Here is a 115403-nt window from a genome sequence, read left to right as displayed (position 1 = left end):
TAGCAGGGAGGTAAGAGGGCCTGGTTCCAGAAGCTTCTCCAAGAGCCTCCCCAATCTTACCTGCCCTGGCCAGGGTACTAAAGTCACCCTTCACAAGGATGTAGGAGCTCAGCTGCTCAGACAGCATCAGTACCTCTCTTCCAGGAAGCATCCCTGTCCCAGGTGTGCACCCACAGAGATGGGCTTTGCTGGCAGAACAGGCTGATACGGAGGCCCCTGCTGCCTACCCTTTGTCCTAAAGCCACTCATACTCACACCTGTACCAAGGCCAGTGACACCTTCCCTCTCCCTCTGCCCCTAATCCAGGTCCCAGGGCCCTTACCCTGGTTCCCCCATCCCTGGTGCATACACATCCCCAGTCCAGCCTGTGGGTCACCAGGGCCCCACCCAAAGACCTTAGGGGCAGGGGCAGGCATGCAATGATGTGGGACCTGAATGTACCTTTGTGAGACCTGGTGCCAAGGAAGGCTGGGGAGTGCTTGGTCTGTGGGAGGCCAGGCCTGGCCTTGCGAACCCAGGGGTGACTGCCCCCTGGCCAGAGTTGCGTCCTGTCTGCCTGGTGGGGGAGGCAGACGTAGACATCAGCAAGCTGTGAGAGCTCAGCCCTGCTAAGCCCTGAGGACAGGACAGGCCAGCTGTGCTGGGTGGGGACACAGGGTCTGCAGAGCCCCCTGAAGTCCCTAGGGCACTCGCCCTGCTCTTGTGAGGAGATCACTGGGAACAGGGTAGGGTCACCAGGTCAGCCTTGACAGTTCATGATGCTACTGCACCAATGTTTGGGAGGGTGACAGATGGGGGGGCACAGCCAGCAGAGAGCACAGCTGACCCAGCCCCTGGCCCCGGGGGAGTGGGAGGCTCATGGTGGTGTGGGGGCTAGAGAAATAGCTAAGTGACGGGCATCAAGGATATAACAAGGAGCGGGACTGGCCCCAGCTTTCAGTGCTGCCCAGATGTGGGTGGAGTGAAGGAAGAAGGGCACCAAGTGCCTACTGCGGAGATCTTGCCCAGCCACCAGCTCTGGCTGGGGTCTGGGCCTGGGAACTGCAAGTCTTATGTGGGTCCCATTCTATAGCCAGCCCCCCACCCCCAACCCTCACCCTCACTCCACCCTCTAATTCTCAGCAGAGAAAGGGCCAGACTCAGGCAGGGGGCGGGGAGAGGCCTGGGAAGCATGGGGAGTGTTTGCTTTGGACTCATCCTTACATTCCTTCTTCTCCCGGGCCCAGGCCCACAGATATGGCACTTCCTGTTTGGGCTGGGTCAGAGGTCAGCAGCCCTTGAGGCGCTGGCCCCAATGGGAGGGAGGGCTTGCTGCTTTCCCAGCTTTCATGACCCCTCCTCCCCAGCCGGCTGCCAGGCCTGGCCCCTGCTCTCCTGCTATGGTCAGCCCCCAGGCCCCTCCTTCTCTGCCACAGAGGTCAGGCCCTGGGAGGCACAGGAAGTTCAAGCTAGATGAAACCCCCTTCCTCTGCTGGCCTCTCCTCCCTGCTGCTCTTACCTCTACTGAGCAGATGAGACCAGAGGGCCTGGGAGAAGGGCCACATCCCAGGGCCCACTACTTGTCAGGGTAACCTGGCCTTGCGGTAGGGGGAGAGGGGCAGAGGAGGGCAGGGGCAGCCCACCGGTGATTACTGGGATAAATCCCACTTGAGACCGGAAGCTACTTGGCCCTTGGGGGTGCTGTCGGGTGGGCTGAACCCAGGCCTGGAAGCCGATCCTTAATGAGATGCAGCCAAGCCCCGAGTCCCGAGTGGGTGTCTGCCACTAGGTTCCCCAGAAACCGACTAGGACTAGGAGGCAAGGATTAGCTCATAGGAAGTTTACTGGGAGGCTCTTGGGGCCACCACGTTGGGGAGGGGAGGATAAGAACAGGAGTAGCCCAGGGAGAAGCTGGCCTGTGACAGGTGATAGCCCAGCCAAGCCCCACAGGTGCTCTGGAGCTGAACCAGTCCTGAGTGGCGGTAAGGGGACTGGACCTCTGTCTAGCCCATCATCATTACACGGGGCTGCCCTGAAAAGAGTACAATTCTCTCATGAGGGCCAGGAGCTCAGGGCAGGGGTTGCCGGCAGCTAGAGCCCCGGGGCTTCTTCAGTCCTAGAGGGGAGATGGCTCAGGCAGCATGGCATGCCCCCAGTGGGACGCCCCCAGACAGAGCCTCAGCCAGGGAAGCCAGGGCAGTATACCTGATACCTGCTGGCAGGACGAAGGCCCCCCTTCACCACCACCACCACCCCCAGTTGCCCTGTAGCCACCCCTTCTTCACCCGTGTCCCTGCCCCCATATCCTCCACTCACTTGTGCCGGCATGGTGGTGGTCACTGGACCCTCTTCAGGACGGGCGCTGGCTCCATTGGAGCATACAGTCAGTAACCCCAAAGCGCTGGGCATCTGAGGGGTGACTACAGTTGGGTGGCAGGAAGGGAGGCACTCATCAGCCCTCAGACTGAGACAGGAGTGCTGAGGTGGTGGGGGCGGGGAGACTGAGGGTAAGGAGAGTGGGGACAAGTGGAGACCAGGAAGGAGACACATAAGCCAACAAGTTCAGTGGTAGAGAATGGGGACAGGGAGCAGAGGTGTACCCCTTAGGGCTGGACCGATGTCTCCTCCCCAGGACCTCAGTGGAAACTTGTACCTCTCCCACTCCTCCCAGCCACAGTCCTGGAGCCCTGCCCATCGGCTTCCAAATTCTTCTCCAACCTGCCTACTCTTTTCTATCCCCGGCACCCCCACGTAAGGGTCAGCCTCCTGCTCCTTCGCCAGGCTCCCTGCCTAGCTTTCTACATATCTGGCTCCAAGCCTGCTCCCTGCCTCATACCCCATGCGGTGGCAAGCTTGGCTCAAGCCCCCCACATCCAGGAGAAACAGGCTCAGGAAGGAGCAAAGGCTATGTCTAGCATGGTGTGCCGCAGGCCCTGCCACCCCCCAGCCCCTGCCCCTGTAGCAGTTGCCACCATGGCAGCCACGTAGGGCCGATCCAAGAGACACTGGCTGCCGGGCCCCCTCCCTGGTTCCTGCCCTCACCCACTGCCCCCACCAGAGCCTCCTAGGCCTGCAGGCAGCAGGAAGATGCAGGCACTGCTCCTGGGGGCTGGCCTCCCCCTGGGGGAAGACCACGGGCATCCCGAGGTGCTTCATAGCCTCCCTGTGTCTCACCGGTTTTGCGGGTAGCCCACAGATGCGTCCCTGTGGCACAGCCCCCTGTCCACCTTCCTTCATCTAGCCACACCCCAGACCATGCCTCTCTAAAGATAGCTAGACACAGGCCCGGCCTCTGTGGAGACCCCTTTGGGCCCTGAAATTACAGCCCTGGCGGCCTGGGGCAGAGAGCCTCTGTGTGATTATGTCCTCAGGGGAAGGTCAAAAAAAGCTCTGGCATAGAGAGTGCCAGCTTTCACTGGCCACACCTCGGCTATCGGCTGGGAAACTTCCAGATAGTGGAGGCTCAGCCCACTCTGCAGCAGCTCAGCTCCCTCTTGGGTCTGTTTGCACCCAGAGGGTCCCCCTGAGCACAGTTCGGTATGCTACCTCAGGGCTCCCCAGTGTTATGACTCCAGCCTCCAGGGACACTCCAGGTGGGAGGGGCTGCCCCCTGGTGACTATGGGCCTGGCTCCCCTACTGTCGCTGCCCCGCCACTGAGGGTGTGGAGATGGGGAGCGGATGAAGCCAGGAGGCTGTTGAGTGAGGCCCGCATGCGAGGCCGTGAACTTGGAGATCCTGGCTTGGCTTCAGGGGCCGCAGTGCCCAGGAGCCTCGAGGGCCCTCTCGGAGATCTCGGCTGAGTTCTGGGCAGGGTCGCTGGCTCAAGAAGTGACCCGTGTGCATGTATATGCTGTGACCCTGCTGGGCACTTGTCTTGGAGACTAGGGTGCAAGGGGGCTCCCTGGGGTGAGAGCACTTGCTTTGGGCTGGCTTGTAAGAGTCCTGTGTGAGCACTCCAGGGAAAGGCTGGAAGGCAACCCAGGGGCCGGGGGCAGAGCCACCTCCCTGCAGGAAGCCCTCTCTGCACCCCCATGTAGTACCCAGGGCTAGTACCCAAGCCTGTGTGCTTTCCTCTGTGGCGCTCATCATACTTGCTTGCCATCATGCTTCTCCAAGCACATCCTGGCTTCTGGTCCAGTAGCGCGTGTGCTCAGGGGGCGGAGAACAGTGAGGCTGACTGACTGACTGAGTGCCCAGGGAAGGGACAGAGAGACAGATGGAAGATCTAAGGAGGGAGCGAGGAGCCAGGAAGAACAGACAGGAGGAGTGACGTGTAGAGGCAGAGAGGAAGGAGCAGGGCCGAGGCAGACACAGCACGGCAGGGAGGCCGGGAAGGCCCCAGAAGGGGGCTGGCAGAGGGCCCCTGGAACTCAGGGCCATGATGTTCTTTGCAGGCCCCAGAGGCTCATGGGACCAGCAATTGGGTGGGCTGGAGCTCAGGGGGAGCTCTCTCGACTGCTGTCACCTCGGCAGGGGCCCCTTTCAAGCCCTGCAGCATTGACCTGCTGGACCACCTCCCAGGCTTCCAGACTCTATCCTCCAGGGAGCCCCAGCAGAGGCAGGGTTTCATGCCCAAAGGGGAGCCGTGACTCGAAGCTTGCCTGCTGTGTGCCCTGCTTCTTTCCCGGGCCTCCCCCTCTAACTTTGAAGGCAGGGCACACACAGCTGTAAGCCAGCTGTTAGGGGACAGGCTGCAGCTGACTCCAGGTCCTTCACACACACAGGCATACAGGATGGCAATGGGTTTAGATTGGCCTGCCCCAGGAGCCCTCCCCCCCCCCACCCCCGCTGACAGCTGCTTTGTAGCCCTGCCTTCCCCTCCCTCCTCTAGGCTCCCTCCCTTGCTACACACGCCCTTGCCTTAGCACCCTTGCCCTCGCCAGCCCTCCTGTCTCCTGTTACCTCTGCCCTGCTACCTTCAAGCACCTTCCTCACACTCTAGGGCTCCAGGCTGGGTCCTGCGGAACAGGCCCGAACAGCGAGGTGAGGACCAGGGGCTCCGAGCAGGGATCCAGCAGTGGGGCCTAGAGCAGCAGGGTCAGCCAGCACTCTGTAGCCCTCTGGGGACAGTGTCCAGGCTCGAGCTTTGGCCGCCTGTCTGGTGGTGTCCCGGAGGTCCAGGGCATGCTGGGAGAGGGACCTCATCCCTCATGGGCTCATGCTGGCAGAGGCCAGGTTCTGCCTCTCACACACACACCCCCCCCCCCCGACCCCATGACTCGGCCAGCCCTGTCTACCACGTTTTCTTGCGGAGCTAAGACAGCTGTGCATGGGGGCCTCAGGAAATGCCGGCTCTTCCTTCCGGCCTTGCCCTCCAGGCCTGCCCTCCCCTGCCTCCTGCTGCCTCCTCCCAGCCTTGGGAAGCCGGAGGGCAGGGGGCCACAAGGACAGGCTGTGCCCAGCTGGGGTTCAGGTTGTTCCTGGGTTGCAGGGAAAGAGAAGGCTGGCGGGGGGAAGGGGAAGGGGAAGGCCCCGGGACTGAGGTGCTGCCGGCTGGTCTGGGAGTGGCCCCCAAATTAGAGGGCCAGGCCGGCCGAGTGACTCAGTGGGCCTTGGGCCGGGTGTGCAGTTATGCCTTATTGCAGACTGCAAACCACAGACACAAGAGCCTTCCAGGCGCAAGAACCGTATTTACGGAAATATTGCCCCAGATGCATCCCCCGACTGCAGGAAAGAGCTCCAGGGTGCATACTGTGCCCTGTGCAGGGTGTCACCCCATCGTCACCCCCAAGCTCCCTCCAGGAGCGTGCCTGGCCAACACCCAAGGCTGTGCACTGTGCAGGGGACACTGAGGCTGCCTCACCTCATTGTGGTGATACTCTTCTCCCTGCTGCTCCCACACCCTCTGCACCTTGCTGTGTGCTATTCCTTCCACTGCCAACATTTCTCTTCCCTCCTTGTTCTCTTGTCTACTCTAAGTCACCTGCTCCAGGTAGCCTTTCCGAGCCTCTGGTGCTGTGTGCGGCTCTGCAGAGGCGAGAAACAAGAGTGCTCCCGTCCCCTCCCCACAGGGCTCAGAGCTCAGCCACGGAGCCCCCAGAGGTGCCTTTCCCCAGCAGAGCTCCAGCCACCGTATTCGGGGCTCTTTTTGTGCCCGCTGGCACTCCTGGAGGCTGAGGACCTGGGTGATGGCTCCTGAGGTCCCAGCCTGAGAACAGTGCAGGGCTAGTGGAGGGTGGCCTTGGGACACAAGGCCAGGTGGGGCCTTAGATGCAGCTAAAGGCTCCTTGGGGCAATGGTCATGTCTTACATGGGTTTTTTTTTCCCCTTTTTAAAAAGAGCTTTATTAAGATAATTCACATACCATAAAATTCATCTATTTAAAATGTACAATTCAGGGTGCTTGGGTGGCTCAGTTGGTGAAGCGTCTGCCTTCGGCTCAGGTCATGATCTCAGGGTCCTGGAATCGAGTCCCGCAACAGGCTCCCCACTCAGCGGGGAGTCTGCCTCTCCCTCTGCCTGCCGATCCCCCTGCTTGTGGTCTCTCTCTGTGACAAATAAATAAAATCTTTTTTAAAAATGTACAATTCAGTGGTTTTTAGTATGTTCAATGTGCAACATCACCATAGTCAACTTTAGAACACTTTCATCATCTGGAAAAGAAAACTGGTGTCTTCAGCTGTCACCCTCTAACCCTCCTTTACCCTCCGGACCTAAGAAACCACTGGTGCACTTTCTGTCCCTATAGGTTTGCCTATTCTGGATGTTTCATGTGGAACCATACAATATGTCTTTTGTGATGGGCTCCTTTCACAGAGCACAATGTTTTATACGTGGCAGAGGCACTGTGACTGGGGACGCTGAAGCTCAGTGAGGCTACGTGGGCTTCTACGATACAGGCTTTGTATTGCCAGAGACTTTTGAATATGTCTCCAATAAACAGTAAAAAAACACAAACGAACAAGCAGACAAATGACTCCCCTTGTCTGGAAGGGCATGTGTTCTCTCCAGTCTCTGGGTCCCAAGCATCTGTAGCCACCTCGCCCATGAAAACAAGAGCTCCCACCCCAGACCCAGTTTTTCCCACATCTCTCTTCTCCATGGCCTGGAAGCTTCTTGCAGGCAGGCACCACGGCTTGATCAGGCCACCATGTTTCTCGGGTCCTCGGCCAGGGGCCCTGAACTGATGCTGGTGCACATGGAAGGGGATCCGGGCCCAGCCACATCCCCAGGCAGAACCTTCTAGACCCCACCTGCATGTGGCCCTAGACAGCTGGCCAGGTGGGCAGAACCCGCAGGCCTCACCCCTGTTCTCCCTTCTTGGGCCCACTTCTACCACGCCTCCCTCAGCCTCTGCCTGTGGAGCTTGTCGTCTCTCCATGCAGTTTTCTCTTTTGATCTCAGGGGCATTCTGTCCTATCTTGTTGTTGCCTGCCTTTAGTTTCTTCCCTCTGTTTGCTTTGCAGACCTCAGCGCTGCTCCCCGCTTCGCTTCGCTTTCTAGCTCTATGGAAACCCTCCCCTTGCCTGTGGGAGTCTTCCTCAATGCCGTGTCAGCCCAGGACAGAGGCTGGCTGTGGCCTGGCTCCACTGCATGCTGGCTACACAGACCAGGGGAGGAAGGGGACCCCATTGGACTGTAGACACAGGTGGAGCTGGGGTCCTCTGGGCCCTCAGGAAGCAGCTGAGCTCCCAGTGATCACGCAGCGTTGTGGCTGATGATGGCCTCTTCCTGGGACGTTTGGCAGGCTGGCCCAATTCGCCCCTGTAAGTGGCCAGCACAGGGCTCAGCCCTGAGGAAGTGCCCACCCACAGAACATTCATCGCATCCTAGGGGACCGCATGGATTGAGCAAAGAAAGATGACTCACTCTTCCATTCTCAGCTTGTCTGGGCCTCAGGGAGGGCAAGCTAGGGAAGACCCCCAGAGTCTGTGACACCGTCCTGTCAGTCCCCAGCTGAGTCCCATCTTGAGTTCACAGGGAGAAGACCAGTCCTCTTTTTGAGGGGAAAAAAGACTGGAGTGGGGTGGGGGGCTGGGATGTCCAGAGTACCTGGGAGCCTGCATCAAGCCCTTCCAGAAATCCACAACGGCTGCCTCCCTGACTGCAGAGAACCACCTCCTTGTTCAGGCCCAGGCTGCTGGAGGTTCTGGGCAGGCTCAGGACAGAATTCCAGGGGCCACTCACTGGACTAGCAGCCACAGGCCGCCTCCCCCTCGCCTCCCTTCCCTTTCTGCTCTCTGCCTACAAGTGCCAGCAAGCCAGTTCCCGCCCCTCTCTGGGCCTCAGTGTCCCTATCTGGGCAGTGGAAAGTTTGACTATCTAAGGCTATGCCTGCCCAGAGACACCAAGCGTCCTTGTGTGAGTGAGAGTGTGTCCCTTCCCCATGCGCCTGGGGCGGGAAGGGGGTGGGGGGAAGCTAGCCCAGCCGTCTACAAGAAAATTGCTCCCTTTGAAGCTTCCAGGGGGGCCGGGAGGCCTGCCCCATCCCTCCCTTCTTCCCTCCCGCTCTCCTTCCCTCTCCGCCCCACCAGCCCCCTCCCTCTTTTCCTCCCTCCCCGCCCCCTCCTGCCGTTGTCCCCTCCCTGTCGGCCAGCCCGCCCAGCCTTTAGCCTCCCTCCCACCGCCTCCGTCTCCCTCTCTCCACAAACTGCCCAGGAGTGAGCAGCTGCTCTTGGAGGGCCCTACGAAGACGACAGACGCACTGACTGCCTGACACCCAAGCTTGCCAACTAGCCAGCCTGTGCCCAGCCGCTTGCCCTCCCCAGGTAGGGCCCCCACACCAGCCCCCCCCCCCCGCTGTCCCCGCTGCCCCCTCTTTCTCTCATCCCTGGTTCCACTGCCCCCTCACCGTCCTGGAGATGCCCCCTGTCCCTGCTTCCCCCACACCACCCCTCCACATCCCTATCCTTGTCCCTGCCACCGCCTTATGTCCCTCTCCCCCTCTCAGGATGCGTGTGATTCCCACGATCCCCACGGCACTGCTGTAGGCTCCTGGCCCACACCCCTTGGTTGCCACCCTTCGGCTCCCTTAGTCCTTGTCCCTTCTGCATTTTCTGCCCCCCTTTCCTCTCCCTTCTGACCTCACTCAGCTCCACTGTATGTCTGCCCTCCCTGCCTCCCTCTCGTGTTCTTCCCCTTGACTGCCCCCCTCTCCAGAGCATGGCCCAGGCATGGCTGGGTGGCTGGCATCCCAACTCTGCCAGTGGCCCTCTTTCTTCCCTGTGGGTCCCTGAGTCCCCGAGGGCATCTTGCACTCCTGCAGGCTTCACTCTGCGCTATGCTCTGGCACCCCTGGGGAACAGTCCCCACTACCCAGGACTAGTCCTTGGCTTGGGCTCAGAGACTTGGTTTCCCCAGCACACCCCAGGCAACCTGCCCAGATATTTCTCCCTTACCCACAGGCTAATTCCCTTCCTCTACCTCCTCCTGAGTGAGGGGTGGGTCCACAGGGCCCTGGCCACAGGGTCCCTGGGTGTGGCTGCCTGGGTGGCTCAGTTCTGCCTGTCTCCAGGACCCTCTTGGATTGAGACTCAGAATGAGGGATGGTGGGCAGAGAGAAACGCAGGCAACTGGGCCATGTTAGCTTGGGCAGGCCTGGCTTGGGGCCCTGGAGGGCTTCTGGGGACCCTGGGGAGGGGTGAGGCCACAGGTCCACTTCCAAACTCAGACACCATTGTCCCAGGGTGGGTGCCTTTAAGGATCAGTGAAGTTCAAGAGCTCTGTCCCCCAAAAGCAGCCCCCCACCGACTGGTGCATGGGGCAACTCTGGACTGGAGGGAGAACCCCAGGTCTGAAGCAAAAGCATAGCTGCAAGGTTGCCCCCCAAAGTGCTTTGGGAGGGAATGAGTCTCACCCCCCACTCCCTCCATTGTACAAAGGGGACAAGTGAGGCCCAGAGACAGGCAGGAACCTGCCCACAACTGCACAGCAAGTCAGACGCAAAGTTGGGGCCAGGACCCAGGGCTCCTGACTGACAAGCCCTGGCTATTGACGCCATACCACCCAGGGAAGCCTCAAAGTCACTTGGGCATTGATAATGACGACAACCTGTGGCCAACTGCACCGCGTGGGGATTGGAGTGGGAGGTGACAGGGCCACCAGTCCCTGCCTTGCAAGTTCCCAAGACGGCTGGCATGTTGCAGGGCCTGCCAAGTGACCCAGGAGAGGAGCAAGGCAGAATGGAACTCTGTGCATGTGTCACCAAGTGCCCTGGAGGGTTGGGGGATGGGAGCACCCCCCTCACTGCTCCGTGGGCGGGGCTGTGGCCTGGGCACCGGTTTTCGAGGGCTGCCCAAGCTGGTTCTGCTGAGGGGAGCAGGAGGCCCAGGGTACTGCAGGGCAGGGTGGTGGGTTAGGGCAGGCGGGGTAGACCTGGGTCAAGCCAGGGCGACTGTTATCGAGCAGAGTTTGTTAAGGGCCACTCTGGTTGCAGATATGGCCAGTCCTGTCCTCAGCGTGCTCCTGCATCTGTGCCCTCCCCTGCTCCCTGGCCTACCAACTCTCTACCCTGTAGGTACTGATTGGCATTGAGACAGGCTGGAGAGGCTCAGGCCTCCCTCAGTGCCAAGAAAGAAGGTTCCCGGGGATATCCCTGCAGGGACAGGGTTGGTGCGGAGTGAGTATGCCTGCGGGCAGCCACGAACACACAGGGGAGCGCCTCCTGGAGATCTGCAGCTGCCAGGGCCTTCTGCTCCCTGAGGCACTGGGTGCTGAGGCAGAGGCACCGTCATGAGGAAGCCGCCCACGTCTGGCTACCGTAGGACAGCACGGGAGTAGCCTTTGAAGGCAGGACTGTGGGGGTGCATCGAAAGAAAGGCACCACACTGAACGGAGAGAGCAGACTGGGAGCCTGGCCAGCCTGCACGCCCACTCCCGCGCCCACCCCCGGGCCTACTTTTGAACCCCAAGAACCCAGGTCACAGTGGGCATTAACCATCCCACCGCTTTTGTGCCCTGCCCTGGAGCAGGGACCTGAGTGCCCATTTTGTAGATGGGAAGTCTGGAGCCCAGCTTTTTCGCTGATGGGCTGGTGGCAGTTCTGTGCAGGCTCATTTCAAGGGACCAGAAATTTGGCATGCCAGTCCTCTGACCAAATTTCTTCCCCATCCTACCAGTGGCCCTGGCCCATTGGAGGAGCATAAAGAAGGAAGGACAGGAGGAAAGGGGGTGTTTGAGAGACCCCAGAGTGTCCCTCGGGTGCTAGTGCCAAGTCCCCACAAGACGGCAGAGCCTTCCAATAGGGCCTCCCATCTCTCCCAGCTCCCCTGCTTCCTGGGCGCCTCACTGCCATCCCTCTTCCACTCCCTGGAGAAGCCCCGTGGACACAGCGCAGCACAGGACTGTCCCAGCCGTCACTTGTCTTTAGCTGCCTGGGGACACAGCTGTGGCATAAAAGAGTGGCAGTCTCCCAGGATCTCCCTGTGGCACACAAGCAGCAGGCAATGGCCCAGGTGCCGCTCACCCTGCTCCCCTCCCCCACCCAAGGATGGTCCCAGCCCCAGGGCCTCTGTAGCCTCGTCTACTGAGCACCTGGGTCGTTTGTCTTGCACATCTCTAGGGACCTTCCAACAGCACTGATTGTAAGAAATATCTTCACCCCCCCAAGCACGACTCCCTCCCCACCATCCTCATTGGTCACCCCAGGGTGAGAGTGCTTGGTCTCTGCCCCGAGCTGCCTCCTTCCACACCTATTGGCCCCATTGGTGCGAGGGGACACACCAGCCCAAGGGCTTGGCTCAAACTGAGGGGCCGGAGGGGTTTTGGTGGCTCTCCCAGGCACCCTCCCTGTGAGCTGTGGAATTGGGGGTGGGTGAGCAAGAGCTCCCCCTGAAGGCAGGGTCCTGGCAGCTCTGCCCCTTCCTGTCAGCTGACCCTGGGGCCAGACAGTGCCCCTCCCCTCCCTCCTGTCCTCTTCTGCTCAGACACTGGGGCCCACACCTCAATCACCCACAGGACGCCTTCTGTAAATCCCACCTTAGAGGGAGCCAGTAGGGGGCCGGCAGGGGGCGCTGTGCTGGGGGAATGGGGAGGGTGTCTGCTTAGTCCTGCCCCTCACTCTCGGGGCCTGAGGCACATTGACACTAAGTGGCCAGCCCCATGGTCAGGCCAGTCTCCCAGTGGCCCCTGGGGTGTGCGTGGGGCCCTCGTGACCACCTCCTCTAGGGGGTGGGTGGCTGTGATTCATCCCCTGTCACCTGGAGCCCACAGCCTGAGCTTCCCCCCCCCCCCCGCCCCCTACCGGAGCCTCCTTCACTCCCTCTGGGACTCCAGGCTCCTGGGAGCCGCCCCAGAGCTACCCCATTTGGCTTCTCCTGTCCCTGCCAACTGCCCTGCTCTGAATCAGGGCAGTTCATGGGGTGGCCGTGGAAGACACCCACCAGCCTCGGTTCCCATGGCAGCCTACAGAGCAACTTTACTGGCCTTCCCAAGGAGCCCGGAACTCAGATGACTCACCAGCCCCTCCCTGTGGTAACACATCTCTCAGTTTTAAGGGGCTGGGGTCTCTACCCAGTCTCCTAGCACTCAGCTCTCTCAGTCCATGGCATCTGAAAGCCAAACTCTGCAAACACCAGCCTGGGACTGAGCTGCGGGACTCTGTGACTCTAAGCTCACTCCCGTTTCTCCCCCACCATCTGCCCCTTGAGGGTTGAATGGCCAAGTGGAACGCAGCAGACACAGGCCCAAGTGGCTGCAGGATTAGGGATCTGGGGAACAGAAGTGGGACTTGAAGGAGAGGGGCAGAGGGCAGAGAGAGGCTGGCTCTGGCAGCCTGTCCCAGGAGACCAGAGGCAAATGTGACTTTGACCTTCCTGCAGTCTGAGTCCCTTCTCACCCTTGATTATGGTCCACCAGGGCCTTAGAGGCCGCCTGGCTGCAAGGAGGCGGGCACTGGGGGAGCCCTGGGAGGGGCCCCCTGGGCTGACTGCAGAGGGCTGGCTCCCACCCCCAGCCAGATCCCCTGGCAGAGAATAGGGAACCCGATGCAGGGAAGGAGCTGCTGGAAACCCTGGGCTCAGGAAGGGAAAGGCCTCACTCCCAGATGCCTGGCCACTCTCCTGCTGGGAAAGCAGGGCCAAGCCCTCTTGCCTTGGCCTGGCCCAGCCAGGGAACAAGGCAGGTAGGGTGCCAGGCTCTGGGAGCCAGGCTGAGAACATCTTCCTGTGGGGTCTGGTGCCCGCTAGGACCTAAAATGCTCCAGGGAAGCTCTCTGGCCTGGCTGGGATGATGGCTTTTCCATGCCCCTGCAGACCTGAAGCAGGAGCCTGGTGGGTGTGCCAGGGGAGGTGTGGCCCCTGCTGGGGCCACGGAGGGGTGGCCGGCCCTACAGACAGTGGGGAGCTACTGTTAGCAGTGGTCAGAGAGAGGCCCCGTGTTGCCAGAAGATTCATGATGCAAGCAAGGGGGCAAAGGGCCCACAGAGCAGGGCACTGCTTTCCAACAGCATCACCTCCCAGCTCAGGTGAGGGAGCTGCTGAGGAGTCTTTTCCAGGGACCCAGGGGCTGATCCAGGCTCTGCACAGCCTAGGAAGTATAGGGTCTTGTGGCTTTGGGACCTGTGGCACAGTCTGCAGTGACAGAAAATGGGGCCAGATACATGGACAGGTAGACAGACAGACAGTGGAGTCCAGTTCTACCATTTCCTTACTGTGTGGTCTTGGGCAAGAGTTTTGGGTAAAGTCTGAGCCTCAGTTTACCTATTCATCGAATGGTAAAACAGTGCTTTTTTCTTTTGGTCTTTTGAAGGGCCGAGTTAAGAGATCGTTTAAGGCCCCCACCCTGCCCCTGGGAGATGATAGCATCCACCCTCTTCCTCGAACATTCTAGAACGTGGTGGGGAGGAGCTCAGGATTTCTTCAGTGAGTGGGGAAGAGGAGGAAGGACACATGGCTCAGGCCAGAAAGGACCCGGAAACTCAGGACCCTGAGCTGCCCTGGGTCATCTGCTGCTTGGTTCCTGGCCAGCAGTTTGACCCTCCTGCTTTCCAGAGGTCTCCTGGCAGAGAGGGAGAGGGGTGGATGGCTCTCCTGAATGCTGTGGGGAGAGAGGTCTGGCTGAGCCAGCACTGGCCACCGTGCCAGCTCCCTAGTACCAGCCCTCTGCAGCCAATGGGCCGGCTCCCTGCTGGCTCCCTGCAACCTCCCGCTCCCACATTCAGGTCAAACCTATACCTGAAGGCTGGCAGAGCCCGGGGCCCAGCTCCATCCAGTCACACTGGCAGTGCCAGGACGACGGCAGGAAGAAGTTGCCCTGGCCGGCCACGTTGAGGCGTTTGCTCACTCTGCAGCCAACGGTGGCTGTGGTGCAAACGCAGATGGGGTGGGGTTCAGGGCCTGCCCCCTCCCCACTCCAGCCACGAGCCCCTTACACGGTCACCCCCTCACACACATGCACGTGCGTAGGCTTAAGTGGACACATGGGTGGCACATGCCCCCTCTCTGTGCTCGGCATGTAAGTGCAGACTAGATGCTGTCAGAGGGTCAGTGGGCTGGGGACTACTGGCCTGGGAGGGCAGCAAGGAGCAGCTGGGGATACAGCTATGGAATGCAGCTCTGCACAGTGCCCCTGTCTCCGGCCTGTGGTTTGAAGCTGGCCCCTGAGGGCTTTGGTGGACAGAGGGGGGCGGGGGGAAAGGGTACTCTGTGTTGCCTGTCCCCCTCACCCCTCCGCATCCACGTAGTCCCAGGGATTCGGCAGGGCTAGGTAGATGGTGGCACGCATGCCGGGGTTCAGGTTGGGTTGCTCGGTGGGATCAGACACCCTGGGCTGAGGCCTCGGGACAGTGCCCGGCGTCTGTGACTTGGCAGCGGCAGGCCACACATCTGCAAGCAAGCTCCCAGGGCGTGCCAGACCTTAAGTCCTGCTCCCGCCGCTCTTGGCCTGGCCTGAATGCCTGGCACAGCCCCTCCATGTTCTCAGAGGCTGCCAATGTGCCTTGTTTGGCGTTGACCTGGAGCAATCCCACTCAGAGGACTGCGCTGGCTTTCAGAGGGCTAGACAAGGAAGGCCCTATTGGTCTGGCGGTGCAGGCTTCAGGAAGCCCAGCCTTTTCCCTTGCTCGCACCTGCGGGCCCTGGGCCAGAGGCCTCACCGCCGTGACCGCTTCTTTCCTTTGCTCTGAAGGGGAGGGGTCCGGCGAGCTCCAAGCACACTTTGATGGGGCTCAAGGCCCTCCATGAAGTCCTTTGGGACACCGCTCAGGTCCATTGTCCGGTCAGACCCCTCCTCCCTGTGCAGTTCTACCCGCTGAGTCTTGTGTCGGCTCCCAGAGTGGAAATGAGGCTCTGCTGGAAGCCTGCCCAGCCCCCACCCTGCCAGCCTGTCCACTGCCTGGCCCTAGCCAGGAGTGGGGGGGGGGGGCGCGGGAGAACCAGCCACACCTTGTCCTCTGCCTCTGTCACAGGGCCCTGGTGTAGGGCCTCCAAGCCCTCGGCTTCAGTCCCTCCCCCACAAAAGCTGGAGCCGAGGGCCACTGCCTCAGCCTCTCTGTGGCCCCCAGAGGCAGGGACATCAAGCATGGCTGGTTTGAGCTGGTTCATCTCCTCTAGAGCCCCCATTCCCCTGGGACAGGTCCCATGAGCCCACGTGGAGCCTGGGTGGCCAGTCTCGCCCTGCTTGGCCTTCCCAGAGCCATTCATCCTCTACTCTGGTGGAACGGCCAGATATGGGGGCAGAGAGTCCCTGTGGAGACCCCCAGCCCTTCCCAGCCCCGGCAGGCTAGAAGAGGCCTGTTTTTGCCCACCTCTCCCCACAGCCTTCCCTGCGCCTGGCCAGACCACCCCACCCACGCCCACCTATCCAGGTGAACTGTGGATCCCAAAGCCTTCCAAGGCTCCCACTGGGCGTTCCAGCCCTGACTCATCCCCCTGTGAGGTAGCGGCTTTGGCAGGGGCGCCAGGCAAGCAGGCAACAGGCTGCCTCCTCCCTCTCTCCCATTCCATCTTGCTCTCCTGCCTCCATCCTCCCCTTCCTGTTCTCTCCTACCACTCCTCCTCCTCCCAGCCCGGGGCGTCCAGTGGCTCCCAGGCAAGGGCCCCAAGCAGCAGCAGCAGGCACTCGAGGCCTAGGCCTACCCTGCTCAGCCCTGGAGCTTGCAGAATCAGGGGAAGAAGGAGGGACAAACCGCCCAGGTAGGCAAGTACAGGGCCTTCTCCCTACTCAGCACCATGACCTTCTGGGGGCTCCCCTGAGTCCTGCCCGGCCAGTCTGGGGCTGGCAGGACCTGGGGTGTGATCGTGGGGTGTTGGGGCTTGAAGGAGCCAGGCAGACTGGGTGCTCCCCCAACATAGGGGACCCTTGCTTTGCTGTGTGATGTGGGACAGGCAAGCGCAGCTTCTCTGAGCTTGTCACTGGGGACCACACTCAGGAGAGCTGTTGGGACCTGCTGGGGGCGCTCTGGGGCTGGCTCTCCAGCTGAGTCCACTGAACCTGTTCTGGGTCTGTGACCTCTGCCGGCCGAGCACACTGCAGCCCTGGTTGCCAGAAAGGCTGCTCCATTCTCTCCCACTCTGTCCTCGGGGACAGCGGGAGCCAGGGTAAGCAATGTGGCCCACTGAGGGGGTGCCTGAGGATTGTGGAAGGGGGTGGCAAGACTGGGATCGATGGGAACCCAGGGCATAGAGCAGTTGTGCCCAGACCTGGAGGTTGTGCCAGGCCCCTGGCCTGCTGGTTGGGAGGATTCCAGGGCTCAGCCTGCAGCAGCCAGCCCAGCCCCACACTAACTGCGCTTACCCAGGAAGGCAGCAGCAGGGTCCTCCGCTCCCCGGGGACTCCTTCCATGTTTCCAACCAGCAGTCTCCCGGTCCCACTGAAGCCCCTCACAGCCCCTCCCCTATTCAAAATGGGCCCCAAGTGAGGAGGGTCTCCCTGGGGTGGGGCCCGGTGTGGGTCTGCGGGAAGCCCCTGGAACCCGGCCAGGCTCACTGCCCGCAGATGCACCCAGGGCAACCCAAGACACCAGAGTCTGGGAGGGAAGCAGGGCAGGCACACTTACGCCTGTGTAACAAATGGGGAAATTAAGCTCCCTGGGACTTTCCCAGGAAATCCGAGTAGGTGAGGGTGGTGAGAGCGGCAGGGCTTGGGCCTTTTCGTGTACCGGACCTTCCAGCAGAGCGGCCTGTCTCTGGATGGGAGAAGAGAGGAGGCGGGTAAATGCGGGCACCCGGGGCAGGTTTAGGCAGGGTAGCTTCCCCCTCACGCCCACCCCGCTGCCTGGCCCGGGGGAGCCTTCAGACGAGCCTGATCCTGCCTCTGCCACCTGGGCAGCGGCCTGCTCCCCTCTGGTGGCCTCTCCAGGGGGCTGGGCCACGGGCAGAAGGAAGGCGGGAGCCGATGTGCGAGCCCTGGGGCTCTGCAGGCCGAGCCAGGGGAAGTGTTGTGGGCGAGGAGAAGAGGCCCTGGGGAGCAATGGGGAGGGTGGGGGGGGTGCCCCCTCCCCTCAGCCATTTTGCCACTGCTCTGTTTCTCCACACTGTCTCCAGGGCTAGCCCAGGTCTCAGTTTAGCGTGCCCAGCCTGGTGTCTTGGCCTCTCAACTTTTCTTCGAAAAATGTGGGTGTGCTGCAAGGGGGAGCTCAGGCAGGAAAGGAAGTGACTCATGGTGGTCTAGCTCAATGCTCACTGCACCCACATTGCCCTGAGCCACAACAGTGTATTCAAATCCAAATTCTTCAAAGTGGGTATGGGGCAAATAGTTGCCTTTCTGTCTGCCTCCTCCACTCCCTTGGCTCGCCTCACTGACCCCCCACCCCAGGCAGGCTGCCAGCTGACTCGTGTGTGGGGGACAGCGGGGGTGGGGGTTAGTACTGCAGACTCACTGACTGGCAAGGCAATGCATTGCCCATTAAAGCCAGCATCCTGCCTGGGATCAGAGGGGAGCAGAAGGAGGTATCTCCTGCCTGCCCGCACCCCGTCCGTCTGCCACCTCCTTCCCTGCCACTCCTACCTTGGGGTCTGGCTGTACCCAGTGAGGAATGGCGAACGGGGTGCCAACACGTGCAGAACCTCAGCTCCTGCTGTTTGGAGGTTTGCCGGGAAAGGGCCCAGAGGGCAGGTACAAGTGCCGGCTGGGCCCTCCTGACAGCCCCTTCTCACCCTGGCTCCCAGGCACGCCCACCATGTGGCCCCTGTGGCTCCTCGCATCCCTGCTGGCCCTGAGCCAGGCCCTGCCCTTTGAGCAGAAGGGCTTCTGGGACTTCACTCTGGACGACGGTCTGCCCATGCTGAACGATGAGGAGGCTTCAGGTGCTGAGACAACTTCAGGAGTCCCAGACCTGGACTCCCTGACGCCCACCTTCAGCGCCATGTGTCCCTTTGGCTGCCACTGCCACCTGCGGGTTGTTCAGTGCTCCGACCTGGGTCAGTCCTGGGACCAGGGTGGGCCGGATGCATGAAGGTGCAGGCCCAGCCCAAGGGCCCGACCGAGGAGACACATGTCCATCCCATGGGATGGGCATGAAAGGGTGGGGTTAGGGCTGGGGTGGCCCCACACAGGCTTGGGGATCCTGGTTTCAGTGTGGAACGGTATCCAGTTGTTTGGTTGCAAGCGAGTGGGGCATGAGAAGGGCCTTCATCTGTGGCTGAGTCCCTGCGTGCGTGTCTGTGTGCATGCGTGTGTGCTCGCGTGTGTCCCCATGCGCAGTCACTCATGCTGGTGACATCGGCCCCGGCCCCCAGGTCTGAAGGCTGTGCCCAAGGAGATCTCGCCCGACACCACGCTTCTGGACTTGCAGAACAATGGCATCTCTGAGCTCCGCAGGGATGACTTCAAAGGCCTCCAGCACCTTTATGTAAGCCCGCCCCTGCCCTGAGGGGCTTCGAGGAGGTGGGCAGTCTGCAGCTCAGGAGTTGGGTGCTTATGGGTGTGTACATGTGTGTGCAGTGTGAGAGGGGACAGGGGGCCCATGGAGTCCTGTGAGAAGTCTGGAGTGCCCCAGTCACAGGTCACCTGTGTGATGTCCACAGTATAGCAGCCAGAAGCACAGGACAGAATCGTTCAGCCCAATTCCCTCTGTGGCAGAAAACTTTTTGTTGTACGGGTGCATTGCAGCAAGCCGAGAAGGAAGGATTTTGTCATAGCTAGGGTGCAAGTAGGGAAATCAAGTTGCAGAGAAGTGGTGGGCCGTGGGAGGCAGCACTGGCCCTACCAAGCCTGAGTACCGGCGCCTGGCTCTGCACTCCGCCCGCGGGCACAGACGGATCTCCTTGAGGCTGCGCGGGCAGCCCCACGGACCGCCAGCCCCGGGAGACAAGGGAGGGAGAAAGCGGTGAGGGTGGGGCGGGGTGGGAAGCTGGCGCCCTCACTTCCCACACCCTCCCTGCCCCAGGCTCTCGTCCTGGTGAACAACAAGATCTCCAAGATCCACGAGAAGGCCTTCAGCCCCCTGCGCAAGCTGCAGAAGCTCTATATATCCAAGAACCACCTGGTGGAGATCCCTCCCAACCTGCCCAGCTCCCTGGTGGAGCTTCGCATCCACGATAACCGCATCCGCAAGGTGCCGAAGGGCGTGTTTAGCGGGCTGCGCAGCATGAACTGCATCGGTGAGTGCGGCCTGGACTGCAGCAGGCAGTCCCCACCCCGCGGCCGGCACGGACAAGCCTGGTGGGCCTCATAGAATGTTCTGGAGGCTTGTCTGGGGGCATGCCCCAGGGCTGCCATGAAGAGAAACCGGGGGACCATAGAGAGAGGGAAGGGAAAGGCCCAGCCCGCCGGGGACCACCACGGGCCCAGCCAGAGGAGATGAGCAGGCTGGGGTGGAGCCCCACCTTGATCTCTGGCTCCCCTCCCTTTCCTCCTGCTTCCACTACCCCCGGAGGCCAATGCCTGGACCAACACCCTTGAGAGGTAATGGTCTTGAACAGCCAGGAGTTTGCAATCAGCCCAGTAAATTACCGGAGCTGCTTTCAGGGAGAGCTGGGGGAGCAGGGCCGGTCAAGCCAGCCCAAGCCAGAAAGCCAGCAGGACCTGGGGCTGTGCAGGCAGCCGCCCAGCTCTGGTGCCAGGGCTGAGCAGGGCTTCTCTCCTAGAGATGGGCGGGAACCCCCTGGAAAATAGTGGCTTTGAGCCTGGAGCCTTCGATGGCCTGAAGCTCAACTACCTTCGCATCTCTGAGGCCAAGCTCACCGGCATCCCCAAAGGTAGGAAGGCAGCCCCTTTCCCCCATGCTGTTTGGCCTCCATGGCACAGATGGGCACAGATCGGGGGATGGGGGGCTGGAGACATCTGGAACCACCAGTCAACTCAGAGAGGGCTTTGGTAGTCCTGTGTTCCCATCCACCACCCCACATACAGACAGCCCACACACGTGGCCTCCCCTCCTGCATTCCATTCAGAGCACCCTCTTTTCCTGGCAGACCTCCCCGAGACCCTGAATGAACTCCATCTGGACCACAACAAAATCCAGGCCATCGAGCTGGAGGATCTGCTCCGTTACTCCAAGCTGTACAGGTGGGCTGGGGGTCCGAGCGGGGTGCCCTGCCCCACTGCTCTTTTCTCCTCTAGCCTTTTGGTACATCTCTTCTGCCCCTCACAGGCTGGGCCTGGGCCACAACCAGATCCGCATGATCGAGAACGGGAGCCTGAGCTTCCTGCCCACCCTGCGGGAGCTGCACCTGGACAACAACAAGCTGTCCAGGGTGCCTTCTGGCCTCCCGGACCTCAAGCTCCTGCAGGTGAGAGCCGCATGCAGCCGCCGTGCCCGCTTCCATAAGACCGAGTATGCAATAGGACCTTGCCGCGCAGCTGGCACCGCCCCCTCCTCATCTGGAAAGAAGCAATCACAAGTATCAGTGCTGAGGAAGCAGGGAAGGCGAGCGGGGACTCCACTGTGGATGGCAAGGAGGGCAGGTCATGGGTGGAGAGAGGGTGTGGGGCATGAGCAGGAGTTGGCCTGGTAGATATTGCGGCTGAAGTTTTCCTAGGTGGCTGGGACACCAGAAAGGCATGGCAGAGCCTGGGAGGTCAGGGAACAGTCTGGGTATTGGAAGTGCACAGATTTGTGGCAAGATAGGTTCAGCTCAGGGCAGGAAGTAGACTGATGAGGGGTGCAGGGTCTTGCCTGGGGTCCTTTCAGGGACCCCTGTCCCTGGCTTGGCTTCCGGTCTCTTCCTCGGCCCCATTCACACTCACCAGGACACCTGCCATTCTCACAGGCTGTCCAGCCAGAGCCAAGTCCAGACCAGCCCTGCACCAGTGAGGGCAGAAGAGGGGGTCAACCCAGAAGCTGCCACGGGGAGGCCCATGACCGGCTGAGCGCGCCCTCTAGCGGCCGGTGTCCTCTCTGCCTCTAGAAGGCGCAGCTGCAGTCTGAGCACCTACCCACCATCACGGGGTTTCTTATCCACTCACCCTCCTGCTTCCTCTGTCCCTCCCCTAGAGAGGGGCTTCAGGAAGTTGAGGGCTGCTGGAGAGCAAGCACCCTGGGGACTGGAAGGAAAAGGAGGTCATCTGTAGGCTCTTTCTCCTCTCATACCTATGAGTCTCTGGAGTGAAAAACTGCTGCCCAGGGGCAGCCCTGGAGTTTGGGAAACCCAGAAGGAGGGCCGGGGGCCCTCTGTGAGCCCAAGGAGCCATTTTTCCTGCACTGATACCCACATCCCAGGCCCCTCACTTCCCACCCACCACACACCGCCTATGGGTCCCTCATCCCAGCCCCTGGTCACACACCAGTACCTTAAAATACCATCCAACACCCACCTGACAACCATACCCAAGCATCGGTTTGCTTCTCCCAACCATGGAAGAATCACATCCTGGCCCTCAAAAGGGCAAGCACTGCAGTGAAATCACACCCATGAGGTGGCCAGGTGGGACTCTCAGGAGGGAGGGCCCAAGCCCTCTGTTGTCTGCCCTCCACTTGGCCCACCCAGGCTGGACCAGATTCGGAGGGCAGTCAGGGGATGCCTGGGCCGCTGGCACTGGGCCTGAGCCACGCCCCTCTGCCCCCAGGTGGTCTATCTGCACACCAACAACATCACCAAGGTGGGCGTCAACGACTTCTGCCCTGTGGGCTTCGGGGTCAAGAGGGCCTACTACAATGGCATCAGCCTCTTCAACAACCCTGTGCCATACTGGGAGGTACAGCCGGCCACCTTCCGCTGCGTCACTGACCGCCTGGCCATCCAGTTTGGCAACTACAAGAAGTAGAGGCAGCAAGCAGCCGCCGTGGTGGCCTGGGCGGGGTCTCTGGGGAGCACAGCAGACATCGTGAAAGGGAGGGCAGCGTGAAGGAGCGAAGCCAGCGCCCAGCTGCACCCAACCCAGCCCCACCCTTGATCCTGGACCCCAACTGGCTGCCTCCCGACGCCTTCATCCTGGCTCCCAAGCATGTAGATGGGGAACAAGACCAAGCCGCCATCACACGCCTCTCGGCTTCAGAGCTGCCCCTGCCCCCCACCCCCGTCATAGCCACTCACAGGCACCCTCATAAAGCTCTCTTCCCATTCACCCTGAAATCGAATTGCCCAAGGCTCCAGTCCAAGAAAGACGGGCCCTGGGTCTAGGGGGTGGGAAGGGGCTAACAAGGATGGAGACAGCCCACCTCACCTGCCTAGCATGCATTCCTCCTTCTCATGTACTTCCAGCTTCCAATTGTCCTTGGCCTGGCCTGCTACCCTTGGCCTCCCATGCCCCCCCACCCTTCTGCAAGTTCATGGCCCATCCATCCAAGCCTCCTTGCTCTACTGGCCTCTAGACCAATATCTTCTTCTCTGGCTCTCTGGCTCTCTCTCCACCCCCCCCCCCCATCTCCATCTATCTCTCTCATCCTCACTCTCCTCTCTCACATCTCTGAGCTGGGTCTTGTGTCTGTCTTGCTGGGCGTCTGCCCAGCCCCTACCCAGGCAAGCTGGGGGCAGAGGGCAGCTGCCCCCAAGCCTGCCCTGCCCAGGCCTTGCCCCCAAGTCTGGACTGTCCTGGAGGAGGCCAGCAGGTAGAGGTGATGCAGGGGAGCACCGGCCTGGAAAGGGCCCAGCATCCCACTGGAGCCCCCAGTCAGCTTTCCTTGTCCCTCTTTCCCCCCATGATGGCTAGTTCTCCCCTCCCTTTGCCTTCTGGCCCCCGATATGGTGGGGGTTTCAAGCTTGAGAAGGGGCTGCTTCTGAGGTCGGTTGTTGTCTTTCAATTAAAGAAACACTGTGCAATATGTCTCTGTGTGCTGCCACTCTCGGGGTGGCACTGGGGACTGAGTGGAGAGGAGAGCTACAGGGGCCGTGGTGGCTGGCTCCCAGGGTCTGCCTCTTCATGCCCACTCTGAGCCTTCGGCTTCCTCTTTGCTGCTTTCCCTGCCTGCAGGTGAGAGTCCTCACTACCTCCAGATCCACAAGGAGGCCCCTTCCACTTCCTTAGAGGCAATGGAAGTGCCCCAGCTGTCCTTATACTGGGCTCCTAAAGCAGCCTTGGCCGAGGGAGCATCTGCTCTCCCAGGGTGGAGCATTTGCCAAGCACATGCCATCTTCAGAGCACCAGATTAGACCCTCACTCTGAGAGGGGAGCCTGGAAATCCTAGGGGCCCTGCCTGCCTGTCCTGATGGGATTTGGGGGCTCAGAACAACGCTGGATCCGGGCTGTTATCAAAACTGTGCACAGCACCCAAGTCAGCACCAGGGGGCGCACACCTGGGCAGGACAGGCCTCATAGGGCCAGGACAGCAAGTTGTGTGTGCCCACCTGTGCGGGCCTGGCCTGGGCTCCATGCAGAGCCTCCGCCCAGTAGGTCACACTGTGCCAGCAGAGCCAAGCCCAGGTTGCAATGCTCTGTCACTGGCTCCCAAGAAAGATCCAGGACATGGCCTGAGGAGAGTAGCGCCGGGGATATAGGTCTGCCCCCGACAGGGCAGCATGGGCATGGGCGGGACAGTTCCCAGAGCAATGTGCCCTCAGACGGTAAGCCCAGCCGATTGAGGTGGTGGTGGGCTAGAGCCTGGCTGCCGTCCTTCGCTCCCCACAGGTGGCTTCTGCCTCAGGGGGTGGGGGCCGGGGCTTTCCTGGGCAGCCACAGGCTGCCAGTAGAAAGAGCAGGCAGGGCCCACGAGGAGTGCCAGCCCAGGAGAGAAGGAGCTCGGAGGCACCACGTGCTGGCTCCGAGCACAGAGCTGCACGTCCTTCTGCCTGGCCTGGCACCAGGGTGCCCAGCGTCCCTGAGTTTCCCCTTTTGGGGATAGGAGGCGCCACTCAGCATGGTGGCCCTGTGATAGAATGTCACCCGTCGGCATCATAGCACTATTCTGGGCCATGTGCTCCACAGCGCAGCAATCTCTGCTGAGCTGGGCAGGCTCAGGGCAAGGGCACTGGCCAGGGGCCAGGAGACAGGGCCTCAGTCAAGTCCCCTCACTGGTCGGGAAGAGGGACAGCCATAACCGGGGCCCTGGAGGAGACAGAGACATGGAGCCCTCAGGCTATTTCCCTGTGGGCCGCCTGGGGCACTGAACTGTTTCCTGCAGGTCCAATGTACCCCTGTAGATCTTTGTCTTCCTTCCCAGCCTTCCTGCCCTTCCTTTCCTCTCTGCCTCCCTCTCCCTCAGGGACAGAGGTGTCAGGATAAACTAGCGAGACAAGTGGGGCACCTGGGTGGCTCAGTCGGTTAAGCATCCGACTCTTGATCTGGGCTTGGGACATGGTCTCAGGGTTGTGAGGTAGAGCCCCACATCGGGCTCTGCAATGAGCTTAGAGTCAGCTTGGGATTCCTCTCTCCCTGTCCCTCTGCCCCTCCCCTGACTCACACACATGTGCCCCCCCCCCAAAACAAGCAAACTAGTAAGACCAGTGTAATAATGCTGGTAGGCTCAGATAAGACTCCTGTGGCTGGGCCCCAGGGAAGGTGTCCTGTGGGCCTTGTGGGTCACCCTACACGGTAGGGAACAGTGCCCTGCAGGCAGGACCCACACTCTGCCCAGATCAGAGGCCCCGAGGCAGCCAGGGGACCACTTGGGCCCTGTGGCAGGAGCTCCTCATGGAGCTCAGGGCCTTCCTGAGGTCATGGGAGGCCCCAGGGTGGCAAAGCTGCAGCAGGCTGGTCCACTCTGAGCTGTGAGTAGATGGATGGGCTCAAGGGGGCCCAGTTAGAAAGCCTCAGCTCCGCCCGAAAAGCCTCAGGAAAGGTGGGAGGGGGGACCAGGTTCCAGCTGCTGGATTTGGGGACAGATTGGACATGGGGTGACAGGAAGGAAGTGGGCACCCCCAGGTCTGAGGCTCCTGGAGGAAGAGGAAGGGGCTGCAAGGAATATCACCTGAGGGCCGGGAGCACCCCCGGCACTATGGGCGTGTGGACGCAGCTCTGAGAAGGGATCTAGGCCGGAGAGGGAGCTGAGGCAGGCACATGTGCACGCAGGCCATGAAAGTCACGGGAGCAGCTCACTCGGGGAGGGCTGTCCTGTGAAGGAAGTGGCTGCCAGGGAGCGTTCTCAGCGACACGGGGCTAGGGCGGGGGACATTTCCAAGTACTTACTGCAGGTCAGGTGCCTTCTGGACATAGCGGGGCCCAGCTGGAGCCTAAGCCGAATCCACTGCTTGGGTTTAAACAAGTTGGGGCTTGTCGGAAGGGCAGCCAGCCAGACATCCATAGACCATGGCTGGGGATGGGGGCAGGGCCCCTCAGAAGGACAACCCCTCCTTGAAGGGCCTGAATGGGTGGGTGGAGAAGCCGCTTTGAGAACTTGGGGGGCAGTGTTCATTCAATTCTGGTCCCCCTGTGGTCTCTAGGCCCCGTCCCCATGGGCTCTGGGCTCTGGGCTCTGGTCTTGGGAGGGCAGGGACTGCAGGAAGAGGCAAAGCCAACCCCACTCTGGACATGTGGGGCATGGCCCCATCGCCAGGTGTAGCACAGAGCCACTGCAGCCCTAGAGAGCCCGGGGCAGCTCTGACACTGAAGGGCCCCGGGGCCTGCTGCACACGGGCTGCCAGGGCAGGGATAGGGCTGCCCGGGGTCTGAGCTAGCCCCAGAGGCTGGAGCCAGGCCGGCAGGAGGAGTTGTGCCCAGAAGGCCACTTCCCCATAGGCCACCTGAGCTGTTCCTGAGAATAGAGGAACCCTGGCTCTCCAGGACCTCTGGGGTAGGATCTGTTGAGGCCAAGTGCCTAGGAGGTCCCAGGAGAGGTATGCTGCAGGCAGGGTTGGGGGGACCCAGGACTTCTTGGGGGCCAGGTCAGGGACTGGTAGGAGTTTCCGGGGGAGGTTGTAACAAAGGACCACAAGCCGGTGGCTTCAGAGACTGATTCTTTCCTAGTTCTGGAGGCCACAAGTCCAAATCAAGGTGTCCGCAGGGCCGTGCTCCCTCCAAAAACTCTAGGGGAAGATCCTTCCTGCCTCTCCCAGCGTCTGGTGGCTCCGGTCATTCCTTGGCTTGTGGCTACCACTCCAGTGTCTGCCTCTGTCTTCATGCGGTTTCCTCCTCTGTGTGTGTGTGTGTGTGTGTGTGTGTGTGTGTGTGTGTGTGTGTGTGTATGTGTGTGTGAAATCTCTGCCTCCCTCTTATAAAGGACACTTGTCACTGCCCAGATCATCCAGGATGATCTCTCCACATCAAGACCCTTAACTGCAAAGTCCCTATTTCTGAATAAGGTCCCAGTCTGGTTCCAGGACTTAGGACATGCACATCTCTTTGGGGGCATTTCAGCCTGCCAGAAGGCCGCAGGTGAATACTGATCTGGGAGGCCCCAGCAGGACGGTGGCCCCCAAGGCTTGGAGGAGGGGTAAAGGAAGAGTTTATGCTCTCAACCAGGGAGAAAGTGAACACTCAGAAAAGAGACGGCCCTGGGGCCCAGCCAGAAGTTCCCCCACTTCAAGGCTGGGCTGAGGAATTGCTGTCCCCAGAGGGAGGCTGTGACAGCCACACCAAAAGTAGCAGGAGAGAAATCAGGCAGGGGAGGAGGGCGGCAGCTACAGGGCCCAGGAAGAGGGGTGTGGTGATCCGGTGACGGTTGGCTGAAGACCTGGGAAAGAAAGCATGCGGCAGTGGGGGAGGGGGAATGCTGGAGGCAGGTGACAAGGAGGGGGTGGTCAGTAGGAAGAGGGAGTGTGGGCTTCCTCCTACACAGTGTGAAGGCTGCAGGGCCTGAGGGGGGCCTCTCCTTCTTGGCTTTGTTTCTTGGGCCAAGAATGCCTTTGAGATGGCCCCAGGAAGAGACAGCTGACAGGGAGCCATTAACATGTAAGAGTCAGGGGCACCGACCTAGGCCTGAGGCTCCCGAGGGGGCAGGAAGGGGCAAGAGCACAGTGAGGACTAGGTGTGGGGCTGGAGGAAAGGAACAAGGGAGGGTACAGGGAAGCAGGGAGGTCTGGGCCACTCAGCCAAACACCTTCCCCTGCTGCACCCCCAGCCCCAGCCGTGGGCCTCCCTGGAGCTGCCCCCTAACCATTTTCAGTACAGGAGACAGGGCTTGATGTAAGGAAGAACTTTCTAGAGAAGCTCTCCCCACCCACCTCTGTACAGATGGAGAAACCAAGAAAGGCTGGCCAATGAGCAGGGGCCATCGATGACAGTGGGAGAGATTCCCTGGCACCCAGGCTCCCTCACTCCCCAGGTCTGAGATCTCCCTCAGGCCACAGGCTAGTGACCAACTGTTTTGAACCACAGAAAGGGGGCCATCCTCTCTCCCAGCTCATTAGCTGTTTGGGGATTGCCATTTGCCAGAGACGGGATTTTCATGACACCCTGTGGAGTAGTGGCTCAGTCCCTTCAGCTCTCCTGAAGCCACATACCTTGCTCTTTGGCCAGCTGACTTTGGCCATAGCGGGCCTCATCACAAAGGCGTGTGGTACAGCCAACTCTGGCCTGGGCTGGGCCTTGGCAGTACCCCTAGGAAAGAGGCGAAGCGGTGGTGATGAGTGTTCCCTGCCTCTGATTTTCTCCCCTCAACTTGTTTCTTCCCCCTCAGTGTTCAAGGGCAACCCAGCAGGAGGTGGTCTATGCATAACTGGGAGAAGGGGGTCTCACGTAACTGTCCAACCAAGGCAGCCGGCTCCAAGCTCTGGGAGCAGGACGGACTTCACATGATGGTGCCGATGCCCCCATGTGGCCAGCAGCCATTGGCAAAATGAACGTGCCCCCAAGGGCAATCAATAGGTCCCCTGGTCCCTGAAGGGAGGCAGTGACACAGTCCCAAGGGAGTCTTAGTTCTTCTCTTCAGCCACTCCCAAGCCTGCACGTGTGAGACTCTCCCCTCCCACTCAGCACCCATTTCTTCCCCACTCCTATCCCCCCACCAGCTGCCAACACATGGCTGCGAAGAGGCTGACCGATAACTGAACATTTGCTATCAGCCAGAGAGTGCACCTCCTGCCCAAGGGAGGCTCCTGTAAGGGCCACCAGAACTTCCTGTGGCTCTACAGCCAGGGACCTCAGGCCTGGGACCAAAGGACATGCCACTGGGCCAGACTCCAGGAAGCCTGCCACACTGCGGGGGACCAAGAGGGGGGACCCAGCTTCAATCTGTGGGGTAGAAGAGGCCACAGGCTCTCGGGAGGTGTTCCCACCACTCAGGGTTCCTCTTCCCTAGTGTGGATGCCCTGGGAGGTGGGCTGGCACCCCAGCTCCTAGCCAGGGTAAAGGCCCACCCAGCTTCACAATTGGCTTCAGGTGGGGTCTGGTTCCCCTCTGAGTGTGGGACAGCAAGAACAACTCCAAGATGGCTGCCTCTCACATGACAGGAGGCTCCATGGGCAACACCGAGCTCGCGAATAGATGCTCAGGCAATCAGGGGACTCGCTCCAGCTCTTATCTTCCCTATTCTGGGCCCAGTGCATCAGGCAGACTGGGCTCTGGGGCTGCTGTGGGGCCAAGGGAGCCAGACTTGCTGCCAGCTGCCCCCGCTGTACTGGGGCAACCCCCCACCTGTGGGACAACCTGCTAGCTCTCTAAGAGCAAACAGCCAGGAAACGTGCATCAGTAGTGTGTAAGAGTATGTGTGAGTGAGCATGTGAGTGTGTGTGAGAATGAGGGTGTAAGAGCATGGGTGAACAACCGTGTGAGGCTGTGTGTGTGAGAGCTCTGAGAGTGTGAGTGTATATGAGTGTGCATAACTCAATAGGTGAAAGTGGGTGTGAGTGTGAATATATGTAAATAATTGTGCATGAGTCAGTGTGAATGCGGTTGACTAGGTATGTGGGAATAACCGTGTATAAGTGTGTGAGTGTGACAGTATGTAACTATGTCTGAACCATTGGCAGTGAGCGTGTGCATGTTGGTTGGTGAGCGCACACAAACATGGGTTGGCGTGAGCATGCATGAGTGACCCATGAGTGTAGTGTGTGAGTGAGCGAGTGTGAGCTAGGTGAATATGACCTTGTGTATGAATATGAGTGCGATTGAGCATGTATGAATGTGTGAGCGAGTTTGGGGGAGTGAGCATGTGTGTGTGACAGAGCATATATGAGCATGTCAACGTGTGGGAGTGAGCATGTGTGTGTGTGCGTGTGTGAGTGTGCCTGTGGCCTCTGCCTGGACTGAGAGGTACCAGGTCTCAAGAGCCCAGCTGCTTCCTGGGGGAAAGACAAACTCTGGGGAGGTGTGACAGTCCCCTGGCCCAGGGCCAACCCTTTGCGTCCTCTAGGTCTCTGTCACAACAGCGCCTCCTACTAGAAGCCTTCCTTGAGCCCCCCCCCCCGCACCATCTTTTGTCTCCCCCATCAGTATTCCCTGAGGGCCCTTACCCCAACTTCATGACCACACATTCACTCTGCCTACCAGCTCTCCGTTTTGTGGCCCCTGCTGTGTCCCCAGTGCCCCGCTTGGGCCTTGCACACAGGACACCCTGGGGCCCCGTTTGTCCAAGGCGAGAAAGAATTTGTGGCTATGTCCAAGTGTCTTCTACCTGCCACGTTCTTGGGCTCCGAGCCCTGCCTGCTCCGAGGTGGTGAGGCTTCCTGTGGGCCTGTCACTTCTCTTTCTTACAGAGTCAGCCCCCTCGCACTTCTGCTTGATGTTCACAGATGGTGGCAAAGGCCTCCTCTGAGTTTGGAGGCACCCACTGTCCCTGAAACTGGGAATCTTGGGACCCTAAAGATGAGTGGCATGGGCCAGCCAGCTTCCACCTGGCTGCGGGGTGTCTGTGGGCACACACTCGGTCTCTGTCCATGGATGTGCCTGTGTGTGTTGGTGGGTAGGGGTCTTCTCTGCATTGGGGTTTGTCTGTGTGTCTGTCTCCACTTGTGTCTGGAATGTATGTGTCCCTGTGCATCTGTCTCTGGGTGTTCATCTGTATGCAGTACCTCTGTATCCTGTGTAATGGTGTTTATGGGATAACCTTTTGGGGTCACCAACTTTGAGAATCTGTCATAAGCTCCAGTTTCCTTCCCAAAGATGCTCTTAGTTGTCATACTCCCAACAGCAGGCAGTTTCAAGAGTATCACGACCCCCTGGGAAACCACAGGGGCCCAATAACCCCCAGGCTTCAAATCAGCAACCCAGCTCCACACTCCATTTGACTGTTAGGGACAGGACCCAGAGGACAGGGGTCTTGAGAGGGAGCAGCAGTCCGGGTGCCCCAGTCACATGCTCATCGCTCTTTCTCAGAGCTCCCAGGTGCCGGGGCCCGCAGGTCTCCAGCCAAGCCCACCTCTCATCCGCTGGCGCCCTCAGGGGGCACTGGCAGACCAGGAAGGACAGGCACACGCCCCCCCCCCCCCCCGCGCGCGCGCGCATCCTGGGGGACAGAAGGGCGAGCGCCAGGAGTGTGGCTCTGGAGCCCCGAGGCCCCCGCGCGGCGCGCCGCCCCCCGCGCCCGCTCCCTCCTCCCTTCTCCTCCTCCCCCCCCCCCCCCCCGCTCTCTGCCTCCCTCCCCTCCCTCCTCCCTCCCTCCCTCCCTCCCTCCGCGCTCAGAGCTGCGGCTGGAGCCGAGCGCGCCGCGTCGCCCGCCGCCGCCGGTGCGGAGCGTGGGGAGCACTCGGCCGCAGCTCTCGCCTGCCGCGGAGGGTCGCGCCCGGCGCCTCCGGCCAGGCCGCCCTGTGCCCGGGCCTTTCCGTCCTTGGAGCGGATCGTTGCCCGCAGGGCGCCCGCCTGCAGCGACAGCAGCCGCTGGAGCCGAGGCCACGGCGTCGGCCGTGCCCAGGACCCGGTAAGTGGTGCCTGGGGCGCGCAGGCAGGGGCGGACGGGCGGGGCGGGCGGCCCAGCAGGTGGCGCGGCCCCGCAGGTGGGGGGACGCGGGTCCCCGCCCACGGCACCTGCGCCCCGCGTCCGGCCTGCGTGTCCTTGCGGCGCCGCGCGTCACCCCGGGAGCCCTGGGCCGGCAGGCAGCGCCCCGCACCCCGCGCCCCGCGCCCCGCATCCCGCGCGCACGCGCATCTGCGCCGAGGGGGGAAAAAAGGCCGCCGGGGGCTGCGGGCGGGGTCCTGGGCGGGCACAGCCTGGGCGCTGGGGGCCTGGGCTAGAGCCAGGTTGCTCTGCACGCACCTTCCCAGAGTCTCTTGACACCCCCTTCCCCCCCCCCGCGCCCTCACACTGTGTCATCTTCCCCCAACACACTGAGAAACCCTCACGCGTTCCCACACTGTCCCCCGCACGCCCACACAGCTGCCCAGCAGACCCCCTGCCACTGGCCGGGGCAGCGCCAACAAGCCTCCCTGGCCACACTTGGATAACTCCTTTTCCATCCCTCCATGCACAGCTGTCCTCCCCCTCCTCACCTGCGTGACCTTGGCCAGATGGCTTCTCCTATTGGGCCTCAGTGTTCTCTGGGTTTAGGATTCTGGAATTGGTGGTCAGATTCTCTCTCTAGGACCTGGTCCCTTTCGTTCTGCTGGCCCCTGCAGGCTTAGCGGCCTGCCAGCTGACGAGGGGTGGCAGGCAGGGTAGAGGCATGGCCTAGGTCTGATATGTAGGGAGTCTTGGGGTGAGGGCTAGCAAGGGGTTAGAAGAATGTGTGGAAACACTCCCTCAAGGGGCAGGACAGGGCCAGCACCCCTCAACTAGGAGCTTGACACTCCCCAGGGCCAGGCAGGTGAGTGGGCCCACTCGGTATTTCAAAGATGAGGTCATTGAGCCTCAGACCTAAAGTGGTTTCCTGCTGGCCACAGGGTCGAGTCCATCCCAATCTCCCCTGGCTCCCAGCCTGGAAGGCATCCCCCTCATTCACCCACTACCTCTGTGCCCCCTCCACCGACATAACCCTTCACTAGTCCGTGAGCATTTTAAGGGAGGGAGCACCTGAGTGCCCAGCACAGGCCTGACTCAGAGTGGGCACAGGTTTCTGTGTGGCACGTTCACGACCTTGACCTCACTGAATCTGCCGAATCACCTGAGGAGGGAAACAAGTCTGGGCTCTTCGTTCCCATTTTGCAGTTGGGATAACTGAGGCCCCCAGAGGGGAAGGGACTTGGCCCTACATTGACTGGATGGGTGGATGGCTGGGGGCACTGCCAGGAGCCTAGTGGGGCAAAGCACCTCCCACATGTCCCAGCACCATTCTGAGCAGACTCCTGAACCCCCCTCCCCCGGCTGAATCTCTTGGTCAATACCACATGCAAGCCGCTCTTTGCATTGCCCCCTTTCACGGTCGAGGAAACCAAGGCCATGTGGCTGGTGAGTAGGGTGCTGGGAGCCCCTACCAGAACTGGCCCACAGAGAAGAGGGCTGGGGGGCTGCCAGGGCCTTAGCCTGGCAGAGTGTCCACGGGTGGTGCTGGCCCCTAGAGAGCGAGCCAATTGGAAGGGGCTGGGCAGTTTCGGTCCCAGGGCATTGATTGTCCCTGCTGTTGGCCTGGAGGAGAGGGACGGCCAAGGACACAGCTAGTCTTGATCAAATCAACCTGGTCCCTGCCCAGCACTGCCAGGTGGTTTGAGCGAAGGGGCAGGCAGCTCTGGCACAGAAGTGTGTGTGTGTTGGGGGGGTAACGCAGGCAGATGGAACTGGGGTGGCGTGGGAGGGGGCTTTGCGCAGAACCAGAAGGAAAGCCATTCCTTGGGGAAGGAAGCCCCCAAGGCTAAGAGCGCACTGGGGAGAGAGCTATAAGCAGCAGAGATGCTGCAGCCGGACCCTGAGGGGTGAAGGAGGCTGGTAGGAGGCGTCTTGGCCTAGCCAGGAGCTCTATTTCACTGCCAGCTCTGGGCCTGATGGTCTTTGTGACCTTGGCCAAGTCCCTTCCCTGCTCCAGGCCTGGGGAGGGGAGGGGTGGGTCTCAGAGACTCCGCTGACATTTCAGGATTCTGGGCTGGAGCTTTGGAGGTCGAATCATTTGTGAGCGAGTGGGGAGAGGCCAGGCCCTGAGTCAGTGAGCACTCTCCATCCCAGAACATCTTCTCCCAGCCCAGGAAGGCAGCCAAGCGTGCTGGGGTCAGCTTCGGTCCCTCCGCCTCCCCCAGCGTGGCTTATAGAGAAGGGCCCCTTGCCTTCCCAGTGGACAGGACAAGAGTGCCCTGGGTCCCTGGGGGTTTTGAGAGCTGAGCTTCAGCTGGTTCTCTTGAAGCCAGCAAAGCCAGGCCCAGCTTCCTCCTCCCACTTGCAGATCAAGTTGTCAGCACGTATGTGGGCTATTCCCATTGCACTCCCTCCTTCCAATTTTAAACTGATGGCTGCTATCTCCATCAGAGGTTACTAGTACATTAAATAATATCAGTAATAGTAATGGCACTCATCTTCTCAGAGCTTCACAGACATCCCCTCACTTCATTGAAATAACAACCAAATGAAGCGAGGGCTGTTACTATCCTCATTTTGCAGATGAGGAGACTGAGGCCCAGAGAGGTTAGGCAACTTGCCCAAGGTCACGCAGCCAGCAGGTGGCAAAACCAAGATTGGAAGGCAGGCCATTAGTTGTACATGTGAGCTGATTATCGAGGGCACTCCTAGCCCTGGGAAGACCTTGCATCTATCCACTGAGGGAAATGGACAAACCGTGAATTCCTATCTATCCAAAGCAAGTTGGGGAGTGATCGACTGTTCAGTAAGTCTGTGTGGCCCCTCCAGGTCACCGGTACGAAGGAGCAGTCTCAGTGTATGTAAACGGCAGCTGATAGACGGGGACCTGGGCTGTGGCACCAAAGGCAGACGCTCAAATCTGACAGCATGCTGCCCAGGAGCCTCACCAGTGCCATCTCTGAGATGGGCCCGGGAGCCAGGCTCTGGCTGTATCTTTGCTGGGCAGGGCAGGCAAAGACCTGAAATGTGCAGATGTCTCCTCCCCAACCCCATCATTTCCCAGAAGGCCGCTTCTTTAGCTGGGGCTCTGGCTCCTCACTGCTCCTCTCTTCCCTGCACTGCCTAAGCTGGCAGAAGTCAGGCCAAGTGGAGCCTGGCTGGAAAGCCCTCCCCTGCCTATGCACCTTCTGTTGGGTGGGAGGTGCTGGAAGGTGGCCTGGGGTACCGCCTGGAGAGCGGGATTTGAGGTCACACGTCACCAGGATGGAGGGAAAAAGGATCTCAGATGTAGGAGTAAAGGCTGGGTGTCCTGGATTGCCAAGGTTGGGGAGGGGATGAGGTCGAGGTCACATGGCTGAGTAGGTGGCAGAACCCACTAAACCAGAGCTACGGGATGAAGTGGAAAGGTCCAGGTGGGAGGAAAGGGCTGGAGGTTTCTCCTGATTCCCACCTCTGGGGACTGGAACACAAGAGGTTTCCAGAGACTTGGGTTGAAATCAGAGTTGGGTGGGTGGGGTGCTAGGTCAGTGTTATCGGGGAGCACCTTATCTAAAGCGGTCCTGAGTCTGCTTTGGGTTCTGTAGGTGGGTCCCTCAGAAAAAGGGAGCCCTTTTATTCAAATGAGAAGTTCTTTCCTGCAGCAACAACCTTGAGGCCCTGTCTAGCCTTGCAGTCCAATGCAGTAACCACTAGCCACAAGTGGTAATTTAATTAAAATTAAGCAAATTTTAAAATTCCGTTTCTCAGTCTCACTAGCCACATTTCAAGTGCTCAGTAGACACACATGGCTGGTGGCTACTGTATCAAACAGGGCAGATAGAGAACATTTCCATCATTCCAGAAGGTTCTGTCATGTAGCACAACTTCAGAGCCAGTGCAGACTCCAGGCCTCCTTCTGACCCTGAGCTCACTGCCCTGCCTATACCCCCAAGGCTCCTTGAAAAGGAGTGGGTCAAGTGGGTGTGGATGCCTCTGGGCAGCCTGTCTGTCCCCTGGAGAGTCGGGGGCCTTTGCCACCATTGTGAATGGCTGGCGCAGGTGTACCCACAAACATGGCGAGAGAGCACCTCATTCTGGGAGCAGACCTCTGATCAGGCTCCTGCCATGTGCCTCAGGCTCGCTCACCTGGAACATGCCAGCGGGGCCAAGCAGCTCGGCTCAGAAGGGCGAGGTTTTTGGGTTTAAAAAAATAAACAAATAATGTTTATTTCTTTCCATTTAAAAATAACGCTCTTAACATGCATGCTCTTTATAGAAGATTCATAAAACACAGAGAAGTAGAAGACATAGGAACCCCCCTCCATCCTATCACCAGAATGCAAGCCAGTGTTTCCATCTTATTGGACTGGTTTCCTCTCCTCTTTCTTTGCATAGGCCTTTTATTTTCACATTACTGTAATTATACCATGGGCACAATTGTGTAATCTATTTTTTACTTCACATAAGCATTTTCTTTATTAATATAATCCTTTCCTAAACGAATTTTTTCAAAACGGATATAGTTTAATTTTTTAAGATTTTGAAAGCAGTAAGTGCTTATTGCAAAAAGAAAGAAAGAACTTGAACCGCGAGAAGAAGGAGCTACAAATTTATCGAGCACCCAGGATGTATCAAGGCAGTCCTCAGGGCTATAATTACAATTTTTAATGGCTGAATAATATTCTCTCGAGAGATTATAATTCGCTTAATTATTTGGCTATTTGTGGCGGTCCAGGCGCTCGGACCCGTCTTGCTGTCATACGTGAAGCTCTGCGGAGCACCTTGGTGGGTAATGCTCATCGCGTCCCGAGGAGAGAGCGCCCAGACAGAAGCTCCTTCTGCCAAATTGTTCTCCAGAAGGGCTCTTCAGTACATCCGAAAGATTGGCTCACTGAAGCCTTGCCAGCATTAGATATTGTGATCCAACAACCTGGCATAAATATCTAGGTCCAAAATATCTTCTTCAGTATCTAGAGTGAGCATTTTCCCACATGTTTATTTAATTGTATTTCTCTCCTTTTTAGTGATCTGTCTTTTCCTTACCTTTATTTATTGAGACCCTAGTGTTTTTCTTGTGGGTTTGGATAAACTTTACACATGAACGATATTGATAACTTAGCATACTTGTTGCAAGTGATTTTGAAAATTCTTTGTTCTTTGCCTTTGAATTTTTTCATGTACAAGATAAACACTTTCTATGTCACATGTTTTTGTGATTTCTTCCATTGCTTCTGGGCTTACAAAATCCCTTACAAAAATCTGAGAGCTATCCATTCCTGAGTTTGCCCTGCATGTGCGTCCATGTGTGCGTGCATGTGTGTGTGTGTGTGTGTGTGTGTGTGTGTGTGTGTGTGTATGTGGTTGCACTTTAAAGATATTTAACCCTTTAATTCAGGGGTAGGCAAGCTTTTTCTACAAAGGGTCGGATAGTAAATATTTTCCCCTTTGCAGGCCACACAGTCTCTGTCCCAAACGCAGACAGGACAGAAATAAATGGGCGTGGCTGTGTGCCAATAAAACTTTATTCACAAAAACGCTTGGCTGCCAGATTTGACCCTTGGGCCATGATTTACTAAACCCTGTTTCATCCAAAAGAAATCTGTCTTGGGGAATAATATGAGGTGAGGATCTAAGGTACATTGTTTTCCTGAGGGCCAACCCATCATCCCCATTTCTTTTATCAAATGATTTGTCCCCCAGCTACTGTGTCCTTAGTCGGGATGGATTCTGATGTGGATTCTGTCCCATTCTGCAGACCTGCCTGTGGGCTCACACCTTGCATCTTTTAATACCTGACCTACAGGTCACACTTTAGTAATCTTAAAGCAAAACAGACCTCCTTTGCTCTCCACAGACACTGTGGGTCTTCCTCACAGAGACACACAGGGGGAGGCGAGTGTGGGCAGGAGAGTGCGATCAGAAGCAAAGGCTCACAGCTGAGGACAGCCAGACAGCCCGGGAGCACAGGAGCCTCCTGGTTAGAAACAGAAAAACAAAGCTGGCAAGCCAGGAAGGGACAGGAAGATGTGGGAATCACCATCGGTGGCCCTCACCCGGGCTGCTGGGACTCGGGACCCAGATGACAGGGCTCCGGTCTTTTTGCTTTTCTTTGGGAGTCATGTCTTTGGCTTGCCCCAAATGCAGGAGTATTCGAAAGAGCCAACGCAGTCCATTTTCCCCCTAAGTGGCCCGGGAACACCAGCAGTCCCTGAACCATCCCAACCCTGGGAAGCCGTGCACGCTGCCGTTTTGGTGCAAACCCTGAATGGGAGCCGAGGCGCGTGGAGCAGCCGACTCTCTGCTGAACCACCATCTGCATGATCGCCGGCATGGGCCTCGATGGTGGCATGGGATGTGACCGCCAGCCCGGCAGAAAGTGCTCAGCACCATGGGAGCACAGCGTGGGGAACTGCCGGGGCAAGTGCTTCCCGGGCCACGTTGGTGCCTCCACCTGCTACGCCAGGTCCAGGGGACCTTCCCTGACACCCCTCCCCTCAAAAGGCTTCGGCTGTGGTCCTCCTGGGAGAACTCTTGGTTTGGAGCCACAGGCCTAGGAGGGAGGCACTCAGTCCAGGGACAGGCAGCCTGGGCTCCTCGGGCTGCTGGGGTCCCTGACTGCTGCCCTGTGAGTGGGGTGGCCCCTGCGGTCAGAGAAAGGCTCGTAACCTGATTGGCCCAACACCTGCAGCGGGACAGGAGCGTGGGGCATGGGCGTAGGCACAGGCCAGTGCAGGGTGCCTCCCATCCCCACTTGGTTCCTCCTTCCCATGGCCCCTGGTTCCTTAGCCGATGGGCTGTGGTGTGGGGTATGCTAAGGGGGGAGACTCAGACCCCACCACATTGTTGTCACAGCTGAGATGTCCCAACACGAGAGGGGCCCTCCTGCCTCGGCACCACCCCTCCATTCCTCTTGGCACTTCCTGGGCCTGCCAGATCTTTGTGGTGTCTTCTCAGGGCTTTACAGGAAATGCCTTCTGGCTTTGTGTGCTGGGGTCCTCCGCCAGAAATAGGCTTTCAGGACCTGGCCGGGCTTGAACTTTCAGGAGATGGCAGCCAGGCCCTTGGTGACCTTCAGGTCCTGCCCTAGTTGCCGGTCGGGGTTAGTAAGGGGGCTAGAGCCGAGCCTGGAAGCCTTGCTGATAGCCCTTCCTGTCCATCACACTCTCCTCTATCAGCGCGTTCGCGTTCGGCAGCACGTATTCCCCCAAAGTTAGCCGGTGGCGTGAGGACTTTGCTGTCTGGGTCACAGAAGGCCAGCCAGGCTCAACTCCCATCTTCAGTCTGAACATGTCTTCTCTGCTTCACCCAGCACCCTTGCCACTCCCCTCCCAAAGGAACGGCCAAGGCCAAGGTCTTTCCTAAGTGCTCAGAGTGACCTGCGCCTAAGTTCCACATATGGTGATGGTCCTAGTCAGCTCTTTCTCCACGTCGTGTTGGCTCTACGGACCTGGCTCTAACCTCCAACCAAGTTGGGTCCTACTAGGGTGGAGCCTAAGTTTGCCCACACATCTCCCATCCCCCACTGGTGCCTGGTCTTCCAGACTCTTACTGGCCACAGGGAAGTGGATCGTCTTCCCTGACGGTCCTCCTGGCCCCGACCTTGACCCAGTGAGTCTCCCCAAGGCTTTCTTCCCAAGGGCTTCAGCCTGTTTCCAGAAACCAGAGCCTCTCCCCACCAGGACCCACAATGGGGCCCCTGTGGAGCTTATGCCCAGGGGGACGCATGTGTTTCCTAGTGGTCTCCTTGTCTAGTCACCCCTGGGCCTGCAGTGTCCCATGGCTATCAGCTGCCTATAATTTCCTTAATTACCTGTCTAGGCCTTGGGTGCTTCCAGTGGCTTGCTGCTGGCTTTGGGGATCAGAAGCTGGTGGGGGGGGCAGCGAGTGTGGTACCTCAGACAGAGCTGGGGAGACCTGGGGGAGGATTGGGATTGGGCACCCCTCATTCTACCCCTGTGTCCTCTATGAAAGCCAGGAGGACAGGGATCTGCTACCTCCCAGACCCCTCATGTATTTTCTCTGCCCCTTTGGGGGCTGGAGGCATGCCCCAGAAGCCAGCCACGGTGTTTCTGGGTCCCCTCCCACCTGCCACTCCTGAGACCACAGGCCAGGCCCCGCTCACCACACTACCCGCCCACTGCTCGTGGGATAAAGCGGGAGGGGTGTGGGCCCAGTGTGCCAGACCACGAGTATGGGGGGAAGGGGCGGCTGGCTCAGGCTCCCTGCTGCAATGCAGTTCTCTCCTGAGCAGCCGCTGTAATTGGGTAATTAGTGTCATTATGCTTCCTGCCCATCAGCTCTCCTCTCCTGTTCTCTCGCACTCTCTTTTTCCAGCTCTCGCCTTCTCTGGCAGGAAACAAATGACTACCTTCCCCAGGGTAGAGTTGTGACCCCCATAATGACACTCCAAGGCCCCAGCCAGAAAGGGGCTTCCGACTTCCCTCTGTGACCCAGGGGCACCTGGTGATCTGAGAGCCACCCATGTGGGAGTGTGGACTTCCCTCCAGAAGCATCCTGGGGAGCCAGCTATTCCCACAGTGTCTAGCACTCTCCAGGAGGGATTCGTGGCCCTGGCCAGATTGAGGATGGCCCCAGAAATGGGGAAGCCTCCGAGGATTGCATGGGGTCAGCCCCTGACCAAGCAGAATGTTCTGGCCTCACTAGTGGACTCTGGTTCTGACCTATGAATTTTGGGGTCCAGTTGGGCTCAGAGAGAGCTCAGGGCTTCAGGGCAGGTGGAGGTTAGGTGGGCGTGGCAGATGGAGGACTCAACAAGGGGCATTCCCTTCCTCATCTTCCCTCTGGGGAAGCAGGCTCTCTGGGGACCTTGCTAGGTATGCGGGCATGGTTGCATCCTGTCCTCAGAGCTCACACCAACCCAGATGCAAGAGTGGAGAACCAGAGAGGTCGACTGCCTTGAGCCGATGGGGACAGCCAGCCCTGACTCCGGTGGCTGCACTCCCGAGCCCTGAGGTTCATGGGGACAGATTTCCTGTCTAGCCACTTTGTTGAACTCTTTTAATTGGCTTTAATCATGTGTTCATTGCTTTTCTGGGGTTTCCTGGGCAGTCACTTGGCAGAGGAGCAATGTAGAATTCTCTGGAGCCAGACCACTTGAGTTCGTGTTGGCCTCTGCTCCTTGCTGGCTGTGTGACCTTGAGTGAGCTCTTCAACCTCTCTGTGCCTTCGCAGCCTCAGCTTTAAAGTGGGGCCCGTATCACAGAGCAAATCAGTTACAGTGTTAACTCTGTCCCCGGCATGGAGAACAGTGTTTCATGCAGCCCAGGTGCTTGGTATTGCCTGTGACCAGACTGTTACTCTTTCTTCAATCTTCTCATGGTTCTGTCTGCTGCTTTCACTGGAACTTCCAGGACAGTGTCCAATACACAGGTGAGAGGGAGTGCAGCTCCAGGTCATCACGTGTCCCAGGGAGCCCACGGAGGTGTGGGCGTTTGGTAGGTCATGGAGACTACAGGGAGGCATGGCCGGCGAGTCAAGCAGCTGGTGACATTCCTTCCCTTTAAGGATACAACCCTGAGGTTAGCCCTATCCCCCTTCTGTCCTATGTGCTGTCCCAAGTGTAGTCCAAGAGTAAGCTGTGTCCCTGTTCCTTTGCTTGAATCCCATTGGTCAGGACATAGTGTCACATGTAGCTGCACCAGAGTTGGGAGAATGTAGTCATTTTGCTGGATGACAAGATGCCTGATTAAAAACTAAAATACAACGTTGGAAAAGAGGCGCAGAAATCGGGGAATGTCTAGCAAGTCTGTGCCACAGCCTCCGGGGGGTTCGTTAGCACTTTCTAAACAGAATGCAGATGTGGAGGCCAGGCCTTCCCCAAGTTTTCTGGTTCCCTTCTGGTCCCTTCTGAGGACAGGGTGGGGTCAGCACCTCTGAGGAAATGCACGTGGGAAGTGGGACCACACTTCTTCCGGGTAGAAGGGCAAGAGCCAGAGGCAACGGCCACCAGCGAGCCCAGCTTCCAAGCTTCTCAGTCTCTGCCACCTAATAGGGCAGCCACCCGGCTGAGGCAGGATGTGGGTGGTGTCAGGGGTCACCAAGCGCAAAGGGTGGGGGTAGGGCAAGTGCAGAATGGTCTGCTTAGGTTTCCATTTCAGAGAGAGGGAGCTCCTGAAAGTTACAATTTCCATGGGCAGGACCACTGGCTCCCCGCCGGTCAAGGCAGGGGGATGCTTGCAGTTTCTGGACGCAGAACTGTTTGGTTTCGCGACTGTGGTTCAATACAGAGGCCATCAGATTTCCTGTCTGAACGATTTGCAAGTGTACAGCTCTGTGGCATTAAGAGCATTCGTTCTTATTTTGTGCAGCCATCCCCACCATCCTTCCCCAGAACCTTCCCAGCTTCCCAAACTGCAACTCTGCCCCCATTAGACACTGACGCCCCCTCCGTCTCCCCCCAGCACCCCCTCCCCCCCGCCGTGCCCACCGTCCCACTTCCCGTGTCTCTGCATCTGAGTACTCTGGGCACCTCGTAGAGGTCGGACTCCTACACTATCTATCCTTTTGCGCCTGGCTTCTCTCACTCAGCGGAATGTCTTCCAGGTTCACCCGTGCTATAGCAGGTGTCTGAATTTCCCTCCTTTTGAAGACTGAAGAACATTCCATTGCGTGGATAGACCACATTTTGTTATCCGTTCATCCCTCGATGGGCCCTTGGGGCTGCGTCTACCTTTTGGCTGTTGGGAATCATGCTGCTACGAACATGGGTGTGCAAATCTCTCTTCAACCTCTGCTTTCACTTCTTTCGGGGATACACTCAGAAGTGGCACTGCTGGCTCCTACGCTAAGTGTGTGTTTCATTCTTTGAGGAGTTGCTATACTGTTTTCCGTAACAGCTGCACCATTTCACATTGTCCATTGGGGCTTGTTTTAACTGGAGAATTCTGAGCCCTCCCAGGAGCTACTGAAGGCAGGCAAACGTGTGGCATCGAAGCTGGCTGGGCCCTGGGGTCCCCAGGCAGAGGGCTTTGCAGACTCCCACTGCCACCCTCTTCTGACTATGAAGCTCCGACTGGGACGCGTTTTTAAAGTCCCCTGGTGGAAAGGGGGCCCCTCCACATCTGGCATCCACTGTTCCAGATTCAAGTACTGGGGCCATGAGGTAGCCAGGGGTACTGTAGAAGTTCACCCACCTGTAGGCAGGGGCTGAATGAAGGACACCCCGGGTCCCTGCCACCTCCAGGAATCTAGACTTGTGTTTCTCCAGGTTCCAGAATCCTCCTTGGTTGGGCTCTAAGTAGCAAGGACTTCCAGTGCCTGGAGTCTGTGTACTTTCTGCTGGCCTCAGACGGTCCTTTGAGTCTGGACCAGGCACTGGATGGGAAGCATCCTTTGCACTTGCTGGCAGCCCCCAGTGAGTCCCCGGGGTGACCCTAGTGGCCTGGTTGTGGCATGACAGGCCCTCCCTAGGGGCAGCCCAGCAAGGGCAGAGTGCCGGTGGACCCGTGGACCAGTGGACAGGGTGTGTGTGTGTGTGTGTGTGTGTGTGTGTGTGTGTGAGTTTGGGGTGAGGGTGCTGCGGGGCTGGCGGGGGGGGGGCTGGCCCTTTTCTGCTGTTACTGTTTTTGCACAAAGCTGTTCCCCATGAGAGATGCTTGGCTTGTGCACAATTGTACCAGGAACAAGGGGGAGGAAGGAACGGAGGGGGGACTGGCCCTTTAAATCTGTTTTCTCTGTTTTATTTCCTTCTTTCTTCCCATCCTCCTCCCTCGGCTAGCACAAGTGGTGGAGCTGTGAGGGCCCAGGAGCTGCAGTGACGGTGCCTCTGAAATATTAATGAGGCTGTTCTCTGCCTCAGCTCCCCCCTCCCTCCTCGGCTGAATGCAGGCCTCATCCTGGGAGCCCTCTTTTCCCTACCAGGTGGCGAGCCAAGGTGTGTCAAGCAGAGGGGAGGGGCAGGGGCTGGGCAGTAGGGAGAGGGCCTGGCAAGGGAGGGGGGTGGCGTGAGAAGTCAGGGGTTAAAGGGGCGCCCAGCCACATCTTCACCTGCCTGAGATTAAAACCAGGTCCAGGAGACGGCAGGGCTCTGCCGATGGCAGTGGCATTTCCAGAGGGCCCCTGCACCCACTGCCCACCTGCTCCCAGCTGGCCACACCCCACATCTGCAGGTGTGAGGGAGGTCTGGGCCAGCTGGCAGGGGAGGGGGGGCGGGAGGCGGCTCTTGCTCTTCCGCTCTCGGTTCTGTAGGGCCTGGCCTGGGTTCCAGGTGCTGGGAGGTGGACAGAGGAGGGGACAGTTTTTTTAAAGAATCCCCACAGTGAGTCACATTGCTTTGCCATGGGTCCTTCTGGAAGGCATCCCTTCTCAGTGGGTCTGTCGGAAGTTGCCAATGGGCAGTGGGCCTCAAGGAGGACAGTGGTGCAGGGCATGTGCCAGGGTGGGCCCTGAGGCCCACATCTCTTGCCCTCTGACCCTGCCTCAGATGTGACTTGGCTATGCTGCATTCTCCTCCTTTCTTGCCTTGGGCAAGCACAGGGGAAATGTTCTTGTCACCAGTTTACTGACCCCAGGGCTGAGGGCACCGTGACTTGGGAGTGACGCAGAGAGCTGGGACTTCCTGGCTTCTAGTCGGTGCTGCCAGCCAGGCTCCATCCGTCCTGGGGATGCACGCCCACTCAGACACCAGCAACTGCACACTGGTGGTAGTGGACAGTGACTGCAGGGGGACTATGTTGCCACCATTGAGAACGGCCTGAATTCTAATGCATTGCCACCTCTGACTTGCAGGATTTAATTCTGCATTCCTTGTCCCCTCTGTAAAGGTGAGGGTGGGCAGCCCATGTGGAGTAGGCAGCTGGGTAGAGCATGGAGCCAGGCCCCCTGGGGGAGCACAAGGCTTCTCTCTCCTGGCAGCCAGGGGGCTAAGCTGCTCCGGGTGTCATGACTCTTCTCAGGAACACGGAAAGCAGAGCCAGGAGGTCTGGGGTCATTGAGCCTCCCTGAGCCTCAGTTTCTACATCTGTGAGAAGGACAGCTGTGTTCTTGCCCCTTGTTTATGAAGTACAGTGAGGGAAGCATCTGGAGTGGGGTCCCCAGAGAAGGGAGCTTGGGAACAGAGATGCCCCCACCTCATTCAGGAAGCTCCTAGCTTTCTGGTGGGTGGTGGGCTGCCCAGGGCCTTGGGGGAGGAGGTCAAGAAGGCAAAGCGGGAGATCCGGACGCATTAAGTCAGAGGTGCTGGGAGATCCCCCAGTAGCCAGGGAGGGCAGGTACAGAGGGGACGAGGACTCCTGGTTTCTCGTCAGGTCAATGCCAGGATGGAGCAAATATCAGAAGGCACGAGTCCCTCTCTGTGGAGGTTTGCAATTCAATTAAGCCAATTAAGGTCTGAAAGATGAAAGAGTACCAAAATGGTACGTTCCCTGCACTTTTAGTGCCTACAAACCGTTCTAGGCAGCCAGCCCAGGCCAGAAAGTCTCTGTCAGGCCTGCAGAACTGATCGGCCTGGTCACTTCTGTTCTTGGCCATTCTAGTGATGGCTACTGTCCTTATTCAGAATGAGGGAGGCAATTGCCCAGGCTTAGAGAGAACCCAGAAAAACAATAGTATGTGCCATTTGATCTACAGCAGCCAACAGTCATACAAGACCGACTTTGACTTAACTGATGGCTCCTGTCTGCCCTATTGCCTATAGAGTGAATGAAGACCAGGAAGGTTAGCGTGAGCACTGTCTTTCACTAAAGGGCTCCCCCCAGACCTGCCCTTCAACCCGATGCTCTCCCTCATGCTCTCCAGGTTGGTGGTCCCCCATAAAAATTTTTTTAAAAAAGACCCCCAGCTCTTCGTTGACCAGCCAGGCCTCTGTTCACTCACTCTTCCAGGCCCCCGTCCCCACCCAGGGCTGACCGTGTGGTGGACTTCCGGCCAGTTCAGTAACCACATATCTCAAAAAGCTTACGACCCTGAGAGCGGGGAAGGCACGCTCACAGGTCACTGCAGTGCCGAGCAGAGTGGAATAGGGACAGCGGCCGGATTACAGACTCAGCAGCGATCAATTTTGGCAGAGACTTTGTGGAGAATGTTCCACTTGAGTTGCCACTCAGATTTGTCAGAGGTCATCAGGGGGAGAGAGGACAGAAGGTTTGCAGGGTATATCTGGAGGGCTTGGAGCTGGCAAGGCCATGTGCCAGGGTGTGTGCTGCCACGGGCATACCAGTGTGCGGTACCGGCAGAAACAGGGCGTGTGGCTTTCCAGAAGCCAGTGCAGCTTGGAGGCAGAGAGAGTGGCAGCACCTGAACCAGGGAAAGTGGTGACCCAGAGCAGGGTGGTGACAAGCTGCCCAAATGGAGGGAAACCGATGAGGTGGTAGATGGAGACGTGGGGCTTGCTTGGTGGGGGCTGAGGGAGAGGGAGCAGGCCACAGCTGCAGGCGGGGTGCCAGGGGATGCTGAAGTGCAGAGGAGCGGCAGGGCCAGCTGAGAGGCACTGGTGAGGGCAGGAGTGCTCTGTGTCCCACAGAAGGTCAGGCCTCGCCTCCCTGCCCAGTTCCCTTACCATGAGTCACCACAGGCCCAGTAGGCCGCAGTGATGACAGCACACCAATTAGGAGCAGCTCAAGGACCCTGTGTGGCTGTCTGGGCCACTGCTGTTGCTTAATCAAGGGCAGGGCCACGCTGGGGGCAGCAGTAGGGAACAGGAGGGGAGGACAGAGCTCACCTTCAGAAAGCCCTGTTTTGGGGGGGTAGGGCGAAGAGAAGACTATGCCTTGGGCATGAGCAGGTGTGTAAGGGTGTGACCTCCACCAGGAGACACTGCTGTCTCCCAGCATCTGCCCCTGAGCCCACCCAACTCTGAACCATTCACTCTGTCACCCCCTGGAGCTCTCTAATGCCATCTGGGTGGGGTTGGGCACCTTCCAACGGAGGCTTCTCCAAGTGGGTATAGAGGCCAAAAAGATAAAAGGGTTCTAAAGGAACAAAATCATTCATCTGGCTTCCCTTGTAGAAAGAACCCCGGGGAGTCCCTCAGCAGCTCTGTGGGGTCCATGCAGGCACATAGCTGGCCCCTGGGGCCCTGGGGCCAAAGTGGAAGGTCTGGAATGCGGGCCAGTGGCCTGCCTACCAGAGGCATCAGAGCCTGGGGTGAGTGCCGGCCATTCCCCTCAACCTGGGAGGAGGGGCCTACCGGATGGGGCCGACATGGCATGGGGACTCTGCTCAGGGACAATTGACTCACATTTTTGCTAAATGCCTCCCCTACCCCCCCAGCCCCCACCAGGACTCACACCTCACACAGCCCATTGGTTGGTCTTCTCTCAGCAACGCTGTCCGCCTGGGGCCTACTCAGGGGATCTGTGCCTACACAGATGAACCAGACCCTGTCCCTTCCAGCCAGCGGCCAGCAGGCTAGAGGGCTGGGAACACGGAGCCCAACCCTGAGAGTTTCCCCCAGGTTGCCACGTACTGGGAAGGGAGAGGCATGGCAGCGGTGCTCAGGGTCAGAGAAAGGAGGGGAGAAGAACCTGGCGGGGGCAAATGCATGGGGTGGGGGCAGCAGGCAAGGCCATCTAGAGAGGTCGAAAGCTGCCATCGCTGCCTGCAGTGGCTCCTGAAATGGCCTGAGGTCAGGATACCCAGGTCTCTCACTGCATCCGGCCAAGCCTGTTTCCTGTGCTGGCGAACTGGAGAGTGATTCCTACTGCGCCTACCCAGGTGAGTGGGGTGCCTTCGCATAGCACCCCAGAAAGAGCCCACTCTGCCTCACATGCCATGAAAATGAAAGCTTCACTTCCTTTAAGTTCTGGGCGCTCTGCTGCTCCACACGTCCCTGAGCTCAGGACCGGCCTGCGTCGCCTCCGCCCTCAGCCCCACGGCCAGGATGACCGACCAACTGACTGCAGCCCCTCCCTCATGTCCTGGCCTCTGCCCCTGCAGTCTGTCCTCACCAGCAGCCTTCTGCTTGGTGATGGCCTATGTCACTTGTGGCCCCATGGGATCCGCAGCCCCTTGCTCCCACCAACCTATATCATTACCTGCCTTCTCCCTAGTATCAGAGCACTCTTCCCTCCAGAAGAATGGCTCACCTTTCTCAAATGTGTCCCTTCCAAGAGGCCTTCCCTGACCCCACCCCCAGTGAAACCATTTTCTCCATCAACTCTCTCACCTGCTGGGTACCCATCTCCCAGCCAGAGAGCACAAGAATCCATTCAGTCCTGTCACCGCTCTGTCCCCAGCATGGACAGCCAGTGAGGGCATATAGCAGACGCTCAGTAAGGATTTGTCAGACGGCAAACTGCAAGGACGGGCAGTGGGAAGATGCGTGGGAGTGGAGAGGACGGTGCATTCTCTTGTCTGCCATTTTGTTCCCACATCTTCCGGCAATGAAGGCTGCTCCATGTGGAAAGAGTCTAGAGGATTAACACTTAGGTGCCCAAAGTTCTAAACCATGGACCACTTTGGATGGGCATTTTCTGAGGTGCCTCTCTGCGTCCCAGACCTCACGGGCGGGGACTGCCCTAGGTACATGTGCATTTTCTTGACAACACAGGGCCAGTGTCCAGAGGAACTAAGGCCCCCACGTGTTCTGAGGCCCCTCAGTGGTGGGTGGTAGGCATAGGGAATGGCCCTTTTCTCCCAGAGACCCTGGTCTTGTCCCTGGAGGGCTGTAGTACAGCCCCACTGCCGGTGTCTGCTGGGCTCTGAGGAAGAGGTGGGGGATCTCCTGAGAGCAGAGACACAGGGCTCTGGGCTGTTGTGTTCCCATGGGCGGTTCTAATCAGAAACCCGAATCAGTGGCCAAGTTCTGCTTCCAAGAAGATCCTTCTGAGCCCAAAGCCTCCCCAAAGGCAAGGGATTGGGCCCAGTTGAGCCATACTGTCAGGAGGCCTCTTGCTGCTGTGAAGGCCAAAGCCATGTGCACTGAGACAAGTTCAGTCATGGGAGTTTGACCTTTGGGGATGCTTCCACGCATGCTCTCAGTATGCGTGTATGTGCTGGGCAGCTCCTGAATCCATTGTCTGGAGGGCAGAAGGGTGTGGAGGGGAGCGGATGGCATCACGCTGTGGGGCAGGGTGATGGGGAGTCGCCGGTGACCTGTGGCTGCTTTCTGCTTTCTCCTATGTGCCCTCTCATCCACCTCTCCCCTTCTACTCCCTTTATCCCTACCTTCCCCCCATTCCCTCTCTCCCTTTCACCTCCTGCCCTCCTTCTCCCTCTTTACTCCCTCCCTCCAGGCCACCTCCCTTCCTTGCCCCAGCCCCCCAGGTGCCCTCAGGGCAGCAGAGACACCCTGCACACTAAGCCTTGACCTGGCTCCCAGGTGGCCCTGTCCATAGCTTGGCCTGCTTCCTGGACCCCTGTGCAGCTCCAAGCCTGAAACTGTGAGCCACAGGGGCTTTACAGCATGCCGGCCACACTGCGCCAGTCTTAATCAGGCCAGAGCAGGGAGCGTGATGGAGTGCACAAGCTTTCACTCAAGGTGGGGCACGAACAAGGGGAGAATTGCGGCACAGACAACCCGCTCACCCGTGCCACCATTCAACCCCAACACATCGCCACTGCTTCAGTGTGTGTTCCTAGATGGATCGGGAGGCCGTTAGAGCCTCCGTATCCCAGCTGGGCTGGTGCTGGCAGCAGCAGATCCCTTCCGGGACACACTAAGGCTTCCTCCTTCCCCTCCTAGGCAAGTCCTCCTGCCTTGGGTGCTCATGCTGGGCAGGACTAGGGGATGGCCTGGCAGGTGGGCCTGGCAGGGCATGACGGCCACTGGCCAGCCTCGGAGGTGAATTTTGCCATCAGCAACTCATGGCTCAGACTGAATGCAGATCTGCAGAGAACACTCTGGAAGAGTAGACCTCAGTTTTGTCTCAACTTTGCCCCTGGATTCTTCTCACCTCTCCCCAGGTGTCCGTGCTCAGCCACTTCCCCGCTGCAGCTCCCTCCATTACACCTCACCCAGGCCCTGGGACCTCCAGTGGTCACCCACCCCTAGCCGAGGCTGCACCTGTGAAGAGGTCGGGCACCCTGTCCTCCCAGCACCACAGGCAGGATGGGCGACATGGCCAACAGCTCCATCGAGTTCCACCCCAAGCCCCAGCAGCAGCGGGAGGCCCCTCACGCAGGCGGCTTTGGGTGCACGCTGGCCGAGCTACGTTCCCTCATGGAGCTCCGAGGAGCCGAGGCACTGCAGAAGGTCCAGGAAGCCTACGGGGATGTCAGTGGGCTTTGCAGGAGGCTGAAGACCTCGCCCACAGAGGGTAAGCCTCCCAGCAGAGCCCCAGCGCAGGCCGCACGTGCGCCAGGGATGTAGGCTCATAGGCCATCTGACACCCCCTGCCCAGTCTTCAAGGGGCATCCTGGTCAAGGGCTGGGTGGTGCTACTGCAGCCGTTTCCTAGAGGCACTCTTGACCCTGACTGTGCCCTCCCATGGTGGCCATCTCCCATTGCCCCCCAGCAGGAGATGCTCTGTGTGGGGTAAGGAGGTCATCCTCTGGGTAACCTGGGGTCCTCAAGGAGCTGTGGCCCGATCCCCTCCATAATCAGCAGCTCCCTGCTCTCACCTCTTTGGGTTAAACAGAAATCAAGCAACAGAGAAGGGGAAGGAAGAGGACATCATGGTGTCGGCATGCACATGCAGGCTGGGCCCCCATCTGAAACCCCAGAAGCTCTTCTGAGCAACGGGGTGGGGCAGCCTCCCAGCACAGAGGAAGAGGAAGGCAGGGCCCCTGTCTGTGTCCTCTAGGTTCCCTGTGTGCTCAGCCCTATGTCCAGTTAAGGGGCACAGGGAGAGGAAGCAAGGGTGCAAGGCACAGGCCCTCTGAGGGCTTGGGCTGCAGGGGCCTCTCTCTGGAAAGTGAGGGAAGCAGAGTGCTGAGTGGAGGTGCCCCTGGTCACAGCGTGTCCCAAAGACGTGCAAGCCTGAGACAGTACAGATCTGAGGAGAGCTGCTGCAGGGAGCCTTAGGGAGGCTGAGGAACCTCCTCTAGAAGGTTCCAGAGGTAGAGGCCTGACTGCCATCTTGGGTCCCTGCCTCTGCCCCGAAGCCCTTTCCCCCTGCTCTGGAGGCAAAACTCTGCCCTACCCTGCACCAGCCTTCCCCAATACTGCCTGCTGGGTCTGCAGGGAGGCTGGGACCACCAAGAGCCAGGCTTGGTCCCAGATTCCAGGAGTTTGAGTGTTTTCTGGCCCTGCTAGCATGTCCCTGGCAGGGCTGCTAGGGCCATCCCAGCCCGGTGCCAGGCCTGTTCTCCGCCAGTGGTGATTGATCTCATCATCTCACATCTCAGCTGTCACACCTTTGTCTACCCAGGGCTCTGGCCATCACCCTTGTCCTCTGCTCCCTGGCCCTATCTATCTGTGGGGGGCACATGGGCTGGAGCAGGGGTGGAGATGGCCCGCCCGAGAGGGTGCCCACCCCGCCAGGTCAGGGACTCCAAGCCTAAGTGGCCTTCCCAGGGCCGCCTGGGTCTCTCTTGCTTTGTGCTCCAGAGGGACCCAGCCGGGTGCGGGGAGTTATAGGGGCAGAAGGCTTGGCTCAGGGCCGGAGGGATCTCTCTCCTTCCTTCCTCCTTACCCCCCCAGCAGGATTTGGGGCTGGGGGGAGGCTGGGGTGGAGGGCCATTGAGCTGCAAGGGCTCTGGCCTCTCGCAGATAAAAGGAAGCAGATGGGCTTCAGCTGGCAGCTCTTCCCTCTGCCTGTCAGGCCTTGTTAAATATTTAAAATGTCAAGGCCCCTGGGAACCTGCCTGATTCTGCTACAGCGGCTCTGGAGCTTGCCCGGTGCCTGTGGAGGGGCGGGCGTGGAGAAGGGCAAGTGCCCAGGTGGGTGGCCAGGCCACAACAGAGGGAGCCAGCCAGGCCTGATCTGCGTCCTGAAGAATGAGCACTGTGAGGACTACCCTCCCCTCTCCAAGCCCAGGAGCCCTGGCCCCCAGCACGCGTGCTGACTCAGCCCTGGAGTGCTCACCCAGATGTCCCCACTCCTGCCTGGACACAGTGGCCTCGGCTTTGGGCCCCTCCCAAAGGCGCACCCCAGGCCCCACGTCAATCTCCTGGCCAGGTGTGCTGGCCGATTGGTGCTTTGGGGAGGGTGGGGAGTCTGGGGAGGAGATTTTGTCTGTTCCTGGCAATAAGCACATCAGTGGGCTCAGCCTTTGTAGCTATCCAAGAGGATTCCAGAAGCCAGGGAACCTGGGTCTTGGGCCAAGCTCAGTGGTAAGCCCACTGGAGGGACCCAGGTCCCAGCCCTTCCCCTTGTCTGGCCTTTAGCAGCAGTCATGGAAAGGAGAGGGCGGATTATCCAGGAACCTAATCCAATTCTGATGGCATCTGGCCTCTGCTCTGTGTCCATGCCAACCAGCCGGCCCCTGCCCCAGCACCCTGGACCTGGGCCACTGTTGGGGGCCTGCTGGTCAGGCACATGCATGGAACCAGAGGGGCTGCAGCTACCTCCCGGCCTCCACATGAGTACCTGAGCAGCTGTCGGGACCCCCAAGCCTGACAGGAAGGCCACAACCTCGGGCTGGTATAGGGCAAGAGAGAGAGAAGCATTGCTCCAGCATCAAGGGCAACTCAAGGCCAAGGAACAGGCTGACAGGGGGAGGGAGAGAGGGAGGGAGGGGGGAGGGAGGAAGGAATGGAGCCAGCTCACTCCTGGGGAAGGGGCCCCAAGGGCCCGGATTCCCTTGGGGCCAAGCTGGCATGTGGGATGAGGCAGGCAGGATGCAGACTTATGGTGCCACGGGGACCTGTACCCTTTCTCAGGCAGGGATGGTGGAAACCCTAGGTGTCTGGGAGAGCCAGGGTTCAAGTGCCTCCCTCGTCCTGACCCTGCATGTCATATGTCTTAGAGCTTAAAGACACAGGCCTCAGTCAGGAGTCGGGCACAGGCCCTCAGCTAGGACCCCAGCCCCTAGGAGCTGAGGTGCTGAGATTCTCCCAGACACCCAACTGGAAAGTTGTAGCTTCCAGAAACTTGAGCCCCGGCAGGGCCCAGGCACCACGAGGCCCCGGGGAGAAGGGCAGGGACAGCTGCGGCTCTGCTAGGTGGGGGGCACAGCATGTGATCATCGCCCAGCTGGGGAAATGTGCCAGGGCTGTGCCGGCTGTGGGCTTTGGCTCTTGTCAGGCCTTCCACCTCAGGTGGGCCCCCCCGCCCCTCCCCCAAAGCCATAGTTCCCTGCCTAGCGGACACCCACCATCCTTCCTCCCAAGTTCTTCTGCACTCCACTTGGCACTTCCTTGCTCTCCAGTCGCCTGGGGGCCAAGTCCTGTGTGCCTTCCCAAGCCAGCGGGGAGCACCCTGTAGACTGGGGACCCCCACCCCCCCATCTGCCCTGCCGGTTGCTCCCTGCCCCCTCAGGACGCCGAAGGAGTTGCAACTCCTCAGGACTGGAAACTGCAAGCCACCATCCGTCCACTAGGTGTCAGTGTGGGGCTGGACACTTGGGGGGCAGGCCTAGAAGGAAGTAGTATCCTGAGGGCTGAGGGAGGGCCCAGAGGGCTGTGTCCCGTCTGCCTGCCTCAGAGGAAGGTGGCCAAGTGGGTATCTGGCCTTGGGAGGAGGTGGCCTGGACGTCAGTCCCACATGGAAGCTTCTGGTGGCTTCAGGCATGGGCCTGAGAGGACTTGTGCTCTAGAGGCAGAGGCCCAGCAGGTTCAGGGCAGGCCTGGGTAGGAAGTGGTTGTCCCAAGAATGAGAAGGTAAGGGCCCAGCTTCCAAATGCCAGAGCTCACCCCTATGTGGGTGTTGATTCTGAGTCCTTTATCCCAGGTCCAAAACAGTAGCTTATCTGGGATGTGGAGGGGGGCCTCCCAGGGCTCTGAAACTATTGGTCAGGCCCCTCTCAGACCCTCAGCCTTCCTTCACCGTGCTTCACCTGCTCCGGCCACAAGGGGTCCCCACTACGACAGGCTTCCTCATCCTTCACCCTCCTTGTCCTCTGCCTGGTGGCCAGGGGACCCCACGGCATCAGCATGAGTCACTGGCAATCCCATTAGCTTCATAGATGTTCACCAACTGCCACGCATGCAGCCCCATAGGGGTAGGGGAGGGCGTGCGCAGGGCAAGGAGCCCACGTCCCGCCTCTGCCCTTCACTGTGACCCCCAGCTCAGAGCTCAAGGTTGGCACTGCAGTGGGTCTAGGGACAGCATTAGGAAGGAGCCAGCTGTCTCTGGAGGGCAGGCCATGAGAACACAGGGCTGGGGATAGTTCCCATGCACCTCTTAAGTGCCGTGGGTGCCAGGCCCACACTCAGCAGCGTGGGCAAAACAGACAAGGTCTTTGGGCTGCTAGAGTCGACCCTCCTCCAGGTCCTGTCAGATGATAAAGGCTCTGTGTTCCATACATGCAGTTGGACCATGCCCCCCTCTTGCTGGCTTAGCATCTGTGAGGCTCCTGTCATCCTGACCTGGGGTCAGGTGCACGTGGCAGCAGAGGAGTCCTGGGCTGCCAACAAGAGCTCCGACTCACGGGTGTGAGGCCCTTTCCCTCCCTGGCCTCAGTTTCTTCCTCTGGACCCTGGAGGGATGCTATGAGCATGTCAGCCTACTCACGGCCCACAGGGGGTCAACTACCCTGGGCCCAGCTGACAGTGGGCTGCTGTCCCTGTGCCCTCCAGCGCTGTCTCGTACCAAGCCCTGCACCCCTGGGAAAGCCTGGCTGTTCTCTTCTGTCTCCAGGTGACACTTGGCCATCCCTGGCCCAGCTGGGTCCCCTCTGCCCATCGCCCATTTGGGGTGTTATGGCATTCCTTCCCATTTGCCCTTTGAAGGGAGCCAACAGAGCCCATAGACATCCCTGCGTCTATGAGGAGAATGATCCGGCCACATTGTTGTGTGCTGTATGGTGCCGGAGTTGTCCGTGCAGGCCCTCAGGCTTTGCGGAACGGCCCGCGGTGCCAGGCCAGCGCATGGCTGCCTGCCGTGCAGGGGTTTTCAGGCAAGAGGGCAGGACAGGCGCCCTGGACGAATAGGACAGGAAGGCGCAGGGCCTCACGTGGCTGCTCTTGCCCATCCTCTTCCGTGTCCCTGCTCTCCATCCCTGCACCACACAGGCCTGGCCAACAATGCCAATGACTTGGAGAAGCGCAGGCAGATCTATGGGCAGAACTTCATCCCTCCCAAGCAGCCCAAGACCTTCCTGCAGCTGGTGTGGGAGGCCCTGCAGGATGTGACCCTAATCATCCTGGAGGTAGCTGCCATCGTCTCCCTGGGCCTCTCATTCTATGCGCCACCCGGAGAGGAGAGCGAAGGTGAGCGGGGATGGACCTGACAGGAGGGAAGGAACGGGACCTGAGTCAAAGGACCACAGCATGACTCTCCCGCCACCCCACCCTTCCCTGCTGTCCTCGGGCACAGCATGCGGGAATGTGTCAGCTGGGGCAGAAGACGAAGGGGATGCCGAGGCCGGCTGGATCGAGGGAGCCGCCATCCTGTTGTCGGTCACCTGCGTGGTGCTGGTCACGGCCTTCAATGACTGGAGCAAGGAGAGGCAGTTCCGGGGCCTGCAGAGCCGCATCGAGCAGGAACAGAGGTTCTCGGTCATCCGGGATGGCCAGCTGCTGCAGGTCCCCGTGGCCGCACTGGTGGTGGGAGACATCGCACAGGTCAAGTACGGTGAGTGCACCCAGTGAAGGCCTTCCCCAGCCCCCGCCCCGGGAGCACATGGGCCTTCACCTGCGGGGGCACAGGGGCTGAAGGTGGGGGCTCAGGCTGGAGACAGAGCCACAGGAGGGCAAGATGACAGGGCTGGGGTGGGTGGATCCTCCCCCAGAAAAGAGGAGACTGCAAGAAGGGGGCCCCACACCCTGGGCTCGAGACCTCTCCTGGGGCAGGGGGGAGGCAGCAGGGAGGAAGGCTGCCTGAACCACCCACAGCCTGTGCTCCCGGCTGCCTGGCTGGCCTTAGGAGACCTGCTCCCTGCTGATGGCGTGCTCATCCAAGGCAACGACCTCAAGATTGACGAGAGCTCCCTGACAGGCGAGTCAGACCACGTGCGCAAATCAGCTGACAAAGACCCCATGCTGCTCTCAGGTGAGGCCTCAGGGCGCTGGCCAGGCTGTGGGGATGCCAGGATGCAGGCACCCAAGAGCCTTGGAGGCCACTTGGCCCGGCCATCCCCTCAACCAGGGGCCTCCTGAGTAGCCCTTCTGGTCGAAGAGTTTGAAGATTATGCCCCCCAAGAGGCCAGAGTGTCCTGTGGGAGGCATGATGGCGGTAGCTCGAGCCACTGGGAAAGGAAATGGGTACTCCAAGCCCCGAAGGGCCCCTGATATCCTGTTGAAAGCCCCAGAGGTGAGGTTTGGCTAGGCTCCTCCCCAGCCCAGACACTCAAGCAGAGCCAGTGGGGGTAGTGTTCCCTTTCCAGAAGGTTTTGGCTTAGCCCACTGTTTATCCCAGTGGCAAATGGAGTGTGAAACAGGACAGAAAGCCTAGAGGCCCCAGGTGGGCCCTGTGAGGACCTCATCTTTTCTTCTGGGCAAGCAACTGCTCCTCTGTGGGCCTCCAGGTCCCCTCCAAGCGAGGGATGAGGCTTCAGCCCAGGCTTATGGTCAACATAGCCTCCAGGGGCCTCCAGACACTGAGTCCCTGCTCCTGGGATTCCTGCAGGAGAACCTGTAGATGTTCAGCATGACTCCCACCAGTGGTGCAAATCTCTGTCTTAGTCTCTCTGTGTTGCCAGGTACTCATGTCATGGAAGGTTCTGGAAGAATGGTAGTGACTGCCGTTGGTGTGAACTCCCAGACAGGCATCATCTTTACCTTGCTTGGAGCTGGTGGAGAGGAAGAGGAGAAGAAGGATAAGAAAGGTAAGGAAACGGTGACCTCCAGATCCCAGCGCCAATGAGGGGCTGGTCCTCTCTCTATGCAGTCTGCTCGCTCTTCTCTCATCTTCTGCTGGCCTAATCCCCTACTCCACCTCCAGCTGCAGGGAGAGCCAGCCCTCAGGTGTGGGAGACCATATCCTCTCTTCTGATTCCCTTTGGGGGCCCCTCTTCTGGGGTCATTGCCCCAGAGCCAGCAGGTCAGGGGCCCCCCAGTTCTGTGTAAGGGCAGCTTCCCTTGGGCAGCTATTCCTCAAAGGCTTTGGGAAGTGTGCACCAGGGTGGGGAAAGTGCCCTGCCTGGGTAGGAATGGGGTTGGAGGGACAGGGGCCAGCCACCTTGGCTTGGGAGAGTGCTGCTGGGGACCTTGTGCCTACCCTCGGGTGTGCCCATCCCCCATGGTAGGGTGCTGAAGGCCCCGCCAACATGGCAGCCAGGGAAATGTGGGTCATACAGCCAGAGGTAGAGGGTTCCCAACAGAGGATGTCCAGGGCAGAGGAAGCTTGGATGGGGTGGGGGCCCTCACCCCAAGGGAAAACAGTGTCAAGGGATGGATGTGTTCTGAGAGCCCGGCTCTGTACCCACCCTGGCTTCCCCAGGCACGGCCAGTGTCTCCTCCAGTCCTCAGAGCAGGTCTTGTAAAACTACAGAGCTGTCCTCAGTGCCACCCCCATACCAGAGTCCAAATCCCAGAGTCAGGACCCCATTACCCACTTTGATTCAGGCCTATACCAGCTCATGACTCTTCTTGCTCTAACCTGGGTCACCCCTCAGGCTGCTCCTGCAGTCAAACCAGGTGGGGAGCAGAATTTTCTAGATGTGTGCCTCTGAGAGAATTCACTCAGGTACACTGGAAGTCCAAAGAAGCCACACGTGTGTGGGGAGAGCATGTGCTGAAAGCCTGCAGCCACCAGCCCCACCTCAGCCAGTCAGGGTCCCTAGACCCAGAAAACAGGCAACAAGGGGGCAGGTCAGTGTAAGGACGGTTGTGCTAGTGTCCCCAGCCCTAGGCTACCCTGATCCTGGAAGCACATGACCAGCTATTGCCTAGAAGCTTCCATGGGCCCTGTCCATCTTTGCCACACCAAGCCTCCTCTCCCTGCAGGGCTCAGCCTAGCTCTCCACAGTGAGCACACTAGGGTCTCTAGGCAGGTGAGTGGTGTGTAGGTCCCTGGGCCTCCATCGGGGCTGGGCTGGAGTCCCCAGGCTTCTCTCCAGGGAACCCTCGCTGACTGCTTGGTGTTCCTCCATTGACACCATGATGGCTGCTTGGCAGGGTGCTCCTTCTACCCTCCTTCACGGGCCCCTCCCCTCCAGCTCTGTCCCTTAGATGTCAGTGGTCTTCAGGACGGGGTTCTGGGCCCCTCCTCTCCGACCTTGACAAAACCCCGCCAGTGCCCCCCAGGTCCCTCCCTGTCTCTGACTCCTCTCTACTTCAGCTCCCCTAGGCTGAGCTACTTAGGTGTCAGAGGGGGGGCACCTTCACCAGTGGGCTTCCTGGAGGAGGGGAACCCTGAGAGGGACCCTGGAGGGGAGCAGAGCTGGCCAGGCTCCAGGGAGGGGCAGCAGCACCCACAATTCCCCACCAAGGTCTCAGCCCAAGGCCCAGCCACTGCAGTGACCATGCCCAGCACCTCACCCTGGCCCTCATCCTCACCCTCGCTGCCTCTTAACCCCATCTATCAGCCCAGTGCTCCCAGTCCACCTGCTGCCCCCCGACCTGTTTCTTGCCTTCTGGCCTTGACTCCTAGTCACCCTTCTACTTGGGGTGTCCTCCTCCCCCTCCTCCCCTCCCTCAGCTTCTGTCTTCCTCTTCCTGTAGTGCTCATCCCACACCTCCCTCCCTCCTCCAGAGGCCTCCCTGGGCCCTGTCTGCAGCCTCTGTCCTTTCTGTGGGCCCCCGCGCCCCCAGAGTTTTCAGCAATGTCTCTTCATTGCACTGTATTGTCACCATGCATTTACAGGTGATTCCTCGGCCCCCAGAAATATCCTTCCCCTCTGAACCTCCCCACCGTCACAGAGGGACCAACCTATACCCCACTCCAGCTGGGAGGGGACCTCTCCCTCCTCCCTGGGACCCCCAGACTAGACCCCATTGCCTAGGAGCCAGCTGGCACCCTGTCTGCGTTCCTAGATCCCCAGCGACATGAGCTGTTGGGTGCTGGCTGCACAAAAGCCCCTCCCGCTCCAGGTCAGTCATTTCTGGATCCTGGGCCAGCAGTGGTGTGGCCCCAGAAAGAGCTCCTTGAACTGATGCCCCACCCACGATTCCCTGGGAGAGATAAGGCCGGAGGAGCTGGGTGCAGAGCCTGACCCTGAGCACGGCGCTGGACTCACTGCCAGAGCTGGTTACTTTGGCCTGGGAAGCCACTCACTGCCACAGTCCCCAACACCCAGCTGTGGGCTTTGTGGTGGCAGAGCACGTTCATGAATGGCCACCCCCCAAAGGGCCACCTGGGACCCAGTGCATTCCATGCCCCTGTTGCTCCCTCCAGTTCTAGGTGCCCAGCACCCAGGCGGGCACCCAAAGCTGGCAGGTTTCTAGTCTCACTCCTTCGTCCCTCCAAAGCACTCCTAGAGCTAACTGCTGGCTGTGCTGCAGAGAGCTGACGTCTAGGCCAGTAGGCACTAGGGACCACCGAGGTCAATTGCTCATGCTGCTTCAGGGGACAATGCACATCCCAGCTTGGGGGGGGCCTGCTCAAGGTGGCAGAGCTGGGACCGGACACCTGGCTGCTCTAATTCCCCATGGTGGTAGCCTTTTTGGAAACCTTCCACTGCTGACCACGTATGACCTACGGTTTGTCCAGGGCTGGCTTTGAGGATTCACTGGAGGGCTGAGGCCTCGGTCAGGAAGCCCAGAGCATGGTGCCCATTTGCCAAGAGGTGGTGACAGGGCATCAGAGGAGCCCTCCTCCCTCCATCCCCACTTTCCACTGTGCTCTCTGGCCTCGCTGTCTGTGCTCCCCTGTCCTGTGTGCGTGTGCCAGGACGGCGTGGATGTTCTCAAGTCTTCGTGCCTGTCATTCCTCTTCCATTGTAGGCAAGCAGCAGGATGGGGCAATGGAGAGTAGCCAGACCAAAGGTAATGCGTGCCCTGTGCTCAGGGTGGGGTGGCGGAGGGTGTGGCACAGGGTGGGGGGCCGCCCGCCTCAGTTGCAGGAGCAGCACCCAGAGAGCAGGTGAGTGGGGCCGGGGGGCCCATCTACAGACCCTGCCAGAAGTCCGCAGGGATCACCTGTGAGTGGGCTTCCTGGTCAGGAACCTGAGGCTCGGGCCTGTGGGTTTCCCAGTTCAGCTGGACCTTTGAGGCGGGGGGCCTGGGTGGCCATCTGACGCCTGCTCTCCTCTCAGCCTGAATGCCTGGTAGGTGCTGATACTCTGTGATGGGATGAGGGTTGTCAGTGGTCAGGCACAGGTGCTGGGGATCCAAAGGTGGGTAAAACATGGTCCTGGCTGTCAGGAAGGTCACAGTGCAGAGACACAGACCCAAGGGCAAGACTCAAGTGCATTGTGGGGCCCGGGGACCCAGAGACCAAGACAGGGTCAGACAAGGAAACCAGAGTTCAGAGGATAGCTAAGGTCGAGTCAGGGGGACAGCCTGATGGCTGTGGTCCCAGGCTGGGGCGGGGAGTGGCAATCGGTGGGGCACAACGCAAGGGTGCCCCAGCTGGGTGGGGGATTGAGTATCACTGAGGCTGTGGGCTCTGGCTTGAGGCCCCTGAGGGAAGAAGCTATCGGTGAGTGGTCTCAGGCAGCTGAGGGGAGAAGGCACGGTGGGAAGACAAGAAGCAATAAGGAGCAGCTGACACAGTGATGTGGCAGGAGGCATACAGAGGTGGTATCAGGAACACCAAGAACCCTATTGTGTGGGGACAGGAGCGGTAACAGAGAAGGGTGAGTGGTGGTGGGGACTCCACAGGCTTCGGAGTATGTGAGGTGACAGAAGGGGCAGCATGAAGGGAGCAGGACGCACTGGAGATCCATGAGGGGGCCACCTGTTCCAGACAGAAAGCAAAGAGGCAGCTAGAGGAGAGTAGTGAAGGCCCCACGAGGAGAGGGAGGTGCGAGGCTTGCCCAGGGGAAAGCACATGGCGAGCTACGGCCCTGATCGAAGTCAAGGCACTCGCTCAAGAGGCTGGTGGGAGAACACGCAGCCTAAGCAGGGAGCAGGGGAGAAGAGTGCAGGGGCTCCTAGGCCTCCTGAGGAAAACAGGGAGGTGTCTAGGACACCAGTGGGCCAGTGGGGCAGCTCAAGTTTCTGGAACATTCCCTGGGCCCCAGGCCTTTGCTGTCAGATATCAAGATCTGGGGCCTTATGGGACTGGCCACCCTGTCTGTGTCTGTCCTCCTTTCCCCTGAGAGGCCCTGAGAGAACCAAGTCTGCCCTGGCCAAGACGGCCCTGGAGCCTCCCACCGATGTCAGGAGGGCCTGGGCTGCTGAGGGGAGAGGAGGGAGAGGAGAACGCCCCTGGGCTATTTCACACTCAGAAATCAGAAACTCCCAAAGCTCTGTTTCCTCTCACAGAGCGTGACATGTCTTTCCCTGTGACAGCCCCTTGTAGCTGCCACCTGGGCCCTAACTTTGGCTGTGGGGTTCCTCTGTGTGCAGCTAAGAAGCAGGATGGGGCAGTTGCCATGGAAATGCAGCCCCTGAAGAGCGCGGAGGGTGGGGAGATGGAGGAACGGGAGAAGAAGAAAGCCAGTGTGCCCAAGAAGGAGAAGTCGGTCCTGCAGGGCAAGCTCACCAAACTGGCCGTGCAGATCGGGAAAGCAGGTGGGGCCACCACTGGGTACGGATGTTGGGCTCCCGGGTGTGAGGCCGGGCTGTGGAACGCAAGTGGGAGTGGGAAGGGACGTTCCAGGCCGTGCGGGCCAGGCAGCCAGGGGCCCCACCCGGGACCAGCAGTGGCCATCCGGGTCTGGTGCAGCCCGCAGTCAGAGAGCATGGGTTCCAAACCTCAGCCGGAGCTGGCACTGGGTGCAGCCGCCCTTACGTCTCCCTCGCTCTTGCTTTCTCCCTCCCTCACCCCGCTAACTCCCCATCCTGCCCCCACCCGCTTTGGCTCCTGTGGCCTGGCAGGACTGGTGATGTCTGCCATCACTGTCATCATCCTGGTCCTCTACTTTGTGATTGAGACCTTCGTCGTCGACGGCCGGGTGTGGCTGGCGGAGTGCACGCCCGTGTACGTGCAGTACTTCGTGAAGTTTTTCATCATTGGCGTCACTGTACTGGTTGTGGCCGTCCCGGAGGGCCTGCCTCTGGCTGTCACCATCTCCTTAGCTTACTCTGTCAAGGTAATAATAATAAACACAATAGGAATAAGAGTCCCTTGATACCAGGATACAGACCCAGAAATTGGACTTCGAAGCCATTAAGCAACTTGGTGTGACAAGGAATGGAGAAAATTTCAGATCAGTCAGGGGAAGGGGGTGGCTGAGCAGGGGAGCAGTGAGATGAGCTGGAAAGCAGGCAGGTGGTGGGACAGACCTGGCGTCTGCAGGATGAGGGTGGGAAGTTGAGGGTGCTGGTGTCACTTGCAGAAGTGGGTGCAGGGGGAAAATGGGTGATCAGAAGAGGGCTGAGGACACTGGGAGACTGTGGGTGGAAGATGGCAGAGCCTGGGGATGATCTGAGAGGGAGCAACAGGTAGGGGGGTTGTCGTGGGCAGCAGGGAGGCCCCAGGTGACCTCCAGGCAGAGCGGCTGCCCAGAGTTGACTGCTTAGCCTGTCTGATGAGAGTCCTTCCACCCAGCAGCCACTCCAAGCTGTGCCTTTGGGCACTGCTGTCAGCCCGTCAGCCCAGTGAGGGCATGTGCCAGCAGACTGAGGCCCCCTGGGCTGTTAGTGCTACGTGGAAAGCTGACAGGGCAGAGCAGAGTCACACAGGACATGCTGATGACCTCTTGCTCCCCTACCCCACGGGCCAAGCTCTCTAAGGACAGCTGGCTACCCAAGCCCCCGTCTGTGCCCTTTACAGAAAATGATGAGAGACAACAACCTGGTCCGCCACCTGGATGCCTGTGAGACCATGGGCAATGCCACCGCCATCTGCTCAGACAAGACGGGCACACTCACCACCAACCGTATGACCGTGGTCCAGTCCTACCTCGGGGACACCCACTACAAAGAGATTCCAGCCCCCAGCACCCTGACCCCCAAGATCCTCGACCTCCTGGTCCACGCCATCTCCATCAACAGTGCCTACACCACCAAAATACTAGTGAGCGGAGAGCGGGCAGCAGGCTGGGCCAAGCTGGGGCGGGATGGAGGAAGCGGGCCAGGCCAGAGACCGCAGCGGGGCTGTCACCAGGGCCTCTGTAGGCTCTTTTAAGAACCTTTGGCCAGAGCTACAGTGGTCTTTGCGATACCGGTCGGCTTCCGCCTCATGTCTGGACTCCTGCCCTGGCTGCTGGGCAGAACCTGCAGCTTCTGGAAATCCCTTCCAAGCCCAGGGCATGGTGGGGAGCCTGCCCATCTAGTCCCCATGGAGGCCGTCCTCAGCTCCCTACCACCACACCCTAGAGACAAGGTGGCCACAGCCAGGCGGGGGCCCCGGGGGTAGCAAGGAGAGTGGACTCGGGCCCCCTGTGCCATGCTGCTTCTCCTTGCCTCACAGCCTCCAGAGAAGGAAGGCGCTCTTCCACGCCAAGTGGGCAACAAGACAGAGTGTGCTCTGCTGGGCTTTGTCCTGGACCTGAAGCGGGACTTCCAGCCTGTGCGGGAGCAGATTCCAGAAGATAAGCTTTACAAAGTCTACACCTTCAACTCCGTCCGCAAGTCCATGAGCACGGTCATCCGCATGCCTGACGGCGGCTTCCGCCTCTTCAGCAAAGGCGCCTCAGAGATCTTGCTGAAAAAGTGAGCGGGCAACAAGGGCTAGCCTAGGGCCAGGCGCCCCGGGAGGCTGGCGGCTAGCCACACGATGCGGGGTTCCAAGGTCATTGTTGCGGTAAAGTAGACGTAACATCAAATTGGCCACTTTAATCATTTCAAAATGTACAGTGCGGTGGCACTGAGTATATTCCCAGAGTTGTGCACTGTCAGCACGCTTGCAGAATGTTCTCATCACCCCCCAAAGGAAACCCTCTCCCATTAAACAGCCACTCCCACCTCCCCTCCTCAGCCCCTGACAGCCACTCATGTCCTTTCTCCATGGATGTGCCTGTAGTGGACATTCGATGCAAATGGAATCATACAATGTATGGCTTTTACCGAGCATAACGTTGCCCAGGTCCATCCACATTGTCACGCAGATTGACGCTTCATTCCTTCCTGGGGCCAAAAATTATTCCATTGTATGGACAGACCACACTTTCGGTATCTGTTCATCCTTTGACAGACCTTTGGCTTGTTCCCACCGTTCGGCTCCTGTGAATCATGCTGCCATGAACATGGGTGTAGACGGTTTTGTTTGAATACGTGTTTTCAATGCTCTTGGGCATATGCCTACAAGTGGAGGTGCTGGGTCCTGTGGGAACATAGTTTCACTTTTTCAGGAGCCACCACACTTTCCCACAGGGGTGCACCGTTTTCTATTCACACCAGCAAGGCACGAGGGCTCCCGCTTCTCCTCATTCTCACCAACATGTGTTATTCTCTGTTTGTTATTACAATTACGATTATTGTTATTATTATTATTATTATAGCCAACCCAGTGGACGTGAATCCATCACGGTGGTTGTGTTTGCACTTTCCTGACGACTAGTGATGTTGGCACGTTTCCGTGCCCTCACTGGCCATTTGTGTGTCTTCTTTGGAGAAAAGGCTATTCAAGTCCTTCGCTCATCTTTGATTTGAGTTGTTGTTTTGTTGTCTTTGGTTTTCGTGGCTGAGCTGTATGCCGGATACCAGACCCTTAACACCCCTGATTTGTAAATATCTTCTCCCCACCCTGCAGGCTGTCTTTTCGCTCTCCTGATTGTTGGGTTTTTTTTTTCCCTTTTCGTCCTCTTGATTCATCCCTGGATGCACTAGTGTCTTCCAGTGCTGAAGTCCAGTTTATCTCTTTATTTCTTGTGTCGCTTGTGTGGGGTTTCTGTTAGAGGTGATGAGAATGTTCTAAAATTGACTGTGGTGACAGGTGCACACCTCCGTACATGTCAATTGGACAAATTGTGTGGTGTGTGAATTATATCCCAATAAAGCTGTTATAAAACCTGAATGGGGGAAGCATGCAGCTCTGCCTCCAAGCACCGCACCCCCAAGTCCCCATCACTTTCTATAGAGCCACCTTCTAAGGCATGAATGTCCTCCCCCAAAGCTCTGCCCAGGCACAGACTCCCCAGCTGCAAAGGCCACCTCCTCCTAGCCAGATTTGGAGGCCCCAGCCCTCTTTTTGTGCTTCCCTTCTCCTCTGGCTAAAAGCCCGATTTCTGTAGTTGGGCCCTGGCTCTGCTCTTTGCTGGCATGCGAACGCCAAGTTACTCCCCTGCCATGGCCTCAGTTTCCTCCTACACGGAGACAACACAAATACTTACCTCCTGGAAATGTTGTGAGACTTACATGAGTGAATCCACAAAAAGGCGCTCTCCTCGCCTACACAACTCTATGAGTTTCCAGCTCCTGGGTCTGCCATAAACCTGATGGCTTTAAACAGAGAAACCTGTTTTCCCACAGTTCTGGAGTCCAGAAGTCTGCAGTGAAGGTGTGGCCAGGTCCGTGTTCCCTTCAAAGCAGCCAGCAGTCATTGGAGTCCCTTGGCGTGTAGATGCCCGCATCCTCACATTGCCCAGTCCTCGTGTGTGTCTATGTCTCCATGTGTCCTCTTTTCCTTTTATAAGGACACCAGTCATTGGATTAAGGGCCCACTGGAAACTCATATGACCTCGTCTTAACTTCGCAACAACCCTATTTCCAAATAGTCATATTCTGAGGTTCTAGGAAGAACGTGCAGCGGCGGGATGGGGCGGGGGGCGGACATTGTTAGGCCCCGCAGAAGCAGAACGCCTCCCTCCCTGAGAAGCCTCCTTGCCATGCAGGATGGCGGGCTCAGACTGATGCCCGCTGAGACTCTCCAGCTCCCCTTGCCTCATTGGCACCAACTCGCGTTGCTCTGTCCCCGCCCCAGGTGCACCAACATCTTAAACAGCAATGGTGAGCTGCGTGGCTTTCGCCCTCGGGACCGGGACGACATGGTGAAGAAGATCATCGAGCCCATGGCTTGCGACGGCCTCCGCACCATATGTATTGCCTACCGGGACTTCTCGGCCACTCAGGAGCCTGACTGGGACAATGAGAACGAAGTCGTGGGCGACCTCACCTGCATAGCCGTCGTGGGCATTGAAGACCCCGTGCGGCCCGAGGTAGCCACCCACCTCTCCATGAGCGGCCCAGGTTGTTGGATGGGTGGAGGGGCTGCCCTTCTTCCCATCTGGCCTCCACAGCATGGCCCCTTTCTCCTGCCTTCCACACTACTTCCTGCTGGAGTCCAGAAAGCTTAGGAAAGGTGGGCAAGGGCAGGGCCTTGGGGTCCTCCAGATCACACCTCCCTGGCACACTCGATCCCCCTTGCCCTCCTGCCCTTGCACCCACCCAGGGCCTCCAGGTGAGAGACGGTGCCAGTAGAACCTCAACGGCTATGACCCCTGCAGGACTGATGGACTGGAGGGAGTGGCGAGGGAGAGGGAAGAGTCAGGCACCACTCCCAGGGCTCTGGTTCGGAGACGCAGGTGGATGGCCATGCCATCACTGGGCTGGGAGTCCAAGGGGACACAGGTTTGGGGGGCAGGGCACAGTCCTCGGTCGAGGGTTTGGTTGGGGCTGAGTAAGTTTCGGGACATCCCCATAGAGATGTCAAGTGGGTAGGTAGCTGTAAGAGTAGAGCACTCAAAGCAGAAGATCCTGGCAGGAGAGAAATTCCAGAAGCATCCTTATATGAGTGATGTCACAGAGTGAGTGCACAGCTAGGACAAATGGGGGAGGACCCTTCAAAGAGACTTGAAAGAAAGGTCCCGGCAGAGAGCCAGCTTGTGTAGATGACTTTACCAAGAGCTTTTCTGCAGAGGGAACAGAGAAACTGGGCAGAAGCTGAACAGGCTGTCGAGTGAAGGAACAAAGGGGAGGCTTGTTGGTCCATAAAGATGGCAGATCCCTGGAGTGGAGCGCCGGTGGCAGCTACAGGATACCAGGCCCCACAGGAACAGCTCGAGGCGCAGGGGGTGCAGGTTGCCAGAGGCAGGGAGGGAGCCAACAAGCCTCCCCTTTGGGATCCTCTGTGTCCTCTCGGGGCCTTTCCAGGGGCACCCATCTCATGATATAAAGCTTCAGGAGACAGGTCTTCATTCACACACTGGGTCAGGTACCAAAGACCGTTGATTCAAAAGTCAATGCTTGCTACATCCGGACAGCAGCCGTGGGCCATCTGTGACAGTGCAGCCCTGCGTTTTGAGGAGACTGGAAGCCTGCCTGGGAGGAAGCAGGTGGCAGCAGGGGTGGGGAGACTTCCAACAGAGGGACAGGTCTAGCTAAGGTGGACAGTGGGAAAAGCAGCCTACAAGAGCAGGGGGAGAGGATGCTGCCGTGGGTGACAGGGCCACTCCTGCGGACACAGGGTCTGGGCCTTTCCTTTCATCGGACTAGGAAGAAACTGAGGTACAGAGGAGGAGGCCTGTGTCCACACAGTGAAACTGAGTCTTAAAGCTGTGTTGCCCTTGCATAGACCTGCCAGCCTTCCCCTTCTGAATGGAGCTGCTCACTGCCACCCCCCCCCACACACCCCTGCATGACTGCAGGCCCCTGGCTGGTGTTCGGTGCTGCTCCTAGGCTGGTGGGTGTCAGAATGTCTCACAGACCCAGGAAGGCAGCATTCCTGTACTCCCAGGACCCTGACCACGGACGTTTCTACACCACCATAACCAGTCTGCCCCACCCTCCACGTCAGCTACTGGCCCCCTGTTGAGTAGTGAGAGTACCTTATCCTGTGAGCCTACAGCTCTAAATGTCTCCGGTTGGACACTGTTGTAAAAAGGGGGCAAGTGAGGGGTGCCCAGAGCTTGGCCGCAAGCCAGCTGATGACCAGGAGCCTGCCCTGAGTCAGGGCCCCAAAGGGACAGGCCCGCCATCAGCTTTGCCATCTGGCAGGGTAGCTGGGGACAGAGGTTCCTTTCTCACTCTTCCACAGCTAACTGACACAGCCACCTTGCCAGCCAGCCTGGTAACCAGGGCCACTCCTGGCTCAGCAGCTCTGGGTCTCCATTTCACAGTGGAAAATGAGGTTGATGGAGCTGGGTGATTTCTATGGTCACCTTTCCAGACACGACTCCAGTGGTGCCCCTCAACAGCATAAATGTTCCAGTGCCTTCTCCCAGCCTTATTCGTGGCGTTGGGGCCTGGATCTGAGTCGTCGCTGCTCCGGGGGCCCAGCACAATGAAGGAAACACCCAGGGGTGGGGAGAGGTGCTGAGAGAATGAAGGAAGCACCCTGCCCACTGCAGACCAGGCAGTAGAGCAAACAAGCCACTTTTCCCTACTGATACCCTTCATAGGGACCACAGTTGGGGGAGGGTACTGCAGATCCGGATGGAGGAAAGGGGACAGCCCAGACACAGATGTGTCTTGCCTCAATGGCCACACCCATCTCTCTTGTCTCTTCCAGGTCCCTGAAGCTATCCGCAAATGCCAACGTGCTGGCATTACTGTCCGCATGGTGACCGGGGACAACATCAACACAGCCCGGGCCATTGCGGCCAAGTGCGGCATCATCCAGCCTGGGGAGGACTTCCTGTGCCTGGAGGGGAAGGAGTTCAACCGGCGCATCCGCAATGAGAAAGGCGAGGTAGTCCCGGACTCCGCCGTCCTTCCACCTTAGTCCATGGTTCTGGCTGGTTCTCCCCCCACCTCTGCTCAGCAACCCCATCCAGGCTCTGCAGCATCTGTGTGCTTCCCCCCTCAGATAGAACAGGAGCGTCTGGACAAGGTGTGGCCCAAGCTGAGGGTCCTCGCCCGATCATCTCCCACCGACAAGCATACTCTGGTCAAAGGTAATGGAGCTTGCCCACTCCTGCCCACCACTGCCCCTGCCCCTCACCAGGGTGCCATGCCACTGGCTGGGTGTGGTCTGCCCCCAGAATCCCAAAGCCAAGCTCCAGGGCCTACCTAGGAAGTGGGGTCCCAGGCTGTAGATGTGCTGCTACTGGACATGGCCCCACCAAACTTCAGTCTCCCCCTCAGGAAAATGGGGGTAATGATGGCTGACATGCCAGGGTCCACTCCTCCACTTCTCTAACAACATGAGTGGAAGACGCCAGTAGAGGATGGCCTCTTGTTGTAACAGAGGGGGAAACTGAGGCCCAGGAGAGGGAGACATTTCTCCAAGTCACACGGTGCTGAGCCCCTGCTTTCCACCCAATCACCACCGTGTATCACCTCGCTGGGTGATGGGCCAGGGCAGGAGAAGGGGAGCGGGACTGCTGCTTAAGGCCCAGGGACTTGACCACAAAGGTGACCAAAGTGGAGAAGATTGGGGGCACTTCGCACAGTCGCAATCCCAAAGGGTTTTCCTGAGTCAACCAGTCCCCCACAGCCCCCAGACAGGAATCCAGGGCACAGACGCCCCCCTCTGCATTCCAGGGATCATTGACAGCAGCACTGGTGAGCAGCGGCAGGTGGTGGCAGTGACCGGGGACGGCACCAACGATGGGCCAGCCCTCAAAAAGGCAGACGTGGGCTTTGCCATGGTAAGCCACCCAGTGCCCACTTGGCTCACCACCCCACGTGGGGTCTTGTGTCTCAAGGACATCAGTTCTGTGCAAAAAGCTGGGAGCTGGTGTTAAAGCTTCTTTCCCTCACCTCCTGGCCTCTCAGGCCTCCACAGGCTCCGCTGGTCAGGGAACACGCATGTGATTTGTTTAAAGGCATTTGGTGGGGGGTGCTCGAGGTGACAGTGGGGCCTCAGCCGGTCCCGGTTCAGTCTAAGTGCACCGCAGCCCCAAGTGTGATTGCTGGAGTCCCCCAGTGAGATTTTCGTCTGTGTTTCTCTCCTGTTGCTTATATGGAGCTAGTTTTTTCTGTCAAACCCTGACCCTGCTGTCCAGGCGGCTGGCCCTGGCACCACGGCCTTCTACAGGGCCGTGCAGAAACCCTATCAGCTCCTTTCCCCACCTACCGCTAAGGATCCCTCGCGCTCTGCCACGTTCATGGTAGCCCACTGTGGACGGGCACCAGGGGCACAGGCCAGTCCTTCCCAGATCCCAGGACCCAGAAGGGGACCAAGCCACAGCCCACAGGCACTGTGAGCACCGAGCTGAGCTGCACAGGACCCAGCCTCAGGGCAGCAGACAGGGTGTGCGGCTTTGCATGGCTGTGGCTCTCCTTGCATCAGGGGCTTGGGCCCCAAGGATGGAGGAGGTCCTCCTCCAAGCACCCGCGTGTGGGCCGGGAAGACATGTCCTTGCTCCGCTGAAGGCATCCCCGCCCAGGACGCATGGAGCTCCTTGTATAGCAAGCTGCTCTAGCATGCTAACACGGGACAGAAGACTGACTGGTGGCCACGTGGTGGCAGCCGGGCCTTGTACATGAGGCCACATTGGTGGCCATGGTGGCGGCACCCTCTTTGTTTATGAGCAAAGACCCTTACCTTGCCATGAGACAACCTGCCACTTGGAGTAGGAAGTCGTGCTGGATGAAACAAGATCTGTTTCTAGCTGGTGGGGAGCCTTGTTTGGAAGGCAAGCCGTGCGGGAAGCCCCAGTGGGTTGAGTGATCAAGGGGGCTGGGGAAGGGGCCTGTGGACACTGTGCGTGTGCCCCCCCCCAGGGCATCGCAGGAACTGACGTGGCCAAGGAGGCCTCAGACATCATCCTGACCGATGACAACTTCACCAGCATTGTCAAGGCGGTCATGTGGGGCCGCAACGTCTACGACAGCATCTCCAAGTTCCTGCAGTTCCAGCTGACCGTCAATGTGGTGGCCGTGATCGTGGCCTTCACGGGTGCCTGCATTACTCAGGTGGGCACTGGGGACCGCTGTGCCAGAGGAGGACCCCGGGCTCTCCCTCCCACAAGCCATGGGGCCTGCAGGAGGCAGCTGGTTTCCCAGGCCCCTCCTGTCTCCTGCACCCGGAGCCCGGTGTGGAAAGTGAGCCTGGGAGACCTACTTCTACACCTGCCTACGGGCCAATGAGCGCCTGCTCGAGGGCTCGGCTGTGACAGCCGGGTCTTTTCTTTGTTGCCCATGTTTTTTAATAGAAATATAAGTCCTATACCAAAACCTTCAGCGGCAGGTCATACATTCAGTGTGTGAGACCACTGGCTCTGTCTCATTTCTGAACATTTTCATCGCCCCTAAGAAGACCCCATCCCCAGTAGCAGCCACTCCCCCTCACCCTCACCCAGTCCCTGGCACCCACAGATCTGCTCTCTGTGTTTATAGACGTGGCCATTCGGGAACATTTCATACAGATGGAATCAAATACCATGTGCCCTTTTGCGTCTCGCTCCTTTCACTCAGCATCGTGTTTTCAAGGCCCATCCATGTTATGGCATGGATCAGGACTCCGTTCCTTTTGATGGCAGAATAATGCGCCATTGTAAGGACAGAGCACCTTTCATTTGTCCCTTCCCCCATCAGTGGGCGTTTGGGTCACTTCCACCTTTTGTTGACTGTGGATAACGCTGCTGTGAATGTGCGTGTACAAGTGTTTGTGTGGACCTTTCACTTCTCTTCGGTATGGATCTAGGAGTGGAAGTGCTGCTCCGATGGGAACGCCATATTTAAACATTTGGAGGAGCCCCCTCCCCATTTTCAGTAGTCCAAATCTCCCCAGTAGTGAATGCCCAGAATCTGTCTCCCTTTGAAAGGCTTTTTTAATGGAGATAAAATTCACATCACATAAAGTGCACTATAATAGCCATTTGAAAGTGCATTGTTCTGTGACACTCAGTACATTCACAATGTTGTGCCCACTAAAGCTGGCACCCCCCCCTCCCTTCCCCCAGCTCCTGACAGCCACTCACCTGCTCTCTGTCTCTGCGGATCTGTCAGTCCTGGAATTTTCATAGCAATGGAATCACACAGTATGTGGCCCTTTGTGCCTACCTTCCGTGAGGCTGATTTCTAACCCATTCAGAGGCGAGGAGGAGAAGGAGGGTGCAGGGCAGTCCCCTTGGGTGTGGGAGGTCAGGAGGGCACCATCACAGTCGGGCAACACACGGGCTTGTGAGCCTCCTAGATCACCACTACCAGGTGAGAAGGGAGAGTGGCGACATTTTAAGAGCAGGAATCTGAAAGTGCAACAATGGGAATGGGGATGTCACGGTTTTCTGGGAAGGTCGGATTTGCTGCATGTCAAGCCAGCGACACTGCCCCCAAGCCGAGTTTCTTCCCGGGAGCAGTGGGCCAGGGGGCTTCCCGGCCCCACGTGAGGGTGACTGCCTCCTCTCCACAGGACTCTCCTCTCAAAGCCGTGCAGATGTTGTGGGTGAACTTGATCATGGACACGTTTGCCTCTCTGGCCCTGGCGACGGAGCCACCCACCGAGGCGCTGCTGCTGCGGAAACCGTACGGCCGGGACAAGCCCCTGATCTCACGCACCATGATGAAGAATATTCTGGGCCACGCGGCGTACCAGCTCACCATTATCTTCACACTGCTGTTCGTCGGTAGGTCCACCCTGGGGCACACGGCACAGCTGCTGGCCTCGCAGGATCAGACCCTGTCTGGTGCTGGAAGGGACAGAGGAACACCTAGGAACTCAGGTTCCTGTGAGGACCCGTCACCCGGCCCCTCCCTGCCGTCCCTCTCTGTGTATGTTCCAGCGAGGGGTCCCAGGCCCCCGAGCAGCTGAGATACCGTCCACTGCTCCACAGAGCAGACCGCACATCTCATCCTTCACCCAGACCCAGATCACAGCCATTCATCCACGCACCCCACGAACATTTCTCCAGGGGGACAATGACCGCTGGAAGCTGTGGAAAGAGGAGGGTCAGGAGAAAGAGAGGTGGAGGGAGGGGGAGGGAAGAGGAGGGTAGGAGAGAGAGTGGCAATAGGAGGTGAAGCAGAGGAAGGAAGACAGAGAAGACGAAGGAGAGGCCAGAGGAAAGGACGAAGAAGAGGGAGAAGAAGAGGAAAGAAAGGGAGGCGGAGGGAGAGCAGAAGGGGGAGGAAGGAAGGGGGAGAGAAGGAGGAAGAAGAAGGGGGATAGAGGAAGGGAGGGAAGACAGAGAGAGGAGGGGGGAGGAGGACTAAGACTCAGGAAGCAAGAAGAGGGTGAGGGCAGGAAGAGAAGGCAGTTGTGGAAAGAGTTGAGCGGGAGGCCCAAGGCCTCACCAATGGCAGCTATGCTGGCCTCGAGGCAGCTTCTGTATCTGGCAGTTTCCATCATTTGCACAGGGGCTGGGTTTGTCGGTTTGTCTGTTTGTGGCCCCTCTCCCTCATGCCTGGGCACTCTCGGTAAGTCACCAGTGCCGTCCTCCAGGACAGTGTTTGCTGAGGGACAGGAGTCACAGTGTTGGGGGGATGACAAATGTCAGGATCGAGGGTGGGGGGAGAGTTCATCAGAAGGCCCTTCTCTGCTTTCTCGGGAACAGAAGCTTCTCGTGCTCTGCCTGAGGGCCTCCACCTGGCTGCCCAGGCTTGGGGACAGGGCCAAGGAGGGCCAGCCCGCAGCCTCTGATTCCTCCCCAGCCCACCCCTAGCTCAACCTGGCATGCACAGTTTGTCTTGGCGTCTTCGTTCCTGCCCTGGGGTTTCTGCCCCAGAGCCGTGGGCCAGGCCTTGGCTCCGAGCCCACGTTATGGGGTGGGACTCATTACTTTCCCTCGGCCATCTCACCACAAGGTGGGGGTTGCATGTGCCCCCAGCACAGACCCCCCCTACACCCCTGGGGCGACACTGCCTGGGAGCCGTGTCCACTCAGGGCTCCACTCCCCTCACATGTCCCTTGGCTTGCAGGGGAGCTCTTCTTCGACATTGACAGTGGGAGGAACGCACCCCTGCATTCTCCACCCTCAGAGCACTACACCATCATCTTCAACACCTTCGTCATGATGCAGCTCTTCAATGAGATCAACGCCCGCAAGATCCATGGTGAGCGAAACGTCTTCCATGGCATCTTCAGCAACCCCATCTTCTGCAGCATCGTCCTGGGCACCTTTGCAATTCAGGTAGGAGGAGTGACCCCACTCTTACAACAGATGGGGGAGCAGGGGACTATGCCCCGCCCCTGCTAGTGACCTGCCTGCCTGCGTTCCCTGTGACCCCGTGTCCTCTGTCCCCATCTTCCAAACATTGTGGCCTTGCCCTGGCTTCACCTGCTGGGTTCCAGAGAGCTTTAGTGGGCCTTCCTCAGAACAAACATCCTCATAGTTCCCTCCAAGTCTGCCATTCCCATTTCCAGCACTTGATTCCTTGGTGGGAGGCCACCAGAACCCCAGAAGGTTCCTTTGGACATGGTTTCTATCCCCAGTGCTGACCGGTCAGGACTGTCTCTGGTTGTCTGGGCCCTGGCCCTGGGTAATTAAGCAGGGGCAGTCACGGGGGTGGTTGGAGCATGGGCTCTGGCTTGGTTGGTCTGTGTTGAAAAAGCTCACCCCAGGGAAGGAGGTTCTTCCGTAGGAAGGGGCAACAAGGCAGCGAGAGGCTCAGGCAAGGCTAGCGGGGCGTGTCCCTGGGGCAGCCAGCACACACACGCGGGGCCGGTGTTAAGGCATCAAGTTTACAGAAGCTGGAGCCCCTGTGACTCTCTGCCCGAGCGGCCTAGAGGGTGGTCCCTGAGGGTTGGAGGAGGGGCTTCAGTAGCCGTGCCTGGCTGGGGCCAGCCGCTGGACCTGCCTCCCTCCCACCGCACACCTGCAGATTGTCATCGTCCAGTTCGGCGGAAAGCCCTTCAGCTGCTCCCCCCTTTCCACGGAGCAGTGGCTCTGGTGCCTGTTCGTTGGTGTTGGGGAGCTGGTCTGGGGACAGGTGAGTGTCTGCCTTGTCACCTTTCCCAGCCCCACCCCTTACCCATCTCCTCTACAACAACACAGTGCTGGGCATGGTGTGGGGGGTTGGTGTGTTCGAGGTGGGCAGCACTGCACAGCGAGGCTCAGGCTTGGACCGTGTCACCGTTCTGTGTCAGCAGAGAAAAGGCAAAGGGCCATGGCTGCAATGTCACAAAGCCCCAGCAAAATCACCCACCACTCCCCTTTTCATGATAGGAGCCAAAAATCGTCCCCTAGAATGGGGTGGCTTGGAAAATCCCCATATACGTGAAACTAAAGAACACCCTGCTGAATCTACCAAGGGGCAGAGAAAGTGTCAAGGAAAATAAAGACATATTTTGAGATGATGGAAAGCGAAAGTTGAATACCTCAAGACCTTGGCAGTTACAGCCATGTGCAGAGGGAGGCTTGTGGCAGCCAAAGATTATGTCAGGAAGAAACAGCCCAAGTCATAGGTGCACAAGAGGCTTCTGAAAGCATTGCTCTGCAGTTCTAGAACATGGGTGTAGGAAGCCAAGTCCAGGATCCACTTTGCCCTGTGTCTCAGTCACCTCAGACACAGCAAAATACCACAGACTCGGGGGGGGGGGGGGTGCTTAAACAGCAGGTATTATTCTCACACGCCTCTGGAAGCTGGAAGTCCAAGATCAAGCCTATGCAGGGCCAGGTCCAGGAGAGACCAGGCATGAGCTTCCAGGTCCCCTGCCAGGGAGGCGTGCAGCAGTGCCGTTTCTCCCGCAGCCTTGTGTGACAGCCTGCCAGGGGCCCTGCCACCAGGGAAGCTTCCCTGAGTGGTGGTGTCCGGGGACTTCAGTGCGGGGTTGGTCCCGTTGGCCTGGAGCTCCCGCGGGGCTGACCTCAGAGACTGAGTCTCTGCACCCCTGCCACGCACCCGCCCCCGGACATGAAGCTGAGAGGTGTGGCCCAGCTCAGTCCCAGGGAGACTGACACCCTCTCATCGGGCAGGATGCACCAGGGGCCTAGAGGTCCCCTCTCAGGAGATGGGGGCCAAGGCCAGACCGCCCCTCGCCGGAAAACACTCCTTGCTCCCAACGGCCTCCACCCCCTGCTCCCCAGGGATGGCTCCCAGTCAGAGGAGAGAGGCTAGCAAAGATGGCCCAGGCATGCAGCCTCGGGGAAAAGAAAGGGACGTCCCATCCCTGGGTCTGCCGGCAGGGAAGAGGCATTGAGGAAACAATGGTACATAGACACCAGTCTGAGCCTGTGTCAGAGGGAGGTGGGAGGTTTGGGTCCCTTGCCGACCCCAGAAGAGCTCCCACCCTGAAAGGACCAGCCCTGCTCTGACAGCCACCTGTCTCTGGTGTCCCTCACGTCTGGGCCCCCAGGTCATCGCCACCATCCCCACCAGCCAGCTCAAGTGTCTGAAGGAAGCAGGGCATGGGCCCGGGAAGGATGAGATGACGGATGAGGAGCTGGCCGAGGGGGAGGAAGAGATTGACCACGCAGAGCGGGAGCTCCGCAGAGGCCAGATCCTCTGGTTCCGGGGCCTCAATCGGATTCAGACGCAGGTAAGCCACCGTGCCACTTGGCTACTCTGACTGTCCCACCTTGACAGGGTGGCAAGCAAGCGAGAGGCAGACAGTGGGTGAGATGAGCCCCCTAACAACAGGGAAACCCTTGGGTCTTGCTGCCACAGTGACAAGGGCCATCCCCAGATGCTCCTGCTGGCCGCTGTGGTGCCATGATGGCCTGTCTCTGCCACATCCCTCAGAGCCCAGCCCCCCCCCCCATGCTAAAGGTGTGTGCTGTGACCAGTAGTTGTCTCTTGGGGGAGCACAGACCACCCACTGTCTGGGTAGCTGCTGGGCCTTGCCTTATTTGCCCGAAACAGCCCGGTTACAGGGAGGTGACATTCTTGGGATGAGATAGATGCCCATTACAAATAGCCTTTGGAGAGCTCACTGTTCATGGGTTATATTGTGAATTCTCTGGAAGCGGACTCCGGCCACAGAGTTGGGCCTTTCTGTGCATCTCAATGGCCACATATCAGAACTGGCGGAGCTCAGGGCCTCCATGAAGTCAGATAGTCACAATGACCACTCAGCTGTGGGCACCTTCCAAGGCTTCATGAGACTGGCCTTCCAGAGAAAACCCTGTTCTTTGCCTGCAGCCGTTCCCAGCTAGCCTTCTTGCCGGAATGTTCTGTACTTGCTGTCTCTCCACATCCTTTCCTTACACTCACTTTTGATCCCACCACAGCCTGGCCTCTGCCCTCAACATCTGAGAGGCAGGTGTCACCAAGGCCTGTAAGGCTTACTCTTAGCTCCCGGACTCAGGCTGTCCGTCCATCCTTCTCCCCAGCACCCTTCCATAAGCGCAATCACCCCTGCTCTCTGTGGTGGCTTGCTGTCCCCTCCATCCTGCCGTCTGCTCCTCAGCCGCACTTGCCTGGCACCCCCACTTTTCTGCTGAGACCTTGGTCCCCTCTGCCGTGACCATCACATGCTGAAAATCCCACAGACCTGGGGGCACTGTACGGGGAAGGAAGCAAGAGCAAGCAAGAGCTGAGCCCCAGCCCTCGGCCTCTCTCAGCGGCAGCCGCCCTTCCTTCGGCATCTCCTGTAGCCTCTCCTTTGGTCCTGTGGACACTTCTTGGCCAATTCCCCACTGCCTGCTCCTTCCCTTGCAGCCTTCCGATGGCGACCCAGTGCCCCTCACTTCCCATCTCTTCCTCTGCCCGACCGGAAACCCCAGAGTGCCACGCCTGAACCAAGATGCCCACAGTGGGCTTGGCCCAGACCACAGTCCCTGAGCCCACGTGCTTCCAGCCCCTCAGCTCCTGACCGACGGCTCTGTCACCTCCACTGAGCCAGCCAGAGCCCCAAACGCTCTTCCTGTCTCCCCACACAGCTGGTACATTAGCATGGCCCATTGGCTCAGCTCTGCCCCCTCGATTGCATGTCCCCAGTCCAGCCACCCCTGCCCCCCATCCTCCCGGCCTAGCCACCAGTGTCTCTGCCTGGATCAAGTCTCCCCGCTGCCTCCCTAGCCCCCAGTGACACCTGTCACTCTCTGTCACTCCTGTGTTTCCCACAGCCCCACCTCTGGTCGTTCTCCATGCTCTGTCCAGGACCCCCAGCCCCCATGCCCCTGACCCAGCTCCGATTGCTCTTCCTCCTGGGAGTCCCACCAGTGGGAAGAACACTCCCATGTACTTAGCCCCGTCCTTCTGCAGATTCCTACTGAGGGCGCCTGGGCCTGGGGCACGACCTGAGACCACACCTCTCCCCAGTATTGGCCTCCAGTCTGTCACACGGCACTACAGGCTCATCCCAAAGCGCCCTCAGCAGCCGGTGCCTCCCCTGCCCGGGGTCTGACGCTCCAGCATACACCGCTTGCCGGCTATCGCCATACGATCCCCAGAAGTCTCACAGGGCTCAGGCTCTGGGCTCCCCACTTCTTTCCTCCCCAAGCCTCAGCTTCAACCACAAGGTCTCAGCCTCCCTCCTGCTGCCCCACCCTTTGTTCAGCTAGCCCCTCCAACAACCCCATCCACACCATGGCCCGTGTAGCCTCTCTTCCTGTCTTAAGGGTCAAGACCAGAGCCCTGACTGTGGCCTTCAAAACCCTGCCTCTTAGCGTCATCCTGCACATCCAGTGGCCCTATAACCCTGCTGCTTTTCCAGACATGCATTCACTCTGCCACCATGCTGGCCACTATCCGGGGCCCCAGGACTCCCCAGCTCCCACTGTGCCCCTTGGGGAGCCTCCTTCTCCCACAGCAGCCTATCCTTCTCAGAGCCCACTCCCTCCCGCCCCTGTAGGTCCTGCACAGCTGTCCGGGCTCTCAGCCCAGGGCACTAGAATCAGAGAGGAGCAGAACACCCCAGGGAACTTTCCAAAGCTGCAGAGTCCTGGGCTGCTCCCAGGGCTTGGGATATTGTAGCACTGGGTGAGGTGGTCCCCAATAAATCCATGTTTAAGGAGCTCCCCAGGGATGCAAGGGGCTTCTCCAGTGGAGAAGCAGGAGGCCAGGTTTCTGGCTCATTCATTTTCACGTCCTGAGCACCTAGGCCAGCATGGCCAGGGAAGAATGTCTTAGGTCTGAATGGAACACTGAGCGCCCAGGGGAGGAGCAGAAATAACTTTGTAGCCAGATGTCCAGGTCTCCCCTCACTGCCTCACACCCAGTTCAGCTGCAGAGCCCAGAGCCAGCCTGAGATGGCGGCAGGGGGGTGGGGGGAGGGGGGCGGCGGCAGGAGCGGCAGGACCTTCTTCTTCTAGTGAGCCCAAGGTGGTGGTCGCTTTTCTAGCAGCTGACCTGCCCACTTTTCTAGCAGCTGACCACAGCCCTGCCTAATGTGAGGCATCTGGGGGCAGGTCGGTGGTGCCCAGCCAGCTGTATGTCCGTGTCTTCTGTGTGGCTAGGGGCTCTTGGGCCTGCCCTGCTGCCTGGCTAGTAGAGTGGGTCTCCTCAGTCAGAGTCTTGGAGTTCCAGGCCATTCTGATTATCACCGCCCACATAAACACTGGCCGGTCAGGTCCCTACTCTGTACATGATGAAATGGGCCCCAGAGAGAAGGGGTCTTGCCCCAGGTCACCCAGTGAGAGTCTCCATCCCCTGATCCGCCAGCATATGCCTTGTCCTCTCCATAGAGCCACGCTTCCCTCCACAGGACCGTCACATCCAATTCAGGCTCCTCAAGAATACCGAACCAATTGGCTACTTCAGCTAATTTGAGAGCATCTGTTCTTTTTGATTCAAAATACCTGCTTGCAAAACAGAAATAAAGTCCCCCCCACCTTATATGTATACCCCCAAGCCAAGGGAAACACGCTTTAGGCAGCTGACCCTAGATTTCTGGATTTTGCGAACACCAAAGTTGCTCCCCAGCTTTTTACGTTGCTAAGTGAAGGCATTTTGTAACCTGCTACCTGCTCTCACCATCATTCCATACTAACATCAACGCACCAAAGAGTTAGGGGGCATCAGTCCGGAATAAAAAAGAGTCCTTAAAACTGAGAACATGGAGCTTTTCGAAGCAGTCGTGATGCGGTCTACTTCACATTCCATTATGAACCAATGAGAAGCTTCAGCAGCAACTGGGCTTTTGGGGGATGGGGGGCAATTTTGAGGTATTTTGACTGATACCATCATCCCATCAGGACACCATGAGGAGAGGTCAAATCAGAGGCAAGAAAAGCATCTTTTCCTTCCCTTGTTGCCTTTGCTGCTGTAAGAGTGCTCCTCAAGACAGACCTTAGAAACCTCTCGGCAATATAGGGAGGAGAGGCCCCCCATAGAGGAGGCGGCATACAGCATGGGTCATCTTCCTTCAGTGCGTTGGGGCACAGTAGACACTGTGCCAGCCCCCTATGGCCGCACAGTGTGCCTTACACGTGGGTCTCAGTCCTGGCAGTGAGGTCCCCTTGCTGAAGAGCGGCTTGTGTTGATGGAAGGGAGCTCGGCAAAAGTCTTTTCCACCGCGCGTCTGGGAGTTGAAATGAGGCACATCTTCATTTTGGCTGGGGTGAGGGGAGTCCGAGCATTCGAGCTGCCTTCTTCCAAGAAGTCTGGCCCCGTGTCAGACACCCTGCTCTGGGCCAGTGTGCATCAGGCTCCAGAATTGCATATCTGCTTGCTGCTCATGTCATCCAGTGAACCGTATGGCACTTTCCAGAAATCAGACCCACCTTCTCAAGCCAAAAGACTCCACTTCACCCCACCCCTGGAAGGCATTCCCAAAGAGGCAGCCAAAAGTGTGCCATGCTGAGCCAGCCTCCCCGGAATCCAGGCACACAGTCTCCGAGGGGGAAACATTCACTGTGGCCACTCAGCCACAAGTCTGATTTCACCCCCCAGACCTCGAGGCCAGTGAAAAATGGGGTCAGGAAGTCAGAAGACACCGGGACTCCTAGCGAGTTCGCCACATGGTACTCATTTCCCATAGCCCCACTTCCCTTCTGACACCTGGGAAGTTTCAAGGGTGGGGGACAAAGCAAAAGCCATCTTTGCTCCCACGACCCTCCGATCTCTCTGCTCTCCCTCCTGCCACTCCTGTGGCTCCATAGAAAGGAGCCCGATAAGACAAAGCAGGTGCTTTTGCAAAATCTTCCCTCTCTCTTTTTAAGTCCATTCTTTCACTGAGGCTGCCCACAGGGGTGCCCCCTCAATCACTTGGACGAGCCGCAGAACGAGAGCAATGGCTACCCCTCCCCACAAGGCAGGACAGGCCAGCGTAGTGAGAAGCGATAGATGTCTGTTGCTTAGAGCGATGTAAAGCAGGGACAGGCTGGGGAAGGGCGCCTGTACCCACACTCTTGAGGAGCACAGCCGCAGGGAGTCTCGTCCTAATGGGAGCATGTCCGATCCCTCCAGTCTGTTGGGGCAGGAAAAAGGGTAGAGAACTACTGACGTAGGATAACGAAGTATTGCCAGGCACAGGTATTTGTTGACAAGTGGCTTGCAGTGAGCATATGGTGAATGCAAATGGCTCTTTCTACAATGGTTGCAGTGTGCCCCCGACGGTTCACCACCGCCCCAGCCCTCCTGGTCTTCTGAGTACTAATCATTCGCTCAGCAAACCCTCCCTCTCTTGGTGGTGACACAGACGCCGCCCTCAGCCGTGACCACGGCCCCATCAGAACACTGTCAGCTCCCGGGGAGCGGGGCGACCTAGATGAGGCTTTGCTGTCACAATATGTCCCCAGCGTGGCCCCTGTCCTCACCCAGCCCCACCCCCGTGCGGTAGCCGGGACAACAGTGCAAGCCAAACTTTATCTCATTTTCTCTCCCACAGATGGAGGTAGTGAGTACCTTCAAGAGAAGCGGTTCATTTCAGGGTGCTGTGCGCCGGCGGTCTTCGGTCCTCAGCCAGCTCCATGACGTAACCAATCTTTCTACCCCTACTCACGTAATTCTCTCTGCTGCCAATCCCACCAGTGCCGCTGGGAGTGAGTCTTGAGTCCCCTTTTCTCTCATAAATGGCATCTCTGGGGGAGAGAAAGCCTCCCCGACTCTTCCTTCTCTTTTTTCCAGTCTTGCACCCTCTGCTCACCGTGGCTTTTCCGTCCTTCCTTTACTGCCCTGTCCGGTCCTTCCCGCCCAGACGGTGTGTCTCTCCAAAGCCATACTCTCTTGCGAAATGTACTGAATCCATGGCACTGCTGGACCTTCTGTTCTTTTCTTCGTTTGGTTTTTTGGTTTTCATTTAGTGCTCCTTCTGTCATTGGTTTTCTTTCCTTGAACTTGGCTGCATTTGCCGATGGTTCTTCATGAACTTGGGCCGCTCCTGGTGGTGTCTGGTGTCAGGGAGGGCCTTGGTCGGTATTCTGTGGGGCAGCCAAAGGGAGGCATGCAGGCTCAGGGCTGCCTTCCAGGCCTGGAAGGGGAGGCAAGTGCCTTTCTGGCATTAGTTGCAGCAGAATAATCCAACCCACCTACTTGGGACTAAAGTGGCAGCTTCCAGAACTCCCCTTGAGGTGGTCTCCAAAGGCAGTAGACCAGATGTGGGCTTCGGAGGCCACGGTCACAAGTTCCCAGGTGGGCTCGGTGGTGGCCAGCTGCTTCTGCTCAGGGGCTACCTACCCCATAGGCCTTGGCCCTGAGCCCACGGTGTTAGAGGTGTCTGAGATGTTCCTCAAACTGGAGTCCTCCTTACACCCTGAGCCTGAACTCTGCCACATTTCCATTTGTTCCCAAAGCACCTTTGCTCTTTTCTGAACAGGCCTCAGGATTGGAAGGTCTTAGCCTGATCCAGTCCACATTCTCTCTCCTCCTTCCTCTGAGAAGCTGGGAAAAATAGATTCCCTTCTGTATGTTCTAATGAGAACTTCCCACTATGTTGGTCACGTTCTAAAGAGAACCCAAGGGCTGTCCTAAAAGAGATAGAAACTTCCATGATGCTCACATCTTTTTACAAAGACAAAAGGAAAGTTACTAGACCCCTGAACCCACCACCCCATGGTTTCCCTCACGAGCGAGAATGCAGGGAACGGTGTGGGCCCTGCTCCCTCCCAGGGCCTCCTGCTTCTTGTAACAAACTGGAGATTTCAAAGACCAAACAGTAAACCTTCAAGTATGAGCCCAGAGCCCCTGCTGGGATGGTTCGATGCTACCTCTTTCCTTTCCTTCCAGTGAGACCCGGCAGCTCTCACCTCCGTGAACACATCACTTCCCCACAGATGGGAGCCATTAACTATGCCTTTTTCCCTCACCAGACTCTGGGATTTTCTTTTTGCTTGATTTCTTCTCTTTCCCTTTTTTCTTTTGTCTTGTCTTCCCCCGCCCCCCTTTTTTTTCTTCTTCCTCTTTTTCTTTCTTTTTCTTTTTCTTTTTTTAGGAACTGGTGAGAGGTCCCCATGGGGGGCATCCCTCCTCTTGCTTACTCTGCCCTTTAAGGAAGGGATGTGGGCCGCACCAGTCCCCGCTGGACCACCTTGTCCCCTTCGGAAACAACACGTACATGCGTGTGCGTGCACACACACACCCTTCCCCAAACCACAGGCCGTACACACCTCCAGCTCCCTCGTACACTCACTGGGCCTCCCCACCTGGGCCACAAATATTGACCATCAACCATCACAGATAGGCTGGAAAGCTCTGGCCCTGTCCCAGAGGGGTCTTGCTACCCCTCCACCCAGAGAGGTCTGCAGGAGGCTCAGCTACAGTCAGTTGAGAACAGAAATGGTACGCGACCTCCCAGGAGTGCCTCAGCTAGGGCCAGACTGACACAGCACCTTCCTTCTTGGAAGCGAAAGGACAGAGGGGGCGTGGGTCTGCTCAAGGGGCACATAATGACCTGCCCCTGTACCTCCCTCTCCCTTGACTTTTTCTACATGTTTCTTCGGCATCTCTCTCTGCACTTCCTGTCTGTCTGTCTGTCCATCTGTCTGTTGACTTGCGCGGGGGAGGCAGCTGACAGAGCCCCCACTCCTCATGCCTCTCAGGCCTTCTCCACTCCAGGGCTGGCCCGGGTCTCCTCTCGGGGAACCTGGCAAGGCCTGCTGTCTCTTGGCTCCCTCTGGATTCCTTGAACTTCCTCCGTGGCAGTAGCCTCTTTCTCTCCTCTCTTCCTAGCACCTTCCTTCTTCTGCAGCCATCTGTCACCCCCGCTTCCCACTTTTGGGAGCCCAGCAATGCCTGGTAAGAACAGTTTGAGAGACACCGCCCCCTCACGGGCCACGAGCTACACCAGGGGGATAGAACTAGTGCCTGACCAAAAACAAAGGGCCACTGTCCCGTCCACACCACATGGTGCTGGGTAAGGAACAGGTGACAGGGCCCCAGTGACAGCTGAGCACCTTCTTTCTGAGGAGGGTGCTGATGTGGTAGCAAGGGGGCCCCGAAGTCCCAGCTCACAAGGGCCAGCCTCAAAGGCTCATCCCACCTGAGTGGCAGCACTCAGAAAGGACACCCCCACACACACACTGTGGAGGAAGAGGCCGGTTGGAGGACCAGGCAACACCAGGGGACATGCCTGCTTCTGGAAGCCACCAACCAAAACTACTTCCTGCCATTATCACTATGTGGCAGATTGGTTTGGAACTCTGAACTGGCCCCTCAGTCCAAGCTGTGAGGACCTAGAAAAATCATTAAGCCCAGCACCCTCATTGTACAAAGCAGGAGAAGGCCTGGCACAGGGGGCAGAGGGGCTAGCCACTGGCCCCCACCCTCTCTTGGAACTTACCAGAAGGAAGGCGAGGTGCAGATTACAAGGTGCAGATCTAGCTTAGCCGAGAAGCAGGATGGTAGAGGGTGCTGTGGTCACAGGCCACAAGGTTTTCCTAAGGAAAACCCTAGCTCTTATGAGAAGGTTCCTATCCTCTTTGCCCACTGTCCAGCCAGTCTACCCCTTACGCAAGTGTCTCCAGCACACCAGGGTCTCTGGAGTGACGTCAGTTCCACCAAGAACGTCGGTCTTTCTGGGTGGAAGGTCCAGTGCAGGGTGTGTACAAGGAGCCTCAGGGCCAAAGGGATAGGTGACATCGCTCACCAACATAGGTCCCAGCACATAGCAACAATGCCAAGAAGTGGCCGGAGGACATCCTCAGAGCCAGAGGAAAAGGAGAGCCCCCTAGAGGGGTGACCAGGGACGCTTAGAGATGAGAGGTCCTTGGGGCTCAGCACACCCACACTCACACCCACACCCACCCACTCTTTCCAGCCAACCACTGACCCCCAGGCTTCCCACACCCACATGTCTTTGCTGCTTCTGGATTTGGGAGCCCCACACAGCACCCACTCCTCTGGCTACACACGATGCCCTTGAAGCCCCAGAAGGGCTCACTCAGCCTCTCCATTCTCAGCTGGGGTGTCGCACCTGCCCTTCACGGCCACCACCTCCTGGCATGGGACCTCAGCCATCGCCCGAAGGCCAGACACTGTGAGTGTCTTAAGAAAGCGCATTCATTAATCAACACTCTCCGTCTTATGGAAACAGGGAGTGCAGTCCCACCCGCCACCCCCCCCCCATCGCACTCTCACCCGCTAGAGCTGCTAGACACTTGGCCTCACTCCCCTGGCTGGGCTCGAGGGTCCAAAGGTGTGGCCCGAGATGGGGTATTATGTTCACTCAGGTTCCTTCCGAAGCAGCAAGCTGGCTACCCGATGGCTGCCTGGGGGGGGGGGGAGTGGAGACACCCAAACACGCCCCAGCGCCCCCTCCCCAGCCGCACTTCCAAAGCCTGCTCCCCACCAGCTAGCCCCATGGCTCCCCCATCTCATCAGGGAGCTGAGTGGCCCTCCTGCAGCAGCACCGCCCCCCCACCCCTGCACTTGCACTCGCATTGCATTCGCACTGGAGCAGAGAGGGCTTCTGACCCAGCCAGGCGACAGGGGCAGGGGCGGGCAGCGAGTCTGGGCAGATGTGGCCAAAAGGGCTCCCTCAGGGCTGCTTAGTCCTGACTAACCGTGCCAGAAACACATCATAGCAGTGGCTCTATTTTAATTTCCTTTTGCAACACGAAGGTCTTCCATCCAACTTGGCAAAGCCGATGCCAGGTAAGCCCCAACGATTTCCTTGGACGCACCCTCCCGGAGCCTGGGGAAACAAGCTCGCCGCACACCGGCAGGGCAGCAGCTCCCATAATTAAGCCGGCCCCACGGAGGAAGGAGCCTTGCAAAGCGAGAGCAGTCTTGTTTGCTGGAGTTTGCGCCTTTCTCAGGAAGTTCCTTGATTTCAAGCCAAGTCTCTCCACTTGGGTTTCTGCGAACAGTGTGCTGGCATTTCTTCTCAGCTATTTGACAGCGTTGTTTCCACATTAGGAATAGTATCAGCCCTTCCTGCAACCATGGGCCCTACCAAAGGGAAGGACCTTCCAGCGAGTTCCTAAAGTACACACTAGCTTGCAGCCTAAGGCAGACCCCAGCACCCCTGCTCCGAGCCCTCCCCAGTAGGCACTTCCAGGCTGACTCCCAGGGCTGGGAGCCAGAGCCCAGGAAGTTCAAGACTTATTCGAGGCCCTGCAGCTGGACATGGCCAGGATGAAAAGCAAGGCCGACCACCCGAAAAGCCCAGGACTCACCCCGTGCCTGGGTCAGCCCTGTGCAACAGCTTGTTGGCATCAGCAGCATGAGTCCAGACTTTCCCAGTCCTGGGCACAAATGCATGCACACAGGATGGGAGGTAATCTTCACAAAACTCACTGGCTGTTAGCAGTTCTGACTCGCCGGCATGCATGGAGCCCTGTCTTCAGTTGGTTTGGGGTTCAATCCCTCCCTCAGTGAAAGGGCCAGTTCTGGAGTTTGCATTTTCACATTTCCTAATTCCATGATGAGGAAAGGGAAACTTCCTCTTCAATTGTGGGCCTGTCACCCCACACCTCTTTGTGTCGCGTTCAAGCCTGATCCACCCTCATGCCTACAGGGATGGTTGGGGACCTGGGAACCCCAAAGTTCCTGGAAAGCAGTTCCCCTGGCTCTCCCCAACTGCTATGTTCAGAATTTGCTGTCAACCCAAAGCCTGAATGCCAGGAGAGCAGAAAAGTCCCTTCCCTCCCACAGAAGATTCTGGATTAGTGGCTGGTACAGAGACAGGCATGCCCATCAAGCATGAGGGGGCTTTGAGGGAGCAGCAGTGAGACAGAAGCAGAGGGCAGAAAGATGACGACCCCTCCCCATCCACAGCCTGCTTATCCCACAGCACAGAGGAGAAAAGGCCAGAAGGTTGTCAAGCACAGTTTCTGTTGTTACTGTTGTCATCATTGTTCAGGAGCCTTTGCTTTTCTTTTTCTCTTCTCTTCTTTTCTTTTCATTCCCTTTTTGCATTTCTTTACTTGAGTGGGTGTTCCCTCCGTCTTCCCTTCCCTCCCTGTTTTTACATCCCCTCCCCACCCCCACACCCACCTGCATTGCGAACTTGAGCGATTGGAGGTCAAAACAAAAGTGGAGCACATCCCCTTTGAGCTGTGACCTTCAGCCCCTCTGCCCCTGCCCCAAGCATCCATCAGCTGCAGAGTGTAACATAAGCATCCCTTCCGTTTTGGCTCTATGTGGCTGGAGTGGCACTGTGGGTTCGAAGCCTCACCCACCCTGTCCCCACTGACAGAGCTCAGGGCTCCGGAGAAGGCAGGCCAGCGCTCACCTGTGGGGGCAGACGGCAGACAGCAAAGAACAGAGAAGTAAGCTCCTGTTAAGTGTAGATGGTCATAAGCCTCAGAAGAGAAAAAAGCAGAGCAAGAGAAATGTTGGGAGTGCGATTTTGGATAAAGGTTGTCTGGGATGGCCTCTCGAGGGATGGATGTGTGAGCCAAGTTCTGAATAAAGAGAAAAGGTTTGCATGGGACAATCTGGCAGAAGAGCAGTCTAGACACGGGAAAGGGCAGGTGTAATGTTGCTGGGGGAGACTTGAGCTAGCTGGTTAGAGGTACTTCTGACAGCTGCCCACTGAGCCCTTGCTGGGTGCAGGCACTGTGCTGGGTGCTGGGAGCTGGGGAGGTCAGGGAATCAGACAGACCGCAGTCTTCAGGGGCCTATGGAAAGGAGAGAAAACAATGGGGGGGGTTGGATTGAAGGTGAGCCATGCTGGAGAGAAAATGAAGAAGAGGCACAGGGTTGCTGAGGGAGATGGGAGGGCTGAGACTGTAAACAGAAAAGGTGAGGGGGAGCCATGAGGCTCACTGGGAAGGAGCCTTCCCAGCAGAGGGAACTGCTTGTGCAAAGGCCCTGAGGCAGGAGTGTGCCAGCATTCCGGAAGAGCCAGGAGGCTGAGGCTGGAGACAGTAAAGAAGGATGAGAAAGAAAATGGCCTGAGGAAGGCCCTGACTTCGCAGGAGATATAGCTATTGAAGGGTTTAGACCAGTGAAGGGTGTGACATGCTCTGGCTTTTGTTTGAAAGGATTGCTTGGGCTGCCCTGCAGAGAATAGACTGCAAAGGTAAAGGGCAGCAGCAGGGAGACCAGGGAAGAGGGGTAGGGTAGGGGTGAAGTTAAAGTGGCAGGCAGAGCCCCGAGTCTGGAGATAGAGGTGTGGGACTCGTTAGCAGACAGATGGTATTTAAGACCATGGCAGATAAGAGCAGCTAGGAAATGTGTGGGTGTAGATGAAGAAGAGAAAGAGTCAAAAGATGAGCCCTGGGGCCCTTGGCTGTGAGGGGATGGGGAGAGGACGGAGAACCTGGGGACCCATCTACAGCCAGGAAGCAGGGATGCGGCTTGGGGAGCATTGAGTGCCCAGCTGGGAAGGTCCCTGGGGAGCGGGAGGTCAGGAAAGAATGACCATTGCCAGCAGCTAGAGGGGACTGTGGCCCCAAGAGAGAGTCTATTTTAAGACAAGACAAATGAGTAGCCAGGCAAGGGAGGGGGGCAACATCCTTGAGTGGGTGCAGGGACCAGGGTGGGGCATCCAGACAGTGTGGCAGCAAACAGGACTGCCTCTCGGACATCAGGAAATGGGAGGCACAGCAGGCCTCACTTGGGGTGAGACAGGAAGCTATGGGAGAGCCCTCCGGCCCCAGGCCAACCTGATCCTCTTCGGCCTTCCCAGACACCTTGGCTACAACCCTTTATTGGAAAGTGCTTTTCATGTCTTTCTTTTACTTTTAAGCTATCCAACAGTAAAACGGACTTTTGGTGGGGGGTCAGTTCAGTGAGCTCCCACACTGCACAGAGTGGACCCAGGGCAGTTCCATCATCTGCTGGAATGTTTGGAGTCCCCAACAGCTAGGTTGGGGAGGGCCAGGCCTGATTCAATAGTCAGAGAGGAGGGAGGCTGCAAGGGATCCCAGTGATGTCAGCCACAGAGATAGGAGCCAGGGGGGATCAAAAGACCAGGCTGTCAGGGGCTCCGCCCTTGGGGGTTGTGAGTCCCAGGGGCCTCCGGGGTCCTGGCAGATATGGCAGCAACAGAGGACTCTGCTGTGAAGGGGTTGGGAAACTAGGGGCCCTGGGACATGCTGATGCAGGGCACTGGGGTCAGGGACCGAGATGCCTCAGTGGTTTGGCCAGAGCCCTGCACAAGGACTGGAAGACCAGGGCTGACCCTCAGCCTCTTTCAGTTTGATAGACCCGTTAGCTATCCAAGGGGAGGTGAAAGAGCAGCGGTGCATGCTGGGATGGGGTGCATGCTGGCTGTAGACATAGGTGGAGGTGATACAAAGGGTATATATATGGTGTCCCTGGAGTCTGGGCTTTCGGTGGCACTGACAGCCTTGAGGGTGGCAAGGTCCCTTGGGGAGCGGCAGAGATGGAGAGGTGACCCGAAGGACTCCACCCTGAGCCTCTGGGATGGTCCCAGGTTGGAAGAGCAGCTGGAGGAGGAAGTAAGGCAAAGCATTGGGGGAAGGGCACTGTTTCGGCTCGGCCCTGGTTCCTCTTTTGCTGGGACCCACTGAACTCTGCTGTGGGGATATTCTGAAGCCGCCATGCGTGAGCTCGGCTAGGGCAGGCCTCTCTTCTTGAAACGTCTGCCGGTTCTCACCAAACCCGTGTCCCAGGAAGTCACTGTGCTCTTCAGTGTCAGCTGTCCTGAAAACAGCCCATCATAACACCAATACCAAGCAATTTGTTAACAGCCAAGGTTTGAATGCAGGGACGTGGGACCTGTAAGAAACTTGGGATGACACAAGCATAGCTTAGAGCCCACAACCGCATGTCTGCGTAAGCAGCCCTGGCCCTCCCTGCTGGTGACTGACTGCTCAGTGCCGCACTTTGTCTACAGGCAGCAAACAAGGCTAGTGACGAGAGAGTCATGAAAGTGAGTATGATTATCCTTGGGAGGAACATTCCAGAGCTGCAGCAGCTGGAGAGGGAAGGGCTGGCTGCCCTTTCTGGGCCAAGACTTTGGAGTTCAGACAGGCACAGGGAGACCTGAAGATGGGTTTCAGCCGGGGTCTGGCCTGATCACGTGACCCAGGTCCAAATGAGGAGACCAGCTCAGCTAGAGGAGAGGGTGTAGCCAGGGGCATCGGATCACTGCTGCCAAACTTCGCACAAAGGTGCCCAGGGTCAAGGGCAGCAGAATCCAGCTTACTCTCCTTTCTGTGACTTGAGGGGTGTATCCAACAGCTGGAGCAGATACCCCACCACCACCACGCAGCTGCAACAAATGTCCCAGTAGCTCCCCCACAATTCTGGCACTAGAAAAGCCCCAAATAATGAGGCCACATCTGCAACGACTACAAAAAGTGAATTCTATTTCTTTTCATTAAAAATGTCAAATGATTCTCATTTCAGTTTCTGGGTTACCCCTTTCTCTGAAGCCAGTCTGGGGGAGTTAAGGAACTGAGTGCAAATAATTGGCCATCTGTAATCCAGACGATGTGACTGCACCAAATTCAGAGAAAATCCTAGCCAGATTTAAGATTTGGAGTTAGGAAATTCCAATTTTATGGAGCTCTTTGAATGGCCGTGATTTAGGAGCACGTGCTTGGCCATGCACTGACAGTCCGGCCATCCAGACACTGGAGGGTCAGTAGTGCGATTCACGGTCTAAACTAGGGGGCAGCAAACTTCTCCTATAAAGGACCTTAGAGTAATTATTTTTAGCTTTGCAGGCCAGGTCTCTGTCACAACTACCCAACTCTGCCCTGGGATCTTGAAGACAGCCATAGACAATGCAGAAATGAATGGACGTTGCTGAGTAGCAATAAAACTTTATTTATAAAACCAAGCTGAGGGACAGTGTTAGCCCCTGGGCCACAGTTTGCCAACACCCAGTCTAAACCAAGAAAACCAAGTCCTAGAACCTTTGACCTGGAAATGAGTATAGAACTGATGCTATGTCCACCCACTCACATAGGGAAGAGCTGGCTTCCCCATCTCAGCACAAGGCCAGCTGGCTCATGCAGGGCCCAGCAGAGGTCTTCCCATTGACTCAAACTTCTAGAACCAAGAGAGAACCCAGGTAGAGGGGGACCAGGGAGGGAACAGAGCAAGGCAGCAGCTCTGCAGCTCATAGACCTACTGACAGTTGAGCATTCACGTAAGTGAAGACGGCATCGAAGAAACCGAGAGGCTAGTTCTGGGAGCAAGATCCTGCAGGAGGTGTGGGAGGCGGAGGGTGCTGAGCTTGGCTGGGGCGAAGAGCAACCATAGCTGGGGATCAGGGCACTGTGGAGAGTTATGCTGATCTGAGGTCTGCCAATGCCCGTGGAGCAGCCAGGGAACAAGCCTGAGTAGAGGGAGGATGTGGCAGACTCCAGGAACCAAAAGAAGTTACCTGGCTTGGAAAGTGAAGAGGAGGAGGAGAATGCAGGGTGAGAAAGGCTGGAGGGGCAAGGAGCACCAGATTGCAAAATGCCTGTGATGGCAGGGGACACGAAGGCAAAAGGGTCTGCAAAGGGAAATGACAACCAATCTAGAGGAACCCAGCCGCGGGCCAGGGGCCCTGTGGGAGGCATGAGGAACCATCAAGTTGGATCAGGCCATCCAAGCAGGACAGGCTTAGTGGGTGCAAATCAAAAGTGAGGCCATTTTCAGTGTTGGATGCCTCCAGATGGGACAGTGGCAAGCTCTCAGGCCCAGAGCTCTGAGGAGAGGCCTGGGCCACAGCCCCCGATTATAGCCAGATGAGCCCCATGGTGGTGGTCAGGGCCAGGAGGTGGACCCAGGCATATGAACAGAGAGGAGGAGGACCAGTGCCAGGTCAGGGCTCTGGGGCACCAAGGGACAGAGGAAGGAGAATACAGGGCCAGAGCAGTGGCGATGTCAGGGAAGCCAGGAGGAGTTTTCAGAAAGAGGGACAGTCAGCTGTGTTGGGTGCCCCTGAGAAATCAAATGAGATGGAGACACAAAAGTAGCCAGTGGACTTAGCAGCAGAAAGACTGATGGCCCTATGGGGCTGGGCATGGCAGGTGCTGGTTATAGTCACAAGAGCTGGCGGGACAGAGAAGTGGTCTATAGGGAAGCCAGGGAGGGAGACCCACTTGAGAAAGGCCGGCAATGTGCCCATAGACTGAGGACTTTCTGTTATCAGAAAGTTTTACGGACTCTCTGGGAAGAGGAAGTGGAGAGTCCACTCTCTAGCATTCTCCCTTTTTTGAACCACCTTTGTGTTCTACTAAATTGGAATTCAGATTCGGCAGAGGGCCGAGGGGCCACCTAAGCCTGTCCTCCCCTTCCCAGTGCTGGCACAGGGGAGGTGACAGCCAAGGGTCCCTTGCATCTATCACTCTTGAGCTCCAAAATATCTGCCCAGGTCGGCCTAGAGAAAGCCACTGCCACTTGTCCTGCCTATGGATCAGTTGATGAGACATGGACCCAAACCTGAAAATCCTTACCGTAACCAGGCAGAGCTGCCCCAATTGTTCCATTCCAATGGATGCACATTTGTCATGCAGTAACCTTGTGCTATTGATGTGGGTGGAACTTGCCAGCACCAGCCAGCCATTGACTATCTCCTTCCTTCCTTCCTTCTTTCCTTCCTTCCTTCCTTCCTTCCTTCCTTCCTTCCTTCCTTTCCTCCTTCCTCCCTTCCTTCCTTTCTCCTTCCCTCCCTCCCTCCCTGCTCCCACCTCGGGCCCCTGTCCTTCCACCTCCCACTCCAGATCCGGGTGGTGAAAGCATTCCGTAGCTCGCTCTATGAAGGCCTGGAGAAACCAGAATCCAAGACCTCCATCCATAACTTCATGGCAACGCCCGAGTTTCTGATCAATGACTACACCCACAACATCCCACTCATCGATGACACGGACGTGGACGAGAATGAGGAGCGCCTGCGGGCCCCCCCGCCCCCGTCCCCCAACCAGAACAACAACGCCATAGACAGCGGCATCTACCTGACCACGCACGGCACCAAGTCAGCTACCTCGTCAGTGTTTTCTTCCAGACCTGGGAGCCCGCTCCACAGCGTGGAGACGTCCCTCTAAGGGAAGTGCTCTCAGCACGCGCACACCGCACACACGCGCACTCGGCCAGGAAGGCGCAGGCCTGCAAGGAGCGCATGGCCCAGACGGCTGAAGGTGGTGCTCGCACAGCACTTGCAAGAAGCCGCTCCATCCGAGGCTTCTCACCCGGGACTGAGAAGGAGGAGGGAGAAACTAGAGCGTGAGAAGAGCTGTGTTTCCCTTTTTTCTATCGAAGCATTTTTTTAATGAACACTACAATTCCACCAGATGTTCGCTGTTTGGGCTGTGCAGTGGGGCGGGGGGCTGGTTGCAGCTTATGGGGCGTTTCACTGCACCCACCGGAGAGCAATCGGACCCACAGGTTCATTCAGAAAGAAAAATGATGAACATTGCTCTGCAGGGCCAGGAAGGATGCCCCGCCCGCACAGCCCACTGCTGGGAGCCGCCTGCAAATGTACCTGCACCACCAAGCGCCCCTCCCCCAGGACACATGAGCGGTCTGTATGTGTGTGCGTGTGTGCATAGAGATGTGTGTGCGTATAGACATATACGTACATATATGACCAGATGCATATTTAAAGTATAAGGAGCTATTTATCAGCATGATATTTCCATTCCTCTTATCAGGTGTTTTCATTTTGAAATTTCATTATTTATTGTGGCAGGTTTTTTTCAGGGAACGAGACTGTAAGAATATCTTTTTGGTTGCTTGCCCCCCCCCCCACCGCTGCCCCCCACGTTCCGCCCAGCCTCCGTTCTCCATCCCGGTCCTCCCTCCCGCACAGTTCCTGGGAATGTTGCTGTAGAGATTCCTGAGAAGGTTGAGGAGAGAGATACGAGGCCAGAGCAGTTAGAATTGGAACTTTTGCACTTTGAGACCCCTGCCTATAGAGGGAAAAAAAAAAAAAGCTTTCAATGGAATTTTTTATTTAAAAGGAAAATACCAAAGTATTGATGAGAATGATCCCCTCCAGTAGATGGAAAGGGGAGTTTTGCTCTCAAGTTTCCTTCAGTTTCAACTCCAGGTCCTGAATTCTGGCTGGTGGGCTTTCTTTGTCCACGCTCCAACCTCAACAATATGAAGTGCTGCTGCCCCCCGCCTCGCCCACCCTTTGGGAGAACCCAGAATCCCGGAGCAGCCCCAAGAGAGCCAGGTCTGGAGGTGGGAGTGGGGAGAGCACCAAGAGTCAGGCAGAAAGTGGTGGAGGAAGAGGTACCCTCCAAACCCAAGAGGAGCTGACACAACCGCAACGGAGAAGTTGGGCTGAGGGGTCTGTCAAGTGACTGGGGTCAGTTCTCAGTCGCCACCTGCCAAAGCACTCTTCCGACCCGGGTCTTCTCATTCAAGGACAACTATGACCCACAAAGGCATGGATTCGTGTCTGCAGCCACCTACGGTGACATGGGGGAAGCAGATGCAGGAACAAAGCCCCCAGGAGCAACGGCACCTCGCCACTATCGCTCCAGTCACACCCGTGGCTCTGTCTCACGAGCCCGGAAGGCTGAGGAGGTCAGCTTTGCCGTGCCGGCTGAGCACCCTGTCTGCAGGTGGGAGAGCTGGGCCTGGGCTCCCCAGACGGCTCCCTCGGGGACCTCTCCTTGCAGCATGGGCACCCCTTGTGCCAAGCCTCATTTTCCCCTGAATGCTCACTAAGCAGGGAGGGAAATGCAGAAAAAGCAGAGGTTCCTTTACCTTCTGGTTCATCTGTCCTGTGTTTGCAGAGAGGCAGGTGTGGTCCGACCGTAGCTTGCACATGCGCCTATTGCTTGGGCCTGAGGCTGAGCCGCTGAGGGACAGCTGGGAGCTGAGGGACATGGGTCAGAATGGAAATGCAGCAAGGCTGGCTCACCCGTCATGTCCCCTGTGCCACACCCACCTGCAGGGGACTTGTCTCACCTCCACCTGCATCTGTGAGCACCTGGGTCGACATCCAAAACATGCTCAGTTCCTACTGTTAACATGAATGCCATGTCACCCCTGAGCAGGAGGAGTCAAATCTCGGGCAAACGAATTCCAGTTAGAAAAGAAAATCCCACTTAAAATGCCAGCTACAGATAACTTAAAGCCATCCCTTTATTCCAAAGGGCACATTGAGAATGTTACCCATTTGTAAATTGTTCCCTAATGTCCTTGTTTAAACAACAAAAAGGGCAACTCAATTTGTTGAGGGTCTGTGTGTTCTTAAACTAGAAATAAAATTGGAAATCTTTCAATTGAAGAAGATAAGCCGCATATGCTCTGCTCATGGGCTTCTTTTCATTCTCCGTTAGAGACACCCTGGTAGAACAAATGGTCAGTATAGATGAAACAGAAACCCTCACTGCTGCTGTACAAAGTTGCCTACTGTGTGTGTCCATTGTTTTGTCCCTAGGTTGCCTTTCCTTGGGGTGTGGGGTTCAGGAAAGGGGCGCCGTGACCTCAGATTGTCGCTCTGGTTTCTGTACAGTCTTCGGGCCAAGGGACCTGTCTTGTGAGGAAGCCCCCTCTATAAAGCATATTATACGGAATGGCTTGGTCAACTGTGTTCAGTTATTAAATATGTTTTACATTTTTATCTGCCTGTTATAAAGACGAACAAAAATTATCTTAATGAGGAAGACCAAATGCATAATAATTAAAAGTCTGTAGTTGAATTTCCTAATTTAAAGAATAGACCAAAATTTCTGTGTATTAAAAAAAAAAATGAAAGGCTCCTACAGGCCCAGTCTGGGTAACATGTGTGATTTATTAGTCAGTGAATTCTCATTTGGAAGGAAAATGTGGTGTCTTCATCCACTTCACCAAGCTCAGATGAGCCCCGGGAATGGCAGAGCTGCCCCCTGGGTGTGCAGCCCCCTGTCCAATCCTTATGGAAGGGAGAAAGGGCTCGCCTACCCTGTAGGGTCAGAGGCACTGCAGCAGAGGTTTGCATGGTGGTCCTCTGTCTGGACCTAGAGGGGCATCACCTGAAGGTCCAGACAGGCATCCTCGAAGGAAGGGGAGGGGAGGGGCCGCCAACCCAAATGCACATGTGCAGACTCCCTTTTTTTTTATTGTGGCAAAATATATACAACATAAAAGTCATCACTCTCCTGACCGTTTTTAAGCAAACAGTCCAACGGCATTAAGCGCTTTCACAGTGCTGTGCAGTCATCCCCACCATCCGTCCCCAGAACCTTTTTATCTCCCCAAACTGAAATCTGTTCGCGTTAGACACTAATTCCTCATCCCGCGCCCCACAGCCCCTGGTGCCCACCGTCCTCTCTGTCTCTCTGAGTTTGATTGATCTAGGAAGCCCGAAGTGCAATCATACAATAACTGTCTGTAACTGGCATCGTGTCCTGAAGCTTCACGCATGTTGTAGCCTGTGTCAGAATTTCCTGCCTTTTTAAAGCTGAATGACTTCCCATTGTGTGGTTAGACCCTATTTTCTTTATCCACTCATCCATCAGTGGACACTTGGGTTGCTTCTACCTTTTGGCCACTGTGAATCATGCTGCTGTGAACATGGGCATGCAAATATCTGTTTGTGTCCCTGCTTTCATTCCTCCTGGGTCTACATCCAGAAGTGGGATTGCTGGGTCATTTGGTAATGCTAGGTTTAATTTTTTGAGGAGCTGCCAAACTGCTTTGCAAAGTGGCTGCACCATTTTAAATTCCCCCCCGCCAGCAGTGCACAAGGGTTGTAATCACAGACTTCCTCTTCAAGCCAAAGCCAGGGAAAGAATACCCATTATTTCACTCATTCACTTGCTCACCAGGTCATTCCCGTATCTGTTCCTTTGCACACTGGGCGTCTCTGAGCACCTGCGTGGGGGACATTTGTGCTCTGTGACCCAGCCCCTCTGCTCTACCAGCAGAGCCACAAAGGCAGCTCTGGTCCAAAACTTGCAAATGACTACCACGGTGACAGAGCCAAGATTACCCGCATCTCCTTTCCCTGTGTTTCTATTTCACCACTCCACACACCACGCTTTCAAACTTGGCGGCGCCCCCGGATGCCTTTTCCAGGGAAGCTGCCAAGAAAGGAAAAAAATGGCTTCTAAGTTCCCTCCCAACCACCAGAGTCCATATTTCTTAAAAAGGCAAAAGGACACATAACAGAAAACAGCTGACAAAGAGCTAAGAGCCCTTGCTTCGTTGATGCGCGAGTCCACCTTGAACCATAAGGCTGAGCATGTCCAGATGGGGCCAAACGCCATGTCCAGAGAGCTGGCACCTTATGGAGAGATGTTGCACTCCCCCCAAATTGCTAATTTCTGCCTGTGGAGACTCTTTTCCACTCCTGCTATCAGATATGGCACAGGTTCCCGTGGAAAAAAATTGGTAGTTAGCCAAATGAATTGAGGCAAGGAAGCGCTACGGCACCCATCCCTTCACAAAGCTGGCCAACATTTCACCACCCAGCAGCACCCTGGGAGCAAAGGTGCGCCCCGGAAATCTGAGGAAGGCCCAGTATGAGTTGACAAATACCACACACTGGTGGGAGGGGGGCGGGGGGGCTAAAATAACAGAACAGTTGTCCTCGCCCCCCTTGCTCCGGAGGCCGGAAGGCAGGAATCCACGTCGGCAGGGCAGCGCTCCCTCCGAAGGCTGCAGGGGCCAAACCTTCCTTGTGTCCTCCAGCTGCTGGTGTTGCCGGCAGCCCTTGGCCTTCCTTGGCTGGTAGACGCGCCACTCCTGTCTCTGTCGTCACGTGGCCTTCTCCCTCTGCACACTCCATCACTGCGTCTCAGAAGGACACCAGTCATCTTGGATTCGGGCCCAGCTTACTCCTGTAGGATCTCACCTCACGTTGACAATACCTACAAAGAGCCTGTTTTCAAATAAGGACCCAACCCCACGTTCCAGGAGTTAGGACACAAATACATCTTTCGGGGGACACCATTCACTCAACCACAGCTGGAAAGGAAGAAACTAGCCGAGTTCCTCACAGAACCTGGATTGCTCCCCTCCTTCCACCCGTTTGACAGACCAGGCAAAGCTTGGCCATTTATCACTTTACAGTAATTAAGATGTGCTCTGGACTAAGAAGTTCCTGGAAACTACGAGTTTTAGAAAATCTTATCTCCACCCCTCATTGCTGACCAGTGCCTTTCCTTCCTCTCTGTTGCAATGACGGTACACTGAAGGTGGAGCTTCCGGCCCCAGGGGTGTCAGGAAAACAGAGACAACCCCTGAGTGGTAAGCGCTGACAGGACAGGCCCAGAGGCCAGCACGTGAGGCCTGCAAGTCCCGCACACAGGGCAGCACGACAGGCACAGGGGTGGGTTAAGGGATTTTAAAATAATCAGAAAAAATAAAATAAAAATAAAAGTAGCAATCAGCAACCCGTCTGAGATCACTTGGTTCAACCTGCTCAATTTACAAAGTGGGAGACGGAGTCCCTTAGGAAGAAAGGAACTGGCCTGCTATGCGGTCATCATAAAAGGAAGCCTAGAGCTACAAAATCTCCACGGAGACTGCCGTTGGCCCCAGCAGACCAGAGCCTCTGGAGCCATGCTTTCCTGGTTCGGCACAGGGGCTCTCAGCCAGGGGTGGGGATGTTCACCAAATCCCTAGAGAGCTTTATTCAACCATCCTCCCTGCTTTCTGGTAAGTCCTGGGGCAGGGGTGGGGAGCAAACAGACTGGCACAGATGCAGATGGAGAGAGCTCTCCAGAGGGTTCTCCCGTACCCTCCACCTAGCCCTCCAATCCAGAGCAGGGGGTTCTGTTTTCTGAGAGCTAAGAAAATGACCTCCCATCAAGTGTGTGGGGGCCAGCTGCCTCGCTGGAGGCTAAACCTTAAGAGATCCAAAAAAAAAAAAAAAATTGAAGCCTCTATAAGAGCCTGTGATCTGGTCAGGGGAGAGAAGACAGAGACTCCAAAAGTGAAACATCTGTTGCCCGATCCTATTCAAACCAGCAATAAGTGCTGGCCAAGGGCTGCGTGGGGTCAATGCGGGACAGGTGAGGCTGGGGTCCAGGGGGTGGTGCTGGGGCCCAGCCTGTGGGGAGGAAGCACAAGAGGCAGACGAGGTACTTTTTGAATAGCAGAAGACAGAAAGGACCAGCAAGAGAGCCAGAGCTGCTCGCACAGAGAGGCCTGCGGGCTGGCCCCTCACCACCACTCCGTGCTCAGAGTCCTTGTCCTTAAAGAGCTCCCAGTGGAGCTTGGCGGACATATATGGAAAGAACACAGTGGAAAAGCGGACATTTACTCGGATCTCTCATCCTGAAGACTAACACAGTTGCTAAGTAAACTCGAGCAAGCCCTGCTGCCTGACTTGTCACCAGTGTGCCCCTCCTGTGTCTCCTCTACCAGAGACAAGCATTCGGAGGCAGCCTGCTGGACCCCAGGCACTCCAGCCAGCTCCCACACCTGCGGGTGCCAGAGAGCATGGCAGCCAGTATCCAGAGCCCATGCTCCCCTGGCAACAACTTCCCAAATGCAGGGGAGCACCTGGGACAGTCCCCTGGCCCCACACCATCATGTACTGAAGGACAATTCCATCAGCGTGTGTCGAGCCCAGTGGGGATTCCCAGGGAGAACAACCTAGGCTGCTCTGTTTCTCTAATGCACCCAAAAGCAGGTCTCCCAGAAGTGCCCTTTGAGTGGGTCAGGAGGGTGTGGTGGCCCTGAAATTCTCTAGGCTGTCCATCTAGACTTGCTGTTTGGCACTTAAGAAAAAACTATCAATTACTTTCTAGTTACATTTTGGTCAGATCTGAGTTTGGGGAACCCAAGTGATACTCCCTAATCCCTCTCTCCAAAACTGATGCTCACTCACTGAAGGGGACAGGTGTCAAGCTCTGCAAATGTCCCAGTGGAGGAGTGAGGACATGGGGACTCCTTCAGGGGACGCCACCATGACGTGAGCACACGCTGGGCCACCATGCCCTCAGAAAGCAATGGAGGCACAAGGGGCCATTCCATCCGGAGAGAGCATTTCAGGGGAAACCGAGGTAGGACAGCACCCAGAGCAGCCCAGGCCACAGAGCAAAGACAGGGCATGGCCATTGCTTTGTATCATCTTTTATTATACAAAATAAAATTCCATCTATGTTGCACATTCATACTTCCTATAAATCTGGCTTTAAAAAAATCCCCAAGGGTGCAGTCTCATCTGTTCTTTGATTTTTGCTTCCAATGATGTCACACCTCAACTGCAGTCGGTGTCCTCTCAAAGGACAAAAGCAGACACGGATGCCTTGGGGGCCCTTCCCCTGGCGCACCCCGGCCTGCCCGCAGGAGGCACAGCTCCCATCACTGTCTGGACCACAGCTGCCAGGGACAGTCAAAGCATGAGAATCAAAGCGGCAGCAGGTCATCGCCTTCACCAGCCCATCTCCAGCAGCACAAAACCAGTCCTCCCAGCTGGTCTTCTGGGGACCAGCCGTCACAGCGATGTGGTGATGCCGTCCCCAGGCAGCCGAGCATCCCGGGCTTCTCTTTGGGCAGGCCTGGACCAGGGCCTTAGGGGATCTCTGTGTCCATGGTATAAATCTGAATGAGATCAGACACAATGTTATCAATGATTGGCTTGGTAAGGTCGTCACTAAACACCTAGAAAGGAGAAGGAAAACAGGTTCTGATTAGACTCCCTCTGTGTTAAACAAGGCACCCACCACTAAGCGTGGAATCACACTGCACAGGGGGGATGGCACAGGGACTTGGCTATCAGAGATGATAGTGGCTCTCTGCAAAGCCAGTTCATTCCCGGCCTGCCAAGGCTGGCCACAACGCAGAGAGCATTGCAGATGGAAGAGGCCTCGGTGATCATCTGACCCAGATAGGACAGGGAGCTGGTGACAGAGCTGGGCCAGGAGTTCATTTCCAGAAGTAAACAGGCTAGACCACTGAACCCCACTGCACCCTGGGCTAGCCCCTGGAGAACACCTGGACCTGTTCTATAACCTGGACCAGACATCCTCCTGACCGTGCTGGAGAGCTTATAAAATTGTCAAGTGAATGCCCAGGGGCCCAAACCAAGAGGGGTGTGCAGCTCAGGGCTAACCCACATGCTTCCAAGGAAGTTCCAGCCCTTGCCCAGCCCCTGGGAAAGGACCTCTGGCCCCTTGCACATCCTGCCCAATGAGAGGGTATCAGTCCCCCTGGGACTGAGCTGGGCCACACCTCTCAGCTTCATGTCCAGGGGTGGGGGCGTAGCAGGGGTGCAGAGACTCAGTCTCTGAGGTCAGCCCCACGGGAGCTCCAGGCTAACGGGACCAACCCTGCACTGAAGTCCCCGGACACCACCGCTCAGGGAAGCTTCCCTGGTGGCAGGGCCCCGGGCAGGCTGTCACACAAGGCTGCGGGAGAAACAGCACTGCTGCACGCCTCCCCTGGCAAGGGACCTGGAAGCTCACGCCTGGTCTCTCCTGGACCTGGCCCTATGCTCCTTTTGTCCTTGCTGATTCTGACCTGTGTGCTTCCACTGTAAAGAAGCATAACAACCGTAACCAGGAGCCCTTATACGGCTCTTCTGAGTTCTGCGAGCCCTCCTAGTGAAGCATCGAGCCTGAGAGTATTCTTGGGGACCCCTGATGACACAGGAAATAAAAAGCAAAACAAGGAGATCTTGGTTAGATGCTGTGGCCCCCTGGGCCCAGGGGTTGCTGCCTGGGGAACCAAGGTACCAGTAAGGTCAAGACCTTGGGCCAAGCCAGGGCAAAAACTAGACCTGAGTCCACCCCCTCCACGGCCCCCAAAGAAAGCCAGAGCCCTCCATAAGCTACTGCCACAAGTAGGAAACAGTGGCCTAAAAATCCCAAGCCCTGGCTCATGAAGATCAGCCATCTCGCCCCAGACTCTAGGTAGAAAATCAATGCTTCTGAAATATAGGCTCGGGCTTGCTCGCCAAGGTCCACTACTTGTGTGTTGCTGGGGACCCCAAGCCAAGAAAAGACTGTTAAAAAGTAGTCCCAGGGGCGCCTGGGTGGCTCAGTCATTAAGCGTCTGCCTTCGGCTCAGGGCGTGACCCCAGAGTCCTGGGATTGAGCCCCACATCAGGCTCCTCCACTGGGAGCCTGACTCTTCCTCTCCCACTCCCCCTGCTTGTGTTCCCTCTCTCGCTGGCTGTCTCTCTCTCTGTCAAATAAGTAAATAAAATCTAAAAAAAAAAAAAAAAAAAGTAGTCCCGGGGCCAAAAGGTGGAAGCAATCCAAGAGTCCACCCCTGGAGGAATGCACACACACAGTGCGGTCTATCCGTACCACGGAACAGTATTCAGCCTTCATAAGGACAGACATTCTGACACCTGCTACAACACGCTACTGCTTCAGAGTCAGTGCCTCATCCAACCCGGAGGCCTCACGCAGCTTGGCACAAAGGCCTTCCTCGCCACGGTCTCACTCAAGTGCAGGCAAGCTTCTGGTGCAGAAGCACCTCATGCTCTCCCAAGGCTTCTGACCAGCATGGCAAAGCCCCAGCCCCTAGCAGACGAGGGACAACAGAGAGGCGGTTGCTGCAAGGAGTGGCAGTGGAGAGCAAGCGAGGAGGAAAAGTATTTCCCAACTCAGACGTCAGCGTCCAGGGCTGGGCAGGCAGGCGGTGGGGGGGGGGGGCATCACCCAGAGGCATTTATCATAAGGCAACTGGTCCTTGCACGTCACAAGCCCCCAAAGACCCCCAGATTCTGTATGCTCCTGGTGCATGTGGCCCAGAGCCAACCAGAAAAGGTGAAGAGCTAAGTGACTAGGAGTTTGCCACCCCACTCCTTCCCAGTCTTAACAATCACTGGAGAAGGCTGTGCTGCCCAGAAAGCGGGCTGGCAGTCGAACTGCTTCCCGGCACCCTCCTCCAGTGAGGGCCAGGAGTGGGAGGTGGAGGCGATAAGGCGGTGCCCGGGCAGGTTCAGGAGCAGGTGAAAAGAAAGGAGAGCAGAAAGGAAGACACACAGAGAAGAGGGCCAGACAATGGGATACAAGTGATGACATCGCAGACCCAAGCAGCCAAGAGACAGGGGCTACCATGCCCACCAAATACCCTCAGAAAGCAGGGCCGGGAAGTGGCAGCCCCTTCTGCTACCACCCGCTTCCAACAGAGCAGGACACTATGGTCACGTGATCTGGAAGTCCCTGAGAAGCCCCAGCACGGAGCAATACTTTCTGTCTCCACAGATCCCTTTCAACCCCTTGCTGCCAGAGGAGGTGCGTCTCACCGGAGACCAGGGCTGCAGATGTGTCTGCTCACAGATGCATGAGCACCTACTATGTGCCAGGTCTAGGCGCTGGACCTAGGGCAGCTGATAAAGCAGACAAGATCCCTGACCTCCCGGCACCTGCTATCTGGTTAGCTGCAGGGATTCGACAGACAATAAAGGACAAGAGAACAAACAGCAGGAGAAGCCAGGGGGTCTCCACAGAGGGCCAGCAGGCTGGGGGAGGAGCATCAGGAAAGGAGGAGCACCATGAGAGCCAAGAGCTGCAGGAACGGAGGGGGAGCCAGGAGCAGACCCAGAAGGGCACCCAGGGGGCACCCTCTGTTCAGGCAACAGATGACCCATTTTAGAAGACTTCTGGCCACTGGCAGTTTGCTGGGGAGGGAGGGTGCGCAAAAAGGAGAAACCTTCAGGTACCGCGAACACTGCTTGCAGAGACCCTCCTGCAGGGCAAGGCCAGACAATGAGGTGTTATAAGAAAGGAACAGCAAACTAGACTCAGGTCTAATATAGGAAAGGGAAAACCAGAACTGATCTAAAATGCTATTGTGAGAAACAGTGGGGACTACTCAGAGAAAATCGACAGGACTGTGGAAGTCCTCGAGGGCAGCCTCTCCCCCAGACTCATGCTCTACAAACCATGCTGTGGATTCAGCAGGTCCAGGGGAGGCCGGCGAATCTTTCGATCATCAGCCTCATTATCTGCCATCTAGCCATCCGCCCACCCATCCATCTTCTGTCATCCATCTCTGTGTCCACCCCTCTACCCATCTGTCATCTATTGATCTATCTATCATCTATCTGCCTGTCCATTATCAATCCATCTTTTTAGAGGACTCCCTATACTTCTTCTGATGTGAATCCAAGTTTATTAACCTCCGATCTATAGCAAGCTCCTGCTCAATTCAATAAAAGTGCTTGGCTGAACTAAGTGACTCTCAACTGGGGTTGATCCCCACCCTGGGACACTTGGTAACGTCTGGAGACATTTCTGGTTGTCATGATGGGGCATCTACAGGGTAGCAAAGAATGGTCTTGCCACAGAGAATGATCTAGCCCCAAATGTCCACAGTGCCAAGGGGGAGAGCCCCTGCCTTAGATGATTATGACGGGGTACGTTCAAGCTTCAATATTCCTAAGTAGCCCATATCTTCCTTCACGGATAATTACTGCAAAGAAACACGGACAAGTCCTCAGGCAAAGGAAAGGGGAGACACACCAGCATACTGAGCAGTCACCTCACCTGCCACCACGGCTTCTCGGCCTCGGCCTCGGCGGGCACCTCAACCCCATAGGCCTGCAGGGCCAGGTGGAGCACCGCCACGGCTATGTGCTGAGCCCGGAACCGGAGGCACAGCCCCCCATGGTAGCTGTCCCGCAGCAGGGCCCAGGCAGTGACGGAAATGGGGGTCCTCTGCCAGCTGTAACGATTCAGCCAGTTCTTGAGGGAAATCAGGTAGTGGAGCAGGTACTGCAAAGACATACCAGTCAGCCAAATGGCCTTTGGGGCTCCAGCCCCCAAGACACCTGACTCCTCACTGTGAGGCACCGTGCCCCCGCCCCACCACCCACCAGCCACTCTCCCCCTGAGCTGTCTTGACAGGAATAAAATACAAACTGGATCGAGTCATCTCTCTGTTCAAGCCCTCCAACTGCTCCCTGTGTCACTTCAAAAAAAGCCCCAGGGCCTTCCACTGGCCTCCAAGCCCTGCCCCGCCCCACCCTGCCCCACCCTCCCACCATGTTTGAACATGCCAAGCACGCGTCCCCTCCGGGCCTTGGCATTCACTGCTCCCTCTGCCTGAAATTGTCTCTTCCCCCAACCCAGTGCCCGTGTGCCCACCCACTCTCAACTCCTGGCTCAGCTCCTGGAACCTGCCCAAGCCTCTCTCAACGGCCACTCCTACCCCAGTCCCTCTCCATCACCTGGCCCTGCTCTAGCCGTCGTCAGAAATCATTCCGCATATCCCCTTGCCCAACTCAACATAAGCTCCAGAAATAGCGTCCTTATCTCCCAAACAGAACCCTGCACCCATGTGCCCAGCCTGAGGCCAGGGGCTGCCCGGAGACAGGACGCCTGCTTTCAGGAGGACTAAGACTGGCGACCGTGTTTTCCGGGAGTGCTGTCCTTGGCTGTAAACTCAATGGCTTTTCAGCTCAGCTGTCTGTCGTCTCCTGCTCTGGGAAGACAGCCCTTTGCTTGAACCGCCTGATCTACAAAGACACTGATAAACCCGCTCCACAGGCTTGAGCGCACATGCATGCAACTCCCGTACGCCCCAGATGGCGGGCTCATCGGCTGCCGTAGGCCCCGTCCCAACCTGACCTAAGGGGAAGGCTGCTAGACTCAAGGCAACGCTGAACCCCACTGCCCCCTTGGCAGATGCTGTTCCTCCTCAGACAGAGATCCAGGGCGGCTCCTGCCTTCCCCTGCATCATGCGACCAACCGTCCAACCGACCAGCCGGAAACACAACTATTTTAAAATCTCTACCAGGGCTTCCTGGGATTAGAAAGGCAGTTTGGAAGGGTGGGGTGAGATTATAAGGACCCCTGTTGGTGATGGGAGTTGTTTTGCATTTCAACTGTGGTGCAAGTAACAACGCAGCAACACCCAGAATCCTTGGCAGGGGAGGGGGCTGCCTCAGTGCCGAAACCCTGGCTGTCATATTGATAGGCGTTTTGTGAAATGTTTCCATTCGGGGAGACTGGGCAAAGGATCTCTGCATTATTCCCTCCGACTGCTTGTACATCTACGATTACCTCAATACAAATTTCAATTAGAAAAAAAAAAGAAATCCTGTTCACAACCCATATCCCAACCCCCTTGTCCCAAGCCCCCACTGTCCCACATCTTTCCCTGCAGGCCACCCTTCCAAACTGCCCACATGGGGGCCTGGGGCCCCCAAAGTATCACATCTAAGTGCTCTAAGGGTTTCACACGTCCCTTTTGCTGCCGTCAGAACCAGTTCTATTGGTACTTACGTGTTCCTAGCAGTTAAAAGTGGCCTACTTAACTTTGTGACTCAGCTTTTCTTCTGGGTTTCGAAGTGCAGCTGAGCTGCATGTGAGCTCTGAGGTAGAGCAGCGACTCTCGGGGACAGGAACTCTGGGGGGTCATGAAACCAGCCCTGCTTCCCTGTGGCTCACTGAGCACACAATCTATGTGGGTCACGGGATGTGCAAGGGCTTCAGAGTCACATGGATCCCGGCTTGTGGCCTCGGCCAAGCAGGCCGAGAGGCAGAAGCTGAAATTAGAACTGCCTGAGAAAATCCAGGGAGTAGGGACAAGAGAGGCCACGCAAGCCAGTCATGGTGTTCAGCCAGGAGCCCCGGTTCCGAGCTGCAGCTCTGCTCTTCCTCACATACCCCACATGTTCGTGAGGGTTCCGTGGGTGCACTTTCAGAATAAAAAACAAAAAGGTTCATGCCTCTAGAAACAGTTGCCAATTCCCCAGCAGGTACCTTGTGTGGGTGCTGGAAGGAGACTTGGAAACGCAGGACTCTCAGCATAAGGAGTTCGCACTGCACTATACTGTCCCGGAGCGCCCAGAAGCGGGAGTCCAGCTCCAAGGGTTCACTGCCTGGGTGAAAGTACCTGCACGGAGAAACAGCAATGCTTATAGCAGCCAGGGAGGTGTCCCTGAGGAGCCCCTCAAGTCACATGGTGTCCAGACACAAATTCCAGTGTTCTTCTGGCATAGATAGGGCCAGTTCTACTGATGTGTTTATAAGTCATTCTTCGTCTACATGCCTACAATATAGGATAAAAACAGTAACCAACAGAGAAAAAAAGCCAGCTTCTAGTTTCAGCTCTGATGGGCTGTCCCATATCACTCAGCAAGATGTCAAGTGTAAAGATGAGCTCTTTGCAACGGCTCCAGGAGAATTGGAAGCTCTAGCACATGGAACTGATAGCACTTCCCATTACAGTCAGCCTGGTCTCAGGGACAGGCTTTACCACCTGGGACAGCAGTGCCCAGGGCTCTTACTCTGGGCCCAAAGAAGGTACTGAAACATGTCATGCAGAAGAATAAATGTATGTCAGCTTTATGTTCCCAGATTGTCTTTCCTTTGTTCCAGATCCTTCTGTCCTTATTTACGCCATATATATCCACAACACTCCCACATACACATGATCACCAAGATGTAAGAGACGAGGACTCACACTCAACTGATCAAAATTCTCTGCCAATGACTCAGCCTTCCTAGTTCCTCACTCCTTTTGCAACTTCCCCACAGAACCCCACCCGGGTGCTCATGTCTAATTAGTGATGCACACAATTTCCCCTCTACCGGTCCTCCCTGCTGGGGACCTGGCAATTACAGGTGGACTCTAGTGGCCCTCCTTTGGTTCCCTCTCCAGTTTTTCTCTTAGCCTTTCACGACACACTGCGAACCTGTCATGCTTAGGGAGTAGGGAATGCTTTTTCCATTACCTGTTTATTAAAAGAGAAGCAAATTTATAAATAAATAAATAAATAAATAAACAAACAAACAAACAAATAAATAAATAAATAAATAAAAGAGAAGCAGCACAAAACAGTTTTCTTTCCTAATGATTAGTTTCTAGAAAGGTTACACCATACTGCTAGTCAGTAACTTTCCACAAACTGCTTTCTCCTGGGCCCCCTGGGTCTCAGTGCAGCCTGGCTGGCTAGACCCCCATATCCTTCCTCAACAGGAACACGGCTGCTTAGGCCCAAGAGATGCTTGTTAGCAAATCTGACTTGGTTTCTCACACCATCTTAATAAAACAATTGCCCATCTGGGTCCACACCCTCCTCTGCATGGGAAGGTCCTATAGGTCCCACATAATACAACTGGTTCGATCCATCCTGCCCAAAACTCCAGACGAATCTTCTTTGACACATCTCTCCAAGCTCCCTGTGCTCTAGCCATGCTCCCCCCACCCCATGACTCCAGCTCCTCTACACTCCTTTGGGCCTTTGCAACTTCCCTTAATCTGGCCCCAGCTTCTCTTCCACTCACCCCATGGGTTTCCGACACCAGGCTCATTCCTGCCTTTGCTGCTAGTGCTTCTTGCCCTGGTTCAAGACCACCCCGGTGCTTCCTTCTGAGCTCGACCACTGGCACCTGGAGGTCAGGGCCCAGTGGGACCCTTCTCTGCCCTCCCATTTGGGTGCATACCAGTGAGTCCTCCCAAAGGCCTGGGCCTGGAAGCCATTACCTGTTGGACACGTTGATGATGTCACGAGTGCGCAGGTGCTGTTCCTCCACTTTGCCGGCCAAATAAAGGGAAGACATGGCGACCAAGTAGGGGTCGTAGGCATCCAGGTTGATCTCGCAGAAGAACTTATGGTAAATGGTACAAGCAGTGGCAATAGGAATGGACTGCATCCCTAGCTTGACACCTACCAAGAGAAGGCGGACAAGAGAGTACCTCAGTCCAGTGCTCACCCTCTGCTAGAGCACGGGTGGGGCTGCTGGGTTGGGCCCTAAGGGTGTACAGCCCTGCTCAGACAAGACCAACAGCTTGGAGCCTAGCTGCCACGGCTGCTGAGTCTCTCACTGGGTCCTCTACCTGAGAGGTTTTGAGCCAGGCTTCTCAGATTCTGTGGGGCTAACATTGCTGTTCTCAAATGCAGTATCCCCTTCAGTAGCACTGCAGATTCCACACTTCTACCAAGCCCCCCTGGTCACACCCAAGCTATGGATCAGCAGACCACACTAGGAGAAGCAAGCCTTCAGACTAGTCCTCATTAGCACCTGGCATGTCAGCCTCTGCACAACATCATGGAAAGGACCATACTGTTGTGTGTCTATTTCTACCTTAGCAAGCATTTAACTAGAGGTCGCCCCCCACCCCCACAGCTCACCTAACAAAAATCCTGCCAAGATGACAGCAGGGGAAAAAGGCCTCTGAGCATCAAACAGACACCACAGAGTCCCAATGTTACAACTAAAGATTATGCTCAGCCCTGGCTTCCTTGTCTGACGTTTGAAAAAGGCAAGAAAAGCAAGCAGGGTGACTGCCAAAGGCAACTGCAGGCAGAGCAGAAAAAAAGCAACTTCTGTGGCCACCAACAGGCACCAGGGAAGAAGACTGACACAGAACTCAAAAACCAGAACACATGGTGGTTCGATTTAGGGGTTAAAGCCCACGCCCCACCCCACCTCTGGACAGCTCCTAAGGAAATCACTGCCTTGGGTAACAGAACCAATATAAATTCACAAGGACCAGGGTTAACAAGAGAAGGTTAAATGACATCCAATAGACTGAAAGAAGGTGGGGAACAACCAACAATCATTAAGATTATATTCAGTATCCTCTCCCTAAGGTGTTTTAGTTTCCTGGGGCTACTATAACGAATTACCACAAACTCAGTGGCTTCAAGCAACACTATTGTTTCTCTTAGAATCCTTGTGGTCAGGAGTCCGAAATGAGTCTTAGGGGGCTAAGTTCAAGGTGTGGGCAGGGTGGGTTCCTTCTGGAGCCTCTAGGGGAGAATGTTTCCTTGCCCTTTCCAGCTTCTAGAGGTGCCTGCAGTCTTTGGCTCATGGCCCCTTCCTCCCTCGTCAGTCAGGTGAAGCATCTTCTAACTCTGTTTCCCTCATTCCATGGCCTTCCACTCTTCCTGTCACTCCTGCCTTTCTCTTTAAGGATGTGATAGGTGTGACTATCCTGGGCCCAGTGAATAATCTAGGGTAGTTCCCCCATATCAAGATGCTTAATCCCATCTGCAAAATCTCCTCCACCACATGAGGTAACAGTCACAGGGTCACAGGTTTGGGGGATTAAGATGGGGACATCTTTGGAGGACCAGTGTTAGCCTCACACAGGGAGCAAAGGCATATGCAATACTTTTTATAAAGAAGTCCTCAGAGAGCGGTACCTGTAAGAGCTTTTAGCATTTCAAGGTTTAAACTTCAGTTACATAGGCAGTTCCCACATGGGACTCCTCATTCCCAGAGATGTCAAATACGGTGGTATAGCTGCACATGACCCTCCAAGCCCTGTTTTATGTAGCAAATCCTCAAAGGGCAGCACGCTGCCCTCGTTTACATGGACCCTCCAAGCGGATGCACGGCAGCATATGGGAGGCCACTGCCATCTTTCTTCATACCTTGTGCAACTCTTCCTGGAAATTAAATGTACAAATCACTGGGCTTAATGGTCCTGCATCACTTCCCCAGACTACTGACCTTGACTTGAAAGCGGACTCACCCAAACCCCGCTCCCACAGAGTGCGCACAAAGTAACAAAGATCGGAAGTAACCGTCTGCTCCGAGCGAGATACTATTGCCAGAGAGGGAAACAGTGTTTCTACAGGAACCCGATTCGCTTCATTGTCTCGCCTCGGGAGCAGGCGCGCCTAACACCTCTGTCGACATCCCGGCAGGGTTTTCAAAACGCGAGCTGTACCCTGCCTGGGTCCTCGGTGTGACGGGACCTCGCCGACAGGGCTCTTCACGAGCCTCACCAAAGGCGGACTCCGAAAGGCTCCGAGAGACCAAGTGCGCCGGGAGACAGGTGTGCCTGAAGGCGCGGTGGGCCACCAAGCCGCGGACCCTCGGATTCCGCCACCGTCTCGCTCGGGCCAGCCCCTTTCCACGTCCTCTCTTTGGGCCTGCGCGCCCGTCCGCGAGGTGGCAGTGACCGTGTCCTCCTCGCAGCTCAACGCCTAGCACACAGGGCATGGCGGAAAGCAGAGGCCTGTACCCCTGAGCCGGGCCTCTTCCCCCTGGCCAGCCGCGCCACCTCCCCGTCCTGCGCGTCCCCTCCTCCGGGAAGTGGGTTACCGTAAGGCCGGCCCTCTCCCCAGCCGCGGTTACCTGCCTCCATGATGAACCTCGTCACTCGGAAGTGCACCCTCGCCTCGGGTGCTGGCCGCCCCTCGGCACCCCGCGCCGTGTCCCCTCCTCCGCAACTGTCCGGGCCAACGGCCTCCATGAGGCCCCGCCCCGAGGCCCCAGACCCCCCGCCGGAAGGAGAAGGGGCCCCAGCGCGAGGCGACCGGCTCCGGGGGTCCTCGCGGCGGGCGCGGCCACCCGCCCCGCCCCGCCCCGCCCCGCCCCGCCGGCCCCCCGCCCCGCCCCTGTCCTCGCCGCCCCGCCTCCCAGCTCCCCGCCCTGGGGTATGGCGGGGGGGGGGGGGGAGAACCGCGCGGCTGCGCGCAGGCGCAGGCGCAGGCGCAAAGGCCGACTCGGCCGGGTGGTGGCTGGCGTGCGCCCGCCCTGCCCCGGCACATCGCTTGCCCCGCCCTTGAGAACTGACGCTGGGTCCCCGGGAGGCTTATGCCCCGCCCCCGAGAGCCGCAAGCCTATTACCGCGCAGCTGGAACTAGCTGGGCTCCTTCGCGAGGGCGCCGCGAAGTCACGGGCACCCCCAGGCATCTTAGCTGCAAGTCCCTGCGGTCCCACTAAAGAGTCGCTCCAGGCTGGTGGTCCAGCGTGGTTTAGGACAGGGAGAGCTGGTGGTGACTGCCAACCCCCGGGCGAAGGGCGCTTACCTGTGCTCTCGCTGAGTCGTCGGCGACTCCCACCAGGAGAAATCACGTGACTCAGTGTCAGTGTTCGTAAAAGCTGAATCCAGCTTTGCCAACGTCTCTAGACAGGTAGATGAAGCCCCGAAGGAAATGTGAGAAGAATGAGTGCATTATGGGGTTTTGGCTCTGGATTTTCCTCTGCATCCCTTGGTGATCTGGCTTCTGCTCACCTTCCCAGGCTGACACACATTAGGAGTTTAACAAATGAAATGAATGTTGTTGAATATCCAGCTCACAATGCCATTTCACACTTTGTTCTTGTGCCTTCCACAAGCAGGATATCGTGCGTCAGGCATTGGGGATATAGAGCACCAGAGGGACTCCCAAACTAAAGACGCAGTCATCTGGGTCATTCTGGTATCATCGGATAGTTGCTATGATTTGAGACTCGGGAACTTTGAGAGGAAAAGGCCACTGCTCCCAAGCTCTTCTGCCAGGGTGACTGGACCTCGGTGAGGATCCTGATGGCTCCACCTCCTGACCCACCCAGGACAGCCTGTCTCCTTCCACAGCTTCCCCATCCCTCTCCCAACCCAACTCCCCCAAAGTCTTTTCACCAAGCCAGCCGTGGTCGTTTCCTCTGCCTGCTGTAACAAGTGATCACAAAGTGAGGTACTTAAAACAACAGGAACTCATCCTCCCATAGCTCTGGGGACCAGAAGTGTGAGATCAAGGTGTCAAAAGGGCCGTTATCCCTCTGCAGGCTCTAGGGTACAATCCTTCCTTGCCTCTTCCAGCTGCTGATGGCCCCAGGTGTTCCTCCGCTCATGGCCACGTCACTGCAGTCTCTGCCTCTGTTCTCACGTGGCCTTCTCCTTTGTGTGTCTCTGTGTCTGTCCTGTTACTTGTCTCCACATTTAGGGCCCACTGGGAAAATCCAGGATGATCTCAACTTGAGATCCTTCGCTTCGTTACATATGCAAAGACCCTTTTGCCAATCCCAGTTTCCAGGGATTACAATATCGGGAGCTACCATCTGGCCCACAACACCAGCCACCAGCCAGAGTGAGCTTCCTAAAATGTAAGCCTGAACGGGCTCTGCCCCGCAGGACCCCTTCAACTCAGGAGAAAGCTGAGACCTTAGCCTGACATGCCAGTTCTCATGGAGTCACCCTGTCAACTGACCAGCCTCTGGTCTCACTTGGCCACTCATGGCAACACCCTTGAGAAACTCCCTGGAAGTTATAGTCTCCCACCTAAGGGTCTTCATACGAGCTCTGCCCAGTGAAGGGATTCCTGCCTCATACCCCTCTTCCCAGCTCCCTCTGTCTGAGACAAGGCACAGGCCCTCTGGACTGAGTACGTGTGTGTGTGTGTGTGTGTGTGTTTGAGTGTGCACGTGTGCCCATGTGCATGTGTGTGGAGGGACTCAGGGCCCCAAGGCCCCTGTGCAGCTAACACCTGTCATGCCTTGAGCACTCTGTCACTGTTGTCTGGCCCCCACCTGAAGCTGAAACCCAGAGCAGCAGCCTAAAGGGGCACACCACACACACACCCCTCCCCACACTCACATGCAAATGTACACACACATCAGGCATTGCCCCCCCACACACACATGCACATACCCAAATCATATCACTCTTCCCTGGGGTCCCTGGCCCAGTGGCCTGCCTGTCACCTCCCCATCCCCTCTGTTTGCCGGTTAAACAGCACAGCTTGAACTCCTCCTCCCCCCCCCCCCAGGGCCTCTTGTGGTGTGAAGAGTCTGGGCTCAGCAAGTAATAGGTGCCCGTGAATGTGAGTCAAGGGAGTGACTCAATGGACACATTAATTTTTAAAACCCTGGGTCACAGGGCACCCTCCTGGCAAGCAGCCTGGACACAGTGGTTGACAAATGAATAATTCACTAGCCACCGTTGGAGCCAGCAAACCTCTAGGCAGGGCTTCCTCTCCCACCATCAAGCCACACCCACTGCACGGGCCCTCCCTGCCCTGTCACCTGTCACCACTCCCAAAGGTGGCGTCCCCCCTCTCACCATCCCCACCATCCCCTGACCTTGCCCGGGGATTATCTCCAGATCCTGTACAGAGAAGATGGTCAATAAAGGAGGGGCGGACAATCCTATCAGAAGAGGATTCTATGATATTTGCCAACACTTCCTTATCTAACCTTTACTGTGTGCCTCCGCACTCAGTAAACCACAGCCTCCTCCTCACAATGGCGCTATCACCTCATGAGTGAGCGAGCGAGCCAGGGCTCAGGCTGAAGCTCAAAGGATGAGGCAGAGAAGGGGGAGGGGCATTTGGGGGTACAGAGGGAAGGCTGTGCCCAGGCAGGGCCACCGAAAAGCCTAGCTGGTCTTCAAAGACAAGGGGATGATTTCCATAGTGCTCCCCCTGCCCACCTCCTCCCCAGTGGCCTTCGCACTAGGGGTGGTCAGTTGAAAAGCAGCCTCATCCAAGTCCAGTCCTGTCACTTGTCCTTGGAACCTTCTTGCAACCTGAGAACCTCACTCCACTATTACCCCTTCTTCCCCACCTCTCCCCCTCTCCACAAACACCTTCTGGGCTGCCAATCTCTCACCATCAGCAGGCCCAGCCACCTCCCTCTGAGTCCACCTGCCCGTCTCCACTGCCCTCTGCCCTCCCACCCCTCTCAACTTTGCAGCTCTGAAGCCATGTGTGTCCCTGGACTCCATAGCCTCCTGCCCACTCTGCCCTTGGCCCCCCGCATCCAGACCCTGCTGGGTAAGACTGTCCCCCTCCCACACCACCCTCATCTTAGTCCACTCAGGCTACTAGAGCAAAATTCCACAGACTAGGTGGCTGATAAACAACATACACCTCTTTCTCACATTTCAGGAGGCTGGAAATCCAAGATCAGGGTGCCAGCATGGTTGGGCTCTGGTGAGAACCCACTTCTTGTTTACAGAAAGCCAAGTTCTCACTGTGCCCCCACACAGTGGAAGGGGCACACTACCTCTCTGGGGTCTCTTTTATAAGGGTACTGATTCCATTCCTGAGGCTCTGCCCTCATGACCTAATCAGGTGGCCCCCACCCCCTAATACCATCACCTTGGGCATTCAGACTTCACCATGTGAGTTCAGGAGGAGGGACACATTCAGACCACAGCACCCAGCAAGGTCATGTGCCACTTCGAGCTGCCTCCTCCCAGCAGCACCAGTTGCTCCTTACTTTAAAGTCTGACTGCTGACAGCTTTGAAGCCTCATCCTCCCTGTCCCTTTGTGCCCCACACCTGGGCAAACTAATGAGAAAGCCTGAAAGCCCCGTTCCTTGGCACCAGACGGGAGTTGAAGCCACACACAGGAGCCCTCCCCCCTGCCCTAGCTCCAACCATGACAAAGAACCCCGCCAGTCTCCTCTCCATGCCCTCTCAAGTCATTTTCTGACCAGCTTGGGGACCTGCCCTGCTATCTCCAGAAAGCCTCAGTATGTGAGTAAGGAACCCTTTCATAACCTCTTGGTGGGTGTGGTACCCTCAGTCTCCAAGTCCAAACGAAATTTTGGGTGGAAGGTCAACCCTGTTTCTGAAGAGTGACCATGGACACACTCCTTCCTGCCCCAAACATCTTCAGATTCCTCACCCCCACTCTCCTTGCTCCCTGCCTCCTTCCCTCATTGACCGAGTGCCTACATGAGCCAGGCTCAGGCCTGGTGCTGGGATGAAGCAAACAGGGTCTCCCTTCAGTAGCCTTGCCTTCCTCCCCCACCCCACATGCTCCAGACAAAGCCACCTTTGTAAAACCAAAGTCTGATTGGGGCCCTTCCTTTCCTGAGCCTGCAAGAGCCATACTAGCTACCTGGACACAGCTCTATTTACCTGGTGGGCCAGGGTTCAGTTTTATTAGAGAAGGTGGAAGTATCCCTACGAGTGGAGACACTGTGGGGATTATAGCTTTGGGTTAATCTACTACCTGAGATTATTTCCTTTTTCAAAGTTTTGAGTAAAAACAAGCTCAGTAGAGAAAGATTGAGCAAGCTCTGAACACCCACGGGATCTTGTGTGTGACCAAGTTGGACCTCAGAAATGTTGAAAGTCAGCACAAGGGTTTGAAAACCTACCCCACCGCTAGATATGCACAGATAGCTGCTACAAATTCAGAGGCAGAATGTAGATTAGTGGGTAATACAAAGGAGCTGGGGCATTCGGGGAGTGATGGAAGTGGCTGCTAATAGGGACAGGGCTGCTTCGGGGAAGTGATAAAAATATTCTGGAATTGGATTCTGGAATTGGTTGCACAACTCTGTGACTATATTAGAAACCATCGCACTGTACAGTTTCAATGGGTGGATTTTATGGTATGTGAATTATATCTCAATAAAGCTGTTATTTAAAAAATGATCATGGACAATCGTGCCATCAAGGACAAAACCCTCCCATGGGGAGAAGGGATTTCATAAAGAAGAGCCAGAAGGCTGGCCAGCAAATCAGAGGGCAAAGCGGTGCGGGCGGAGGGACCGTGAGCTATTTATGCAGCCAGGGAGTTCTTCAAAGAGCCAAGGCTCTGCATGGACAAGTGAACTCACGGACCCATGGAGCAGAAGCTGAGAAGCCAGGGGGACATCAACAGTAGGACCCCTGCAGTGAGGGTGGTGACGCTGTGCTAGAGAAAGGCCCAGGGAGTTCGAGGACGTGCAGGGAGGACCCAGAGGTGCAGCGCATGTCGTCAGAGTCCTGAAATGGGACTAGCGGTGTCAGTTCTAAAACACAAGACTCTGAGGTGTGCGGCCCCTTGGCAGGGAAAGTTTGAGGGGATTGTTGGGGATGGGTGAACACCCAAGCCTAGGGGTGCTGGTGGAAAACTCCACTCTAATTCTGCATGCCAGAGGCCCACCCGCCAGACTGGAAGTTGATGGGAACATCTTGACCCCAGTCCGTCTCATGGGCAACCTC

The 115403-nt window shown here is 57.4% G+C and overlaps 3 protein-coding genes across 5 annotated transcripts; 2 read left to right on the top strand and 1 right to left on the bottom strand.

Moving 5' to 3' along the window:
* Positions 1–8531: 8531 nt before the first annotated feature.
* BGN (biglycan) lies at positions 8532–23060 on the top strand. Its single transcript, XM_087860419.1, has 8 exons — positions 8532–8688; positions 18025–18276; positions 18595–18707; positions 19245–19458; positions 19945–20055; positions 20272–20365; positions 20451–20589; positions 21866–23060. Exons 2-8 carry the CDS (start codon positions 18036–18038, stop codon positions 22061–22063), a joined length of 1110 nt encoding a protein of 369 aa, XP_087716545.1. The 5' UTR covers positions 8532–8688; positions 18025–18035; the 3' UTR covers positions 22064–23060.
* A 7708-nt stretch (positions 23061–30768) lies between these two features.
* ATP2B3 (ATPase plasma membrane Ca2+ transporting 3) lies at positions 30769–94466 on the top strand. The gene is made up of 22 exons (XM_045802408.2): positions 30769–30965; positions 48825–49177; positions 53977–54174; positions 54281–54538; positions 54830–54955; positions 55605–55730; positions 58789–58830; positions 60358–60522; positions 60829–61043; positions 61727–61969; positions 62366–62607; positions 64817–65051; positions 67343–67522; positions 67640–67727; positions 68317–68423; positions 69502–69693; positions 71132–71345; positions 72637–72848; positions 73540–73647; positions 75014–75196; positions 80429–80542; positions 91614–94466. Exons 2-22 carry the CDS (start codon positions 48970–48972, stop codon positions 91932–91934), a joined length of 3777 nt encoding a protein of 1258 aa, XP_045658364.2. The 5' UTR covers positions 30769–30965; positions 48825–48969; the 3' UTR covers positions 91935–94466.
* Positions 94467–98894: 4428 nt separating this feature from the next.
* Positions 98895–110063, bottom strand: CCNQ (cyclin Q). 3 transcript variants are annotated; one of them, XM_045802409.2, is made up of 5 exons: positions 109834–110063; positions 107228–107411; positions 105502–105634; positions 103281–103508; positions 98895–99441 (listed from the first exon to the last, which is right to left on the bottom strand). In XM_045802409.2, exons 1-5 carry the CDS (start codon positions 109949–109951, stop codon positions 99352–99354), a joined length of 753 nt encoding a protein of 250 aa, XP_045658365.1. In that variant the 5' UTR covers positions 109952–110063; the 3' UTR covers positions 98895–99351. The 3 variants fall into 3 exon arrangements, with proteins under 3 accessions (XP_045658365.1, XP_045658367.1, XP_087716508.1); XM_045802411.2 differs by having other exon boundaries at positions 98895–99381; XM_087860382.1 differs by lacking the exon at positions 109834–110063 and adding an exon at positions 108894–109056.
* Positions 110064–115403: the final 5340 nt, after the last annotated feature.

Source organism: Ursus americanus, chromosome X (assembly GCF_024610735.1).
Source record: "Ursus americanus isolate L20-20 chromosome X, mUrsAme1.1.p, whole genome shotgun sequence".
Taxonomy (NCBI): domain Eukaryota; kingdom Metazoa; phylum Chordata; class Mammalia; order Carnivora; family Ursidae; genus Ursus; species Ursus americanus.
The sequence above is the reverse complement of the archived record's forward strand: the minus strand, read 5'-3'. Positions and strand labels throughout refer to the sequence as shown.

Coding starts and splice junctions, on each gene's coding strand:
- BGN (XM_087860419.1), top strand. CDS start 18,036: ATGTGGCCCCTGTGGCTCCTCGCATCCCTGCTGGCCCTGAGCCAGGCC. Junction 20,056..20,271: donor GCTCACCGGCATCCCCAAAG/GTAGGAAGGCAG, acceptor TTTTCCTGGCAG/ACCTCCCCGAGACCCTGAAT. Junction 20,366..20,450: donor CGTTACTCCAAGCTGTACAG/GTGGGCTGGGGG, acceptor TGCCCCTCACAG/GCTGGGCCTGGGCCACAACC.
- CCNQ (XM_045802409.2), bottom strand. CDS start 109,951: ATGGAGGCCGTTGGCCCGGACAGTTGCGGAGGAGGGGACACGGCGCGG. Junction 107,412..109,833: donor GAGGTTCATCATGGAGGCAG/GTAACCGCGGCT, acceptor TTCTCTTGGTAG/GTGTCAAGCTAGGGATGCAG. Junction 99,442..103,280: donor CCGAGAAGCCGTGGTGGCAG/GTGAGGTGACTG, acceptor TCTCCTTTCTAG/GTGTTTAGTGACGACCTTAC.
- ATP2B3 (XM_045802408.2), top strand. CDS start 48,970: ATGGGCGACATGGCCAACAGCTCCATCGAGTTCCACCCCAAGCCCCAG. Junction 60,523..60,828: donor CGTGCAGATCGGGAAAGCAG/GTGGGGCCACCA, acceptor GTGGCCTGGCAG/GACTGGTGATGTCTGCCATC. Junction 69,694..71,131: donor CGGGTGCCTGCATTACTCAG/GTGGGCACTGGG, acceptor TCCTCTCCACAG/GACTCTCCTCTCAAAGCCGT.